Raw genomic sequence first — 128,828 nt, 5'->3', positions numbered from 1 at the left:
TGGGAACAGAGTTGGATACTGCAACCACAAATAGTTGCAAAGTACACAATTTATAATTTTTTTTGCAGTTTGGTCATCCTTTACTCAAGACTTCCATTTCCTGTTTTGTTTTGCATGTGTTTATATTAATGTAGAAATATTTATATATAACAATGTTTCAGTATCAGGGAAATAATATCTGTAATAAATTGGCTATAACTTTAATAATTATGTATGATGTGTACAATCTAGAATATATTATGGGGGGTCGGGGGGGGGCAAAGAAAAAAACCCAACAAAACCCACAAAAAGTCCCAAATACAAAACCACCATAACAAAATACAAAACAAAGCTGAAAGCATCAAGTATGAGCTTTTCATGTCAATATTCAATAAGTACTTTTTAAATGTCCTTTTTAGAATTTTGCTGAGCTTGTTCCTTCAAGTGTGCCCCTTGTTAATCGCAAGCTGACAGAAATACCTGGATGTGCAACATCTGCAATTCCCTGGCTATAAGTGTAAGATGATTATATTATTAGTGTCACTTGCTTCAGTCAGCTAAAGCTTTCTTGACCTCTAGAAAAAAGTCTAATCGTCTTTTTAAAGGATTGTAAGTTATATTTTATAAAGGGAAAAGGGTTGGGGTTCACATCAGTAATGTTATTTACTCTGTTCATACTAGAAGGTAACACTTTTTTACTCCCCCCAGTCTGCCACGAGGCTCATTTTTACTCTGCTGGAAGTCTTTAACCAAGATAACAAACTCCTGATGCCTTCTGCCTTGTGCCAAGAGCCAGTGCTCCCACAGCTCTCTAACCACTTCATGTGATGTTACAGGGAATTTGGCTGAGATGAAGTGCTTGTGGATTCTCAAGACTCTTTCCATTTTCAGCTCTCCTCTGGTTCTCTACAGCTGCCTCCCATGTCCCTGAAACTAGTCCTGAATGCTGATCACTAAGCAAGTAAATTGAATTCCTTCCCACTTTGTTAGCACTGGGAACCACCTGGATTGGAATGGTTCACTGTGTTCCTGCACTATACAGTTCACTCTTTTTCCTAGGCTGGTGGACATGGAGTGTGCAGCTGCACAGAGCCTTTGCCATCCTTTCTCATTCACTGTGAACCCCTGCCAGCTCTCATGCTCAAGCCCTGGCATCTCATTTTAAGTGTATTCTATTTTTTATTTTATGTTAAATGATGATATTGTGTGTAGAAGCTCTGTTGTGAAAAGTTTCTCTGGGACCTGAAATGTGTAGAGGAGAAACTGCTCAACCCAACTTCAGCATTAAATCCCAGCTGTTTTCCTTTCTGGAAGATGAAATTGTGCAAGGGAAGTGGCATCTCAAATCTCTTCACAGTAGTGTTGTGTCATGGTCAACTGAGTTTTCAATCAGCCTCCCTTCTGCCCTGGACTCTCCTCTGCTCCTTTCTAGGAATTGCCTCCAGCAGGAAGTGGTGACCCTCAATTTCCATTCTGTGTTGAGATTATTGATTATAGAAGTTAAATATGACAGTATTAAACAGTCTGGGCTTGAATATCAGCTCCTGGGGAATTCTGCTTGTAACTGGTTTGCTTCCAACTGTTCATTGCCACCCTCTAAGCCTGAAAATGCAGCCAAGATTCTGTCCACCTTGCAGTCTGTCTAGTTTACATCTCCCCAAATTGGTTATGAGGATGTCAGAAATCATATTGAAAGATCTTCTAAAATGAGATGTCTGCTGCACAGGGAAAGTTTTACAACAGCAAAATATATAAAAACAGACACCTTTGGTAATAGCAAGAGATACTGGGCTGATCTTTAAGGGGTTCTACGGGTCTTGGGATCTGAATATTTCTGTATTAGAATCAGCTTAGCTTTTGTTGAGCCAGTCCTGCATCTCAGTGGGAATGGAATGGTGATTTTCATATCTTAATTGGCATTAAAGAAACTTTCAGAGGGAGGAATCTCCTTCTCTACGGTTAGCTGTTCAGTTCCTCAGCTCCATACTGGGATTGTCCCAGAGTTCTTGATGCTACGTGGAAAAGGTTGCAGACTTCATGGGAACAACACTGGATGCAGCTATCATCCAGGTTTGCCTTCTGCTTCCAGATGCTGAAGGAGTGGTGCAAGCCAGGGAGCCTGCCAGCCACTCCTCTGCATGCACAGCTAACACTTTGCAGTGGGACTCTGCTTTCTCTGGGCAGCTGGCTCAAGCTCCATGCCATGGCTTCTACATCTCCTCAGGGACAGGCACACAGAAAGGTTGCTTAGCAGCAATGGGCAATAGGCAAGTTGTCTTTAGGGAAATGTCTCTCTTACCATGAATTCTTGCTTTGTTTTTTTAAAATTTTTTTTTCCTCTTGGGATTTGAGTGTTGAGGAATTAGAGTTGGTGATTTGTTTTGGGCTGTGTTCATGCAAATGCAAGAATAATCTCTCAGGAAGAGCTTTGTAAGTATTGCTGAAACAAAAGCTGTTCATCTGCTAATGACTGATGGAAGCCACATGGATGCATGGATAGCACATTTTCATCTCCAGTTGCTGGTAACTTCAGGTTATGAGTGAGCTTTACCCCATGGGAGTGTCACTTGTTGGAGAACTGGGAATTACTGATGGAAGGGCATCTCTGTAAGCCTGGGATAACTATGTAAAGTTACCTGCTTGGCTGCTGGGACTGCAGGGAGAGCACACACCACAGGCAGCTCTGGAGCTTGGAGGCATGGCCAGGAGGAGCTGGAACCTCCCTACCTCTCCTTGCTGCCAGCCAACAATGCCTGTGGAATCTGGGGATTCTGCTGTTGTGGAAGTTTGAATTGTTGGGTCAAAGACAGGGAAGAACTTGGGGATCCCAGCCTTGGCTGAGGCTCTCCATCTGTCATCTCCCTCAGACCAGGTTCTGGAATTCATCCACTGGAAAACTCCAAGAGGCCTGACTAAAAGTCCCAAAGAGCTGTGCTTTTCAAACAGTTATGCAGCTTTTTCCAGTAAGGGGAAGAAAGGATTTCATTATCCATTTTATTCCAAGGCTAAGGGTCAGGAGAAATAGTGATTCCTGGTTCTGTTCTGGGAGAATCAGCTCTCTCATGGCTAATTCAGTGTGACTTTTATGGAACAGCATTGAGCTAGTTTTGCTGATAATACTATTTGTCCCCTTATAGTAATCAAGATGTATTAGTTAAATGTGTGACGGGCTGATAGAGGAATAGAAGCTGCAATAAAATAGTTCAGGTTTTTACAAAGCAGAGCCCTGTGGTTGCCACACTTGGGCATGCCTTGTATGCTGCTGCTCATGTTGGGAGTGAGCAGTGAGTGCTGCTCAGTGTCCCTTATCACCAGCTGGCCCTGAGAAGTAGCTGAGTGTTTATGATGTGTTTATTTATGAAAGCTTGGTACTAAAGCATCCTCTCACTTCAGCTTGGGATCCTATAGAAGGGCATGGTGATTTCATCTCATTGAAGTTCACTGTATCCACCCATGCACACCAAAGTGTGTGTCCAAGCAGCCTGGCCAGGACTGGGTGCTACAGAGGACAGGAGCAATGGCTTTTGGAAATGTCTTTTATATTCTTTATATTCAGTTGGACTTGTGGGGCTGTGTTTTGCCTCAGTATTTTGTTTCACCCATCCTATATCTCAAGTAAGGCTGCCTGTTGTCTTTTCCTGTTTTGGGTGCCTTGGTTGGTACATAGCACCAGACACTCTCCCTCTTGTTGCCAAAGCACAGGTCTGCTGCTGAGAAGGCAACTGCACCACGGCCATTTGGAGCTCAGGCTTCCTGGGTTGGGTGGAAACAACACATTTCTCAGCATCTTCCCACTTTATTGCTGTCAGTCACATCCCTTGTTATCCATACATGCTGCTCTTTAAAGGCTTGCTCAGTTATTTCTTCTGCTGCTTCATACATGTGCATTTCTATTCATACTTGATTTGTGGCAGTTTTAACATTTCTACAAATCTTTGTTCCACAGATAAAAACTGCTTTGCATATTTTTATCTTGAGTCTTTTGCATATTCATCTTTTTTTTTTTTTTTTCCTGCTCTTCTGCCACCTTTCCCCCTCTCCTGGCATGCAAACATTAGATGCCCAAATCTCACATCTTTGATGGAGAGATTTGTCAAACACTCCTCTCTTGGAGGAAAAAAGAAGAGGGAGAGTATGAGGAGTTTCGCAGTGCGCCAGGTGTAGGAGCTACGAAATGGCAAGTACTGATCTTCGTCTCCATGACAGCAATGATTAAATGTTACTTTTTCATCAGTTTGTGAATATATATTTTCACAGTCTCTTTTCAGACAGCGTGAGCTCGGAGGTGGTAAGTTTTCCAGCTTGTCCTTTGCGTGGGATCCTGGAAGAAAAGCCAGACTGGGTAGAGAGCCCTGGGCAGGGTGGGACAGCTGAGCTCAGGTTAGGGATGGTGCCTGTGCAGACCACTGCGGAATGTTTTAGTGACTTATAAAACCAAAGTGTTGATTTGAAATCAACCATGTATTTGTGGAACAATGTGTGAAACGTATTTCTGTACTTGCAGTACTCTTAAATGTGGAGGATGGTAGTGTGTTAATGAATAGGAGAGAAGATTATATAAAAATAACAAGGGCGAGGGGATCAGCAATGTGTTCACTGATGTAATTCACTGGTGTCCTCTAACTAGAAATGTCTGCATTAGAGAGGTGCTGTTTGCTCCCTGAAAAGACAGCTCCAAGAAGCCTGTGTTTTCTTGCACTGATTTTATCAGAGTCTTGGAATGAATGTGCAATTTAGCACAAAATACACTAGAAGAAGAAAAAAAATCTGCAGTAATTGCTAAACATCTGCTTAATGCTGTTGAACTAGTCAGGCATCTCATCTGTGTATAGTAACTCCTTCCAGGTCAGATTTTGGTAATTCATAAAGTGCTCTAATAGCTGAGAGCTTGGGGCATAGCGTGAACTCTGAAACAAAGAAATTTGTTGTTGGTTTGTGTTTTTTTTTTAAATTGTGTATTACTTTGTAATCCAGGCTCTAAGCTCCACTCTGTCAGCTTGAACAGGATGGAGCTGAAAACAAGGAATTATGAGGTTCTTTTTTTTTAATGGAGCGGTAAAGCTCTACTCTAGCAACTTGTGTGTCACTTGGAGCATGCAGAAACACAGTGTTCAGCTGGGGGTAACTGCTTCTAATGCCAACGTGTGTGAGACAGACATTTCTGTGTGGGCAGCATTTCAAATCCTTGGGCAGATGTGAAAGAGCAGTTATCCAGGCATTGAAAGGTGTCACATCCATTTAGAACAGCAAACCCAAGACCACGTGTGGTTGCTTTGCTGCCCTGGAGCACAGTGGGTGCTCAGGGTGGGATGCCCTGCTCCAGGCATGGCTGGAGTTCTGTGGTTCCCAGGGCTGCAGCAGCAGTGGATGTGGTGAGATGAGGATGGGGTTGAATCCTGCTCTCAGAGATTCAGGATCCACTTGATCCACTTTCACCAGTGACACAGACCTGGACCTGGCTGTGAAGTATTTGAGGAGGGTGTGTGGCACTGGGACTTACCTGTGTAAGTAGCACTCCTGGTCGAGTGCCACCTTGCAAAGAGGAAGGGCACAGAAAGTTGTTTTCTCTTACTGGAGTCAGGGATATGGTGTGGTAGTAATTATTTGAAATCTAGACACAGAACTGCAAGTTTTCTCCTAAGTGAAATGCTTCCTGGAATGCATTTGACTAATTTTTTATATTACCTAATCTCAAAAATAATCTAAAATAGTCTAATAATAAAAAAAAGAACTTTGAGAAATAGAGAATAAATTTGAATTTTAAGTCCTAATTACATTTAACATTCTGGGAGGAAAACAAGAAATGCTGTCAGAACTTACTTAAAATAGGCCAGCAGCAACATTACAGTATAAATTTTACTTATGCTCTTGATTAATTTATGTAATTAATGAAAGATTCATTCATACAAAGTTGTGAATTTACCTTGTCCTTGTTGGTATATCCCCCATGTGTTTTTGTAGTTTTTAGCCTCAGTCTTCTATTCATGCTGGAGAAAACACGTGTAAATAGGAAAACTCACACCCATCTGGAAAAGTGTCTAAGGCAGAGTTGTGCCACCCTCTGGACAGTTTGCTGGGAAGGCAGGGGGTGATTTATTAGAGGAAAGCTTTGTGTTTGGGGACTGTGTGTGCCCTGGAACTGCTGAACACTGCCAGGGTCTTCTTCCAAGCTTGGGTGCCCTGACTTTGCTGCCTGGCTGGAGTGAGGGCTCTGTGTGTCCCGGCTGGGAAGGACAGCATTTCCTTGGTGCTGCTGTTAAATTCAGTATCATCACAGACTTCAAAGTGACTTCTGTGGAGTATTCAAGAATTAACATTTTCATCCTATTACCAAGAGAGTCAGTCTGGGGAATTGTGTGCCTGAGATTTATGTAGTGCTTTGTTCTCTTCCTTTCATCACCCCCCAGCTGCAGTTGTGCCTTTCCAAATTCCACATGCCCAAGTCTCCTCACTTCTGCTTTGCAGTGCTTGACCCTGTGTTGCCTGGTGCAGGGGGTGTGCATCAGTCTGGTGGCAGGCTGCAGAGCTGTCCTTTGGTCCTTGTTTCTCTGTTTGACTGCTGCCTGATTCCTGCAGCACCCTCTGCTCTGGGGAGCTTTGAGGACAATCTGTGGTAACGTTCTTCCTCCTGGTTTATGAACTATCCTCTTAGAAACAACCAGGCAAGAGTAGTTGTTTGCATGTGCTTTGTGGGGAACTGATGGGATGGGAAGGGTGGGAGTCCTGCTCAGCCCTCCCAAATTTAGGGAGGAACTGAAGAAAGGAGAGTTCCCTAGGGCAGGGTGCTGCAGAGACTGTGATGGGGAGTACACGAAACTGAGCTCCAGGCCAGGGATTTTTCCAGCTTTCCCGCCTCACAAGTGTGCTTTGGATCCAGATTCAGAAATACCTATGAAATGGCATGGGAACTTCAAATGGAGGTGCTTTGAGAGAGGTGTTTTACTACTTCAGTGTTTCAGTCAGTGACTGAACACTACAGGTCTGATATAAATCAGAAAATGTTCCACGTAGGCATGACATCAGATTTGAGATAGCTGCATTGCTGTTGCCAGAAATAAATTTGCCTAAGCCTGTGTCTTCCCCACAGGGGGCTGTTATCACATGGTTCCATTCTATTTTTCTGGCCTTATCTCTTAATTAACTAATCTCTAATAATGCTCTTTCTTTTTTTTTTTTTTTAATAAGCATTTGTGATCCGTCCTCATTTTCCATTGATTGTGCTAAGAACAGCATTGGCTTCTTTCATGAAACAATCAAGTTGGGTGTAAATCAGTAACTGTTTTGCTGGGATCCCTTTTTCCTTATATCAGCCTTGAAAATCTTCCCAGCCCATCAGCTAGGAGGTGTGTGGTGCCTGTGAGCCCAATATAGCATTCCCATGCTCTTTGCTAAGCTGCACACTTGTGTTTGTGTGGTATTACCAAATGCCCAAGCTCATGTAATGCATGGAGGCTAATCTTATCCATTGTATTAAGGCTACTTAGGAACTAATAGCTTTAAGGAAGCTGTTTATATTTCCTCCTTTAAAGCACTTTAGTTAATGTTCTGTGTCCCTTCAAATAAATGTCATCGGTAAAATAACACACTTTTTGTCATTCTTTTAAAAGTGATATTGCTTAGGAGTTGACACTTCAAGGCCTTGGGCTGACTCTGAGGTCTGGGTACTTGGATTTAAGCTGCTAATCCATATGGAGGTACCTAAAAAGAAGTGGCCTGGTTTGCATGAATTAAGTTCACATCCTTCTGAAGTTTATTAGTTTGAAAATCAGGGCACGGCTCTGGAAGTCGTTGGATTGCTGCAGGGAGATTTGACTTTGTGAGCTTTAGACTTCAATTTAAAATAAGAACAATGTGCTCTTTTCAATGTCCATTGATAGTTAGATTTAAACAGGGGGAGAAGGAGAGGTTATAAACACAGCTGATTGTCTAAGACCCTGAGGATGCCAGTGGTTCCTCTGGTTCACCATGACCAGAACAACACGTTTATGGCTGTGAAGATGTTTTAATTCCTATGTACTACAAGAGGATGCTATTAAAATAGCACAGAAGATTTTGTTTCTAGCATGAAGGTGATTTAGGGGTCTGCTTGCACATTCTGAGCTTAGCTGGGCACATGAAAAGAGGAAGGTTTGCTTTCTCTCAGAGCTTTATATAGAGGTGGGGAAAACCTTCCCACATACAGGAACACAGAAAACAGATCCAAAAAAATGAATTCAGAAGGAAAAAGTCAGCAGTAATGCAAATTAAAGAAATCTGTATTAAATTGTATATATTTAAACATTTTCTTTAAAGAGATCTTTACTTGCAATAACATTTTAATACCTAAATTTACATTTGCAGTCAGCAGAAATACCTTTATCTAGAACAGCATTTGCAGTATCACAAGTAAGTATGTGTAAGATTGGACCAGTGATATATTACACGTAATATTGTACAAAGCAGTCGTATTACAATCTTGTGGTAATCATAAGATATCACAAAAATCTTCATCAACCAGGAGGCTTTATTTTAGACAGCTTAGCCCATATACTTTGTTCCCTGGTTCCAGTACTGTTCTTCATAAACCTGTCTCAGATGCTCTCTTTACCTGCCTGATACCATTGCTCTGGGAACTGGCTTCTCCAGCGTGGCATTGAAAGAATGGTTTGAAAATTTGTTATGTTGCTTTAGCAATAATCTGATAAAAAATAGAGACCACAAATAATTGGAGACTCCTGTCTAAATTAGTGGCCTAAGCCGGATTTCTAGGGCAGCAATTAATCTAGATCTCTTTGAAAAGTCAATCTAGTCACATAACTGGTATAGATCACAGCTTGCTGAAGCCTCCCAAGGAAAGACTGTAATTGATCCTTGTAACGCAGCTCCTATCCACATAGGAGTGGCTCCTCTGAAAAGCTCTTCTCTGAAATGTGGCCACACTGTGTGCCATCCACCATCCTGTTCTTGTCTAGTGGGCCAGCTGAGAGGGGCAGCTGTCCCCAGTGCTGTCCTGCTGAGCAGGGAGGAGCTGCCTGGCTCGTACAGTTCTGTCCCTCAGCAGAGCGAGGGACGATAGGCTGTGGTGAGTAGCAAGTTGGCCTTTTGTCAGTGCCCTTGTCCTAGTCTTATGCACAGAAGGGGAGAGTGATTTTTTTAATTCATTGTTGTAACTGAATTCGTGATCATAACTGAAGCTGAAAGCTTTGAGAAAGTGAAAGGACACCACAGACACCTTGTGTGCAGGTGGCCTGAGACAGCCTGGGCACTGAGATGGAAACTATGGCTTGATGTATGGACACATCCCTGCTTGTCCTGCCTTGAACTGATCTGTCCATCCTGGAAGGAATTTGGACAGAATCTGGGGGAGCTGAGTGCTGCTGGGGCAAGTGCACAAGTGATTAGGAATGAAAACCAGTGGGCTGTGCAATGGTGATGGAGCTGGAAACACTGCTCCCTTTGAGGGCTGGCCACCAGCCAGGGAGAAGGGACCACTGAGAACCCTCCCAGGGACACTCCTGAGAAGCAGAGGGTTTGCACTGCCAGGGGAAAAATAAGTGTGGTGCCTGGCTTGCAGGGAGGGACTGAGGTGTCTGCAATTGTTGGTGCAGGGACTGGGGCTTGTTCTCTTGGGTTTCTTTCCCTTTAGCTGAAATTATCTGGCAGCTGAAAATAAACTCAAGATGATGCTCTGTTCCCTTATTAGAGGCTGCACACCACAGAAAACTCTTTCCATATTTTATTCCAGCTTGAGAACAGGATCCTCCAGCTATGACATTATGTTTTGGAGAGATGCAGCATATGCAAAATGTGCCTTCCCTTTGATTTAAAAGATATAATGAGGAGTACCCCCTCACTGCTAAAGTAAAATTTGCACATTGGGTGTTGATTTAAACTTAGTTGTCCCTGGCCTGAAAGGGTGAGGCTTGATATACTTGTGGATGAATGGTATCCACTTTCTAGCCCCCTGGAAAAACATTTAAAGTGTGAGTTCTAAGTGGCCTGTCTGGATTTGGGTTTGTGTTTTTCTTGCCTTAAATATTCTGGAGCAAATTATGAGATGACATACTCTGTAAAATGTCCAGAGTAACCATAACTGGCACATGCTCATAGCCTGGATTCCACCCACTAAAAGATGAATCTTCTAAGCTTCTGTGAAGAATTTAAATACAAGGTGAAGCATAAGTCTAAGACACATGCGTCCAAGATATACAGCCTGCAAAAAAACCCTGAGAAACAAACTCCCTGAATCTTACCTGAATGTTGTTTTTATGACGCTTGGCTGCTTCATTAAATTACAATTTTTGCTTAGTACATAAATTCTCAGCATAAGTTTGCATTTTGTTCTATGTACATCTTAAGAATACAGCAGAAAATACCATTGCTTAGCACATTAACAAAAATCACATATGAGAGGTTTGTCAAAATACCTGTATGCTAAGTTATATACAATTCTGGAAATCCTTCTTTCTTGGAATTTTATCATGTTACTCTCCAGAAACCCAATCTGTTTGTCCTTAAAAGCTGAAGTACAGAAAGTATTCTGATGAAACAACTTGAGCAAAAAAATATTAACTTTTCAAATTCCACTTTAAATTTCAAAATAAGATGGAATGGATTGCCATGTGATGCCAGCAATCTTTTTTTTTATTTTTTTTTAATTTTTTCCTTAAACTAACTGTCTCTGATAGGGGAACATGTGAATATTGCAAGTCCTAGTTGGGGTCATATTCCCAAAAGGATGTGGATGTGTTGTACTCACAATGTGGATAAGTGTTTTATCCCAAGGTGCACTATGCTGTATGCTCCCGTGTACAAAAGTGAACACGCGTAGAAATGTGTATTCTGGTGGTTGATACATGGCTTTTAAAATGTAGATATATTCACAATTCTCAGTTTGTGTTATTTTTCTCTGAGAAAAAGTCCACCTCAATGAGCAGCTCAACTGACTGTTGTGATGGCTGGCGTCTTCCCACCTTCCTCTCCTTCGGCCCCTTCGGCTCCTGCTTGCACCTGGTTGAACTTACCCAGCTTTTTCAAATTCTCCAGCGCGGATTTGAAAGTGTCCTTCAGGCTGTTCTCCAGGATCCAGCCTTCGCTTTCGCACTCGGGGTCTTCGGGATTGGCAATGCTTTCCAGGGAGGTGTGCAGGAGGCGCAGGCCGACCATCACCGACATCTGTGCCAGGAGCAGAGGCAGAGAGGTCAGCCCCTGGAGATCCCGTCCCACAGGCAGAGAGGTCAGCCCCTGGAGATCCCGTCCCACAGGCAGAGAGGTCAGCCCCTGGAGATCCTGTCCCACAGGCAGAGGTCAGCCCCTGGAGAGCCTGTCCCACCCTGCTGTCCCTGCTGTGCCAGCAGCCCTGAGGGGCTCTGCGCCCTCTGCCTGCCCCAGCAGTGTCGGTGCCTTCCCAGCAGGTTTGAATCCATCCCTGGCTGCTGTGCACTGCATGTCCAACAGCAGTTTGGATGGGTGACACCGTCCTTGAGCACTCAGTTTTAACTGAATATTTTGGCTTTGCATTGACCTTAATATATTTGGAGAGTATATTAAGCTGATTAAGGAGATATTAATGAATCAGCGTCTCTGAAGAACAGAGCAGCATTAGGATTTGATCCATTGGTTTGTCTGCTGCAGATTCTGATTTTGTTTTAATATAGGTATGAGCAAATAAGGAAACCAGGGCAGCAGGTGATCTCTCCCTGGTTCTACCTTAAACAGATTTGCATTTCTGATTAAATATTACCTAGTCTCAGCAGCCCTGACTGAGACTTTTTCTACTGTGCTGAGTGACACTGCTGACACTGGCAACACCCTGCACCTGCCTTCAGAGACTAAGTGTGACTTTAGCCAGTCTCCTGCCTTCTAACACCATTCAGAACAATCTGATCTCACCCTTGTGGTGCTTATGAAAGAAGTGGTTGATGAGTGAAGTAGGGGAGGAAAGAAGAGCAGCTCCCAGAAGAGCCTGGTGATATGGTAAGGCTGGTGGTTGGGCTGGGGCAGCAGTAAGATTGGTTTGCTCCTTTATGTGCTGGGTAAAGCTCAGGTGCTCACCTCGTGCTCTCAGGACCTCACAGGATTTGTTCCCTAAGAGAAGTATGATGCCTCTGTCACCCTACCCAATTTCCCAAGGAACTGGTCACCTTTGGTCCTCCTCAACCCTGATAGCTAAAGAGGCTGGCAGATGAGGCTGGGATTCAGCCACATGGCAAAGCCAATGGCAGAATTCACATCTGGCTTTTGGGCTTGAGGGACTGCCCAAGGATGTGCTTCCATGGACCATCCTTCAGCCTGTCTACTGGGGTCACCCTACTTGTGTATGATCAGTGTCTCCAAACTCTTGGAAGATTAAAGCTACACTCTGCCTCCACTCAAGATCAGAAAGGGAAAAACACTGAACAAACAAACAAGTTTCCATATCCAAAGGAGAATGTTCACACTGCTTAACACAGGAATGTATGACTAGCCAGGCTTTGGTCACTAAGGATGTTTCTAGTGGCTCTGAGTCTCGAAATAGTCTCATCTAGCCAATAATATGATGACTTAAATCAGTTAAAGCACTATTCTATAAAAGTCACAACAAGTGACAAATCCCATCACATTAGTCTTGGGATTTAAAGCCTTTGACATCTTCCTTCCACTCTGAGTCCCAGTTTTGCTGCTCTCACTCATGGGGCTGATATATTTGAAATCAGTGGCTGTTGCAAGTGCAGATTAACAGGGCTGGGTATAGGAAATGGCCTCCACATTGCTCTCTACTTTTTGCTGCATATCAGCAGGAATTTATTTCATGATTCACTTGCCAAGTGCCACTATTTGACAGCCAAAGTAGGTGGACTGAGTTCCTGGATGGCTCTAAGCCACTAAACATTATCATGCTTTTATAAAAAAGAAGGTGCTTGTGCAACTCTGAGCATCTGACCTGTCCTTGGATGAGATTTCGTGACATTTTCTCTCAGTTTAAGACTTTCTTTTCTTAATTTGAGTCCCTGAAGCTGAGATTCCTTAAAAGCAAAGCAAAATGTCTGGGCTTTTGTCACCTCCACTGATCTGAGCCTGCCTTCTCTGCCAGGTGAGAGCCCAGGAAGTTTGAGACAAGTATCTGGTAAATTAGTCTGTCCCCTGTATGATCACAGAGAGTCTGGGACCTCAGTTTGGCTGAAGTCTTGCACCAGGGAAGGCATAGCCCCATACACCAGTAGGTGCTGGGGGTGACTGCTGGCAGCAAAGGGCCTTGGGGCTCTGGATGTCCCCAAGCTGTCCCTGAGCCAACCATGTGCCTTTGGGGCAAGGGGGGAAGATGGTATCCTTGGCTGTATTTGAAGAATGATTGCCAGCAGGCTGAGGAGTGTGATCCTTCTTCCCCCCTGCTCAGCCCTGGTGAGGCCACAGCTAAACCTCCAGCCTTAGCCAGGTGTGAGCTGTAGGTGTGAGCTTAGCCAAGTCCAGCACAGCAGAGCCCTGGAGTGAGGCCAGTCTTGCTCAGGGATGTTTCCCTCCCGTGGAAACTCTTGTCATTTTACAGCAACTTTAAAGTGCCAGGAAGAACATGACCACAGTGTTTCTGCAGGGCTAGGGCTGTGCAGGCTGGGCTGTGGATCCCCTGCACCACAGCACACTCAGCCTCTCCAGCTGGGACAGCAGAGCAAGCTGTGTCCATCTGGAGGGTCCCTGCTGCCTGTGGGCTGCTTTTGGAGACCACCAGGAGTTCACTCCTGCTGCTAATACATCAGAGAGCTTACTCTCCAACACAGGATATGCAGTGTGCCTCCTGTGAATCTCTGCTCTCCTGAGCTCAGCCTGGCCCAGTCTGTGGCACATGTCAGGGGAATCCCAGGCTCTTGGCTGTTGCAGCAGCTGTCACCTATTGAGATCCACATGTTTGCACAACTGGAAGGCCTGGAGCATCTCAGGAACCAGCCTCAGCCCTCTCTTCCTTTGGAAATGCTTTATTCAGGGCACCCTGAACCCCTCTTCTCCTCTTTGCTGGCTGAGGCAGGTCAAGAAGACATCCAGGCTTGCTCTTCTTGACCTTCTGCAGCCAAGCCCATCTGTTTGCCAGGGTTTAGCCTGAGGCGGCTTAGCCAGAGCAGGGCGTGATCTTTTTTTGTCATCCTCATGACTGGTTGTCACACATGGGAAGCCTACAGCTTTTGTTAGGAAAAGCAGCTTCTAGATATTAGCATTCTTTTCAAATAGAAGTTTTGATGTTTCAAAGTAAGTTCACTCTTTCTTGTGCCTAATACAGAAAGGTGAAACAGAAATGTCCTTCCTTGAGGTCCCTGTGCCTGTTTGGCAAGTTTCCTTTTTCTACATCTCAAAATAACAGCTGTGATTAGTATTTCTCTTCATGTTCTCTCCCCCTTCCCACACCTCAAATCCAGCCACCCAGCTGGAAGAATCATCCACAGCCCCCAGAAGGGCTTTGCTGGAGAAGAACCTGGTTTGAGGCCACAGGTGTAAAGCAACCCAGGATTTTGCTTTTGCACTTTTCTGTGACTTCCCAGGAAGCCAGTCAAAGTGGAAATGAGAAGCACAGAGCCAGCACAGCCACTGCCCCTGGCCTCACCCTGCTCAGACCCACACTTACCTTGGCCAGGAGCTGGAACCTCTGCTGCCCTTCTACTCAGCAAAAAATTGTTTCCTATCCTGGCTGGAATTTAAAGGAAGTGGTTATATTTCGAGGGAGACTGAATTAATGTCTTTTTCCTGCTTTGCTTCCTCCTTTCAAAGTTTGCCTTAAAACTAAAGGGAATTTTAGACCCAAATCTGGGCCCTCTTTGGTAGAATATCATAAATATTCAGGAGGGCAAGTTATTGTAACCCAGGATCATGTTGTTTCTTTCAAGTTTTGCCCTAAAAATCCTCTGATTGCCTGAAAAAAAGTATCACCTATTTTGAAAAAGACAAAGAAAAGAAGAGATCTTATTTCTCATCATGCCACAGGCTGAAAAAAATACCCAGGTGTACTTTGAAGAGTTAGACATAAAATACTGCATTTTTATCACTGCTATTAATGTTAACATATCACTGTCATTAATCTCTTGCAAGTTAGCAGAGGTATGTTACAGTTTCCTAGTCATGATTTTTTCCAGCTGGCATTGGTATTTTTGTGCATTTTTCCCCTGAGTTTTTGAATTTCTTTGACTTTCAAATACAATTGAAATTCCCCTATCTTCAAGAGCTCTGCACTTGAATCTGGGCTAAAATAAAGACCTTGTTTTTTTGTTTTTTTTGTTGTTTTTTTTTTTCTTACCAGAAGAACAGTAGCAGTGCAAAGAGGTAATACATTTCTCTGCAGTTTGGAGCAGTTATTTTTAAGACAACACAACATGGAGTAACTTTATGATATTTTCCTTTTTCCAGTTCACAGATTTAGGTAGGTGTTTATTTTCTAAAAAGCATCTTCATTCCTGGAAGGCTGTAGGCCAGTGCTGGTATCAAAATGTAACTCATCTTTTTTTAATTTGCATGTATCTAAATTTTTAAAAAGGCAGCTGAATCACTTAAAATAAGCAATGCCATTTGCAGCAGCCATTCTGAGGATAGGAAAGGATCTGCTGCACCCTGGGGAGCTGCACCCTCCCTTTTACCAGCAGGTCTTGCCTGATCTCCACATTCAGCACCTCACGTTTCAGCCCTCGTGTCACTGCCAGCCCACGCTCCCCCAGCATTAGATTGATTAAACACCCTGGCTAGCAACTGCCCATCTCCCAGAGGAGATTCATTGCAATGGATGAACAGTATTTTAGCAGCCAAGCTACACTTTGGGTTAGGGTGCCCACAGACACCTGCCCTGGGAAGTGTTGGCACCTGTTTGCATTTGTGTCGTGGTTTTAGGGAGTAGAATAAAATAAATTTAATCCACCTGCTCCACCTAAACCACTTTTTCTGATCAAAAAACCTTGGTGGTGGTGATGAAGGTCCTGCCTTGAAATCATTTCACTTAAAGCCTTATTTTGTTCAGTGTGTAAACCCTGTAACTGCACTTTCTGCCCCACTAATTGCTGTCACATCTTTCTCACGTGCTGCTTTTTTGTATTTCTCGCTCCCCACAAGTGGTGACACGTATCAAGTTAATGCATTTGGACAGGAGAGCCCTTGCACTCTCTTCCCTGCTCAGCACCTTGCCCTTGGCAGAAAATCATTCCTTTTTCCCCTCTTGCCGTGGGATACTCGAGGCTCTGCTAAGAGGAGTGTGCGATCCCCCTCCACCTCTGTTTCAGCCCTTACTCATCTCTTAGCTATTTCCTCATCCAAACAACGAGGCAATTCATTTCCAGCAGGCAGCATTTTCAGCCTGAGGAGCCCAGCAGGGAGCAGAGCAGTGTGCAGAGGAGAGGGGTACCTCGAAGAGCCAGACGAGGAGGATGACGGCGCCCATGGAGCTCATCATGCCGCTGTAGTAGCTGAGCAGCGCTTCCCGGCAGCCGCGGCGCCACAGGTTCAGCTCCTCCGTCTGGTAGTCGTAGCTGTAGTGGGCAGAGTTGTTGGTGACCTGGTACTGGATGCAGGGCCTGGGGGAGCTGGGGTTGCAGCAGCTGAAGGGGACTCCATCCACCAGGTACCTCCCGTCCACGTTGCTCTTGATGCGGCTACGGGCGAGAAGGGAGCGTGAATAGACACACAGACGACACACAAAGATATCCTGCAGCAAATCTGCACCAGGAAGGAAAGCAGAAGCAAAGGCAAGGAGGATTTTCCACCATAAAGGTGAACTGTGATTCTCCTTGTTCACAAGGCTCTCCTTGTTCACACAGCAGTTTGTCCAGGGTGTCCTTTCTCCCCGAAATCCTCTCCTGTGTCAAGGCCACACTGAGTCTGTAATTAACTCCTCCTGTGGAATTGCACGCTCTTGGGTCGCTTCTTCAAATAAATTAATTTTTAACAAAAATAAATGGAAGAGAGAATTCAGGAGGGGCTGTCAGAGAAAAGTGATCACAGCATGGAGTTGACCTGAACTTGGAAAAGAACCCAGAACAGCCTTAGGACCCACCATTGATCCAACAAACCTAATAGCTTCTTTTTGATGATAATAGCTCCAGGGAGGGGGTGTGCATTTATTCTTGGCTTGGGAATGCAGCCAGTATTGAAAACATGAAATATGCTTCAGCAACAGGACGTTGCAAAATTTCCAAAGTCCTTGCAGGGGCTCCCCAGCTATTGTTCCTCTGACATTGTGGTTGTTCTCTGTAAATAATAATTTAGCCTGGTGTCTTAGGAGAGGTTTGCCTTCTAAGTTAACTTAGGTGTAAGTTAACATAGAAGACAAATAGTTCCACTGACACTGCAAAAAGACTGTAATAAAAGGACTGCAGTTTAAAAAATAAAGTTCTTAGAATGGAGAATCCCAGAAGTAGAGAGGATTTAAAAAAAAATTAAAAATCCCAGTGTCACTTGTAGCTTTCTATATGGATATTTTAAAATTGTGTCATACAGAGGTGATTCCAGCAACCTGGTGAAGGGAAATTCCACTTTGCAGTCATGACCTAAAAATATCTACGCAGCAAACACAATTGAGATTTTCTCTCTAAATGTAAACTGTGCTCTGGATTGGGTCTAATTCCCATTCATGTGTAAATGCTCCACCAGTTTCTGATAGATTGAATATTGGATCAGGCCTTTGCTCTACAAATAATATAAAAATTCCATTGTGGGGGACAGACTCCCACCTTCCTTGGAATTATGGAGAACTTCACTGTTGGCTTCAAAGGGGCCAAGGTATCCCACAAGGAATGGGAGCAGAGATTGTGCACCACCACACCATACAAACCTTGAATTCACTGAAACCCATTTGTAGATTTTTAACGCCCTATTTCCTGCCTCAGTAGTACAAAGAAATTACCTTGCGTCTCAGTCCCAAACAAGGCATCAGTTATTAAGGACAGTATAACCCTGTTTTCCCTCTGTGCATTGCCCTTCCACCTCTGCTGGATTAAGTTACAGCTCTCAAATCTCCATATAATGCTGGCAAGGTTTTTTCAAGTAGTTATTTATACCCATGGGCATACCTTCACAATGGAAACACCCCCTTATGCAATAGTGAATGTATTTTTTATAACACCCTGCAGTGCAAGGGGTTAAATCTGTAACAGTTTTCACTAAAAAAGTCCTCATTCAGAACTGCAAAAACAACCAGACCACCCAACAAGTCAAAAGAACATGCAGAGAGACACACACAAGTGAAATACCATTTACACACTCAGGCAGGGATCCCAAGTGATCCCAAGAGATACACAAAGCTTTTTTCCAAAATTACTTCAGACATTTTTAATGCAGGCAGTATACTTAAAAGGCAGATTGCTTCCAGTTTACAGAACCCCTTATGCAACCACAGAGCATAAACATTAATGAATGATGTTCCCAAAGAACCTGGAATAACCATCTCTTTCCCTGGTGTTTAATTTTTTAAAAGGTTGTGGGTATTTATGCATAATGCTGGGGTTTTTTTATTTCAAAGGTTCATTTTGTTCTCATGTTTTCTGCTTGAGCTTACTGCACCTAACCTGATTTTGGGATTACTGCCTCTTTGGGCACTGACATCAAAGCCATTAAGGTGTTTTCTGGTCAACAACCTGGTTTGTATAGAAACAATAAACTAGTGCTGCTTTCATGTAAAGGTTTTAAAAAATTAGGCACAGGACAAAACTTAAAATACTTATGGCAACAAGGGCCACTGTGTAAAGCTAGGAACATCAATTGATGCTCAGTATTATCACAGCACTGAAGTGATCCATTGAGTGAATAAAAAAATAAAATTCTAAATCTTAAGGATCTAAAACACAGGAGTTATTGGCAAAGTGTTACTGCCTCTATTTATTTCCATGCAGCTGATTAGCTGCCAATGTCTAAGTAGATTTTTAAAAGTGATATCAACAGTATATCTACAGGGAATTCTTTTTTAAAGAAATTAATAAATAATATTGACTTCTGTTTAAGGATTAGTAAAGTTCTGATACTTTCCTATTGATTTTGGAAGTGTGGCTCAAGGCAATGGGTTTATAAAGCAGTAAAAGACAGTAAAAACTAATAGGTCTGTTTCCACCACACTGAGTAAGAGTGGGAATTGTAGTTGAGTACTTGTTATTTTATCTTATGTTTGTCAGGGGTGGAAGCAATCTAGCTGGTCATTTGGGATGCTTTATTACACAAGACCCCACTTTACACAAACCCCCTTCCAGCCAGAGCCTGTTGGCCCTTGAGGACAGCATTGACCAAACACCGACGCTACGTGATACAAGCCCCACCAAGTCACTTACTCTTTCACTTCTTTGGAGCTGAAGTCCAGGTATCTGTTGCTGATCCACTGGATTTCGAACCAATCTTTGTAGCCGTTGTTGCCGCAGCACTTGAACTCGATCTGGAGCATGTCGATGGTTTTCTTCATGAAGCATCTCCCGGGGGTGTCGGTGTCCCGGTAGAACTTCATGCCATTCTTGAGCCCCTGGGCCAGGGTGCTGTCCAGGGAGCCCCTCATGAGAAAGCAAATCAGGGCAACGAAGAAAATGAGCATGTTAAAGACGCAGCACAGTGCCAGGTAAGGTTTCAGCATAGGCTTCCACTTGGCAAATTTAGCGGGATCCAGAGAATCGTAACAAATTTTTCCAGCAAAACCGTTGAAGGCGCAGGATAATATACCCATCAATATCAAAGAATTGGGCACAAAGTGGCTTTCATTATTGTCCATCACTTCGCTTCGCTTCCGGAGCTCAATTTTGAGGAACAATCCCATGCTAAAAACAAGGATTCCAGCAAACACCGAAAACCAGTTCATGAGCCATAGTCCCTGCGCTAGTTTTACCCGTTTCTTCTGATTGAATTTGACTTTCAGCAGTGCCATCTTTGTAGTGGGAGATGTTGGAAGATTTCACAGCCTGGACCCCTCTTCTCAGCGTAAGCAACTCGAGGAAGAACCATTCAGACGTCAGAAGCGATCCCGAACGGCGCATCGGGAAGCGAGCCACTGCACAGTGCTTCCATCTTGAAGTCCCCTGGTTAGGATTCAAGTAAGTAAAATATGCAAAGGTCCCAATTAGCAATTTCACATTAGTGAGAATAATGGGCAATTAGCACCTACAACTATTTCTGGTGGTTTCTTCCAAGCAAAGGAGAAACACTCTCAAGGTTTCAAATGATTTGATCTGGATCTGCAAGACGTCATTCTAATACCTTTAATCATTTGATCCAATTTGGAGAAATGTCTGTCAACAGATGAGTGGAAGTAATCCCTCATTTTACTATTTAGTAGATTTGTGCTCTCCTATGATAGGCTGCTGGGTGGAATATGAAACCCCAGAGATATAAAAAGATCTTTGTTGCCAGAAGAATATGGAACCTTTGAGGAAAAAAGGAAGAGAGCTCTGGATTAAAAAAAGGTTGCTTGTATACAAACATACCCTTCCCCACCATGATCCTGATAGATTCATATCTACAGCCAAACCCACATTCTAGTCCTTATCCTTCTGTGTTGACTTGGAATGACATCCTGTGGCTTATGTATTCTGGAAGCAGATAAGCGTGTCATTTACGGTGACCTAAAAAAACTAAGCTTGGCATTTTCTATTTACTTCCAGGGCTTGTACCATCTCTGAGTCTTGGCAGGATAGCAGGAGAAAGGAAAAGTGCAGAGAAACTCAATAAATAAACCCTGAGCTGAAATCTAGAGATGCTTTTATAAAAAGTGAGCTGGCATGAGCTGCTTACTGGATAATCACAGAGAGGTGAGCAGGGCTGCCCAAGGGGACCCACCCAGGAGTTTACACCAGGGAGGAATTCAACTCAGTGACTTGCAAGGGAGGCATCCTGGGGGTCCTCAAGCTCTGCTCTCGTGCTGGAGTGGGCAGACAGGAGGGTACAACCCCTCCAGTGGGAGTGCCCTCCTCCTGGCAGCTGTGCCAGGCAGGCAGAGGAGCTGGGCTCCCACTCGCTCCGCTGCTCGAGGAGCTCTGCTTGCTTTGGAACAGCATCTCCCACTCCCCACACAGGGGTTTGGAGCTACTGGGAAATTCCTGCACTGCCTCACCCCTGCCACCACCATGCAAAATTGACCCCAGGCAACCTCCAGCAGTGGAATATTATCCTGCAGGTGTGTGAGGGCATGGGTGCTAATGCTGCGGGGGAGAAAGGAGCAGCCCAGAAGAGGGACTGGGAGGATTGTCTCTCACCTGTGAGCCAGACCTGCTGCTGCCACCACCCAAGGCACTGGGGGCATCCTCTAGTGGCTGCCAGCAGCATGGCCACCAGCCCCAGGGACAGAGAGGGAAAGGGATCTGCTGGGAAGAAGGCAAGAGTGAAAAATAATGTGAATAATTAAAAAGCCCAAGCACTGAAAAATGACATTTTGATGCAGCTCTGTGGTACTGTGGATGCTTCTGAGCTACCATTTGAAATCCTGGAATGCTGAAGGTTCCTTCAGGAAGGATAAAGGCTGGCAACTCACTGCTTCTTCCTGTCCTAATATTTTTTTGTGGTGGGCCTTTCCCAGCTCATGCTGGTGCTATTGCAGTGAGCTGGAGAGCAGCTGGTAACAGGGAGTTTTCTAAAGCCAGCCTTGTTGTTTGCATTGCTGCTGCCCTTGCTGGTGAGGAGTGAGTGTGTAAGATGAGAGGAAAGGTGATTATCCATTAGGGACTATTCTCTCCTCCTGCCATGAAGTGGATGAGAAGTGCTGTTTCTTGAGACCCTATTTGTGCAATAAGTCAGGGTGCTGAAATAGCATCTCTCCTGGCAAAATATCCCACATCCAATGGAGCACATGTTGTCTTCACTGACTCTTCCAGGGCTCAGCTAAGAGACTTGAGTTTGGAAAATGTGTTTATCTGACAGCCTGGAGTTAATTCTAGATAAAGGAACTTGAAACCATTTCCTTTCTTGTCAGTGATGACAGTGGAACTGTAATTAGAGTGGGAAAGAATTCTGTACCAGGGCTGCAGGTCATGAGGATACACAGTGAAATACTTCCTGCCCACAGCAGATGTAAACCTGCTGCTGCTCTGGATATGGGTAATTTCATATTCAGGAGCACAGATGAATCTGAATGCTTGTCAGCTTAATAATTTAACATTGAGATACCCATGATAAATCTGAAGCAGCAAAATCATGTAAGTGTATACACTACAGTGTTTCCTCTAATTCAGGAATAAAAGTACTGAAGTAGAACATGCAGGATGTGCTTCAGGGCTCACTGATCCCTCCAGATTTACTCTTCTGCTTACAAACAAAGGAAAGGGGAGGGCTCCTCATAAATCACTGCTAAATTGCTTGTGTTGGCTGGGAGATGATCAGTACAAATCCTGAACCTGATGTTCAGGAAGGGACACTCACTAATTAGAACTGTGAGAATTCAGTGGTACCTTTAAATCAACACGGAGAGAAATCAGCACCACCAAAACAACCTGGATTAGGAAAAATGCTGTTTATTTAAATAGTTTTCTAATCTAGTAGTTTTCTTTAAGTACTTTTATATTAAGTAGTTTTAAGCTGTTTATTTAAGTAGTTTCCAGTAGCTCAATACTGGCTGGGGCCTTAAAGTGGCGAAAACTACCCCACCCATCCAGCTCAGGAGTTTGAAAGGGGATTTTTAACACTTTGAAATGCGGGAATGAATTCTTCCCCACGACAGACACGCCCCGACAGACCCTGGGCAAGCACTGGCACAAACCCACCAGCCAAGGGCTGTGTCTGGCAGAGCAACCCAGGGGACAGGAGGGTGATGGAAATTCATCGAGAAGCATTTTGGAGTGGGAACAGTTTGAAAAAGAAAACTCTTCTTTCCTGGCATCTGCTTTTCTTAAAAAGCTTTTTCTTGGCTGCAATTTATTTTGGCACTTACTACTGCTTTCTGCTTCAAAGAGAAAATGCTGAAATTGATCCACAGTAGATAAAAGCTAAATGCTGCAAGAAAGTTTGAGTTAATGGTCTCCTCAGAGGTTGTCCATTAAATTCAATTATATAATTCATATGCCGATATTGGAGAAAAAAAAGAAAAGGTAGAATAAAATATTCAAATTATTATTGATCTCACCATGAATCTGTTCAAATCCAAAATCTAGTTAAAAATTATAATGTGTATGTATAACTATACAATATTGATACCTTTCCAAAAAGCTATGCCTGATAACCTACATATAAGCTACAAATTTATTAATTGAGAGGAATGTAAACAATTTAATCTGGTATTTGTTAAACAGTCTGGTGCACAGCCCTGGACCAATCTTAATCTTTCTGTATAAAAGAAGTATAATATAGAAAACACATGCATGCCTAAACTATGGAAGTACCTTCAGATGGTAAAAAGAATAATTTCCTGGCCCAATCTTTCTTTCACACTGCTCTGTGATATGAAATGTGTGTCTTTCTGAGCTTTTTTTTTTTCCTTTCCTTAGGAGAGGTTATATTTCACTGCAAGAATAATGATGTCTGGTTTTACCTTTGATGGGAAGATATTGTTGCTCATGTACCCTCCCTTATGGTTTTGTTTCAATTGTAACTCTGTGGTGTGAACAGGGACACTCCTGAGGAATAATGTGCTAAAAATGCTGTTGCTCACTGTACCATTATCAGGTGGAGAAAAGTCTGATTTTATGACTCTTTTTTTTTACCTCCTTACACAGGTAACTTGGTAGGCTTCTATTTTTGTGGCATGTGAGGTGACTGCAGGTTCTGAGGCTGGAAATAGAGGCAAGTTCTAAATTCACTGCTGAGATTTTTGTAAATTCAACCTGCTGCACTCTGTGGCTCCTGATCTTGGCTGGGGCACACTGTGGGGGTTTTGGTGTGGTTTTGCTCTGAGTACTTCCCAGAATTTCAGCCATAATTCATGTGGTGGTGTGTAAAATGTTCAGAAAACACAGCTTTTTTTTTTTTTATCTCCAATATGGTCATTATGAGTGTTTTTTTAAATTATTGTAATGCCTGGGGTGTAGAATTCACTGCTGAAAAAATAAGAATTAGAAATCAAAGTTTATATTTGCAGAAACAGGAAAGAAATATGTTGGGAATTAAAAGAAGCTTACAAAAAGCTCATGCTAGTCATTACTGCTGGAAAACATCCACAACAGGTGGATCCCCCAGTCAGACAGATAAATCAGATCATGATGTGAATGGAAATGCTGAAATTTCCCCAAGTTGCATAGATTCTTTTTCTTGATATTCCTGTCTTTCCTGGTAGGTGATGAAATTGGCTGTTTAGTAAAACCTGAAACAATTCCAGGCAAAACCATTGAGATTTGAACCTTGTCTATATGCAGCTATTGCTTAAATAAGAAACTTTGGGAAAAAAAAATCCAAGCCTTCAAAAATATAATTCATAAAAGTGTGTAGGAAATTGTCTTATGCATGTATTTCTTACCTGTTTTTTTTCACAAAACAATTCTACTACAGCTCACATCAGAATCTCTGTGAATCAAAGAGGGCTGGATAAAGAGAGAATGCAAGTAATTCCATTTCTGTTCATGTTCCTCAGAGAAGCAGGGGCAGCCATCCAGAGGGAAATGCCTGGATGGACTCCCAAGGGAACCAGGGAACAGGGTGATCCCTCTCAGGATGGATCTCTGGATGAGGTGATGGGAAGCAGCAGAAAAGCTCCTGGCTGCTTCTCTGGAGACAAATCTTGGTCTGTGCCACCCCTCAGTGCCTCAACAAATGGCAAGGCTCAAAGCTCTGTGTGGCCTCACTCTTCTCCCATGGGTTCAGAGTTGTGTATCTTTGCACAGAACTGTTTTGTTTCCTCCACAGACACGCATGGGAGCTCTAAAACACTGACTAACAGCCCTGTGCTGGACTAAGGAAGTGTCACTGGCTTTAAAGACTTTGGTGAGGCCACTAGCTGGATGAGGGCTATCCAACTAGGCTGTCTTTCAAAAATGTTTGAAGCAGGACTGCTTTCCTGACTCCCTGTGGAAAACGGTTCTGCAGCTCAACGCCCCTCACTATTTTTATCAACTTTCTGCCTGTTAGCTTCTCTTCAGGGCAAATCTGCACAAGGTTTGTGGTGCTGATGTTCTCTTATCCCATGCCTCCAGCAGGCACTTATTTTTCAGCCTCTTGTGATGTTTAGCATCATTAATTTTTTTTAAAGTATGTGATTTTTAGAGAAGTTCCGGGTGGAACTGGTGGCACTGTGATGCAAACCAGAGCTAGAGCTATTGAAGAGACTTTATTCACTTCAGTTGCACATTATGCAGGGTGATTGCTAGCTGATTAGAAGCACTTAGGGAATTAGCTTCTTTTCCTTAGAGACCCCAAAGAGTTGCAATTTCTATACTGACTTGCCCATGAACATACTAGCAAACCTTTACCGGTGCTTAAGTTCTCATGCAACACTAACAGATTTCTGTTTCAAAACAGTCTTGAATTTCTGCTATGATTCTACATTAGGAAAGTAGAATTTTAAAAAGGTGTATGGGAACATGTGCAACTTTGTGTATATGTATACATACATATATATATGAAGTTGTATTTTTAGAACTATAGATTGCATTTAGGTATTTGCCTGACCAAATTTTTCTGGACTTGCTGCTCTCAAACTGAATTTCCTTGTTTCATGCCACGCTTGAGACCAAGAGCCAGTTACATGTTTTGTATTACAAAGGTAATACTAAATCTTTAGGGCAACTGTCTGGCACCATGTTCCTGAAGAGTACTACCTGCTAACTGTGGTTTGACCAAAGTTAAGTATTTGGAGGAAAGAAAAACATTAGGAGCTGGGATGTCAATAACTGATTTGTGAAACTGAAGTTTAAACTTCTATGTTTTGACTCCTGCTCTTTTTGTTCAGGCAGTACTGCACGCCATGGGCCAGGAACTGGAACAGGACATGGCACTTCCAGGTGAAGGGTGCTGGCAAGTGTCTGGATCTGCCAGGATCCATCACCACAGGAAGGAGGTGTAAATATTTAGAGCTTTGGGCAAGTAGAACAGAGGCATTACTGTACTTCCTACAGGCTGAATATTTTGCAGTCTCAAGGCCAGAGGATGCTAACAGGATTGATCTGTCACTGCTGGGATCTGTGGAGAACAATTAACTACACAATCAGGTTCTGTGCCACAATGGATGTGTTAAAATGAAGATATTTGAGAGCTTCAACTGATCACATGCCTCTAACAAAGGGTATAAATAGTGTACATTAAAGTAAGACTGAGGGTGTATTCTTTAAATCATTTTATGATGGTGTCAGTGCAAAAAAGACTCATTAGTACAGGAACAACTGAAATAATTCAAAACAAATATATTTGAAATGCAAAATCCAATTCAGTCAAAAATATACAATAACAGAAGTAAACAAAAGTGAAAGTTGTCAGAAATATTAAGAAAAATCCCTTTCGCCCTCCCCCTTTAAATTAACTATGTTGAAAAGAACTTACATAAAAACATTTTCTGCTCAAAACCAGTCAAACACCTAAGTGAAGTTCCAGGTACTTCTCCTGGCAGTGGTGCAGTTTTTGATGATTCAGCTAGGATTTAGTGTCTGTCAGAGGCACACAGATGATGGCTGCACAGCATGAACAATTTGAAGTTTTAAAATTAAACTTTATACTAAGGCAAGATAATTATTTCTTGAAAAATGTCAAGTTAAGGAGGGATTTTAGAAACATAAAACTGCTATGTATACTTGATATATGGGCAGCGGTTACTTCAGCACTTCTAGCAAGGCACTGTAAAGACATTGCATTCCACAGTGCTGCTACTTTTCAATTATTATTTAGCAGGAGTGAAGAGACTTACATTATTATGCACTTTATGCAATATAACATGCAGTTCTGGAATACAGCATCTCATCTTGCTGTTTTACTGACTCTCTCCATCAACACTGCACTTAGGCAGCAGCAGTGCTGCAAATTAGCACACAAAGTCTGTTGTCTGGAAAACTAGTGGGACAACCCTGAACACCTCTCCCCTGAAGTTTCAGCTTGCAGTTACCCAGTTAACCCAGCTTCTCTGATGTTCATCAGCACTTGCTGGATGCCTCTGAATTGCTTACAGAAGCAGCATCCTTTCACATAGCACTCAAGATAGTGAAGCTTTAGCATTTATACAGACACCATAGTTTTTTAATTTTGAGTAGTCAATACATCAGGAGAGCATTAGATGTTTATTACAGCACCTTTTTCCTTTTGACTTCTCTCTCTCAAAGCCAGCTTACAGATTTAACTCGAATTGACAGAAATTGGCTCATCACTGTATCACAGCCTAGGCTGCATCTCAGTCTGCTGCACTGTGCAGTTAAAACTCTTCCTTTAAATGAACTTTTTTCTGCCCCGTTGCCTCATAGCTGTACTGCCCTGCACTCCCCCTAAGATTGCTGCTGTCAGCAACACGAGAACCACAAGAACATGGAAAATTTGGTATTTGAACTTTTCATACCAGTACAGCTTGCACTACTTGCAGATAATTCAGAGTCTGCCTGGGTGAGTGAAAGCAGCACAACAGCTCTAACAGAGGCTCACTGTTGCTCGTGTACCAGTGGCCTTTGCACCACCTCAGTAAGTTAAAACTCATAGTGAGGTACTTCAGAAATTGGCAAATCCCACAGTGATACATACAGGTTATAGCAGCAACTTGTGCAAGAACAGTAAACAATATCTGACTGGTATTCTTCAACTAAGAAATCCAGCCATATATTATAGTTCAAAATTTGAATACAGAATGGAATTATTTAATGGCATATCGCGGGGGATTAAGTCCCACAGTTCGTGGATCAGTGCGTTTACACGAGGATCGGTTGCACAGCAGAGCTGCCCAGCAGTCAGTCCCAGCAAGTGATTCTTTCCTGCTCGGGGATCAGGCTCCAGTTGGGTGAAGGCTTGTCAGCCGCCAGCCAGTCGAAGTCATCCACCAGGTTCCAGTTGTTACTGTTTCTGTCGAGCCCAGACGACTCGAAATCTCGCTCGATACCCGGGTAGCTCCAGGAGTAGGGGGCGAAGGAGACCTCGGAGCAGGCCTCGATGACGGCGCGGCTGGTGACCTGCACGTAGACCCGGCAGCGGGTGGTGCGGTGGGTGCGGAGCTGCTGGCAGGCCAGCGCCAGCAGGCAGTCGCTGCAGCCGTCCACCAGCACGGAGGTGGACACGGGCCCGCAGAGCACGGTGCAGCCGCGGCAGTCGCGCACCCGCAGCGCGTTGGGGTTGCCGCGGAGCAGCACCCGGCAGCCGCGCAGCTCCGACAGCAGCACGTCCCGCTGCAGCAGCTCCGCGGGGCCGAGCTCCAGCTCCGCGTCCTGGGCGCCGCTGAAGCCGCACGGCGGCGGCCCGCCCGATTCGCCCTCGGCGAGGCCGGGGCCGGGCGCGGCGGGGGCCGGCGGCGCGGGCGCGGCGGGGCGCGGGGCGCTGCCCGGGGCCGCTTCTTTCTTGAGGGCGCGGAAGGCGAATTTCTTCTTGGGCTGCAGCTGCTGCCGCCGCGCCGCCAGGTCCCCCTGCAGCCGCGCCACGGTCTCCTGCCCCTGCCGCACCTCGTAGGGCGCCAGGAAGCGCACGCTGCCCGTCAGCAGCTTCTGCAGCGCCTGCAGGCGGGCGGCCGCCTCCTCCAGCGTGCCCTCCGCCAGCAGCGCCTCCACGGCCTCCCGCTCCCGGGCGAAGGCGGCCAGGAAGAACTCGCTCTGTTCCTCCTTCACTACCTGCGCCTCCTTCTTCTGCCGCTGCCGCTCCACGCCCTGCTGCCGCTCCGCTTCCCGCCGCTGCAGCCGCTCCGGCAGCACCACGGCGGAGGCGGCCGAGCCCGCCGCCACCTCGGGCTGCGAGGGAGCCGCCACGGCCGCCGCCGCTGCCGCCTCGCCCGGCGCCGCCATCTTGCCGCTCGGCTCCCCTGCGGTCACCAAGCGGCGCGCGGATTGGCTGCCCGCAGCCCTGGCTGCGCCGCCGCCGCCGATTGGCGGCCCGGGAGGCGCGCGGCGGGGGAGGGCGGGAGGGCCGGAGGGAGGGGTCTCCCGCGGTCTTAAAGGGGCCGCCGCCTCTCCGCGGGATGGGGTGAGTGCTGGCGGCAGGTGCCGTGCGGGGCGGGTTAGCCCGCTTCCCAAATTAGCGCCCGGGATATAAATAAGCCCCCGCGCCGCTCCCCCGCAGTGCCCGCGAGGAGCTGCTCGCTTCTCCCCGCCGCTGTGCTTACGCCCACACCTCCCCGCCCGGGCCGCGCCCGTCGCCGCTGGCCCTGGGCGCGGGGCTCCCGCGGGGCCGGGGCGAGGGGCGGCTCGGCTCGCTGCGGGGCCGGGCGGGAGGCGGCGGGGCCGCAGCCCGGAGCTCCGCTGCTCTCCCCGCGGCTCCGAGCCGCCCCCGCGCTCCGCAGGCGCCGGGCGGTCCCGGGCGGGTCCCCGGCCTGGCAGCCCCACACGGCCGGCCCTGCGCGGCCCCGCAAACCTTCCCTGCCGTCCGCCTCTCCGCAGCGAGGGGCTGCGGAAAGGGCTGCTCAGCCTTGCAGGTAGCTGCAAAGCTCCTGCCCGATGGATCCATTTCTCCCTCGCTGCTTATTTGGCTTCTGGAGTGTTGTGTTCCAGAAGAGAGTTCGGTTCTGGAGGGAAAAGCGGGAGCAGTGCCAGTGGGTTACTGTGCCCCAGAGAGCTGTATGAGCAATCCACAGAGCCTATATGGAAACATGGGAAGGAAGGCTTGTATCGTTAGGGGACGTGTTTTAAGTCAATTTGCATCAGGAACCAGAAATTAACTACACTGAAAAGTAAAAAAATGGCCATTGTTTTGCTGTATTAATTTGACAATTGTTTTTCTATTATTTGGGTTTTAATTTGTACAAAGAAAGCTAACACTAAGCACTCTCTTCGAAATACGAAAACGAGTTTTACTCCTGTCCATTTCTACAAATACCATCTCCTTTCCCTGGAGCTACTTGTAACAAATTAACACAGAACCTAAGACTATCCATTGCAACAAAAAGGTGGTAAACCCAAAGCAGATAATGCTGGTTTTTCTGTCTTCTGTTTGGTAATAGCATGAATTTTTTTGCTTAATGTTCCAGTTTGGAAGTATAGGTTGTTATGTCCCTTGAGGTTGGCATTTAAAAGTACCTTTGGCTTGAAAGTAGCTGTTGTTTTCTGTTTCCTGAGAAATGTGGTTTAATTTCTGTGTTAGAAATAATATATTGTTAGAATGTATGGAGTACCTGAATCTTTCATGCCATAGTGTCAGTCCAGTTTGGATGACAGAGGAAAGGAAGTGAAATACCTTTAATCCTTGCAATGTATAGAGGACTCACTGAAATAGAGAATATTCTTTCCTTAACGGTGTTAACATATAAACTAGAGGGATTGCAAGGGATTGTTATGTAACAGCAGCACTTTGGGGCAGTGGGATAGGTGGTGTTTGATGCATTACAGCTCTTAATGCAGCATTACATCTGTTGCTTTACTACAATGTTCAGAATTTTGATTCTGAAGAATTAAATTGAGCCTTAAATTTAAAGCCTCTTACTCTGTACAAGGGGAGTGTGCTCAGCCATGAAAAAGAAAGGGGATTGAAATATTCTCACTTGATATTTTTTTCCTAACAATTTGTTTAAATGTTGCATTTAGTAGTAAGTATTAGGTATTTTTTCCTAATAAGTAGTCAAATCCACTCCTGCAGTTATTGCAGCACTGTTCCATTAGGCAGGAATATGGTGCAATTAATTCTCTGTAAGGAAAAAAAATCCTTATTTCCATGTTGTTGAAAGATACAGAAGTTTCATTTTAGCTAGCAGGCTCTGTTTGCCTTATGCTCCCATGAGTCTGGCTAATACAAGTGGTAACAGTGATGGAAGTGCTTATCCCATACGTGAGGATATTGATAGAAAAAGGCTTTTTGCTGTTCTTCAATATCCACAAATATTCCTGGAGTATGGCTTTGGTATTGTTATGCAGATGTGAGCCAGCAGATGAACTGCACTGGGTAAAAGAACTTCATATATGGAAGGATTGCAAGCAAACGTTGGTGTACACAGCACAGAATGAATGTTAAGTATTTCATGCTGCAGTATAATTACTCCTTATTATATCTGGGCACTTAGAATGCTAGGTATTCTGAATTATTTTTTTGTATAGGTGATTGGAGGTTTAAATTAATGAGGACCCAATACCTTTTTGAATAGGAGCTTCATGGAGAGACTGAAATCTTTTCACCTTGCTAACATGCACAATTGGGTTTTTTTTGTTAAAAGTAAAAAATACCCAGACACAAGAAGGTGAAATGTATGACTGTAATGAAAAATTAAAAAGGGAGCTGCAGAATTCTTCCAACTGTTTCATCTTGATGTTCCAATACTACTTTCCACTCTTGCAATTTGAGGTTTTTGTATAATTGATATTGGCATGTGCATATGCTTTTTTTTCTTTTTTTTTTCCTGTTGTGGTCATACAAAGACTGACAATTTTCTTCCTGACTTTGCTGGCAGCAATTTCTATGTTGTGAGGCTGCTTATTGTGCCAAACAGTAACCACCTGAATAAAATGTAAGCCTTCTAGCTCAGGCTTGGAGTCTTTTTGGGTAAGCTGTAACAAGTAGTTTGGCTGTTTTAGGGTATGAGAAAAAAGTAACATACATAATTCTCTGTGTTATATTTTTCTCACTTGGATGTGCTTTCATTCCTCTCTAGTTAGAAAGCAGAGAGCAGTCATTTCAGTAAGACCTTCTGCCATTGTTTGGACTGTACAGTGTTTGTTTTATGTGAAGTTGCAGGTTGCCCTTGTTTACTTTGATCTAGTGCTGTGAAACTCTGAAATATGAGCTCCGTGCACGCTTCCAGGTTTAAATCTATGTCCCATGGTTATCAGTCAGGAATGCTATCTACCTGAAATATTTCATACTGATTTGCTATAGCTCAACAGCATCTCCTCACAGCCTTTTAAGACAGATGCATTGCACAGTTCAGCTGAAGGTTCAAGATTCTGTCTCGTTCCATCATTATTTTAAGAAGGGGGGAATAAAAGGGAGATCCACAGAGGAAACTGTGTGCTCAGCTTCATAATAATGGATCCTTACACCTGAGGCTCCTGTGCTTGTAAAAGTCAGGAACCTCATAGATGTGGTGTGATCTCAGGATGAAGATTTGCAGCCGCTCAAGCAGAGGAAGGAAGGAACTAGTGTTATTCCTTATCATCAGCATGTATTCCCAGCAGTTTTTATTCCAAAGGGTGTAATGCATGTGTGTTACACCGTCACACACACAAAATGCTGCGTGTGTTTTCAAGAAAAGCAGCAGCCTCTGTGCCTTGCATGGAGCTCTTATCTGATAGATATGATCTCTGTCTGTTAGACTGAGTTTCTGCAGCAGAGATTAGCAGAGCAACAGTAATTACTTCTGGCTACAAAGTAGGTACTTCAGTGGTTTGTGCAACCAGCATATTCTACTGATGGTTTTAGTAAGGGCTCTTTGAACTCCTCTGGCACTGTGATCAGGCATTAAAGATGTAAGGCATATTATGATTCATTTAAGATACTGTAGGCTGCACATTTTTCACGGTGCAGTGGGGCTTCATTAAAAGTGAATGTTGAGTTACTGTATCTTGGTTCATTTGGAAAGAAGAAATTCTTTGAATGTTACATTTGGCATACTGATTGTTTTTTTGAAAAATTTTTGTTTGCATTAAAATGTTGTGCTTTATGTATCTGGCCATATGGAAAGCCAGCACAATGTAAAATACATGTGTTTTTAAATCACTAATTAGAGTGTTAAAGGTAAAACTATGAAACTTGGTGCAACTTAATTGCTGTGAGTAATGCAAAAGCTTTGAATGTAATCCTTGGGAATGCTTAAGACACTAATTATGTTCCAACCAGTCAAGGTGCACTTGTTTTGAAACTAGTTTGAGCTGGTTCCTTCTGAGGACCTGGTATTTCCAATGCCAAAGGTGGAGAAACAGATTAATTTCTACAAAAATGAGTTATCCTTCCAAATCAGGGACAGACTTCAAAGCATAGCATTTTATGACAAGAGGTACTTCCAGATTAACAAAGCAGGGCCCAAATGTGCTTAACACAAGAGCTCAAGAGCAGCAAATCACTTAGGTTTGGTCCAGGTCTAACTGCTATTTAGAATTCTACCTTCCTGTAGTTAAATTCTGAAGACCTAGTATGGAAGCTACAGATAGTGTTTATGGACTCTTCCTTTGAGGCAATTAATCTATTCATTATGAAGTTTGAGAGATTCTTTTCATTGCCTTGCTTTACACTTCAGATACTTTTACAAATATTTTTAAAATGCATTTCAGAAAACTATGCTTATTGGACTAGTCAGTTCAATGGACCACCTTGGTTCAATAGCATAACAAAATTTTCTGTTTTGGAATTGTGAATCTTACAAACATATTCCATTTGTCTTTCTGAGTAATTTAAATAGGATTAACTCCAAATCATATCCAAGTTTTCCTATTAGCTCTCCTGTAGTATATTCCCTAGTGGGTAAAACTATACTTGTATTCTTTTTGCCATTTATTCATCTTATGAAAAAGTCTGTCAGCTATCATTTTGAATGAGGGCTTCCTCCTTCTATTATTAGCATTTGTTCTTCAGTCTAAATCTGAGAATAAATTCCATTCATATTGATACCCTTCCTAGTGATAAAATAAAGACTTCTTTTACAGAAATCTTCATTCATATCCAAATCTTACCCAGCTGATTTCATAGAGGGACTCAGAAATGTCCAAGTAAAGCTGTTCTGTCTCAAAAGTTTTGACTTAGGCAGTGCTTTATTCATAACATCCCTTCTTTTCCTCCATTTTGTTCTGTCCTTACACAAGTATAGCTTAACATGCCTGTGTTTCTTTCAAGAACACAAATGCCTTTGGTATAATTAACTGTTCCACTGCATTTCTGTATCCCTATATCACCTCATTTCGTGTCTCAGGCCTCTTTTTTTGTTTAAATTCCTCCTAATATTTGATTTCATTTTTTTTTAAACATGATCCACAACACCTTAGTTGTATTAGGAATGGTTCTTTTGTTAGTTTCATTGCCTGGCTGCTGTTTTAAATTATTACTATATTAAAACAAACAAACCCCAAACCCTTGTGTCCATCTATTCATTGATATATTTGTCTATATTCCTGTATCCTTCCTTACATGATTTTTTTCCCATTCCTCTGTGCCAGCCAAGTTAACTCTGGATGTGATAGAAGGTTGTCCTAGTCTCTGCCATCATTTTTAGTTTAAATTCTTCTATCAATTTTGGCAGTGTTAGTTGTGCAAGATTACTTCTGTAGTAAAGCTCTGTCTCCAGAGGTGAGGGGTTTTTTTTTTCTGATACATTTCAGTGGCTGCATATCTTCAGATTATTCTAACTTGGAAGTGAGAGCTATTAATCTTTCAAACTTAATTCTTTTAAGGTACTGCAAGCTGAAGAATGAGATTATATTTAAATAACCTAGAGAATGATATAGTAATTCTTGATCTGTTCCAGTAATAATTCTGAATTGCCCTTTGTTTAAATGGGACTTCCAGTCACCATGCTTTCTTTGGCTTTACTTAATTGTCTGCTGTATGTCAGATCCCCATCTCAGAGAAGCACAGTTCTCCAAAATCTGCTCTTTAGATTCATCTCAGACCATCCCTGTTGACCTTCACACAATCTCCAGTCACAGAAACCTGTCTTCTGGTATTGGTGTAGATCTGTTCTTCTGAGATTCACTCTTCATTACCCTTGCTTACCTACGTCCTTAGCAATCACTCCTTAAGATACCTTTGGTTAGGTAGTCCTGACTTTGGTATGATGATTGATACTGGAGTCATGCAGCTTTACAAATTACATCATGCAATTATGACCCAGGTTTTGTAAGTACTGTTTTGGGTGAGGAAGGCATGGTATCAAACTGAACATTGTAATGTTTAGGTAGTTTTTACTGGTGAGTCATCAAAATAGTGGTGGTAATTATTCAGAATTAGGTGGTTAATGTGGATATTGAACTGAATTTTTCATGTGGTATGGCACATTTGTATTCCAAGTTCAAGTTCTAGTCTTCCTTCATGCCTCTGTATTTGGGTGCCCTACTTTTCAAGTGATCTTTGTCTCTCTATTGCATGTGCCCTTTAATGCTGACCTATTTGTTTCCGTGCCTTCAAGCTTAGTTATTTATTCTCATTTAAATAATTAATTAATTAAGCCATGTGTAGATGGGTAAAGGTGTGACTGGTGATGAGCTGACATAAGAAACACGTTAATGAATGAAAAGAGCATGGGAGGAAGAAATGCCATCAATAGAGCTGAAGAATTCAGTCTGAGAAAGCAAGGCTGCAGTGGAGCAAATGGCATTCTTTTTCATGCAATTTATCTTTGAAAGGATGCAGTGAGTTTGGGTTACAAACCATCTGACTGTGCAAGAATCTTGGGATGGCTGTGGAATTAATTCCTTTAATGCACTAGCTTAGTCCTTAAATTCTTCATTATTAATCTACTGCTGCTTTACCTTCTTTTGGGGTACTAATTTATGATTGCACAAGAATTGGAATGCATGTGATGCAGGCCTGAACAAATGGGCTGAGTATCAACAAAGTGACTTGAGAAAGTCACCAAGTAGGAGAAACCTGGGGACAGAATGAATGAGGGTGTTTTGTAGCCCCTTATTTTCTCCTTCTCAATATCTAAGCATAGTTTTCAATTCTTCACAGTCTGTCATTTCAGGGCAATGCATCAGATCACTCCAAATGTCACTTGGTGTCTTTGCACACCTATGAGAGTGGTGCTTGTTAAACAGCATGGTCACAGTGTGACAGCTGGTGTCAAAATACAGCCAAGTAGTTTGTTGTGTGATGGGTGCACGTGACATTCCCAGTGGCTGTTTTTACACCAATGTCTCTCTGTCTATCTAAAGATTTCTCTTTTTCCTTTTGACACTAGCCTTTCCTTTCTTCTCCTTTGCTCCTTACAAAGCTGCTACAGGAAGATGTATTAATGTGATTGTGAAAGGTAAAGAAAGGCAGCAAGTGATTGTGCATTGTGCCTAGGACTCTGGAGATGACAGCTCTGAGCAGGTGACCTTGAGGTAGAAGAATGTTGACATACAAGGGTCTTTTGTATTAATGCAGTAAGGCAGTGAGAAGAGGGGCAACCTCTTGGGGCAGACACCCAGTTCTGAAACACCACGTGATGCTCTTAAAACAGCATGAGTACCTGCCAGGAAAAAGCAGTAGTTCTTTACAAACATGGTCTAGGAAATTCTGTATTACACCTGAAAGTGATAACATTACAGCTGATGTGTGCATTCAGACCTCTTAGTATTGCAGGTAACATTAAGTGTGCACTTCAATATGACCTGCAAAGTTACATCCAACCCTTATTTTTTTTTATTTCTACCTGTGAACAAATATAGCAAATGTGTGTAAATATGGAGAAATCCAATTACTGCAAGGTGCTTCATTTGTATAGATGATGTTAGCTCTCCTTCCCTTTTTGTACTGTACCTGCTTAGCAATGCAAGTACAATACAATGCAGGTACAAAACAATATTGTCAATGCTGCCTTGAAACACTCTTCAGGGAAAGTAAGTTATGGTAACATCATGGAAAATTTATGTAGGATTCATTGTGTTTCTTATGATAACAGAATCCATTCAAAATCATTTGTCTTCTTGCTCCAGTTCCTTCTTTGTATTGCATCGCCTACTTCCTATTTGTGGTTTTTTGGGACTGGGAGAGGAATAATAATAACAACACTCTGATCAGACGTTTGGCCTTAACCTCTGAAGCAAAGTTCCTTCCTGTTAAGCAAATCAGAATGCTGGTGGGTGTCCCTCCATACAAGCTCTGGCTTGGGCAATATTCTCCAAAGCCAGTGAAGCTGAGTAGGTTTGAATTCAGGGCACAGTTTAGCCTTGAAGCATTTACTGAAGTTAGGAACCTTTTAGTGTTGGCCTTTTGGATTTTCTAATGCTGGTGTCAGGAGTATAGGCTTAAAGCTCTTGCAGAGCTCTTTGGTGTTTCTGTCCATGCTGTGGCTCTTGGGGTCTTGCTGTATTCATGAAAAGTGCAGTTAATGTTCTGGCTGATGGCTGAGGCATGTGCAGGTTCAGTCTGGGCTGCACAAAGGATCTGCTGGACTCCTGCTAAGGTTTGTTTGCTTGGGCCCAGCCCTTCACTTAGGGAGTGATTTGAAACTTCACCTGTTTTCTACTGTGGGTGTGCATGTAAATAAGGTTTGTAGGTGACTCTTGACTTTGGCAGAAGTTTGGAATTGGTTGATTAATTAAAAAAACTAATATAACCAGATTCTAATTGAAAAACAATGCTGAGGTGCTGAGATTTTTTAAGATAAGCAATCTGGACAACTTCTTTGAGAAGGTCCACTTAGCACACTGCCCATAACCATTTTGATACAGTTGCTAAAAAAAGAGGAAAACATTTTAAGAGGTTTTTTGAGCTGTGGGAGGCTAATAAAGAAGGATGTGCTATTAAATAAAGTCTTCAAATCCTTGTCTCTAAGGAGTTTTAACAAAGTTACTTAGGAATAAAATAGTGAAGTCCTTGGGAATTACCATTGCTAGCAGAAAAAGGGTCTTTAAGAGATTTTTTTGGTTTTAAAGCATTGCCATACATATCTCTGCATGCTAAAAACCTGTTTTCGATGAAATTGTTTTTTAATAAACCAAGCTTCTCTGAATTATCTGCAAAAATATTTTTTTAGAATTGTTTTTGATTAATGAATGAGTGAATGGTGTAAGTTGGGTTAGTTTTCTATAATGAAGAAGCTTTGAAAAAAGTTAAGACTTTTAGTTGAAGTAAACTATAGAATAGCATCAATGAACTCTCAGTGCTATAACCTTTGACTTCAAATGAACATTTTTAGTTTACCCAAAACTTTTAAAAGTAGTTGCAATTAACGTTGATTTGTTTCCAGCAAGGCTGATAAGAACATATTTAAAAATACTTAAAATATTGTAGCTTGCCAGGGGATCAAATCTTATCTTTTTCAAGGTGACCTTGCATTTATTCTTCTGGGGAGCCCCCTGCCCTTGCATTTATTTTTCTGGGGACCCCCTCCCACCCACAAAGCTTATAGTGGTTTACAGCTTTGATATGAAGGAGATCAACCAAACTGTTGACATTAACGTTAATTTAATAGGATAAAAAACTTTGTTTGGGGTTACAAGGAAGTAAAATAAACCCCAACTTTTAACATAAGGCCAGCAGCTCAGACTAGGTCTCCACACCTCCGGGTTTCTGAAAAACACAACCCAAAAAAAAAGAAAAAAAAAAGAAAAAAAAAAGAAAACCAAAAAAAGGAGCCAAAGTTTCAGAGAAGGCCTGTCTTTAAGCGCGGAGCGAGGATCGCCTGGGCTGGGGACTCATCATGCCAGGGCGGCGGTGCGTGTGCCCGGGCGCCGGTCTGCGGCGTTGTGTCCCGGCGGGGCTGCGCGGCCGAGCCGAGCGGTGCCGAGCCGAGCGGTGCCGAGCCGGGCCCGGCGGCGCGGCGCGGCGCGGTGCGGTGCCGGTGGCGGTGCGGGCGCCGAGCGGAGCCGAGCGGAGCCGCGCTCTCCTCCCGCTCGCTTTCTCTTTCCCCCTCTCTCGCTCGCTCCCTCTCCCGCTCGCTCTCCCCCCTCCCTCCCTCGCTCTCTCGCTCTCCCTCTCTCTCTCCTACACTGCCAGCCCCTGATGTGATGGCGAAGAAACCCCGTTGACAAGGCACTGCTTTTTCATGACGGTGAGTTTCCCTTTGAGTGTATTATAATTTTGTGATAAAAATTTCAAGGAAAAAAAAAACACACAACCTCCTTCCTCCCTTCCTTCGGGGAGGGAAAAGAGAGGGGGGAAATCTATCTCCAGACAGACAGAAAAGAAAGAGGAGCAAATTAACAGCCAGGAGTTGCCAAAACCAGGATATTAGGTTTCAGCCCAGAGAGCTATTGGCTCTGGGGCTATGTATATAAATATATATCTAGAGAGAGAGCGAGCGAGAGGGGAGACGAGGAGGAAGAAGAGGGATATTTTGTGGGTGGCTGTTGTTTGGGCAGATGTGGATTCACATGGAAATGAACTATATATATATTAATTTTTTTTTTTTTTTTTCCGCGAGGCTGGTGGTGGTGGCTGCTGAGGGCACTTAAAAAAAAAGTTGTTTCTTAAAATAAAGGCGCGGGGGGGGTTGAAGGGAGAGATAAGGTTTCAGGTCCAGGCTGATAGCTGCAGAGAGGGGAGAGGTTTGGGGTGGGTTTTTTTTTTTTTTTTTTTTTCTTGCTGATGCCATGCAAATTCAGGAGAGGAGGGAAGAAAAATCTCTTTTAATGACTCATTGATTGAGCCGGTTTAAAATTAGTTGTTGTTGTTGTCTTTTTTTTTTTTTTTTTTTTTTTAATTTTCCGCCCCCTTGATGGCCATCAAGAGAGGGATGGAAAGAGGAGAGGAGGGAGAGAGAGTGTGTGTGTGTATGTGTGAGTGTGAGAGAGTGAGAGGGAGAGAGGGGGATAGAGAGAGTGTGTGAGGGAGAAAGAAAAATAATCTTTTCAAATCTCCTCCCTCTTTTTTTCCCCCCTCGTTTCTTTGCTTTTCTCTAAAGCTCTGTGGTCTGTGAAACAGTCTTTTCTTCCTCCTCGTCGGGAAAATGGAGACACTTCGTCTCTCTCCTGGCTGTGCAGCTGGGAAGGATTTTTCTCTTTTTTCCTTTTTCGCTCATGGCTTGATTTTTTCCTTTCCCCCATCCACTCGCCACCACCCTAATCTTGTCTTTTCTTTGAGCTTGTGTCTCAGATTTGTACCTTCTGGGGATTTATTTTTCACTCATTTCCTCGTTTTCGGTGTCGCCATTAGAATTTATTTTATTTGTTTGGTTTTTTATTTGCACTTTTCTCCGAATCGCTCCGTGCCTCCTGCTTTTAACCGAGGAATGGAAACGGTGTCGCTTTTTGTGGGTGCGCGAAATGCTCGGGCGGTAGGTTTGGGCTAATGCGCTTTTTTTTTTATTTTTTTTTTTTTTTTTTAATTTTCGGGATCAAGTTTTAGAATATACCTTTTATTTGTTTGATTATTTTCTTTTGAGAGAGAAAATATTTAATTGTAACGCCTCTTTAAAACACAATAAAGCGTCTCTTTCTGGAGTGACCCCTTTGGCTTCGCTGTAGAGTGAATGTGAATCCGATCCTTTGTGCTTCTGGGATTATTTTACGTAAAAGGAGCAATATTTTGTAAATAGATTTTTTACTTGTGGCTTAAAACAGTAGTGGGTTGTGAAGGGGATTTTTTGAAATGGTCACTGTTCACATTTATTGAGTCATGGGTGGTATTCAGTATGTAAATTGTATTTTGCTTTTTGGTATTAATTGCAAAATTCAGTTATAGTTGATGGCAGAAAACAGGTATAGAGATATTAAAAGCCGGGCAAAACCGAACGAGGGTACAGACGGCACGTTTATATTTCCTTGGAGCCGGTGCGGATCACTGCGGGGAGGACCGAGATGTGGAGGCCCGTGCCTTTGGCCATTGCCGCTGGCCGCTCTCCGTGCCCGGGCCGGGCAGCGCGGGCTGGCCGAGGGGCTGCAGGGCAGAGGCAGAGCGGCTCCGGCGGCGGCCCGGCCGTGCCCGGGCTCGGCGGGCAGGCAGCCCCGGCGGCGCGGGGGAGCGGGAAGATGGCGCTGCCTGGCTCCCTGCCAGCGTTTGTTGCGCAGTTTCACCCGCTCTCCTCCCCCACGGGCGCCATTTTAAGGTCCTTTCTGCTGTCGCCGCGCCGGGTGGGGCGGTGCCGTCGCTCCAGCTCGGGCCGTATTTCTGTGTCTTGTCTGGGAAGCGTTCGTGCCTTGGGCTTGGGGAGCCTCTCCCCGCAATCCTAAAAGCCCTGCTTCCCTCCGGTAGCCCACACTGCTCTCCTAGTCCAGGGTCACCGCCTTGAGGAGCGGTTAAACGGGCTCGGCTCACGCGGGCCCGTGCGCGCAGCGTCAATCCTGCCAACATCCCTTCTAAGCTTGCTTGCTTACCTCCGAAATACGTGTTCCTTGGCATTCAGCGTGCAGGAATTAAAGAACGATTTGAAAGCAAATCTTCTGAACGGTGACCAAAAAGTAAAGCATGATATTAAAAAAGAAATCCACCTTTAAAAAATGATCCGAGGTAGTAGGGCAAGGTATTCTTCATTGGAGAGGCTTCAGTACCTGTTCAAGTCCTTGCAAAAATAAAAGCATAGGTAATATTTTGGTGGGTAGGTTGCTAATATTCTTGCTGTTACTTTGTAAGTTTTTGGCGAGAGGAGAGACTAGTATGTATTCAAATTTTTACTGCTTCTTTACTGCTTCTTTATGAAGCTGTCTCTTCCAAATCAGTTAATTTGGCAGCTCCACCTTAATGTATTTTTAAAGTTTTGTCTTGGTGCTGTTTTTAGAAAGAGCACTGCAAATACCTTTTTTATGAAAATCACCTTTGGGTTTTTTTTAGCATTTCTTTATGATCTGCCCTAAGCTCATGAGGCTTGAGTTTAATATCAACATCACCTGTACCTAGGAAGAGCAAAGTGTGCTGCCTGACCAGTGTCATGCTAAGGAGTGTGTAATTCTTGGGTTTATGCTTTTTGCCACATCAGAAGACAGCTTACCCATTCTCATTGCTCAATCCAGGTGGAAGTGGGAGATTTTTTATTATTCAGTAATAATTTTAAGACTCTTTAAATTTTTTGCCTGCTGTAATTGAAGGGTTTTAAAAAACATTTCTGTGAAATACACTAATTGCTTGGAAAATGCAAAAAAATTCTCTGGATATAAACTGTCTTTTAGCAAGACTTTCCTAGGGACTTGTTAACATTTTAGCTTTGGAAATAACCACCAGCTTTGAAACTTTAATTGTTTAGAAATATTTTAAATGTGGAGTACAGGGTTTGTTCCCATGTTTCAGAAATCTTACGTCATTAAAGTCACTGCTTCTTGAAGTGATTGTTTTTGTTAACAGGCATCTTGGGATCAAGGTAGTGAATTCTTTTTTAAAATGGTAGCATACTTTTAAATAATAAAATTTCTCTCTTACGCCCTAATGTCTGGAAGACCACGTGTGGTTTTCTTCATTAATTTGTGAAAATAGTGAAGAAATAGCAGAAATGGGATAAAAATGACTGGTTTATATTCTCTCAGGGCCTAGTACTTGCCAAATGACTATATATAATCTGTACACTGGCCTTTAAAGCACAGTATGTTCTCATCTTGCATTGAAACCTTTGTTGGCTACTACTTAAGTATTCCAGACATGTTAATTTTAGGTGTGTTTTTGCCTGGCTGAGTTTAATAGTTTGTCCTTGTTGTGAGTAGCACTTTGCATTGGTTTGGCTTGCAGAGCTCGCCATGTCGATACAGTAGCCTGGTTGTGCTTCCATTCATACACCTTGCCTTACTCACTGGCGTGATACTCGGCTGTTTAGGTGTGTGCTTCTTTTGTTAATGAGTGCTTGCTTTGTATGGGATACCTGTATCCTTGGATTGAAAATACTCTCCCTAAATGTGTGGGCTCAGTTCAGTGCTGCAGAGATGGTTGTTCTGTGTGTATTGACATCACTAATGGGTGTGCAGCTCTCCTGCCCCAACTCCTTCACGTGCCCATTTCCAATACAGTTTATGTATTTAGTTTAAGTATACTGAGAGGAAACCCCCAAAGTTGTGCTAGTATAAGATGCATTTCCAGTTTCCTGGTCCCTTTCTGTATTTGACGTTTTCCAGCAGAGGTAATTCTGTAGTCTAGAGCTGAAGAGCTTTGCAGTCAGGGATGCCTGGGAGTGCTGCCTCTGCCTTTCCAGAGTTTTGCTGGTGTACTTCCACATGAGTTCCAATTGAATCTGCAAAACTGCAGTTGGATTTCACAGAGAGGCTCTAATGGTCAATGATTGTGCCTCTTCATGCTGCATTAAGCCTGTGGTGAATCTAATGGCTGGTGCTTTTTAGGGTAGGTGTAGCAATGAGTATGAAAGTGTCATTCTTGTCTAAGTAGTGGCTACAGAGCAGGCATAAGAGCCTCTTTGATAATGTAGTCACTGTTCAGAGAGCTGGCAGAATTCCTTACAGTGGTTCTGCTGGAAGAAGCTGCCTCTGTATTTGAAAGGTTTCTTATTGTCCTATACCTGGTCCAGCATAGACATGGGGGTTGTCTACAAAAACAAGTGTATTTTCCTTTCTTATGGTAGAGGAAAAGCAGTGACAATAATAAACTGTTGTGACATTCATTATGACCTGCCACTGTTTTAGTTTGAAAAGGGCCTTTTGGGAAAGCCCTTGTTACATTGCCATAAATGCATAAAGACCAACCTGAAGTGAGTTTTTTTCCAGGTCATCACATAGTTAAATGAGTATGTGTATTTTCAAGTGTTAATTTGTTTCTGCTTTCATTGTTGGGAAAAAAACCCAACTACTCAGTCAGGATTACTTGGCTTTATTTGAGACTTGTTGATGTTTTAGACAAAATAAAGATTGCCATCATTAATTAGCACAGAGAGACTATCAAGGTTTTTTTTCTTTATGTTCTTTTACTAGTTTAAAGACGTTCTAGAGTTAAGAGAATCTGTACCAAAAGAAATAGAATGCAGGCAAAATCACTCTAAAAACATAACAATTTCTCTCATTGAAGGTACGGACAAAGGATGGTGAAGAGGGGGAAGGTCTGGAGAGAAGGACTTAACTTCATTGTGAGAGACTGATTATTTCTGTAAAGTCTGACCTTCTGCCTTGTCTCAGGTGGAACTTGCAGTAGTTTTACTGTGAACTTGATCTAAGTATGGAATTTCAACATCTGGTGTTGGAGCATGGATTTGTTGAGATAAGTCAACTGCAGAAGTTATCTTGGCCCCACTAAAATAGGTGATTAAATCTCCATTGGTATTCACCAAGGCATTGGCTTCGAGAAGGAAGCATGGAGGATTTTCAGCTTGGATTTGGGGTGTTGGCATGGACTGCACTGCTGAATTAGTTACACATCTGTCAATCCATCCTATTCAATTTTCAGTAGATTTCCCAAATATCATAACTGGAAGGAATATAAATTGCTGTTCAGCTAATTATTGGCTGTTGTTAGCAGATAGTAGCTCATCTGAACTGTGCTTGTGGCAAAGATTGGTTTTTAAACTAGTGTGGACTAGGGTGTCAATGAAAAGGTATTAATTGGGTGTTGGTTTGTAAATCAACTGAGAAGTGATCAATTCATAAAGAAGTTATGGCACTGCAGAATATTTTTTCAAAATCTCTGAAAATTATATGCTCACAATGAGAAGTATGAAACTTGAGTATTCTTGAGTAGAAACAAGGAAAAAACCATATGAGGGACTGACAACATTCCTTGGAGTATTGTTTTGCACAAATAACACATGCTAAGAGTCTGTACTATAGCATACAGTAGTGTCACTGCTGGGGGAAAGGTCTGACTGAGCCCAGCCTTTAGCCTGGGAAATCCCATGGGATAAGGAAGCACCCTGACTTTCAGGCTCTGGATTTTCTGTGTGGTTTAAAAAAATCTGTTTCCTGATAAAATTCTTGTCAACATTTTGGTAATCCCAAGAGCAGCTCTGGATGCAGTAGGAAAGACACTGTATTGAATAAATTAGAAATCCTGTGCTGGCCATGTGTGTCTGAGGGAAATCAGACTGGAGAAAGCCCCACTGGAGGTTTATGTGTGCTTGACTGTAGCTGGATCAGGCTTTACTACCATACATAGTGTTAGTTGAACTGCACTTTTCCTTTTTTTTTTTTTTTTTTTTTTTGTCCTTAACATACTAAAATATCACTCTAGTTTTTGGAAGCTTGATAAGTTACTGCATTTGGCAGACTCAAATCAGTATTTTTTATAGTGGTGTACTTAAGGGGAATGTGGGAGTTGGATAAACAGCCTATTGTAGGCTGTCCATGTTTGTGTGTGGTTTTTGTTTGCTCTTCTGTGTGTGGAGCTGGTATTTCACAACTGTGTGAGGATCCTGCCTGTGCTCTTAGGTGTCCATCTGCCAGATCTTAAAAACCATGAAGAGGCATAATGTTGTGCCTGGCAGTTCTGAGAGGAAGCAGTTTTGTGTCCTTTCTTGTTGCTATTTTTCTGATTCCTGAATAGTTTCTATTTTTTAAAGTTTTTCTTAGAAAGGTTCTGCATAATTCTTTTGAATATTTTAAATTACCAATTTTTATCATACTCTGTTACATATAGAGATGTCTTTGAAATATTGATGGTTAAATTCTACAGCTAATTTCAGGCATTGTAAATTCATCTGATAAATACTGTTCAGATTTAGATTCTTGGAATGAAAACTTATTTTTGTATAATTAGAAAGTTAATGCTTGCATAATGCACTGTGTTACTTGATTAGATCTCAGATTTCTTACTTTATTTTAGAGCACAGTTCCTGGTAGATTTTGCAACAATGTAGTAGTTACTTTTTGATTACTCTGGAAAAGAAAATATTCATAAGGAGTAATTTCATATTGTAGAGTAGAAGTACAGCATAGTTAGTTTATAAGTGAGGAGTTAAGTCCTTGTGTTTTACAAAGTGCATTTTAAAATTAATTTTGTTTCCTTACTCCTGTTGTCCTAAAATGTCAATTTTTTGCTAATTATGACTTTGGAGTGAGGTTTTAGTTTGCAATGAATTTTGCAATATTTACCTCTTTTCCCATGAGTACTGTGTCATTATTCTGCAGCATATAATTCTTTTACAGTAATGAGAGGGGGAACTAGAAATTCCTCTTAATATCAATTTTTGTATTCCATCCATGTAAAAATGAATTTCTTAAAAACAGAGGGCTTGACATGGAGAGCAGCTTTTAAGTTCATTATAAGATACAGTCTTGGTTACTTACAAGAATCTGAAATTCACTTTGCAACATACTAGATTGCTCAAAAGAGGTATTGATTTGAAATTTAAGAATTAACTCTATGGTAACAATGGTTTGAATTGATACTCCTTTCTTACACTTCTGTGTTGCAGAGCACGCAAATGAGGTCTGGTTGTTCCTGTGTAGGAGCTTCCTTCACTGAATCCGAAGTTGCCTGTTGGATAGGAACCTGAGAGAACTGACAGGGTAAGGCAGGCAGAGGGTACAGCACCTCAGCAACCTGAAGTGCACACTGAGATGGTATGTTACCCAGGGGATGATAAAACAGCTTGGGTTCTTTCTAGTTCAGAAGCACACTGAGCAAAATATTAGCACTGTGGAAATTAATGAGAATTGTGGTGGGAATTTGTGTGAGGGAAGGACTTCAATTCTGGGTGTTCGACCTCTGCAGTCAGTGTGGAGTCACTTAATGCTGCTGCAATCCTTTTATGTAATTTAGCAAGGGATGGGTTGGGTTAAATAGAGTTATCTTGCATCAGAAGGGTTGTGAGGGATGAAAATGTCACAAATTTGATGTAGCACACTCAGTTCACAGCAGTATTATTCTCTGCAGTGACTGTTGCAGTAACTGATTTGTTCTGGTTTTGTTGTTGTAGTGATTGTTGTTCCAGTGGCAATGCATTTCTTCAGATAGTTCATAGTGAAGTTACTATTACTGTTGGGATTGTAGAGTAAAATTCTGAATGAAGAATGATAGAACAACAGAACCATTCAGAAGATTTGATAGGACAGGTTTATTATAAAGCATTTGTCAGAATTTCTGCTGACAGGATGTGTACAAAGGCATACTGAAGTTGTGAGGGTTAGTGGGTGTGTGTCATAACTCCAGCAGTAATTCAGGTGCTGTGTATGTTACAGTGTGCAAGTTTGATTATCTCCCATTATAAAGATTTACCTACAGAAGTCATTACCTTGCTCTAAAGCATCGATTTCCAAAGGTCAGTGTTCACTCTCAGGAGTCATGCTGCCAGTCAGGGATTGATCCCATGTATTTGCACAAAACTTTTAAGTCCAAATTTTTCCAACAGCTTTGCAGATACATTTAGTTATATGTGACTTACCAAGTTTTGATGTTGATTATAACACACTTTCTGGAAATTTTTATAAATGTTGCCCTTCTAAGCTATCCATTAGCTTGTGCTTTTTACAGAAAGTGAAAGTAGTGGATTATTGCTTTGTATCTGAAATGATCTATTAAGGCTGTATGAAATTATAAGTGATTTTGAGAAGGGAAACTAATTATTTTGTGGCAAGCTTGAATATAACTCGAGGAAATTTAAAATCCGGTGTTTACAGCTCTTCAAATACAGAGAGTATGTGAAGCATGTGTGAATAGTTGGACTGCTTCTGGGCAAATCTGGTTTTAATGGCACTGTAGATTGTAGACCCTTCATGTGTTACGTGGTACTGTGGATTGTGTAGCATGTTGGTTAAAAATTTAGGCTGGTAAGGACCACTGGGGGTTACCTGGCCCTGTCCCCTGCTGTAAGCAGAACAAGCTTCACAGTTAGAACAGATTGGGCAGGGCCATTTGAGTTTTGAAAATTTCAGAGAGCATGATTCCACCCTCTTGCTTGAACATTCTTGTTTGTGAATGTTTTCCCTTGCATCTGGTTGGGATTTTCTGTGTTACATGTTTTGGCTCTTGCTTTGTGTTGATGAGAAGAGACCTGCTTTGCTCATCTTGGTGCTCCTTTTAGCAGGCTGCAGGTAGCACCTGGGGGTGCCTTCTGTTGTCCAGGCTGAAGAAAGGCAGTTCCTTCATGTGACCACAGGATTTTTACTTCCACTCTGTTGGACTCCTTCATGTTGTTTTGTATTTTGTTTTAGAGCTGTGTGTGTTTGTGAAAGCCATGGGAGCTCATGAGTGCTGATAGGAAGGGAATAATCATTCCACTGGACTGCTGCCTGCACTGTGCTGATGTGAGGGTGGTGGTTGTATTCACATGTGCTACAGCCCCACTTCACTGCTGCCTTCCCCTGTGTTAACTACCCATCTACCTCATTCCCTCTCTTGTGCTGGCACTAGCACTTCGTAGCCCTGTGGCAAGCCAGAGTCAATCAAGAAGCTCATCCTAAGTTGAAACAGATCAAATGTATTTTATCAGATCAGCTTTTTTTTCAGATGACTCTTCAAAGCCTTGAGCTGACCCAAGGAAAGTGGGTGAGAGGAGGGCAGGACTGCTCTATTCATCTTGTATTGCTCTTTGCTCTGTAGTAGGTCAGAGTGTTGAAATGAAGGCAGAGGCCTTAAGGCCAAGTAATAAGAGCCTCCCAGAGGATTGGCTTGCATAGCTGGGATTTCCTTGTCAGTTTTATTACTTTTAACTTCTTTTATGTTCTGTTTGGGAGCATGTGCTAAAGGGCACTCTGGTTATTCCCAGAAGGGGTAGGCAGGGCTTCTTGCACAAGTACATGTGATCCAAATGAAATATGTGCTATATTCACCAGCATGGTAGCAGAGATATGAAATATAATGGTAGGGGCTTTGCTAATAAGCTACAGGGAATATCTGTGCTGGGTTGTGACTAATTAGAAAGGATTGCCCTCTGTAAATTAGTTGGATGCACCAGCAGGGCTGGATTTGGCCTACTTCTTATAAGCAGATTTTTTGGAGGCTTTTTTTTTTTTTTTTTAAAGACACTGTAGACAAGTATTGATAATTAGATATTTGCTAGGCTACGTTGTAACAGTGATCCAACAGGCTGTGTGACCCTTCCCAAAGTGTATTTTCCCCAGCTCTCTCTAGTGTGGGCTCTTGGCAGGGCCCTGGATGCACTGATGGGTCCCAATGGCCCAGCCAGGCCTCACCTAGAGCCTCCACTGGCTGAAGTCTCCAGAGACTGATCCAAATATAGAAGTGACTCAATGTTTAAGGGTCTAGGCCAGTGGTCTTCAATTTTTTTTGATTGCACACCCCTATTGGTAAAATTTTTGAGCATGCACTCCTAGTATATGTATATTAATTTGCATACAGAAGTATGTGTGTATATTAAAACTTCATATACTAGTGCAGTATTTTCTTCTTGCACACACCCTACTTTGGAGAGCACTGGTCTAGGCTTCACAGTTCTTTAACTCCACTTATTGTGGCAGGTTTTATTTTCAAACTCATGGTGTAATATGGTTTATATCCATTTCTTACATCACTCATTGCTTTGGCCCACTGTATGTTAACAAACAGTGAGGAGGACAGAAAACTAGAAAAGATAGTTGGCAAGAAAAGTGACAAATTTTCTATCCTTTGTGCCATGGAAAAGGCTTTAGGAAAATTCCTCAAGACAGGCTTGCTTTTGTTAACACACTTTTAAATGATCATCTGTGTCAAGGTCATGTGTTGCTCAAATTCCTCTTTTTGAAGTAGACTGAATGATTACTTTTGGGTGAATTTGCTTTTGGGTGTACTAGTACTCAGACTGTTTGCTGCTGCCTTTGTTGCTCTCCTGAAATTAGCAGGCACTAATCGTTTGGTAATCCTTGTTGAAAATAGGCATCAGTTAAAGAGATTTAAACCTGCAGTGTCCTGGTTTTGGCTGGGATAGAGTTGATTTTCTACCTAGTGGCTGGAACAGTTTTGGCTTTAGGATGAGAATAATACACTGATGTTTTAGTTGTTGCAAAGCAGTGCTTGCACCAAACCAAGGCCTTTTCAGCTTCTCATACTGCTCTGCCAGTATGGGGGCTGATTTGTATTTAAGAGTAGTAGTAAATACTGTGACTATGACTAGAGGGACCCTGCCTGCAGCTGGGTGAAGGAAGGAGACTACCAGGTTTCTTGGACTGTGGATTTGGCACATGAAAGCCACAGGACATACAGGACTCCATTTCCAGAGCAACCTCATAGACACCTAGGATAAGTTGGGTATATCATCTTCCTTATCATGCATCAGCCTCAGGGAAAATCAAACAATACAATGGACTGTTAAAGGCCACTCTGAGAGCAAGGGATACTGGGGCATCCAGGCATTGGGATACCCATTTAGCAAAAGCCATCTGGTTAGTTAACACTAGGGGATCTGCTAAATGGGCTGGCCCTGTCCAGTCAAAACTTTCACATACTGTAGAAGAAGGTAAAGTTCCTATAGTGCACACAGAAAATTATGTTGTGGAAGGCGATCTGGGTTGTTCCTGTCTTGGACAAAGGCAGACCCATCCATGAGATTCCTTTTGTTGAAGGACCTGGGTGCACTTAGTGGGTGATGCAGAAGGGTGATTAAGTCTGATATGTACTCAAGGGGATTTGGTTTTGGGTAGAACAACCAATGAGAGTGTTAATTGCTGTATAACACTGTATTTCATCACTACTCTAGTTGCTTTATGCCATATCAATAGTATTGCTGTTAGAGTTGCTCAGGTCAATGAAGAATGAGTGTTGATGAAATGAAGCAAAGTGCAGCAATGACAGAACCAGAGAAGCACAGCAGGGATGGAGCCAGAGTTCAGCATGTAATAATCCCCACAGTTTACCCAATTTACCATCTCCTCCACTTTGAAGGACTGATACAACAGAGCCCAAAGTCCTGACTAAATGAACCCAGTGGATGTCTTAGAGGGATGGCCCATAGATTATGAGCCTGTGTGTCTGCATTTGTGTCAAAAGACAGGAAAGGTGATTGTGATTATGTGGGATGTATTGAAAAGTGTAGGACATGGGCATGATGAAGTTGGTATAGAATAAGGGGTGTGTATATTGTCCTGGTGTTGACTGAGGCAGAGTTAATATTCTTTTGAGTAGCTCTGTTTTGGATTTAGGATGAGGATAATGTTGATAACACACTGATGTTTTAATTCTTGCTGAGCATTGTTTGTACCAAGGCAAAGATTTTCCAGCTTCTCACAGCATCACCAGTGAGGAGACTGGAGGTGTGAATGAAGCTGGGAGGGGAAACAGCCAGCAGATCAGATCCCAGCTGGCCAAAGGGCAGTGCCATATCAACGGCATCATGTGGAACAATAAAACTTTATAGTCAGGGATAAACTCATAGGCGTATGCAGTATGTTGGGTAGATTTTTCTTGTATCACATTTAGCTAGTAAAGTCAAGTGTATGTTCAGTAATGGGTGTGATAGTGAAGATTATATATAACCATTAGGATTTTCTCACACCAGTATTTTCATGCATTTTATTTTCCTTCTGATCATTCTATGCAAGTTTTGAAGAATTCAGTGAACTTAACAAATTTATCTTAATTTGTGTCAGTTGTTTTAATACCTCCAGGAGTATTAATTGAAGAAAGTTCGATGGTGTCACTTCAGCTAATGGTGAGCCCTTACTGTAATAAAATCACCAAAGCAAAGACATTTTATGGTGTTTAAGTAATGCTTAAATAGACGTGGGTTGGGACATTCAAAAGTAGGTTTGCAGTGTGACAATAAGGATAATTTTTACTTTCTATAAATTTTTGCTTTTGGTTAGCTAGGAGACTTTGGAACCTTGTCCTTGAGACATGGGTATGCTTTCAGCAGTTAGAGGAAGTAACTTTCTGTAAGTAGTACTATCAATTAAAGCAGAATGCTAAGTGCTTATTAATTTGTTCTTAGTAATACACATTTACATTTAAATTTAATGACATCATACTATGTCATACCATTTGCTTAGCATTGAATTGCAATATCAGTGCTCAAGCTGGTGGATCTATGCCAGAGTAAGCAGCTGGAACACTGATTTATGGGAGAAATTGCTATTCTTAAGATGCATAATCAACTGGTGAAAGTTGATTTTTGTCAGCATTGAGGTAATTCTCTGTAACTGTACTTTGTTTTTCTGTATTCCCTGAGAGGTGATACTCACACTTACATGGGTTCCATTTCTGCTTCACCCTCACTGTAAGCTAAACCACAGAGACAGAAAAAACCCAAATAAGGCTTTGCAGTATAGAGGACATGGTACCCTCTGCTAGTCTACAGTATAAGCTATTTTCAGAACCAGTGGAGTATGGAAAAATTTCAGGAAAGAGGTTACAGAATCACAGGACAGCCAAGGTGGGAATGAGTATCTGGAGATCACGTTACCTATCCCTTGTCCTGCTCAGAGCAGGCTGCTCAGGGTCAGAGCAGGCAGGTCAAGGCTGTGGTACAGTTGTGTCCTAGATATCTACAAGGATGGAGACTCCATAAGCTTGCTGAAAAAATTTTGCCAGTATTTGACTACCTTCAGAGTTGTAAAAAAGGAAAGTTTTTTCTTTTGTCTGCATGGACTTTTTGGTTTATTTCGTTTTGATTTGTGCCCCTTACCTCTTATTGATTCACTTTATACCACTGAGAAATGTTTGGCTCAGTATTCTTATCACTTTTCCACCAAGTATTTACACACGAGATAAAGATTTTCCCATAGTTTTCTGTTCCTCAGGCAGAGCTGTCCTGGCGTTCTCAGTCTCTTTTATAGCAGGTACTTCAGTCCCTTCACTGTTTTATTTGTGGAGATCAGAATGAGGAGTGATTCATGTGAGTCTCTGGTCAGGGAGAAAAAGTTTCTATTTTGCAAGAAGTGAAAAAGTATTAAGTGAATGTGAGTGTTCAAAGCCAAAGCTTTGTTAAAACCTAACACTGTGTTAAATTATGTAAGCAATAAGTATGACAGTACAATTTTTCAAGGAAGTTGAGAAAAAAACAAGCATGGAATGCAATGATCAACTTGATGTGAGTAGAGAATACGGTAAAGATGAAATTGGATAACTTAAAGGAAGCCAGGCTACCAAGAGGTTTTGGAAATACTGACATCAGTTGATAATTGAGCTGGTGGGTTGTATGGGATGGTCCTGAAAGATACTGACAAGGACAAGGGGCATGATATTCTGAGATGAATAGGAGAGCCCAGAATATGCAAACAGAAGCTTTGCAGGAACAGCAGTTGGAGGGCAGAGTGAGTGTGTGAGTTCTTGTTGTAGCAGTCCCTCATGGGAGTATGCAGTGTGTGAGGAGTTGGTGCCTGTGACCCTGTGAGGCTTAAAATGCTCTGCAGTGGATACTTGCACTCAGGTTGGGCAGTGCACATGAATTCTCTCCCTAGCCATTGTTCAAAGGACTGTCAGAACTCTGTACTGATAAGCACAAGTTTAAGTACACTCCTGAGTATTGCTGGGGAGAAACTACAAGTGAGTATGTTGTCACTTAGTTATTGCTAAGAAAGGTCTGTTAGAAAACAGTGTTTCTTTTAGTGCTTAGTCATGTCTTGACTACAGTTTTGGTTCTAGACTGTAGCAGCATCTTCATGACACTGACCTAAGTTTATTTACCTTTTTGGCTGCTCCATGTTGCAGCCACTAATTTGTAACAGTCTTCATAGGCTCTGTAGTGTTTGGTTATTCTCTCACTGGGATTAGCTGGGAATAAATTCCTATAGAAGCATTTTAACTGGAGTCTTAGATTGCGTTAAATATTGTATTTTTACTACTTTAAGTCATAACAGTTCTTTTTAATCAGTTTGGTTATTAATTTGTCTTTCTCTGATTTAAAATTCTAAAAACCTCCTGAATAGTTTTTAGAACATTGCATGGGATTTTGTAAATCTTTGCATGTGACAGAATTTGATTTTAAGATACATGTCAAACATATATCCTCTCTTTCTTTATTCTAGTTGTCATGGATGATGATGATGATGAATCCTGTCTCCTTGATCTTATTGGGTAAGTTTTCCATAAGAATTATTTGAGAAAAGTTGGTAATAATTTGACAAAGTCATCTTCTAGAAGGTGATTTTGTCTCAATATTGTCTAAAGATGAGGTGACTTGCAATGAGATGAGCAGACATGCTTCACATCTTCCCATGGAGATGTGTGGATTGCAAAGTCTTCAATCCCAATGGATGGTTGCTGACTGTCCACTTGCTGACATTCTCCTCAGGAGAGGCTAAGGAATGTGTATTATGGATAATTGATTCTCTTCTCAGGTAGTGGTAATACCAGATTAGTGTTGGTGCATGTTTCTACAAACTTCAGTGCAAGTAGCTTTTTTTAAAATAAAAACTCCAAAGATCTCATTTTTTTGAGTACTGGAACTACATAATTTATTAATACTATGCTTTTATTTTAAGGGAAAAATGATTTCTTTTTTTCTTAATTATAAATACTTAATGATTTAATTTCTACTAATAACACACATTTGAATCTAAATGTTAGAAAAAAAGAATAGCTCTCTACTGTTGTATATTCACAAGAAACAAGAATTTACCAGCATTTTGGTCAAAGATACTTGATTTTAATAAAATTGGGGATTTTGAATGGTCACGTGGGTGTTTTTTTTTTTGCCCCTCCTCCTTATTTCCATAACAGATTTATATGGAGTTTTATAATTCTATATGGCAATCTCCAAAAATAATTAGGATAGCTGAAGCATGCGGAAGTTGTGTGGATTGTGTATGTGACAAGTTGCCTTCCTTTTGCTGCCATTTGTGTCAGTATTCAAGAAGAGATAATATGCTAGAAATGCATATAAAACACAAGAGGAGAACTGAGGTTTCATGCTCATTACTTTGTTAAAACTCTGCTAGAAACTAGACGAACATCAGTCTCATAGCAGCTGCTAAAAGATCATTCCCAGTTCATACAAGAATTTTTTACTGTCTTAAATATAGGAAGTAAATAGACTTTTGACCTTTTTCACACACCTGAAAACTTCTAATGAAACCAGTGAGTGCTTTAATTTCAGAAAGACCAAAATCCCCCCACAGTGGCTGCTGTAGTGTGAGGGTTGCTCTGGATGCTGTAGCAAAAGCAGTGCCAGTAAAGGCTCAGTTCCATTCTGTGAAGTAGCTGTTGTGTGAGGTTACTGATTGTGGTCAGGTGAAAACACTTCCTGCCTGGAACATAAAGATGGCCATGGGACAGTTAAGTGCTCTCTCATGAGCATGCATCATGAGGGTCTTGCTACAAGATCACAGGTGGTCCAGAAAATGAAGTGCTCTCTATACAGATGAGTGTTGTGAAAAATTAGAGTGTTCTTGCTGCTGCTGGCAGCAATTATTTTCTTAAGTATCTAGAAAAATGGGAACAATTTTTTTTTCATCTGAGCTGTGATTTGGTAAGTGCTAGTTAAAATTCCTTCCTCACTAAAGACAATATTTAAGGTGATAAAGTGTTCTTAATTTTTAATTGCATTTTTTACTGTTGAAAGACAGTGATGGTAATTAGCATTAAATGCCTTGGTCATTTTATTGATAAAATTCATGATCATAATAGAACCCTATATGAGATCATGAGTTCTGTGCTCCTTAAGTTTGAAATTCAGTCAAATCTACTATGAAAATTACATTTTTATTATAAAATACATGTAACCATAATAGTATCATAAATCCCTACCATGTATTGTCTAACATGTCTTTTATAAGTTCATGAACACAGTTTGTTTTTTAAAAGAAAAAGGAGAAGAGGTGTGTTTGTTCTTTTAGGAAAGTAGTTGTGAACCTGAAGGGTCTTTGAGTTTATGTGTCTTTATTTTCTAGGACCATCAAGCAAAAAAGAGACATTTTTAACTAATGCTTTTTTACATTATAATCTCCTGTTTCTAAAAAAATGTTTTATTATTACTTGTTAATCAATAAACATGTTTTAAAAATCAAAGAAATCCATGTCAGTTTACCCTTTCTGCTAAGGGAAATGCTGTATAGTTGTTGCATTAGAATAATCCCATGTAACACAGCCTTTTTTTCTTTTTACTTGATCTGTAGATACAATTAAATTAATGTAATTATATTTGTTTGAATTTCTTACACTCATTCTGTTAGATTACATATTTAATATGAGTTCTGTTTAGTGCCAGTGCTGAGTTAAATACACTGAAATTCATAATATTTAGTCAATTATTTCTGTGGTTGGTTTCACTTGGAAAAAGTGCCACTTGTTTTTTTCATGAGGCGACTGTTACTCTATCAATCATAAATATCTTTTAGCTTGTGTTAAAGGTGACAGAAGACCTGTCAAAGAATCATGTTTGCAAATACCCTATTATAGCTAAACAAGGCATTACAGTTTAGCTATAGAAGAGGTGGTACCTGGTTTAGTTCTCATATTATTTGGTGGTAGTGTATTCCTTAGGTTTTCTACTGTGTGCTGTCATTTAATACCATGTTTTTCAAGAGAATATGACCATCACCCTCAAAGGGAAATACAGTACAGTGCAACTAAAATTTTATGATCAACATAGTTTATTTGCTTGAAATGCCTTGTTATAATGGCAGTAGATGTGATCAGTATCTGGAAGTTGTGCTGATAGAGAAACAGATTCCCAGATGATGTAGACTTTCAGCTTTACATTGGATTCAATGAAAGATGTAGTTTTACTAGAAATCTGACTTGTATCAGTACAGTATGTGGCTTAGTTTAATTAGTCTCATTAGTAAAAAGGACTTCTAAACAGTGTTAACTTTATTTTTTTTCCCCCTTCAGGGACCCACAAGCGCTGAATTATTTTCTACATGGACCTAGTAGTAAATCTGTAAGTAGCATTGCTGTGTATTAGAAATAGATAAGCTTTGTTGAATGTGTTAGTTCTAAACATGATTTTTGTCTTTTACCAGAGCAATGAAGACTTGACTAATGCAGAATATTCTGTAGCCAACTCAAATTCAATTTTCGCCAACTCCAATGTAAGTGGGCACGAGATCAGTTACATTACTATTGAAATTGCACATTCTGTATGGCTTTGCTTGGCTTTTATAAAACTGAATGAACTACATGTGGGTTTCAGCTTTTTCATGTAAAGCTCTGAATACTAACACAGAACTTATCTTGTGCTGTTAGTGGGGAATTAATTGAAAAATACTGCACTGTTGGGAGGTGTTTTGTAAATATGTAAAGCAGCTTGCTGAGCAGTGAAAATGCTCTCTGGTGTAATTCTCCAGTAAGCTGCACTCACGGCTTTAGCGATTGTAGGAGTAGTAGTGCTCAAAGACAGACCTTGCAAGTTAGTCATTTACATGCTTCCCATACATGTTAGGATGCCTTTTCATTTCCTACTTATGTAGATTCTGAGCTGGCAGTTTTTTAAAATTAATGAATGGGGTTTTTTTCTCTCTTTTTGTGTCTGTTTTTTTTTCTTTAGACTCAGGAGTTAATTTGGAATGTGTCCTTTGTGTAACATCAGCATTAGGGAAGTCCCTTTAAATTCATTAGGTGTTGCAAGAAGTCTTCAATGCTCCTTCTTGCCAGGAGTGCATTGCACTCTGGACCATGTTTCGCACAATGAGGTTGTAGAATTCCAATCTTTGGTGATAAATTCAAGGCCAATCTGCTCTAGTGTAGGTGGTGATCATGCTTTGAGTAGAAAATTGGACTGGATGACTTGAGATTCCTTCAGATCCACATTTCTTTGGTTTCATTGGTGTGTTTTTAAAAACAACTGAATTGTTAATCCCTCAATTAAGTTATTTGAGTACACAAAATAGGATTTTCTTGGTAATTCCTCTTGCTATTGTACTATTACCTTGTCTCTCTCCCATATTTATAACAGATACATGGATACACTTCTAGGTATGTAGGGACCTTAAATGACATGAAGAAATTCTGAAAACTATTAATCTGTGTGTGGGGTACCAGTGACTTTCCTGTAGGCACAGTAGTGTAATGGGAAGAGTCTGTCCGGCCCTTCCCTTTTTTCAGGATTGTTATTAAATATTGTAGAAGAAACAGACAAGCTGGTTGAGATAATAGTGAGGGAGTAGGGTACCAAGAGTAACAGGGATGCCTAATTTTCAGTTGAAAATAGGGAATGGTGGTTTCAGCTTGATACCATACTGACCATTAGCAGACAGTAGATTCCTGTACACAGCACTGGTAAATATGGGGTTTGAGGACTTCTCCTAGGAAAAACCAGGTTTAGGGAAAAAAGGGTGGCATATGACATGCATTTGTCATAGCCTAGACTTCCTAGTTGTTCTTTGTGCATATCCTTCTGATGAGCATGACTAGGTAGGGAGGAGTCAGGTGTTTCTGGTGTATTTTCAGAAAGTGGGTTTCTTTGAGAAATTTTGAGGGGCGGTGGGAGATTCTAGACAAGGTGGGTTTATTGCCTAGGGAGTAGCAGTTGGAAGTAATAAAAATATTTGGTGAAAGCTAAGAGTTTTCTTGTGTATGAGATTGGGGGTAGGTAATCTAGAAGGCAGGTGATCAGAGGAGCAGGGATTCCTATTGTATGTTCCTAGGATGACATACTACAGTTTAATTCTCAGCATGCTCTGTCCTCATCCTTTATATCTTCATAAGGAACAACAGTTCCATATTCACTTCCCTCCTGTGAGAGCATAAGTGAAGAATGACTTGATTATAAATGCAGATTCCTACAGTTTATTGGGAAGAAACACATGTTACCATAAACAGATGTTTTCACAGTCCCTGCCTATAAAATGGGATACCTAAAAAATTGTGTGCTTCTGAAGCTTTTGTTTTTAAAGTTTTTGCAGATACTGAAAGTTCTGTCTTTGTATATATTCAGAATTGCTACCATGAAGTAGGATTGGCTGTCTTGCTGCCCATCTCGTGCCTTTCAGTGGCAGAGTTTACAAATTCAGTGTCGAGGGTTCAGTGCCTCAGCTGGTAAGCATGCTTAGCCAACACCTAACACAAGCAAGATGAAGTTCCTGCTGACTGTAGGAAAAGAAAGCACTATCCACTCGTCCCACTCTCTTACACTGCCCCCATGCCCCATCCCAACCTTCTCTGAGTTGATTGAGTCTGTACCACCTCTGCTGATTCCAGGTTGGTTTCCTGTGGCAGTAGTTGTTAAAGGCTTCCCTAGACATTGCCTGGCTTGTAGTGGGTGGCAGCTTCCATTCTCCTGTTGAAGTGTAATAGGACAGCATAAGAGAACAGAATATTCATGGAGCCATTGAGAATAAGACTCTTCTTCTTGGTCAGCAGATTCATGAAGCTGCAGAGGCTTTCATTTCTTCTTGAAATTAGCATGGTATTCTGGCATGGCTCTTCTGAATCTGGACAGATTCAGATGTTAACTTGGAAAGTTCCCATTTTTGCATATAAAATTGTTTTCTAATGTTAAATAGTCCCGGGAGCAGGGAATGAAGCTTGGGATTCTCTCTTCCAGTGGGAGAGTTTTAAGCTGTTAATCTTGATTGCATGTAATATTATTTGTGTTATTATTGGTAATAGTAATAGTTGTATTGTTTGTACTAACTGAAATAGCATTAGTTGCACTGTTTAAGTTACACAGTTGTAAAAGGTTTCAGTTTGGTTATTTCCTTGGAGACAACTTGCAGATGCAATAAGGAATTCTCCTCAGAACCTGACAGTAAGAGTCCTAATTATGGCCTAATTAGTGATGCCTTTTTACTCTGCCCAGTGGTAGCTAGGTACAGTTGAGAACCTGATTTCTAGCTTTAGGTGTTCCTGAAGTCTCCTCAGACACTGAGGCATTTAAGCAGTGTTTAATTCCTCTATTAATGTAAATGTTAAAAGCTTGCCGTAGTTTACTATTCTAATCTTCAGGAAAATATTTTGATATCTTAAAACATGACTGAAGTTTCAGAAAATACACAGTTTTTTCAGAAACAGATTGGGGTAAAATTCTGAATAAATATGCTTGGGGAACTGAAGTTAGGGTGGGGACATCGTTGCATGTGATAATTGTGGCTTGCAGCATCTTCACGCTGTTTACATGAGGTGAAAACAAGCGTCTGTGACCCTCAAGGAGTGAAGGCTTAGAGTAAGAATGTGACTGATAATTGCACACCCACAGTTTCCATTTATCCTGACCTAAAAAGAAACTGGTTGTTGCTTCTGAATAGCTGAGATGTGATCATGCAGTTTAGAAAGGGGTACTTTGCCTAACTCAAAGCTATCGTGAGTATTATCATGCATTTAAATTAAAAATTCTATCTGCAGAAGCCTGATGCTTGTGTTGTGTAGAGTTTCTGGACAGAACTTGGTTTTAGGAAGATATTGACAGTAGGCCAGAGTAAATAGGTTTTGATTTTCCTTATAGTCTTAATGGATGTGGATTTGAAGGATTTTTTTCATTAAAGGTGCCATTTCATATTTGCAGTAGTTACAATGTTATCAGTAATCTTTTTATGAGCATAAACTACGATCTGACACTTTTTTCTTACTCCCTTGTTTCTAATTTTTTTTACAAGGAATTAGCATAATGCCTTAACTTGTTGAAATGGTCACTAGTTTACACTAAGTGATTCTAGAAATGCTAGTAGGATTTTGGAGGCAAATCGCATTTGATAGAAGCCAGTGAAAGGAAAGCTTTCTTTTGCCTTTTCTCTGCTTCTACTGTTGCTACTGAAGCCTTGCCCCAAACTGAATTAGAGTGGAGGTGTTTTTCCTCCTCTTTTCTTTTATCCTTTTGTCAGTAGAGTGCTCAGCTTGAGGAAGGGAAAATGGCACTTAGCATTTCATGTACTCTTCAAACAGTGCAGCTGCAGAGCTAAGAGCTATGTGTTGAGAGATTTGAGAAGGGAAAGGAGAGAAGTGTCTCCAGCAGTGTGAGGGTTGAGAAGGATATCCATGACCTGTTTGTGCTGGCTCACTCTATGGGGTCAACATCACCCAGCACATGCTATGGGAAGAGTATAATTCTGTCTAGAAAGTTTGCTTGCATTAAAAAATAACTAATGAGGAAACAAAGCAGATACTGGAATTTCTGAAAGTGATTTATTTCTTGTTTTGCATTTCAGAACACTGATCCTAAGTCGTCTGTAAAAGGTGTAAGTGGTCAGCTTGGAGAGGGGCCCAGTGATGGACTGCAGCTGTCCAGTAGCCTTCAGTTTCTTGAAGATGAACTTGTGTCTTCTCCTTTACCTGATCTTACTGAGGATCAGCCTTTTGATATTCTTCAGAAGTCCTTGCAGGAGGCCAATATTACCGAACAGACTTTGGCAGAAGAGGCATATTTGGATGCCAGTGTAGGTTCTAGCCAACAGTTTGCACAAGCTCAGCTTCATCCTTCTTCATCAGCATCCTTTACTCAGGCTTCTAATGTTTCTAATTACTCAGGTCAGACGTTGCAACCTATAGGAGTTACTCAAGTGGTACAGCAACCTGTTGGAGCATCTTTTGCAAGCAATACAGTTGGTGTGCAACATGGCTTTATGCAACACGTTGGAATTAGTGTTCCTGGCCAGCACTTGTCTAATAGCAGCCAGATTAGTGGTTCTGGGCAGATACAGCTGATTGGTTCATTTAGTAATCAACCTTCCATGATGACCATCAATAACCTCGATGGATCTCAGATCATACTGAAAGGCAATGGTCAGCAAACACCTGCAAACATGAGCAGTGGCCTCTTGGTTCATAGACAAACTCCAAATGGGAACTCGTTGTTCAGTAACTCAAGTTCAAGTCCAGTAGCACAACCTGTAACTGTTCCATTTAACAGCACAAATTTTCAGACTTCATTGCCTGTCCATAATATCATCATTCAAAGGGGTTTGGCACCAAACTCTAACAAAGTTCCTATTAATATCCAACCAAAGCCTATTCAGATGGGTCAGCAGACTGCTTACAATGTGAATAACTTGGGAATACAGCAACATCATGTACAGCAAGGAATTCCATTTGCTTCTGCAAACTCACCTCAAAGTTCAGTAGTTGGTCCTCATATGTCTGTTAATATTGTTAATCAGCAACAAAATACAAGAAAATCAGTTACACCTCAGACAGTTAGTAATGCTGGAGGTAGTATTGTTATCCATTCTCCTATGGGACAGCCTCCTGCACCTCAAAACCAGTTTCTCATACCTACAAGTTTGTCTGTTAATTCTAATTCAGTTCATCATGTCCAGGCCATAAATGGACAACTTCTTCAGACTCAGCCTTCCCAGCTGGTTCCTGGCCAAGTGTCTGCTGAGCATGTAATGCTCAACAGGAACTCTACAAACATGCTAAGAGCCAACCAGTCGTATTCAGGACAGATGCTGAATAATCAGAACACAGCTGTTCAGCTTGTTTCAGGCCAGACATTCACAGCTCCTGGAAACCAAGTTATAGTAAATCATGGAACTTCCCAAATTGTTGGTGGACAGGTGCCACTGCAGCAGGCGTCACCAACCGTGTTGCATTTGTCACCCAGCCAAACTAACGTTTCTCAAGGCAGATCGAGTTTTACCACCATGTCACCTGGGCAGTCCACAGTCTCAAATATGTCAGCTTCTAACAGATTTGCTGCTGCAAGTTCTTCTGGCTCAGTGCACGCCAGCCTGGGAGCATCAGTGCAGTCTGTGGCGTCGGGAGGGAGCTTTGCAGGTGATCAGCTGGGCCAGAGCAGAGCTCAGGCTGCCGTCAGTGCATCGCATCGTCTTCCAGCGTCCTCCTCCAAGGCTGTCAGCACCTTCAGCCACACCTCTGTGGGAGTAACACAGCAGCAGTTTGCCTTTGGTCAGGTATGAAAGCTGCTTGAGAATGGAGCCCAAGAAAGGCTTCTGAGCTGTGCAAAAATACTCAAATGTTAATTTTGCTGGGTTGTATTCTTACAAATACTGTAGAACTGCTGAAAATTACTGTAACCCAGAGTCTTCATTTCACTTGGTATTTTCTAAATCTGTCACTGAGTGAACAATACTGTCATTTTGATTAATTCCAGAGATTTTGTTGGTGATTTATAATACTGTTTTCAAAGGTGCTTAGCATTGATCTATTTCTGCTCCTGTTTAAAGGAACGGGCATTGTAAGTTTATACAATTTTGAGGTCTCCTGTAAACCTTACCATAAAGGCCTCAGGTTCATTTTTAGCACTTAAAAGTCTTTTGACCTCACTAAAACCAATGCATTTGCAAGGTTTGACTTATTGAAATTAGAGATGAAAAGGTTTCTTGGGCTTCCTTTTGGTATTTATCACATTGGCACTTTTGTTGTGTATGCCTGGAGCTGTTAGAAGCTTTCAAATTTGATGCAAAGACAATTGTGCAAATGTTTCCTAGAATCCTTAAAAATAAATCCCTTTTAAAGCAGTTGGTAAAAGCATAACAAAAAAAATTCTAACATCTAAGAAGTCAAGGTAGTAGTTTAAAAAATAATATGAATTTGCTTTTAGGTTTTGATGTGGTTTATTTTGTTCAATAGATACACTTGCAGTATATACTCAACTCAAATTTTTCTGTTTTCATAAGTGAATTTAAAAATAATCAAAAATTTTAAAAGAAAAAAATTCATGAAGTTTCAGAGTGAGCTGCCAATTTTAACTCAGTGACTCAGTGACTTTTCACACAATTCACAATAAGCTATTCAATTTCTGTCCTTCAATTATTTTTTATGGTTTTTTTTTTTTTACATCTTTTTTTTTTAACTTTATAATAGTGGTCACTCTCTCAGAATGCATTTGCACTAATTAGATCTTTCTCATTTTGTCTTTTATTTCTTTGCTTAGATATTTCTCTTTTTCCAAAGGTCTGATGGATTTTTTTTAACCAAACACCAAATCTGCAGTGAAATAATGTCTTAGGAAATAATGTGTATTTATAAAATTAGGATGAACATGTTGTAGTAACACATTTGTAGACTTTGCTGAGACTTCTGGTGCAGGTTGTAACATTTTATTTGCAGATGAGTAATTTGAGCTGGTCTGACTTTCTCTTTGTGTATCTGCATCTTCCTGTTTGCAGATTGTGTGCTGGGTCAGTGAGGTTCAGCAGTTATAAAAGCAGAGTATTTCTTATTGTTGTAAAAGATCATTTTGTTTTCATGCTGAAATTTCAGAGCTGTAAATGGGGAACTTACATAGAGCAAATGCCACTATTTGCAAAAATCTTTTTATTTTGTTTGTATTTGCATTTTAAACATTGTACTTTATACTAAACCATGTATCATTTAGTTGCTAAGCAGTGGGAGGGTTTGTTCTTCTGTGGGTATTTTTTGCTGGGAAAACAGCGTTGTCATCTTGCAATTTGGAAACTCTGAAAAGCTGAGTTTTCTGAGGGCCACTTGTAGTGGGAAATCAGGGGTCTTAGAGAATGCAACTGGTATATATTTGTGCTGTTAGTGTAATTTCTGTTCCTCTCTGAATTACTTTATAAAATTCTTGAACTTGGAGGGATTGAGATGTGTGAAATTTCACTGCTGATTAGTTTGAGGTTAAAGTATACACAGATTAATTTTAGGTGCCTTTTCGTTATTTTTCTTAAAGCTTTCAGTAAAGATTTCACTGTGATTTTTTAAAAATTTGTTTTTTATTTTATGTATGTGGCACAGAAAAAGGCTGTGAACCAGACATCACCAGTTTCTGCATCGAAGACACAGGACAATTTGAGACAGCCTCAGCTAACAAGTCTTCTGAGCAACACACTATCAGGTCAACTAAGGTCTTTTTAACATAATTTTCTTAATTTTCTCCAGCAACAGAGATTCGTTCTTCTTCAGTGTGTCAGACTTGCATTGATGCTCATAGGATTCTAAAGGTTGTTGGAATCTTATTTTTAGAAGAATTCAAGCTATATTTTTTCAGTATTGAATGTGTGCTTTGATTTTTCCCAACCATGGCACTTCATTTTCTAGAGAAAAAAGTTGAATCTTCAAAATTAGCAGTTAGTTCTCCCCTCTACAAAATGCAAAATTGTACATTATTTAATTTTTCTTTTTTTTTTTTTTTTCAACTTATTAAAGTAGAAACAAGAAATTTTCAAAATACAGACATCTGCTAAAATTCCATGAAACTTCTAGAATGGTGGCTGCTTCAGTTACAGAGGGAAGAGAAATAGGTATTACAAGGTTATGTGCAGGCTGTCATCACTCACTTTGTTCTTGAATGTGTCACTTTCAGTTAGAATAGTTCATGCATTGTTCATGGCAAAATAGCAGCTTTTCAAGCAGCACTGTGCTACTGAAAGAGCAAAACCAGTACATTCAAGGCAGAAAAATGCAGTAACCTTCCTGTTCTCTTTGTACCTAAGTACCTTTTGAATAAGGTCCTGTACTCTGCCTTGCTTTTTCTTTCCTTTGTGTACTGTTAGGTATAAGCTGTCCAGGCAATTCTGTTAAATCTGCTCAGTGTCTTTGGGAGAAAAAATCACAAATTCTTACTTGTTCCAGTTGTAACATAGCATGACTGATGTTTGGATTATGAAGCAAGGCAATTGGAAGAAGTCTGTCTATCTAAAAACATCTAGGGGAAAAAATATGCTTGCTGTCTAAGTACTTCAAAGAGATCTAGAAAAATTTATGTAATACACTTGAGGGAGGGTTAGTACTAAAAGCTTGATAAAATTTGCTGTTTGATTTTAGGTAAATTGTTGGGACACTAAACTTAAAATACTTTAAATTCTTCTTATTTTGCAATACCATGGTAGGATGTGATTTATACCTCAGGATATTTGTGGTTTTCAGGGCAAAATATCAATCCTGTTTAATTTTTATGAGCTGGTTTCTCCACAGGATAGTTGCACTAGTGCTTTTATCTTTCCTAAAAACTCAAGTAAAATTATCAGGATAGGTACACACAATTATTCTCCTCTTGCTTATGGTGACAAGAATCTTTTAAACTTTTTTTTTAATAGGACAGGACTCTGGAGGAAAAATCATACAACAATCTCTAGGAACAGCACAGCCACAAGAAAAAGTGATAGGATCATCATCAGTTCAGCAGAGTATACAGGTAGAGAATACTTCTATTTATGTTTTCTTGTCTGTCATGGTTTTGTCTGGGATAGAGTTAATTTTCTTCTTTGTGGGTGGTACAGTGCTGTGTTTTGGATTTGGGATGTGAATAACATTGATAACACACCAGTGTTTTAGTTATTGAGCCATGCTTAGTCTGCAAGTCATGGCCTTTCCAGTGCTCCATGCTGTGCCAGTGAGGTGGTGCAGAGCCAGGACAGCTGGCCCAAACTGGCCAGAGAATATCCCATACTGTGGAACATCATGTTCTGTGTATAAATGTAGGAATTGCCTATGAGCTGCTGATCACTGCTCGGGAATGGGGTGGGCATTGGTCAGAGGGTGCTGAGCAATTGCACTGTGCATCACTTGTTTCTCCTGGGTTTGATTCTCCCTTTTTCTCTTTTTCATTACAACTTTATAATAACTATCATTACTATATTATTTTATTTTGTTTTTAAACTGTTCTTTCCAACCCACAAGGTTTACTTTTTTCCTAATTCTCTTCTCCACTGGGGTGAGGGGAGGTAGTGAGCTTACAAGTAAGGAATCATTGTAGGCTTTTTGTAGAGTATATGAACTCCCTCCATCTGAACAAATTCTGTTTTGACAAAATAAATGTTGGTTGTTTTGCAAATTGATACATTGAATTCTGCTTTGAGATTCAATTCAGTAAGTAGAGTCTGATTGTACTGTTCCCTGAAGATAATTTTGTATCCCATAGCAATTGGGAGTTGGCCAAAAGTTTGACGGTCTTTTCTCATTATTTCTTCCAAACTCTACTGTTGTCTAGCTGATTGGGAGAAAGTGGTTTGTGAGAAGTAGAAAAGTTCCACCTGTTTTTTTTTTCTGTTTTATTTTTGACTGCAGTCCTCTTTCTTTACCATCAAAAGTTCTCCCACGTAGTGCAAGTATGTACAAAAACACTGTCCAGGATGGGTATTTTTGGAGAGGATCTGACTTAGAATTTTTGTTTGTAAATGTATTTGTCAGTGCAGTAGGACAGGAATGTTTTTCCATGTCTTATTGGTGTACATGTAGAGCAGAAGGTACAGTAGTGCTCAGTTAGGAGGTCAGCCTGGTTGTGTAATACTTGATCAGATTTTATTCTGCTTGGTGGTAACTACTTTTTATGCTCTGAAGCTGGAGGCTTTTTGAGGCAAATATTCCAGTGTGCCTGCCATGAGTTTTTACCCCCTCAGAGAACCTGAGGTCTTAGAGTCTTACCAGGAAAAATCTTGATTTCATCAAATGTCTAAGTAAAGGAGAAAATGAATTTGATCTCTACCTGACAGGCCTGTCTGTAGCATTGACACTGAAATAGAATCCCTAGAATGACTTCTATTACCCCCCCAACCACGGTGGCTTTTGAAAATTTAAGTGCACAACCTTAGCCTGCTTTCCTCACGGATACTCTAATCACATCAGGCAAAATGATATCTTTTGAGAAATGCAGACAGTTTGTATGAGCAGATTTGTAAAAGTTTTTTTAGTTGTATCTTTCCTTCTTTGCACCTGTTAAATTTGATCATCTCTTTCTTAGTGAAATACTTATAAGGCACAACAGTGGAATTAGTCTACAAACAACATTTCAGACCTTTGGTTTATGTCACTTCTTTATTTTGTGGATACAGTGCCTTGTGAGAATAGAGATAGTTGAAAGTGTTTATACTTATGTGGTGGTTACAGTTAGTGCTGGTGATGTACCTAATTGAGAGAAACAAATCCTGAAACTTAGGCTTTGCCAATGAGGGGATATATTGTAATTTGTCTTTTATTTTGAACTTAGGTGGATGGTCATTTAGTTGGACAGAAAAGGCCTGCTGCTAAACAGTTAACTAAAGGAGCTTTGTAAGTCACCGTTTCATTATAATTTTGTTGCAGAAACCTTAATTTTTACTTTTGTCAATGTAAAAACTCTGTACAGTATGTTAAATACCTATCATTATTTTTTTTGTAGTATTCTGCAGCAATTACAGAAGGATCAGGTACATGCTGTGACACCAGATAAAAGTCGGTTCAGATCATTAAATGATGCAGTTCAGAGACTCCTTTCATACCATGTGTGCCAGGGATCGCTGCCAACAGAAGAAGATTTAAGAAAAGGTAATTTTCTTTTTAAAATTTGGCAGTAAGTTTGTAATCAGCATATTGGGAGAATTCTCAATGTGAATTAGAGCAATAAGAAAAGGAGCATTTTAAAATTTGTGCAGGTTATTGAAGAACAGTGTTTGAAGGTGTCCTTTGTCTTTCTAGTGGACAATGAATTTGAATCTGTAGCTACACAGCTTCTGAAGAGGACACAGGCTATGCTGAACAAATACAGATGTTTGCTTATAGAAGATGCAATGGTAAGGTGTAGAACCCAGGTACACTCTGTTTATGGCATGGGATTGAATTAAAAAAAATATTTATAGAACAGGCACATGAACTTCTGTTCTCTGCTTCTGCTTTGCTCTTACACTGTATAGACTGTGATAGTCAGGAGGGTGATTTCTGTGTATTTCTATGGTTCATGGAACCTGAAATAATGTTGATGTTGTCCATTCAGAGGCCTCCAGCCATATTATAATTGCAGCCAAATCATATTATGGTTTAGAAAATCTTTGTCCATAAAAGCCAGGTGCAGCTTCATCAGAAGTGCTTCTGATTTAAGTGCTTTCACAATCCCAGGTATGAGTAAAGTAGAGCTGACAAAGTTGCTTTAAGAATGTATTTTAAAAGGACCAGGAAATGCTGTTGTGACTTTAGACATGCTAGTTTTCAAGCCTGGAGAAGTTTTGAATTAGAGCATAATAGACATTTAGATATTTAGAGACAGCAATACATAACTGTTAGAATTAATATGGTTTTAAAGCTAGCAGTTGCATTGTAAAAGGTCCTAGCCATTAAATATTTGCAAGTATTTGCAGGTGCAAAGAGAGGATGGAGGTTGAGATTTTTTTAGCATCTAATATGTTGTATAACAAATCCCATTTAGTAATTTTGAAAGATTTATTTCACATGGCATTCAAGTTTGAAGCCAGTTGCCTGTGTTACAGCCTAGTGCAGTGAATGTTTTCTGTGATGGATGGATCTAGCTGGCTTGAAGACATTGTAGCAAAATGCAGCTTTTCACCAGCTAGCTAAAAGAATGGGAGAGAAGTGCAAGGATGATGATAGGGTGGTCCCAATTCAACGTTTTTGCTGGTTGATCCCCTGAAAGAGAAGGATAGTGTACAAAGTAAAAGAAAAATTGTGATATACAGACTATGCTTACTCAGTTGTGGAAAAATACAATTGATAAAACTGGAATAGCAATTCCCTGTTTTAAAGTCTTTCCCAAATAAAATTTTCAGTACAATGTAAATAATATTCCATGACTGAGTTTCAGTAGTAGTTGGGTCAGAGTCAGCTGTTGAATTGTGAGTGTTCTTTGCAAATATATAATAAAAGAAGTTTCTTTTTCTCTGAAAATTAACTAAGCTGTCAATATTTTGATTTGGTACCAACATGAGTCACTACAGAGACTGTTTTTTTCCTTTCCCTCCAGCGGATAAATCCCTCTGCAGAAATGGTTATGATTGATAGGATGTTCAACCAGGAGGAAAGAGCATCTCTGACCCGGGATAAGCGTCTTGCACTTGTGGATCCTGGTAAGTAATGCTTAACTTCTAAATTAAATGTAGAGTGTTGAAAAATGGTTGTGGCCACAGTGAGGCAGTGATTGCTATGGATTCCAGTTATTTAAGTACTGAATAAACATTTGCAAGATAACTTTTTATAACCCCAGAATCCAACAATCCAGAGACACTGTAGGGTTGAAGCAGTTACTTGTGGGGAAAAAATATTTTATGTGTTTGGCAGAAAAATGTTTGAGTTTCTTTTGACAGCAGTCATGACTCCTGCAGTGCCTCCATTCTAGCAGGGAAGAATCTCTGAGTTTGCTTGCAGCCAGAAAGAGCAGCACTGTTAGAAGCATGGATACTCTTGTTCATCTTAATGAAGTGTTGCTCTTGGAGTGTCATGGCTGTTTAAATGGCAGCATTTTTAACTGGGATATTGTTAAACATAGCACCTGGAAACGCATTATTTGTGTAAGACTACAGCTACGATTTGTTTAGAGGTTCTGCATCATCTGCATATTTTAAAAGATACTCACAGGTTGTGTTGTAGAATTTATTAATCTCCAGAGACCATATTTGCATATTTAGAATGCTGGGAAGTGCCCTTAATCTGGTTTTACAGTGCACATACGTGAGCAGTGTGCTGATTAATTTAATGCTAATCTCCTGCACTGTACACAGCAGAACACTTAAGCATATGGACATCTCTTAAAGACCCAGATCTGTAAGCTGTGGATGTTATTTGAATTTCAATACTCAGGAACTGTGTTGGAGTATCAGTTATTTGGATGTGTAGATAATTTTAGTAAAATGTTGCTACTTAATTTTCAGATGGTTATCAGGCCGATTTTTGTTGTTCTGCCAAACAATTTGAGAAAACAGCTGAAGAAGCACAGTCCAGCAAAAGTGACCATCAATCTAGCAAAACATTACCTTCTCGAAGTCAGACTACCAAAACCCAAGCCAGAGACCGACCAAAATCCAGCTCAGCAGAGTCCACAAATCACAGTAAACTTCCTCTAGTGCCTAACAACATTCTGACACCACAAGAAGGAAAAGCTTCCTCTAAAAAATCTGAGAGCCTCACTAAAGCTTTAAAATTTGAAAAAGCTAATTGTTCTTCTGAGAGCCAATACGTGGCCCTTTCTGAAGAAAGGATGAGTGGGAAAGATCTTACCAAGTCCACTGAGAATTCTTTGAGTTCTGAAGACTTGTCAAAAGTTGTGTCAAGAGGCAGTCAAGGAACACACAATAAAATATCGAGGAACACAATTCAGCCTTTCTCAAAGGTAACGTGTAATAATTCACTTCAAGACAAAACTCTGAGGAGCTCTCCAAAGAATGAAGTTTTGCATCCTGATAACAGGAAAGGCTCTGGTGAACCCCAGCAAGACTTACTGCTCAGTAAGAGTTTAGAAACTACGTTTAAAAACATCTTGGAACTGAAAAAAGCTGGGAGGCAGCCACAAAATGAGGCAGCAAGTAGTGGCTCGGTTGATTTAGAGTTCCCTAATTTTTCACCTATCGCTTCACAAGAGAACTGCCTGGAAAAATTTATTCCAGACCACAGTGAAAGTGTTGTAGAAACTGACTCTATTTTAGAAGCAGCTGTAAATAGTATCTTAGAGTGTTAATAGTTACAGTACCATGGACAAGTTATGTTTCTCTTAGCAGAAGCAAATGTGAATGACACCACAAGTACAGCCTGACATGCATTTAAGGTTAACCTATCTAAACTAGATTCTGTTCTGTGTTTGAGAGCAATACTCATTGTGGTTACAGTGAGATATCCAAGTAAAGTTAATCCTTGTTAGAATGCAGTCTGTTAGGGCCTTACTGTTTCAAGTATTATTATGATAGTGCTTTTGATAATTGAGCAGTACTGCAACGTAACAGGGTTGCAGATTGTTAGGCCCTATATAATACGGTATAATATACTGACAATCACAGTCATTTGAAAGGATATATTTATTGAGGAAATGTTTTTAAAGAGTGATGGAAGCAACAATTCTCCCCTACCCTTCTCTTCCACAAATCATCAAAATTTTAGTTTTTCTGGAAAACCCACTGTACCTCTATTCAGAAGTGATTATTTGCTTTGTTAATGAATCTGAATTCTAGGATTCTTAAGTTGGAAGGAAATCATCAGTGTGTTTACAAGGCTTCATAATTTAAACTTTAAGTGCTTTTCTATTGCTTTCTGAGCAGAAACTAGTACTTGATATATTTGTAGTGGGTAACTTTAGTCTGTGGGATGATATTATATGATCTTAGTCACAGTGGCATGATATGGAATAATAAATGCTTGACTAAGGAAGGTAGAATGGAAGCCAGTAAATAGCAAAGTGTACAGGATGAGGCCATGATAGAGCCATGAATTTATATATATAGTACATATATGTTATCTCTTGAGGAAAAGATTTTGCATTTTATAATTGGATGTAGTCAGCCTTGAGTCTTTCTGAAGTGGTATAAATGTTTTTGGGTTTTTTTTTTAATTTTTAATTTGTTGTTTGGTTTTTTTTTTTTTAGACCAAGTGTCAAAAGCACTTTTATTTGAAAACTGTATTTGTAGCTTATATTTTAAGAGGATGTTAGCCTTACTCTGATTAAATTTAAAGGCCAGTGTTTATTTTTTATTTCTTTTTTTGCTTTTTGCTGTCAGAGAATGTTAAATCATCCACCGTAGCAGTCATAATTATCAAGATATGTACAGACCAAAGTTGATCAGCAATCCCATTGTTTAAACATATCAAAAAATATGTAATTATTAATTCATATTGTAAAGCCAAGTGAAACCATTGCATGGTTTGTATTTGGCTTGCTGTCATGTTGTTGAGATAGAATCTTATTATTTTATTTATTTATTTTAATCTATGACTTTTTTTTTTTTTGCTGCCCATGCTGCTTTGTTCTAGTTTACTTTGGTCATGAGTGCTTTTGTGCACATAAGCGCGCTGACGTTCGTCACGTGTGTGTAGTACATATGTCTGCTCAGGAGGATACAGCTTTTGTGGTTTCTAAGGTATGCTCATGTTCTCCCCCAGAACTTCTCCACCATTTCTCAGAAATGTTACCAGCCATTTCCCAGACTTGCTGATTATGATTTTCATGATGTAAGAGGCTCATTGTGACAAGCTGTGGTTGTCAGTCAGATTGCCAGGAGAGGAACCAAAAGGTTTTGTTGGTGTGTAATTCAGTCCTTCTGAATGGCATGGAAGGAAGCAGAATTAGACCCTTGGGATAGTAGAACATTACAGTGCAACTCAGTATTGAGCTACAGTCCACTGTCAGACCACTAAAGGAAACCAAATCTAGAAAGCAATGAGAGAAAGATGAACTTCCTTAAAACTCATTTCCCCTTCTACGTGAATGGAAGTACTGGTTTTGTATGTTACTAATTGCCATTTAAAGAAATTGTGCCAATTTAAAAGTACGTGTTTGTAAAAACCCAACATTCCCAAGTGTTCTATGAAATATTAATATAAGTATTGCCAGTTTTAAATTTTTAGTTGGGTATCCACAGAATAGACTCTCAGGCAGTTAGTTGTTTTCATATTGGCAAAACTGACAAGATAGTCTTCACCTATTGCCTTTTTAGATTTAATAATATTCTTATGGCTGTGTATCCTGATGCATATTTTATTTTATCTCTTTGGAAATTTAACCATTCTGAACTATTTAAGAAGGAGAACAGTAAGTTACACAGCTGTATGTTAACTAGTTAAATGTTTCTTTTTTTGAGGAAAAAAAAAGTGAAGTTGCACATTCATCAGTCCCCTTGCATTATTGTACCACTTCAAATGGGTATGGGGGTTTCCAGCCTCTCTACAGCAAGCACATAACTGAAGTATCAGGGTATGTGTCTTCTATTGGGTCTCATTGGGAAGGGGGGACAATGACATGTAAAAAATGACAAATTGCTAAAAGTAATCGTGGTTGATTTGGTCAGACCCATTTCTCTGAACTGCTGATGAGAGGAACCCCTTGAACAACCCTAGTAAGATTGATCTTAGATTGTTAATGTTCTGTCATTCACTCCTTTGAATTCAATTCTAAAGGAATTCTGGTACGTGGTGAAGCAGTAAATGAAAGAATTGTATTTTTGTGGTGCTTAAAAGAAGTTCATTAATCATATGGGCTCAAGTCCAGCAAAGTATTGTGAATGTGCATGACTTTAAACATGTTTTCATTATTTTGCTGGATCAGCATTGTGATTTCAATGTTATTTAATACTGCCTAATATTAAAACGAATTTTAAACTGGCAATTAAGAAAACTATGTTCATTTTGAAGATTTTGGTATAATTTATCTGTTAGAGTAGGGAGGCCTTACAGACTGACTTCACTTAAAGAGGATGTGTCACTTATTGTCAGCGTGGTATGGACTTTATTTGCTTAAATACCTTCATTTGTAAAGTATGTCTCACTTGAAATTGCTTTGTATACATTTTGTAAAAATATTTATAAAATGTTTTGTAAAAAAAAAAAAGTATAACAAATTGCAGTTTATTTTGTTATGTTGGATAAATACTGTTAAAAGACACAAGTCAGTAAATATATTGTTAATCCATGGATAGGAAATGTTTAGTTGGAGATTACAAATTGAAACAACCATTGCAATACAGCCAAAGATTTGGGAAAAAATGTCTATCTGTGATTGTCTTGATTTAACCAAGCTGAATATTTACATTTCCAAAAGATGATTGGTCTCAGTTTTAAGTAATATGACTACAAAACATTCTTACTCTGCTTTTCATGATGCAGCTCTCTTGTAATGTAGGCCAACTTTCCATACTCCTCATGCATCTTTCTGAACACAAACTATTAGGATTTGGTTCATGTGGCATTATAGCTACATTCAGTAGTGTTAATCTCCAAAGAGAGCCAATGGTCCTGCCTTGTTGGTATTAGTAGTCTTGCCACAGCAAAGTTCTTGAGACGTGCTCTCCTTCTCTGTTGAGTTTTCACAAGGTAGAGGAATCATCTTCCTGATGCCCCAGGGAGATGGAAGATAAGGGGCTTTTGTCAGTCAAGTGGCTGCTGCACCCATGCTGCAGGTTTGACTCATGTCACCTGCATTTGGTTTTAGATCCCTCTGTTTGGGTATTTTGTGAGAAGATGCTGCAATTGCAGGTAATAGAACAAATCTTCCTACTTTTATTAGAGGGATGATGAACCTTTTCTTACTGTGATTGAATTTTTCAGAGAGTATCCTGAGACTCTGATCTAGTAAAGCACTTAAGCCTGGAACTTCCTCACTTTATTTTTGGGGGCTGTGGAAGTGGAGCATTGGTGAAGGGCACCGCCTCTCATCTTGGAATAGGGCCTGCACTGTTGAAAGGTAGAAATCTTCATGGTTAGTATTTGTTATTTTGTCAATGAGACAAAATAAACATGCCTTTTGAATGCTTCTCACATGGATTCAGACAGTAACAAAAGAAATAAAATCAGTTATATATTATTTTAGGCTCTTTTTGGGTCAGGATGGCTAAGCATCCTGGGTTGGGGTTTTTTCCCCCCTTTTTGTCATATCCCTGTATAATCACCAGGCAAACCTGCATTGCTAAACATTTTATGTGCAGTCTATCGTGCAGGTATCTTCACTTAAGAATATCTTTGTTATAGAAACATGGCATATTTTTTATTGCTTTTCAATGGCACTTTTATACTGGGGCTTATGTTTATTCAAATTTACAAGGCTGAATTTCTAGAGATTTGGGCATGTGTGTTAATGCTCAGCTAAATGAAGAAAGTCAAAACAGCACTCATTTTAATGAAGAAAAAAACCCAATCAGATTGGCACAAGGAAAGGTAAGTAAACAATTTTAAAACTTGGAGGAATTCTTCTCCTCAGTAAGTTTTTTTTATAAGCCTTTGAATTTTTCCTTTCAAATCATACATACTTTTCCTTGGACTTTCCACACCAATGCATTTGTCAGCTTCAAGAAATGGGGGAAATTGTCTTTGTGACTAAGGGGTGGACTCTCACCTTGGTTAAAGAAAGTCACTGCAGAAAAGAAGCAAGGTCTGGTGAAGATCTGCTCATAGCAGCTCTGGTGCACAGGTGCAATGCATGTACAGATTGCAGATGAGTAGTGGTACTCAGTTATTTGTGATTTATGGATTGGCATTTGTGAGTGCTGCTAATCTTGCAACTGGTTATCTTATTGGACATGGAAAAAGTGTACAAAATAATGAGTTACAATAGGTAAGCACCAAATAAGCTTGAGGGAAGAAAAGGATAAGCCCTATTTTATTTTTTTTCTAGAGTTCATATCTAAAAGTATTTTATAGATGGAGGAACTAGCTGCATCAGAATTTAAGGGTGCTTCTGTATTTTGTGTGTATGTATATATACAAACACACACACACACACACACACATATATATACATATATATATACACAGACACACATGCAGGGTGGGGATTGACCTCTTCTCCCAGGCAGCTATTGGCAGAACAAAGACTCAAGCTGTGCCAGGAGGAGTTCAGGCTGGATATAATAGGAATTTCTTCACTTGTTCATCACTGGAATGGGCTGCCCAGGGAGTGGAGTCACCATCACTGGAAACCAGATGTAGCTCATCTCACAGCATGGCATTGCTTTTTTGAAAGTGAAATACTAACACATATGATTTTGTTAAAACTGAAAAGAAGGTATCAACCCACATCGATTTTGATTTGTTTTAGCCTTTGGCAATCAAATTTTAACCTCCTAAATAAAGTAATGAAGCATTCTTGGATGCTTCTAGTCTTAAGTCACTTTAACCTGTTTCTTCAGCAGTGTTCTGTCACAGACTGCATGGTTGGTTTTGGAGCCATTTTAATGAAGCAGGATTTTACAAAAAAAATGGCATATTTTGCCTGTGCTCCCATTTTCCATAAATTTTCCATAACTTTTGGAGAAATTAATGTTCATGTCTTCAATTTATAAAATCTCTAGCTAAGAGACCCCCCTCCTCTATTTGCATGCAGATGTGTTTAGCATCCACCCCAATCAGTGAAGGTATTTTCTTCCTTTCCTGTCTGGTTTGGTAGAAATGAATACCAGGGCAAAATTATTGATGGTAGGGAAAGCTGGATTTATTTGCTCTTTTTTTTTCCCCCATCTACCATGCTCCTTCAGACTTGGAGGTGTTAGTAGTAGTTTTATGGCTCTGATACCAGGTTCAGGCATTGAAAGAATCTGAGACTGAAGTTTGGAATAAACCATGCCACAAATGGTGTGACCAGGAGCCTTAAACCTTGTGCTCAAATACAGACCTGTTCGTTTGTACTGCAATCCAAAAGCAAGATTTATCTTGAAATCCAGTTTTGTTGTGTGTATGGAAAAGAGGAGAAGGGGCAGATGTAGATTGTTTACCATCCATTGTTTTTAGAACAGAAGAAAGAGAATTTTCACTTGTTTCTTCCTTCCCCTTATTTACTTAACAAGGTTGCAGGAGCTTTGACATTGGTGAGTTGACAATGTTCTGTAAAAGGTTTAAAATGAGAACGGTGGAAAGCAGAATATGCAGATCTATTTGTCCATTCCAAAGGTAGCTCAGTAACATCAGATTCTGTGCAAATAAACAGTAGGTTTCAATTATCTGCTAATTATCACCCAAATTTGATTTGCATGCTCTTCAAAGGGACTCATATCTTTCCATTTAGTTATTTGTTTCAGTGCAATGAGTGAGTTTAATTCAAACCAAACGTGGGTCAATTTCCTACTGGAAAGAAAATGCAAGGAATGTGTTTATCCACAGTCATATCAGTTTAATTTTAGTTTAATGTATGTGGTAATTCATGGCCTTGGTGGGGAGGTGAATTTGTGTCAATTGGCTTTGCCTGTTTGGCAAGTTTGTAAAGGGCTTGGTCAGTTGTAGAGGGTCTTAAATAATTGTGCCAAATGGAGTGGTTCTGGTGGGTTCTGAGTAATGAGAGGAAGTTTTAACATTATACAGATGTAACCAAATCTCATTGTGAAGGCTTTTCCCCCCAGGTATTATTTCCCTTACACAACTTTGGACCAATTGGTATTTCACACAGACTTTTTTTGTACTGCAGCAATTATCCTTTTAATTTTTATAGGCAGTATTTATTTATAATCCTTTATAGACTGTATTTATTCCTCTGTCTGTAGTGGTACAGTCAACAGTTTCTGAGAGCATTAAAACAGTGGTCTCATGCCTTTCCTTCCACCAAAAGCACCTACTAAACACTATAGGTCTAGAGAAGAAATGAGGCAATGTCTGATGGAGTGATTAAGACATCAAGCAGTGCCCTGGAAATCCTGCAGTACTGTGTCACACGAACATTGTCCTGGGAAACATGCTCTAGGTGACCCTGCTTGAGCAGGGGCCTTAGACATCCATCCTTAACAACTCTATGCTAATAATATTCAGTTAACATTGTGTATCAAAGATCTAAGTGTGCAGTACTGGCTGCAGTTTTGAATTGAACTTTATGGGCTCACACAGGTAATGGTGTGTATTGAAAAATACATTAATTTCCTCTTTTTCTGACCTAGAAAGAGGACATGCTGTGAGAAAGATGTTAAGACATTGTTACCAGTCAAGTGGTTAGTATTTTACAGAAAATAACAATTGTCAGTCAGGTAGGTGTCATCTTTAGCAGGGTTGTCTCATGAATGAATATTCACCAAATGCCAGAGGCTACTGATGCTCTGCTAGGGAATCTCCTACATGCTGTAGTCTAACTCTAGGCAGTCATTCATAAAATGTTCACTGGATGCAGTGAATGCTCTTCATTTTAAGGTGTCTTGTCTCTTTTCACCATTAAAAATATTCTGTGTCCATCCTCATCCACAATTTCTTCCACCTGGTCTGTTACCCTCTGCCAGCTCCCCCTCCAGTTTCAATCTCTTCCTTCATCTCCTGGTGAGAGCAGTGCTGGCAGCTGCTCTCTGAGCACAGATGGCAAACTTACAGTCCTTGTTCAGACACTCGAGCCTCTGCTTTTTCTGTCCCTTGAAACCAGACTTTGTGATAAAAACACTATTACTAATTTGGTGCCTTTGTGATGTAATGGATGTAGCCAGGGGGCAGTCTGCCCTGCAGCTGGCTAGGCAGGGAACAGCCAGAGCAGGGAAAAGGGTAAATCCAACCAGGAGCTGCTGCCTGTAAAGCTGGCAGTGAAAGTGTTGCTAGCCCTGGTAGTTGGTAACAGCCATTTACAGGGACAGGGAGTTTGGGGCCATGTTCTTGCTAAAAAGTGTATTCAGGATTGTGCACTCCTGTTTCCTCTCCTGCATGTAGGGATGTATGGACCCTCCAGGGCAGTGCTCTCACAAACCAGGGACGTGCAGCCCTGGCTGGGGGTGGATTTAGAGCCTGCCCTGGCTGTGGGGTGCCTGACTGCACTGAGCCTAGCACAGGGCTCTGGCCTCCTTTGCCCTCAGCCAGGTGGCTGGGTTTAGGCTGAAATCACTGGTACCTCTGGATAAAGAGCTTTTAGGAGTGTGGGGCTTGTTTTGTTGAGGATTTTTAAACTTTTTTTTCCACAGGAAAAGAAGGAATGGAAGGCTGGTTAACACTAGAATCTGGATAACAGCTGAAATTTGCTCTGCAAAGCATTTTTATCCTACATTTTGAACACCTTTCAGAAAGAATAGTATGTGTAGGTTCTATAGGCAGACAGACACAGTAGCACTGCAAAGTGTGAATTTCTTCTGGCTATCTTAATTCAGTGTTGGTTTTAAAACCTAATTTCACTGCTGCTTGCTATGCAATTTGCACATAGTGAATACATTTGGTTAATTCAGTGGTGTGATACTATACTTTGCTTTGGGGTGAACGCCATTATGGACACTTCCATCAAAACATCTTTGTAAGTTAAGTGAGCAAACAAAATTTGGGGCAAAGAAAGCAAAAATATGCTAGAAAAACTGGTAAAATTGTAATTCTATCAAAATTTATTTGAATGAAGTGTTAATTACTCTTATTAAAAAAGCCCCCCCCCCCCCACCAAAAAACCCCATCAACCCCCCAAACCTCTCCTCTCCCCCCAAACAAGCAAATGAAAAACCAGCAAAATGAAGTTCCAGTATGGGAAATTTTAAACTCACGAAAGTGTTTCTTAAAGGTATCAAATAAAGTAGAACCTGACAAATGGGCTGATCAGGGGAACAGGAATCTGATACTGTCACATAAACTTGAAATAAAGAAGAGCAAGACAGCTGACAAAACAAAGATAAGCACCAAATGAAGTAAAAACACTTTTATTTAGAATATAACAGTTCCAGAATAGTAGTAACAGAGTTACTGTCTTGTGTAGTAACAACAACATTTACTGGTACAAAGTTTTGAGCACAGTGAGATGAAGAAACCTACCCTGACTGAGGAGATTCTCCCCACTTTCTAATGAAGCCATTAAGAAATAAAACTCCCAAGTAGCTTAAGATCTGACCATTCTTTCTCAGTAGTGATCTCTAAGTTGCTTCTCTGAATTTCTTGTTTATTTAATGATGTTCTTCACTAAGAAGAAAAATGGGAGTTTTAAAGCAGTCATGATAAATTAGATGGAACAGGAAATTATTTCCAAAGATTTTGCAACACTCTGTGCTGGGCAAATGACTTTTTTTTTTGTTTAAATATTGTGTATTTTATCAATTTTGAGTGTCTGTGGTTTGCAGATCATTCTCACGATTCTCCACGAGGTGGAGGAAGCAGCTTGTGCTTTGTGCTGTGATGTGGGAAGGGGCTGTGGGTGGTTGAGCAGGTCTCCTGCTGCCCTTCTTTCCCTCTGGTAGCCCCCACACCCTCCCACTCCATGGATGCAGGATGCAGGGAAGGGCTCTGAAGCAGTTCTTGCTGGTTTGCTCCTTTTAGGAAGAACAGTGGGGATTTTGGTACTATGATTCAACAGCAGGTCTTGAAGGGGTGCACAGAATCTCAGAATATGCTGGGTTAGAAGGGATCCACAGGGATATTTGAAATCCACCTCGTGGTCCTGCAGAGCTGGAACCCTTTCATGAAGGATGCTGAGTGGCTGTGATGGGAGAAGCTTGGTCCCACATCTCTGTGCTCTCTGAGCTTTGCTGTGCTGCACTGTACTCAGTCCTACAGGGCTGTTTCACTGTCAGACTGCTGTTCTTTATGGATAAAGTACAAGTGGGGAAAATAACAGCTGGTGTCTATAATTAAAAATGTTCTAACTTGTACTAGATTTCTGCTAAGGGCTCTGACCTGTGAACAGTATTTGAGATTTTCTGTTGACTGTCGTGAGCTTTGGAAGGACTTACCTTGCACAGTTATCCCTAAGCCTGTTGCAGAGTCCTGTGTTTTCAGTCATTGCAACTCCTAAAAACTCAGTTTTCTTTCATTGTCTGAAGCCCTCACCCAGCTGATTTTTATTTTTGCCTGTGATGAAGCATATCAAGCCCAAAATAGAAAATACTAGTTTTAAAACTTGATTCAGTGGATTTCTTTTTGGGGGAAAAAAAATAAAAATATCTGTTAATACTCTAATACCACTGCTTCTCTTTTACCTGTTCATCTTATGGCAGATCACGTGATTTACTTTTCAAGGCATTAAAGTGTGTTTGCAGTTGTGCTAACGTTTTTTGAGCATTTCAGGTTTAACTCAATTGTATCCAAATAAAAAGTCACTAGAATGGGGTGTTGTCAGGGTGATTTGCAGTTAGTGAACATGAGAGCAGAACTGCAGACTGAGATGGTGAATTGCTTGGAAAGAAGGCTGGAACGAGGTGTTGAGCCATTTCATCCTCCACACCTGATCCCCTTTTTGTGAGCTTGCACAAAAAGTAATTTTGCTTCCTTTTTGCCTGAACATTTTCTAGGAGCTGCTTGCCTCTGTGTTCCCACAAGCATTGTGTAGCCATAAATGAAGCATCTGAGAGCTGCAGTGTGAGCTCAGAAAGAACTGGGATGTGAGGAAGGTGAGGACTTCATGAATAGTGTTCTAGCAGGGGAAATATCCATGAAGATGTCATAAATGTAGGAAGGAGTGTATTCTATTATGTTCCAAAGCTTTTATTTTTCAGGGGAAAAGGCAAATTGTTGGTTGGTTTAATTGATGCCTTTTTTTTTTTTTTTTTTTTTTTTTTTTTTGGCCAAAATACATGAGGGCTTCTTCCAGCATAGCCTTGCCAGTTAGAACCATAATTTCTTCTTGATTCTGACTGATGCACCTATGATAGTAACTAATCCAGCTTACAGGCAGGACTTTGAAATTTCTAAAAAGTTTGGATATATGATCTTCAGGTGAGGTTTGGTCTCTCTTCCTTTATATATGTTACCTTGTGAAAAGTTAATAATCTTAACATAAACTTCTGAAGAAGGTTTATGGGATCAAGCTTTTCCAGCTTCTGTGACAGCTAAATAATGTGTTTTTTACTGATGACTCATTTTAGTGGCAATCTGTTGGTGTGGTAAAAGCAGTCAGATGACCAGGTCCAAATTCCTCTTGAGAGGCTTAAAGTTCAGGTGACCATAGTTATGATTAATAGAATCATAGCTTTCATAGAAATAATTCTGCTTTGGTAATATGGAAATTTAATGGTAATATGCTTTCTCTGGGTGGAGGGGTAAGGCTATGGGAGCACCCACTAAAATACTTGAAGAAAAACCACATTTATTCTGAAGTATGTAAACTTGGCCAGAGATAGCTGATCTCTGGAGCTGTGCTAAATTATGTGAGTTATCTGTCCCCAAAGAGGCAAAACTAATCTCCTGAGTCCTGAAAGTGTGTTGGCTTTGCTATTTTATTTTTGATACAGGACTAAAATTGGGCAATAACTATTTGGGAAGCAGGGTGGGACAGCAGTCTCCTTAAAGCTTCACTCTTAAGGTGAAGAGCTTTCTTTCTGGGTGATGAGGGGAGGGACTGCCTTAAATTCTCTAGTAATAGCAGATTCAGAGCAAAACCCAGTGAGGAGCTGCAGAGGAAGCTCTGTGGCTTCCTTACAGGGTCAGGCTGGAGCAAGGACCAGACCCAGGGGCTTTCTCTGGCAAGGGATGGTCCCTTGCTGATCCATGCTCAGGCTGGGAACAATAGCAGAGCCTCTCAGCAGGTGCCCTTGGTGCTTCTTGAAATGACCCAGTATTGCTTTTTATCTCCTTTTTTCTTTTCTGCCAGAGTCAGGATTAAAAGCAAGAGAGATGGAATTTTGTGTTTGGACTCAGATGTTTATTAATTCTTATCTAAGTTACAGTGAGTGCTACAGCACTTTTAGCTAACAAGCTAAAATTGGTGAAATGGTGATATATCTCACTCATTACAAGGACTTTTAAGGGTTAATTGTCCCAATAAAAACCAACACCTAAATTATTTTTACTTTTGACTCGATGACCAAACACCTGTGATCTGCAGTGCAGCATTTTCTATCCAATTAAAAATTATATGTGCTTATATATATGCCACCTATACAAAAGAAGAAGGTGAAAAAGAAACCTCTGCCCTAAAAGCTTAATCTATTACTATCTTCTAAACCCCCAAATTCTCCACCATATGACATTACACACTTCTATTCAAACAACACACCAGTGATTCTAGTTCTATCACTCAATTTTGGAGCCTTCTCCAAGGCCTCAGGTCAAAATCAGTGTTCTTTTGGGGGTCAGTGCCTGACAGCACAGGAAGTTCAAAACTCCCAGTTTCCAGATTCCAACAGCCCAGAAGCCTGCAGCTCACACAGCCTGGGATGCTGCTCTTGCTCCCTTGCTGGACCTGCATGGGAGAGGGGTTCACAGCCATCCCTCCACCCCTGCTGGCATGGAAAATTGCTATAAAATTGCTGTAAAATAAGGCAGCAACAATCTATAGGAATCAAATTTTACTGTCACAAGTCTTAACTCCAGCAGACTCCAGCAGTGTGTGTGGAATGAATACTGTCTCTTCCTTTTGGAATGAAGGCTTTAGTAGCTCAAACTGGGACCAGTCTCCTGATATAAGGAGATCTGAGGATTGCAGGTTTTTTTTTTTTTTTTTTCCTTGTGGAATTCAATAATCCGATTTCTTTATTGCAAAAATTCTGTAATTTCTGATATTTTAAAAGACTTTATCATCCTACTTCTATTTGGTGGTAGCTTAAGCTGACTGGAAAAAAAGCAACCTATAAAACATGTGGTGAAGTGAAAAATACACCAAAATTTCACTTCAATGCTCTGGCCAAATCTGTCTTATGGGAGTTGCTACTCTAGCCTCTGGTCTGTGCTGGAGAGACATTTTTCTCATCTTCACTTGTGCTGCAAAACTGTGCTTCCTCTTATGCTGAGGCCAAGCACATCCTGAGAAAAAACTGCTTGGTTTGCCAAACATGCAGCTGATGACACGTGTATTTATGCTCCCTGGCAAACTAAGTTAAACAAACAGGGACTAAGTTGGGCAGACGTTTTAGGAGGTAATACTTCATTACAACTCCACCATGAGCTGCTTATTCTTCTTCCCAATTATGGCATCCCTATGCTTTCCCAGGAGAGGAGTATTCTGGGGAAAAACAAATTACAGCATACAAAGCCTTGGGAGAGCAGTAACTGTACAGGAAGGGACAGTAGCTGGAGTGAGGGGCCTGAGCACATGTAAATTTGTCTCATTTTGTTCAAAGCATGGTTGTTTCTACCTCAGATATTAAACTGTTAAATTAATTCCTGAAAACTCAGTGTGCCTGAATTCGAGCCGTGTTTCAGTAACATCAGGTTCTGTGCAAATAAACAGTGGGTTTCAATTGTCTGCTGCTAATTATCACCTAAATTTGATTTGCACGCTCTTCAAAGGCACTCATATCTTTCCATTTAGTTATTTGTTTCAGTGCGATGAATCTTTAATTCAAACCAAACGTGGGTCAATTTCCAACCAGGAAAAAAAAAATGCCAGGAATGTGTTTATCCGTGGTCATATCAGTGTCTCTCTTTAGTTTAATATATGTGGTGATTCATGGCCTCAGTGGGGAGGTGAATTTGTGTCAATCCGTGAATTGGCTTTGCCTGTTTGGCAAGTTTGTAAAGTCAGTTGTAGAAGGTCTTAAATAATTGTTCCTAATGGGATGGTTCTGCTGGGCTTTAGAATAAGGAGTGCAAGCCCTGAAGTTACACAGGCACAGAAAAATCTCGTTAGACTTCAATTCCCATCCTACCCATAAAAAGCTGTCTGTGTGAGGATGAAATGGAGAGATGGGATAATGGGATCTAGACCCTTTTCTACTGCTTTGAATCTCAACTTTGAAAAGTGTGGGTTATATTTTACACAGGCTCCTTGGTTGTCGCTGTGACCCTCTGGCTTGTGCACCACCAGAACATTTCAGTCACAGAACTGAAGGATTTCTGGACATTTTTCTTTTTAAAATAAACAGAAAGCACCAAATGCAAGCAAGAGGGCTACAGCAACAAGAAAATTTCATTGTAATAAATACCACATGTGATCACGATTTACGAAGCAGACAAAGAGTAATTTGAAAAGAGAAATCCTTCTATTCTCTTTCATGTGGCTAAAGGCAGCATAATTTCTGGCTGTCTTTACTGGAGATTTATTCAAAGATTTAACACCCCCTTCTGTTTTTCTTCTCCTGGAAGCTCAGAGGAGGACATTTTATTAACTTGCTTTTCTTTAGATTCACATCTGACCTCTGATTTCTTTTTGCATGGAGATAGTTGGTAGGAGTTCTGAATTTTTTTATTTAAAGAATACTTTCAAGATATTTTAGTAGTATGATGTTGTCTTTCCTGCAGTTTTTTTAGATTTTTTTTTCCTAGTGACTGAAGTAAATACCAGTATTTTGATAAGTCTGTGAATACTGAAAACACCTGTTTTTGATAGATAGGTTATCTAAGACCTCTGCAAAAGAAGAACCTGTTTTCATTTGGTACACAAACATCTGAAGTGATGACCTAATGTAAAAATGTTTGCTGTTGACAATGGAGGAAAGATTTCAGCTTTATAGCAATTATTTCTTACACCTCTCTGTCCTGGGCTTCTGCCAGTCCCATTTAAAATCAGGCTGCTTCTGAATTGGAGCTGTAATTACAAAATGAACATCCATGTGCATTTTTACTGTGACTACATACAAGGTATCTTGTATCTCAATAGGGTGTGATACAGGGAATTTTTCTTTGTCAAATGGAAACTTTTCTGATTGGGTCAGTGTTTCTACTCCAGTGTTGTGTGACTGGTTAATGTCTGTAGAATTTTTATGGATTATTTTCAGTCCTGCCAAATCCAATCCAAATAGCTGCATGTTTTCTTCCTATAATGGAGGTAGAGTATGTTCTGGTAGAATTGATACAGCCTGCAAGAGACATTAGAATTTATAGGATAGAAGATTCATATTTAGCTTGTCTCAACATTTGTTGACAAAGATGGAGGGGTCTTATTATTTAAAAAACCCCCAAAGTTAAAATAAACTCTGGAACAAGTTCTTTCCTGTCACAATAGAAGTGGAATAAATTTTAAAATAAGGACATTCAAACTCATAGAAGTATTTAATGTAAATTCTGTGTGTGCTTTGTAAGGCTTGGTTGTGATTCTTGTAGGCATCTCTTGTTTCCTAATATCTGTGTCTCTTCTGCCTTGGTGATGAACAGCAACATGAGAAAAGCTTTGTTTTTCTATATTCTTAGGGTTTTCAGATGATGTATTAATATTATTTGCCTCAGAGTGAAGCCCTAAAGAAATGGCTACCTCTGTAATAATTTTGTGAGACATTTTGTGAGTGGATGGTGGTGGGCTTTTTGAAGTTCTGCAGTACTTTTGCTGTAATTTTCATACAGCTGGAGCTCACTTTAGTAGAGCATTCACCTTTTAAAGGATGACCTGTCTGCAGATTTTCTGCCTGGAACAATGCTTATACCACATGAAGAATGATACCTTTGCTAAAATATCTTTGAGTGGTGTTATTCTGTGGCAGTTTCTTTGTTCCCATTCTCAGTCCTCCAAAGCCTCTGAGTTGAGACTCTGGGGACTTGTGAACATGATTGATAATGTTTGAAAATACCAGTTCTGAATGAACATATAGGCTTTTTTTCTTAGCTATTGCACAGTAATAACTGGTATCCTTAAGGATTTGCCTTGCACACTCTCATTTCACAGTTCTTGTCTAGAATTTCTCTTTTAATCAGAAATTCAGAGAAAACAAGGGCTTAAAAGTGGGCTCCAACTCATATTGCTTTCTAGGCAAGGGAAAAATCATGGGAGAACCCCCTAATCACATTTTTCTGACTTTCAGATCTTCTCCTTGTTGTGTATCTAGCTCTAAGCACAGCCATTCCTGTGGGAACCGTTCAGAACTTTAATTCATTTTTCTTCTTTCCAAGAGGAGGATAGTGACCTGAAGTTCCCTTCTAGACAAGTAGTGTAGAGTAAATGTCTTTTAAGGATATATTATTGAAGAAACAATTACTTTAAAATTCTTTTGCATCAGAAGCAAGTTGGTTTGTTGTTTTCTTTAAGGCACCAAAAAGCTTGAATTTTCCTTAACAGTTGCTGTTCATAATATCATGGAGAAGGAATCTGTCCCACTCCTTAATCTTTCACTCACTCTTTCTGTCAGTGTGTCTCCCTAGATAGCTTCTGTGACCCCTTTCTCTTAGAAAGCTTTTTAACTGAAGTGGTCTTTTGATGTCTAGTTTTTAGCCAGCTTTGTTACTTGGCCCAGGAGCCTCGTGTTGTTGCCTCATCACTTATGAGGAAGATACTTAACTGCAAAAACTCTGAGGCATTCTTGGTAATTCAGCACAGAGCCTGTACCTATAAGATGCTGTATCCATTCAATCATAGAAGAAATGGTTACAGAATTACAGCCTGGGCAAGAAATTAAAATAATTCTTTGCTTTGTGCATCTAGCAATTTTATTTCATTGACTAGTTTGCTCCAGAGTAATTAGCACCCCTACTGCATGTTACTGCTATTAAATTGGTGACAGAGAAAATCTGTGTGTGACAGTGCTTTTATCCCCAGCCCAGTGCTGGACATTTGTAGCTGGGTTATCTGAGATTTCAATTGCCATTATGTGTGTAGGAATCTACTCAGCAGTATTTGTTTATTTCTGCTTTTGGTCCAACAAGACTGCTGGAATCAAGGGAAATGTTTAGACTTTTCTCCAGTCCTAAAGTACTTTGAATTGTTTGTGTAATTACAGACAGAAGGCAAGGAACAAAATAAGAAATGTGGAGAAAATCAGCTCAGCTATACATGGCTTTAAATAGATTTAAAAAAACCCCTCAGTCCTGAATTGAGTACAGCTCAGTCCTCAGTTGAGAATGTGAAGAAATTAACTGAATAAACCTTCAGTGGGGCATGGCAGGAACAAGCTCTTGGAGAACAGAGACAGACATTTTATCCCTAAAATTTCCCAAGTATATCCTAGTTAATCTTCACACCTGAGCAGTTTTGGGGCTGCTGTGACCCCCCATGCTGCTTTCACACACAGGTAACTTAATTTTCCAGGGTGAGGTCAGGAAATTCTCAAAGCACACACCAGATTGATAATCAATCTTTTATAAGGGCTCCAAGCTTAGTGCTGTCCAGGGCATAAAAAACACTCTGAGGAAAGTCTTTGACAAAATATCCATGTCTTTCCCCCCCCTTATGGTACTATTAAGAAAAATGGGTCTTTTATGTCCAGTGGAGGAACCCTGTCCCAGCTCTCCATGCCTCTGACACCTCGACATTGGATTATGTTATCGCCATGTGCTCCATCTGGAGCCGTGTGCTGAGATCTGTGGAAACTGGAGCTGCTGCACAGTGTGGAGCTCCCTGCCAGGAACACTTGAGATCAGCCTAGCTTCTTGTTAATAAGTTCCTGGGAAGAATTCGAGGTGTTAGTTGGAGCCTATAAAGCCCCAAATGGTTACCCAGGAGGCTGCTTCCCTTCCTGCAGCGCAGCACTCGTGTCTGGAATCAGCCTGAGACACCCGACTTTGGCTTTGGAATTTGGAATTCACTTCCCACTTCCACCCTCCTGGGCTGGGCTCTGTCCAAACTTAGTGTGTGCTGCAAGCTCAGCCTGTCCTGCCCAGTGACCTGGTAGGGGATGGTGTGAGGTGCTGGGAATTTGCTTTCTCCTGGAGGTGGTGTGTCATTTTACCTACTGGTGAGTACTGTTTAGTTTTTTGTTTCCTTTCTCTTTGTGTTAGAAAAAATGCCATATTGCTTTTTGAAATGGAGCCATAGCTGCATTTATACCTGCACCCTTATGGCTGGAACCAAGGCACTGCCAACTGCCTTCCAATTAATTACATTTCTGGTCCCATAAAATCTGTGGATGTATGCAGCCTATACCTGGTGTGGTAGGATTTATTCCCCTGAGCAATAATTTAAGGTCAGATATAAATCTATAAAGAAATTCTATGTCAAGATGGATGAGATGGGGAAACCCTGATAATAGGGCTTGACTTTCAGACTGAGAGCAGTGATGAGCCATTATGGAGCAGCAATGTCAGCTGGAAGAATGCAAAGCAAAGACAAGCAAAACAGAATAAGGAGAGGCAAAATCCGTGTTGGTGTTTGTTGTATCATCTGCTTCACTCTCAGTTGTTAAGCCAGGTGCAGAAGAGGGGAAGCTGCAAGGGGGTGGGATGTGCTTGACCTTGATTTCTGATGGAGAGATGCAGGATGTGCAGTTTCAGCTCTGCAGTACAGAGAGCACAAGCTTAGCTGACTCTTCCTCAGATTGTATGAGGTGCCATGATAGGGTCTCAGAGAGCACATTAAGGAAATTAAAATGGGAAACCAAACCTGGGTGTTTGGGTATCTGAGTAATTTTGCATGGCTGTGCTGTGCCCTTAGAGAAAGTGGCTCTAACAAGAATTTTGTGTCTGTAATAATGTAGTTCATGGACAGGAAAAAATTATGGCAATTTGCTTTTGTTTAGCAGTATAAATAATAACACAAATAATAACATATACTAATAATATATAACTGTTTTAAGAGGAAAATCCAATGACTTAATGAGAGAAAGATCTGTTGCTTCTCCATTTCACCAGGAACTGTCATGAGAGGGAGGATAAAGTGTTAGAAAGTTGAGAATATATATAAATCCAGAGGCTGGAGTGTTTTATTCACCAGTGGCTCATCCCTAATATTGTTTGGCTATAGACCAAAGTTCCTATCTGACAAGACAGGATGTAAAACTCTGAGTAATCCATCCACCAAACAGCACAGGCCAGATTTTTCTGGTTGTGTGTGTGTAAACAGTTTGTCCCTGGATTTATATTCCCATTTGTTTAGACAGATCCCGAATTTAGGTGTAACACTATGTGGTTATCCACAGGTGAGAGGACCTGTATCCCCAGTGAACCCTGTGGGCCTCCCACCCACAGACCCCTGGAAGCACCAGGTCCCAGTGCAGCTCATTCCTTCATAGAGAAAATATGTCAGCTGCTTGATCAGCCCAAACTTCACCTTTTTCTGCTTTCAGCCTCCCAGCCATGGGGATATGGCTCTTTCAGGCAGCCTGGAAACCTGCCTCTCCTTTTCAAACCCCTAGATATTTGCACAGTGAACAAGCCCCACACGTCTGGCATGGCAAAAGGCTTTTCTTCAGAGGTTGAGCCATTCTGATGTAATTGTGATTTTTCTAAAGTGTTCATTCATTGCCAGTAAAGAAACATTTTTTTCCCTAGGAAAATACTGTGTCCCAGGTCTAGTAAGTTTATTTGTAAGCCTGATTGACACATGATGGGACGAAGATAGACTGACAGTGAGTGTTTCATTGATGTGAAATTTTACACCATATCTGGACATAGGATATACTTGGTTTATGATCCAGCTGGGCATGCTTGTTAGTTATTGTTGAGGTCAATCAAAGTGTAATTGTAACATAGGGAAAGACGGTCCCAGGGCTACAAAGGTTTGCTTCCAACAGCTGCTATTCATTACTCATTAAACTTTACCTTCTGTTTTTGAAATTAATAACCCTTGGCTTTATAACAAGGTATCAGACGTGCAGAATATAGACTTAAAAATCAAAGATGCCCTGGTTTCATCCCCAAACAAGAGAGAGCACAAAGCACTTTAGCTAGCAATAGCAGTTGGCAGCAGAACATAGTGTTTCTGTTTGTGGAGAACCAGATGTGAGTTAATTAACCTGAAATTTTCGGGCACTGTACGCTGAGTGTGAGAGAACTGACTGGTGTACAATAAACCCCAAACTTATGGAAGGCAGGGGGAGCACTGAAAACTTCAGTTAAATAAAATTTCATGAAAATTAGGGCAAAGTATATCTCAAGTCTGCAGTGGGGGAATATCAGATGAAACAGAGTTCATTCAAATTGGTGCTTGCACCTCCTTTAAGGCAGCGATTTTCCAACATCCATTCACCAGTTTGTTTGAAGTGCAGCCCAAGCTTTAGCTCAGGACCATGGCCAAAGCAGGCACATGATGCTTCTTTCCTATGGATCCCATTCCTGTACTCCTGTGAATGCTGTCTGACTGAGATGGCACATGGAAAAGTCTCAGGAGATCTTTGGAGTATGACTGGGGACAAGGGCATTCCCAGGCAGGTCCAGGAACATTTTTCACATTTTATCATTTTGTGATCACAAAGGGCTAATACACTGTGGCAAAAAAAATGTGTACAAGACACTGTTCTGAGGCTGAGTGTCTCAGCACAGGCCATTTGTGGGAGATATGATTAACTACGGTGCATGATCACAAGACCTGTAACTATGGTGGTATATCATAAGGTTAATTAAAATTGGTCAAAGAGTGTCAACACAGCCATCTTCCTACTCTCTGAACCAGGTTTTTGCTGTCCTTTCTTCTCCTGTGTAAATTCCACCACTTATTCTTGTGGGGTGCTTTAAACCATCACTAAATGTTACATTTATGACATGTTTCTAAGCAAACATTGGGATATCCATTGCGCATGAGCATGTTTCCTCAGCTCTGCTGGCCTTGTTGGGCAGCTTATCTACTGCTCTCCCTAAGTCTGACCTTTCATGTTTAGTTACTTTAAAGGCACTAGAAAACCAACTATCTACTTAATTTCCTTGTAGCTTGGGGGTAAGGTTAAAATATCATGTAGCTACCCCATGTTGGACATCATACAGCAACAACTGATAAGCAAATATTTTCTTTTAAAATACACAGTACATTTTGCAAGAGTACATAATGAGTATTCTCATTCTTACTCTTTGTCCTGCAGAAAGCCTGATGTTGTTAAATATAAAAAGTTGCCAATGGTGTTTACCTTACTAAATCTGCTCACATCAATTGGTTCTGCCTACCCCGTATTTCAAAGTGAAAAGATGGGGAAAGGTCACATAGATTACCCCTCTCTTCACTTCTCAGCTTAAGGGTGTCCTGTTTGTAATTAAGGAACAATTTCTTGTGGTGGTGGTGGTAGTCAAGAAATTTTTCTTTCGCTTCCCTCTTATTTTTTCACATAATGTGTGGAAAGGTATATGAAAGCCAGAGAACAGATAATACAGTTGGAAGATTTGTCATTCCAGAGGTCATTTGTTTGCCTTTTTTTTTAAATAAATCTGAAACAGCTTCTGTATATTCAGATTCAAGTGCATAGACTATCAGCAGTGAGTTTGGAGGTGACAGGCTGAAGGCAAAGGTTTTGATTGTGAGGCCATCTGGCATTGTTATGAGAAAAGTTCTTGAATGCTTAAAAGAAACCAAAACCACATTGCTCAGTAGGTGCTGACTCCAATGAAATTGAACCATCTCAGTGCAGGTTTGCTGTCTGACTTGTTGGAGAGACTGTGGGAAAATCAGCTATTTCTATACTGATGAAGTGATTGTGGCTGAGAATTGTGATTTTATGGGAAAAAACGTGGAATGGAATGTTTAGCATGTTGAAGAAAAATGTTTTAAAATTGTAACTATTTCTGTTTTTGAGCTTCCTGCAAGATTCATGCAAGATGTACTTTTTTAGAAGGCCAGAAAGAAGTAATGAATATTTTGTTGCTTCAGTCTGGTCTTATAGAGAGAGAGACTGAAGAAAGGTAAAATCTGTTTACTGTCACAGAATGGTGAGCAATACAGAGAAATATTGTTCTGGAGAATATGGAGAGTTTTACTGAGGTTGATTTCCTGGAGTCTGAGCTTTCAGATTTCTGTGAAACTTGATTTGTTTGCCTGTTTTCTTAAAGTTCCTGAGCTGTGTTTGCTGAGCCTCAGTGCTTGGGTGGAACCAAAGGGATTAGGGGTGGGATGAAGGGCTTTTCAATCCAGGTCAGATTGGATTTAGCACTGACTGAAAATGACACCAGTTGTTCAGTGTTCTGGATCAAATGTGCAGTGCCCAGATTCACAGCAGGCTGGGTCATCTGAGGTCATAGTGCAGCAAAAGTTGAGAAAACACAGCCCCAGCTGAAGCAGGGCATTTTCAGCTGCTAAGCAGGGACAGAACACTGTGGCTATTCCCACACCAGGTTTCATTCCTATGTGTGCCCCCTTCCTTTTGAGACCAAGCACTTTATTCCTAGATGCCACAGGTAATGCAATGGCAAGCCAGGAGAGCATGCATCAGGCCAGCCATAAATCTGACACTTTTTTTTAGTTCTGTCCTTTCCTTTTCTCAGCAGAGAAAGGAATAGGAATGCAAAAGGAACTGTTTTCTGCTTTGGCACTGAGGATCTGCCTGCACAGCAGTCTGGTGAAAGGTAAATGCTGTTTGTCTGGGTCTCCTTTGACCCAAGCTGGGTTATTTGTGTCATGCCTTTGGAAGAAGGTTCAAGCTGGAATGCACTGGGTGACAGTAAACAGCCCAAAATCAAAAGAATGGGGCTGTAAATTCTGTTACCTGCCTTCTACATACCAAGCCAGGTGTGTCTGCCATGCTTGTTGCTGTGGTATCTAAGAACTACAATTAATTTATTGTTTGCTATAGTGAGCTCCAGTTCAAGGCCTTAGTTTTGTATGGGTGAAGCAGCTCAGCCATGCAAAAATTAGACTTCTAAGGTTTATAATTTTAGCAAAATGTGAGGCCCTCTCTGTAATCAAGATCTTTTTCTTGCCAGTGGACAGTGAGCTCCAGTGACTTTTCACCTGCAGACATGCTAAGCTGCATTGGTAGATTATTTCATGTTTCAGACAAAAAAAATGTAAATCTTCATTCTCTCTGTGATAAATTGTGTATAAATGAAGATAGACCTTGCTTTGATATGGAACCAGGTTTAAAGAAGAATTCTTCTGATGGGGCAAATCCAGAGATAGTGAAAACAGCAAATTAGGATACAGGAGTAATTATGGATTCCAAAGAGGAATTTTTTGTGGACAATGTCATGTTCTGTGCATCTGGACTCAAATATTTTTTGATATCTGAGTTAAGATTTAAAGGGTGCATTCACAAGCTACTAGTACAGATAATAACTGAAAAATTTGGCGCTGAGTTTTGGGCACGAGATGTATTTCACTAAGAGCAAACCTCCTCTGTTTCCATAAAACAGCCTGTCTCTGTGTATAAATAGTCTTGCCTTATTCCACAAAATGGGTCTGCAAATGAGTAACTAAATAGGGGAAGGGACAGTTCACCCAAAATGCTGTCTGGAGGGTTTGCTTTGAAGCTCTCCCATATCTCACATGCAGCATGTCAGGAAATGAGCCCTCAAATTGGTTGATAGGTATGTCCTTGGTTTGACTCGCTGCTGCATTATTCCAGCAGTTTTATATTGATGCATCACCATGGGAATGACCTCTGAGCTTTTTATCTCTGTGCCTCATCAAGGCATTTATTAAGCATCCAGTCACTTTATAAACTGAGTGCCTTTCAGGACTGGCAGCACTAACAAGTTGCTACTGTATATCCACTCCATCTTCAGGACCCAGTCATTCAGAAAGTGGTGGAATACAGAAAATCTCCTGATACCTGCAGATTGGTCACATATGTCCTGGCACAAAGCATGCTGAAATTACTGGGGACTTGCTACAGACTGAAAGTCACCTTCAATAACGATTATTCCCTTTTGAAGCTCACCTTCTGTCACAATCAAGCTGCACATTTTGGTTCTGCTTTAGTTTCTCCCACCAATATTGAATGTTTTGAGGAGGGAAACAACTCTGGCCTCTCTATTGTTCTTCCAGATGCTGAACTTCAGACTGGTACTTGAATTATCAGTTGCATGTGGATGATGTTACCTGTCTGTGTTGTGATCCCATATGATACACTTGGTGTAGGGTTTTTTATCATATAGAAGCCACAACCTGGAAGAACCAACTTTAATTTCCTCTGGAGCCTTATGAAAAATATCAAGGGTGTGCCTGACTTGTGGTGACAGAGCTTTTCAGCATACCCTGGGAAAGAGAGGCTTCTGGGCACACATGGCAGCCAGACACGGCTCACCTGCCCCACGGCGTGCACAGAGCACCAGTTCATTGACTTCCATCCGTGGGTGTGCTAACCAGATACTTTAATGGCACTGGTAATGTGCCATCACATGTCTGGGGTCACGCACTGGCTGCAGATCAGGCTGAGGTTCCATACGACCACAAACAGCAGTGATAAGGGGAAAGCCTAATACCTTTACTCTTATGAACCCTCTGTCTCAGATATTACATCAGACATTCATGAAAGGACAGACAGAATAAATTAGTCAATGTAAAATGTATCTGAAAGCCTGAGATAATCCTATAATTCCCAGTATTATCCCTAATAACATGACTGTAAAACCAGTGATGAAATGGAGCAGAGAGGTCATTGCATGTCAGGGTTCAGATAAGATCTTCTGTGGATTCTTTCCTGTGAGATCTAACCAAAGAAGTTGGAAGTAATTTGAAAAGAACTCTTTAAAGCACTCTTTATTCTGAAGGGATTAGGAGCCCACAGATGAATATGATGTTCCTCAGTCTCCCTGGAAAAAAAATAAGGACAGCCTCAAATTACTGCAGAGAAATCATTAGAATTCAGAATTCAATTCCCAGGCTCAATGCAGCACATATTTGGTGTGATTAAGGAATGGTAAGAGGGGACTTTAAATGGATCCTACATGGGCAGCTGATTTAAAAAACTTTGGAAAGGGTCTTTCCTCTGGGTAAGGTTTTTGGGAGAAGGAGAGCAGCTTTATGATTTACCTGTATCTTGCTCCCTATTGTTTTTATTTTTGTGTTGGGACAGGTCCCACCAGTAGGATCTGATGGAGGAAAGGGGGCTGAAGGAAGTGGTTGATGTGCAGGCTCAGCTGGTGTTCAACTGTGCCCAGATCTGTGTGTTGAGGATATGGGTGCCTGTGGCCCTCTGGTTCTTGGGATGCTGGGATGGCTGTAACAGAGGGGCCAGCAGTTGGGACAAGATCATCAGATGGACAGGTCACCAAAAGCGTGGTGGTGCATGTCCTGAGCTGAGAGCATAGTCTGAAACCAAGAAAAACTTGTGTTTTCTTTTTGCAGTGAGAAAGTAGCAGAGTATAACAAATTCCAAGACGTCTGCTTGTAAATTAGTGGTGCTGATGACATCTGGATCTCAGTACCACAACGTCCTCCTTGAAACCACTCCCTGCTCATCCCTCCCACAGGATCCCAGGAGAAAGGGTAAGCAAGACTTTCTGGTTCCTACTGGAGAAGACTATGAATGCAGGAGGACTTTCTATGATTTTCCCTGGAAAGGAACTGTGGTTGGGACATATGGTCTTCTAATTTGGAAAAATCTTATATTTTCCAGGGTGCTTGCCATAAGTCAGGGAGAATTTGGGCTCACAGGAAAGATGGGTGGGCGGAAAAGATTTATATTTCTTTTGCTTGTTTTTTTTTTTTTCTAATTTTATTTTATTTTTCCACTTTGGGCTCTGACACACACTGTTTCACTCTGCTGTTTGAGATTTTACAACTAAAACCTTGGGAAGAAAGGAACCTTCTTCCCTGTTGCAAAGCTGGTATTGTTTGGGATACCCTGCTGGGCTTCTGAAGGGAAGTGATGACAGACACCCTGTGACAGACGTAAAAACCAGCTCTGGAATCCAGCAAATCCAGCGTGTGAGCAAATGCTGCTCTGACTTGTGTGTGTCTTCATCTTCTCCTGCCAGTTTCAAACCAGGCTGTGTCAGTGGAGAGCTGTAAATGCTTCTTGGGAGAACTGAAATGGGGAACATGACTTACAGCTCTGAAGTGTGCAGTGCATTTTCTGGAGAAGCAGTGATTGCAACACAGGGATGTGGAGATCTGAGCTGTAAAAGCCTGTAAGGCTGATAAGCCACCAGGGATTCTCTTGTGCTGTACTGGGAAGATTCCTAGTCCTCAGTACAGATGTGAGGCATCCACACTCAGTGAGAAAGAGCTGAGCCTCTCAGACAATTATAATTAGGTCATTAAATGCCAGATTGTATCTTTATATTGCAGTAATAAAAGGGCAGTGAGAGCCTCCAGTAAAAGTGTCAGATGATGTGCTATTCCCAACCTGTGATTCCTGTGGATTATGGGTGAAGTAGCAGCCAACACACAGCATATTTCCCACGTGAACAGATCTACTTTCACAATGACCACTGTGAAACAGACACAAGACTCTCTGACAGGAGAGCTCTGGTCCAGTTTGCTTTGACAGCAGAGATTGGTTCCTGCATGGTATCATTTCCAGTGCTGTGTGCTGACCATCTCCCACTGAGAGCAAAAGGATGGAGATGAATGAGAAGCTGCACTCATAGCAACAGAAGAGGGAGAGAAACAGCATAGACCTAACATGGTTAACCAGGCTTGGCCATAGGGACAGCCTCAGGGTGGCAATAACAGCTTTCACTACCCATAGAAAATACAGTTTTGTCCACTGGATGGATCCATCCTGAAGGAAGAGGGACCCTAGGCTAGTACAGCTCTTCAGATCAAACAGCAAAATCAGCCACTTGGCACACCTGAAACTGCTTGTTGAAATCTTTTCTTCTGTTTCTCTTTGTATCCTGAAAACCATATATCCTTGCTTATTTATAAGTTTTACAGGGGTTAACTCATCGGGGCTGCCTTGGGGATAGAAATATTTGGAAGCACTGGAATTCCTGTTTCCCCAAGTGTGAGTGGATGTTATCTGTTTGTGTCCAACTGTGTCTTTGATATCTTCAGATGGGAGGTGATGGTGATGCCCCATCCCCTTCATGCCAGCCATATATCACCCTTCTGGCACCACAGCTCCTCTGACATCTGACCTGAGTACTATCAGTTGCAGCACATTTAGTTGCCTGCAAAAGCCAGCTTTTTGCTGTAGGGAATACCATTTCCTGTAGCTCCTGGCAGACCTGAGGGGCCAGAAGAAAATCACTGTGCAGCACTCTCCTCTTGACACTGTCCAAAATGCCTTTTTTCACTGCAGAAGAGGCCCTCTGTACCTGTACATAGCTTGCACTTTAGAGACTGCTCAGCTTGCACAGGGGACAGGATGGACAACACTAGATGAATGAACAATTATTCAGAATCTCACTTCATTATTCTGTGGTTTTTGCCAGCTCTTTGGGGTCCTATACATTTCCAAAGCATCCTTTACCTTATGAAGCACCAGAGGTGTAAATATCTGTGAATGGCAAATAGGTAGTTGATTTCTGTGGGTTTTGTTTGCTTATTTGTCTAAATCCCCCCCAGAAGTGTTGGTGTTCAACAGAGATTATGTTCTGCCTCACTGATGATAGTACAAGTATTTTTTTTCCTGTCTTTAGCTGCAGCTTTATTCCAAATTGTTTTGTGCACCAAAACACTGAGTGCTCCAGCTGAGAGCTTTATGCTCTGACTTTATTTTTAACAGTTATACTTTTTAGTGTGATTCCTGAGAAGCTTTGCACAAAGCCCTTCTCCCTAAGCATTTGAGTGTAAGACCCCCTGTGGTCAGTCAACAGGTATGAGCTGCTGGGGCCAAGCACAAGCCTGACTCCTATGAGACCATGAAAAAAGGTTATACATTCCTTATGGAAGCTTGGGGGAGGCTCCCTAAGAGCACCAAACTGGGAGAAAAGCCAGTACAGGAGATTTCATCAGTAGCTGTAGCTGAAAATCTCCTTTTGCCAATGGGCTTCCCAGTTAAATGGAAACAGAGGAGGGCTTGTGACTCCTGACTGAGGGCTATTGGCATAGGAGAGAAGGATATTTCTTTCAATATGATCCTGACAGTAAAGTCTACTAAGCCCCACTTGGAAAAGCTCACAAAATGGCCTCTGCCAGTTGATACCACCTTGACCTACATTTTAAATATTCACAGTACTTTTTTTTCTTTTTGAAGATTGCAGAGTTATTTTAATTTTGTTCATCCTGAAGAATATAAAGACATAGGTAAAAACTTTGTCTTTTTTTCTCAACACCCATTATTTAATACAAACTATTTTGTCCATTTGAGAATAATACTTTCACCAAGGTCTAGTAACTGAGTTCTGACTTTATTTTAAAGCCATATTTCATCTGATATTGAGAGGGAATGTACTCCTTTGCTCCTCTGTAAGTTAGAGCTTATAAAGAAGAAAGACCAAGCTTTTCTTGCTGACAGAGTACTTCGGAAATTTTGGTTTGGAGTTTTATATTTTTAATATTGCCATAACATGAAAGTAAATAGATTAATAGGATTTTTATTTTCTTTTGTTAAATTCTTTTTCCATGGGGGAAGAAATGTCAAGGAAAGATGAGAGTTCCAGACCTCAGGCTGACAACATCAGTCTCTTGAAACCGGCACTTTGGAGGGCAGTTTCAGTCCGCTGATTTGTTTGATCTGTTACAAAATCCTCTCTACCAGTGTGTAGCTACCACCCACTTATATTTATTATGCAGTTTTATTTTTGCTTGGTAATATTTTTCTTGTGTTTGTTTTAAAAGGTCTACATTTTGTGGTGACAGTCTCCCATTTTCCAAATTAACTGCTAGCAGATGTTGCTGTGTGGTGTGAAGCACACACAGCAGCTGAAACCGCCATGGTCTGGGTACAGGCTTAGGAAGAAAAAATCCTGGTGTTGTTCAAGCAACTTTCAGGAGTGTCTATAAAGTGCTTATGTAGAATCTTATTCAGAAAATAAATTACTGGTGTTTTTATAGCTTTTAGCTGGTTTTAGTGTTTGGAATTACTGCTGAAACCTCACAAGTCTGTACCACATTTTAAGAAATGAAATATCATTCGGGCAGTGTTATTTAGGAAAGGATTAGCTGCTGATACATTATATACAGGCAAATGCAGGTGAGTCCTACTTAGAGCTACAGCTGCCTGGTTTTGTCCCTTCTAAAATCCCTGCTGCTGTTGCACATGTGCTAAACCCTAGCTTGTGGACCTAAAATCTCCAGTGTGAGCAGAGCAGTTTGAGGAGGCTGTTTTTGAAACAATTGCTGAAAATGAAGAATGAGGGCTTGTGCTTTTCCTTTTGGAATGAAGTATTGCAATTTGATTGGGTCATTAGGTATGCCCTTGTTTGTTTGTTTCTTTGTTTGTTGGTCACATCTGTGAAATTTCACCCAGTTTTGGACAAACCACAACGCCTTTGTGAAAAGGTGAGTATGTGTGTGTGGCAGAGTAACTAACCTGCCTGGACCATTTATATAGCCTGCTATTGCAATTGCTTATCCAGGTAAACAGGTAAGTTATAAGCACTCCCTGTTCTTTGTGTCTGTCATGAATAGGGCAAGAGGGGAAAGAAAGTGTGTCACAGTGCAGTGAGTGATTCACTGCTCAGCTTGTTGCTGGAGGTGCTCGGGAGGAGATGTGATCAGTGTGGCTGTAGCTACATCACAGAAAGGTTTTAGGATCTGTTTGTGTGCATTCTTGTTAAGACCAAAGCGAGTATTAGAGAATCACAGAATGGCCTGGGTTGAAAGGGACCTTAAAGATCATCTAGTTCCACCCCTGTGGCATGGGCAGGGACACCTTCCACTAGGCTAGGTTGCTCAAAGCCCCCTCCAACCTGGCCTTGAACATGTCCAGGGATGGTCAACCTGCTCCAGAGTCTTGCTACCTCCATAATGATGAGCTTCTTTCTAATATCTAATCTCAACCTACCTTCTTTCAGTGTAAAGCTCCTTGACTTATCACTATCTCCTGGTGTAGCTGGTTCTGCATTAGAACAAGGAAATTGAACAGGAAAACTTTAAAGTTTCCTTTAAAATCTCCCATAGTCTGTCTGAGCCTTGCTCTGTAGTCTCCCTTAAAGAAATTGGAAAATTAAGTGGATTTGCCCCATTAGGTGCGCGACTGCAGAAGAGCTGCCCACTAGATGTCGCTGGTACTTCACTGAAATAAGATTTAAACAGCCTTCTCTGGTAGGTAGCTAAAAAGAGATGAAGAACAAGTGGGCACCATCCCTGTGCTTGTACCCTTCTTGTCTCCACTCCTGTGTGAGGGCTGTGATGCCTCTCACTCCATGGGGCATCCTGTGTTGGCCCAAGGAGCAGAGCCAACCTGGGCTCGTGGTGTGCTGGCTAATTCCTCCTACAAGCTTAAGGCTTGGAAATTGGACTGTGCTATATGCTGAGGTTTTGAAGAGCCTGTGGGTGGATACAGGACTGTTTTTGGGATGAGCACCGTGCATGCAGATTTGGACAAATGCCTCTCTCTTTGTGGAAGTATTTCAACACTGCTCTATTCACTAGGACTGCTAAGGATTTGATCTTTCTTATCTTTCAAAGGCAACAGGTAATTCTGCATTTGATTCTGAGGCAAAACTCCATGCTGATGCAGAATATGCAGACTTTTGTCTGTAAAGGGGGCCTGAATGTCCAATGCTCTTGTTGAAGAAGGGTTATCACAAAGATGGCAGGTACACAGAAGCTGGTCTTCAACAGTATTTTTTAGTGCAGAATTTGGACAAATTATATCTGCTTTATTTCACTTGACCTACTAGAGGTCCCTCCAGTTAAATCACCTGCAGTTGGCCTACAGTTGACCCTTTGTTGACTTATTTAATCATCTGCCTAGTTTTCAGAACAGGGTATGAGCATTCAGACTGAAATCACTCCTTGAAAGGTTCCTGTCACTGGGCAGTGAGCCTCATACCTGATCATCTGCCAGTCACATAGTATGAGCACAGATGACAATCACTTACCTCTTTCATGTCATGATATAAGGTTAAAATTGTCTAAAATGAGGAAGAAAGCCATTATTTAATCAATGGAATTGCGTCAATTGACTAAAATTTGTCTCTAGTGTAAACAAATGGAATGTCTCTACGCTCTGTGAAAACAAGACTAAATTACTTGCAGATCTTGCAGATAGAAAAACATAGGAAGTGGACTTGTAGCTGACACATTAGGGGGTTTAGAGTGTGCATTTAAAATAATTATCCAGATTACACTGGATTACTTAATATAGTTTTTGCATCATGCGTATGCACATTTAATTTTAATGCAATAAAAGCAAATTAGTATTTTTTCCAGTCATGTTTGATTATTTGAGATATTTCTCAAAACAATGCAAGACTATTACCAATGAAGGCCCTAGTTAAATACAAAAATGCCAAAACCCAATTTTAACTTTTGAAGGTCATTTGAAGAACAGTCCTCAGTGTCCTCCTAGACTAGGAAAGTTTTGGGACATGTACATAAAAGGAACTTGATGTGAGAAAATTATCTTTCATTTAAAAAAATAAACCTAAGTGCTCCACTCTGTAGCCCCATATCCATACAAATAAAAGACCACAGTAAAGAATTTAACAATTTTTAGATTCATGCTTTTAACACATTACCCAGGTTTTGATAATATGAACACTCAATTATTAGTGATTACAGCCTGAAGACCAATCTGAACATTGAACAACCAGGAGCTGTGTGGGCTATTTGGGTATCAGCCTGTGGGTATTTTATATAAACTTAAGTTTTCCTCAGGTTCTACTGAGTGAGGAACACACAATGAGTGTGTTAAAGATGTGTGTTTCCAATGTGTAGAAATTCTTACTTGCTAAAGTAAATTTTGTTGGTGCTTTTGTAACTGGTCTGAAGTGACCAGCTGGAGTAAAACAAGTCATGTGCTTGAGCTGATGCCTCTGAAATGAAAGATATGCCAATGTAAGTTTTCCTTGCTGATTCAAAAGTTTGATTGCTCTGCAGAGAAGCTTGTAGGAAGAAGCTACTCTGGGAACCAGGTATTTAATACTTTTTTTTCTTTAATCTTCTGTTGTGATCTTTTGGAGACAATATTAGATGATTCAAAGAAACCCTGTGGGAAAGGCAATAAACCGTGTCTTTAGATCTTGATTCAGGAGGCTCCCAGAATAGTCCCTTTACTTAATGAACCAAGCTGAAAGACATTTAATAATCTCAGCACTTCATAGGGTTGGTCCTTAACTGTGACAGGTGGTAGCTGAGAGGCAAAAGGTAGAAGGGTGAGTGAAATTTCCACACCAAAGATCCCAGAAGTGGTATAGTAAATATGCAGGATATTATTCCTCCCATCCCTCTTCGAAGAGTTTTCTGGAGTTGTAGTTCTGCAGGGATTTTGAGGAGGTGGTCTCCTCTCCACAGGAGGGAAGGAGCTATCAATTGAACAAGTCTGCACCTCACTGCTGTGTCTGCCTTGTGCAGGCTCTGGCTGAGGGCACTGCCTGCCTGCTCTGACCTCAGCTGTGTGTAGGACCTTGGTCTTGGGTTGCAATACAGGATGTAACCAGAAATGTGTGTTCTATCCCCATCTCTTAAAATCAGGTGGGGCAATCATCTTTATCTTTTCACAACCAATCGTCCCTCCAGGAGATATCATCTGTTAATGGGCCATTCAGTCCCACTGTGTGACTGATAAAATTACATCAATCCCATTGTGAGATGCTCCAGCCAGGGGGAGGAGCCAAGCATTTCCTACCTAGATAAAAACTGAGATTTGTAACACAAAAGCAGCCTTCTTTCCACTGGATTCCAGAGGACAGCCAGACCTTTCCACATCATCCTTGCACCTTCATAGGAAAACTGCATCCTCTACAGGAGCACTGCTTCAGCTGAACCACATCTGTCACTGCAGGGGGACTATAGCCACCATTTAATGGGACTGCTACCAACACCCTGACTGACAGGACATCAGGTTGTATTCTGACTCTGTCAAGTGTTTTGGGTTTGTTCTTTGTAATACTGCATTTTTATTTTAAATTTTCTACTAAAGAACTGTTATTCCTATTTCCCATATCTTTGCCTGAGAGCCCCTTAATTTCAACATTATGATAATTTGGAGGGAGGGGGTTTACATTCTCCATTTCAAAAAGAAGTTCCTGCCTTTCTTAGCAGACACTGTTCCTCCAAACTGGGACAACCTCCATCAGCATGGGCTAGCAGGCAGGACTGGCCCATGCACAGGCAGCACTGTCTGTCTGTGCCTTCATCTTTTGTCAAGCTAGACCCCATGGAAGGGATATGAAAGATGGTGTGCTGCATCTCCTCCCTAGTGGCAGTTGGGAATAGTGATTGGAATGGTGTTGCATTGTCAGATTGATTATCAGGAAGATAAATGTAGAAAGAAAAGGCATCTTGGCAAAGCTGGAGATTTGGAGTCAGGGCTCTTGGCTCTGTCCTTGATCCTGCCAGTACAGGAGTACAAATTATGAGCCAAAGCCATGGAAGAAACAAGGATTCCTTGCTGCCCTGAGGTGCTGGGTCTAGATTTCTGATAACACTCAGGAAGGGATCTCAGCACCATGTGATCCTAGAGTCCTCCTCTTCTCCATAGCAGCTCTTGCTCTTGTGCCATGGAAGTTAACCCCCCATATCACAGAGGAATATGAAGCTGATCCTCCTTTGGTCTATTTGACCATAAGACATCTACAGCTCTGTCTTTATTACTAGCCCTAAAGTCCCAATCTGGCTGAACATCAGTCAGCAAACTTGCTGCCACTGGGGTTCCTGTACAGCATTCCCATGATGGCAACTTTAACTGGACAGGACCTCAGACTCTGCAGGCAGCCTCTTGCAATGGATGGTGCTTCCCATTTTGTGGTGCTGGTCCTTTTTGCAGGGAGATTCTATGGGAAAGTGTGTGAGTGGGAAGGCTTTGGGGAGGAGGATGGGTCTGTAAATCCTGTAGGTTCATATTTTAGATTTTGAGAAATTAGTAGGAGGGTAACTGCCAGCTCCAGTTTCATTAGGGTGATGCTCCCTGGAATACCCTTGGCAGTTGGCTTTGTTTACAGGTCAGTGTAATGATAAAGTTCACTTCCTCTCATTGCAGGTGTTTCTTTGGATCTTTGAATATATTTATTCAGCAATGCCTGACATAGCTGATCAAGAAAACACTATGCTAGATTTTAGATTTTAGTAAAATAAATGAATCTAATAGCCTATAATCAGAATGACATCTCTGTGAAAATCTGATTCCTACAACTTCTAATTTCAGGGTTTAGGGTCTTGTTGCTCTTCTTTTGTCATTTAAGGTAATATGTTACCTTTTAACTGAATTTTAAAAAGCTCTTTATTGTTATGCTCTGCATAGTAAAGCATACTTAAGCAGCAAGGTAGAGAAATCTGCACCTTGAGAGAGTATCATGTTGTGCTGAGACTTCTGAGAGATTAGCTTTTGAAGAACCCCTTTGTTTTCATTCTGAATATGATCCAGTCCTGGGAATTTAATTTGCTTCTCTAGATCATTATGTTTGCATGTTTTTTTATCAAAGGAGGTATAAGTTTAGGGCATGAGCCTGTAAATCTGTTTTCACATAATTTATTAAAAGTCACATAGTACTGGTGCCATTGAAGAGAAGGATTCTGTTTATCTTTTAACTCTACAGTGACATTTAGTCCTTTCAACATAGTTCTCATTTTTAGAGGTCAGTGCATATTCTACACTATGATTTTCCAGGGATGGGTGGTTTTGTGAATAGAACTCACATAAATTTTGTTTTCTTTCTGTTTGGTTTCTCTCTGTTCTGCATGTCCTTACAGTGCCCATCATCCAATGCAGTTGTAATGCAAGGTTGGCTTTTTGCACGATAGTCTTGGCTGGACAGAGGAGCAGAAGTTTAGCAGCATCTTTAAGTTGCTGGTTTTCTCCCAAGTCAGCTGACCTCCTGTGTTCAGAGGCCAGATTACTCTGCTTTTGTTCAAAGGACTATTTGCATCCATTTTCCACAAAGAGCTCTGAAGAGTTCATTGTTTCTGTGTTGAGATCCCTTAACAGTTGATGAGGTTTGTGAGCGACTTTTTCTATCATTTCTGAAAATCCTGTGGAGTACTTTGTGGGAGTTACAGAAGAAAGTTTCCAATTTCCTTCTCCTTCCTTCCATCCACTCTGAATGTCCCAGGGAATGAGTTCTGTGGTTCTGTTCAGGGGCACAACCTGTTGGTGTATTGTGGCAGCCAGGGGAGACTACTCATATTTAGGGCTGATCCTTGTGGGGATGCACAAAGTGTGATTGTCCTTGCACCAACTGAAGCCAATTTTAACTTCAAATGGGATAGAGGGAACAGGTCCAGTCAGTTTTGAAAGTGGTTTTGAAAGCTGTGCCTAGTTAATTTGGATGCTCTTGTTTTATGGCTTTTAGGCTTAACAGGTAAGTAGAGTGATTCTTTAAGATCTTCAGCTTCCACATCCATGTCCTGCTGATGTAACTGGGGAATGAGGTAATGAGACAAAACCAATAAATGTGGCTTTGAGGGTTAGTATACCTGTGGTTTCCTAAGCATTTGTATCCTATTGGGAAACTTTCAGACAAAAATTCTAAAAAGCTTTCTATTGCCAAAGGTACAAATACTATATTTAAAAGGGGCTTCATCCAGATTCCTAAGGGCAGCTGATCCAAGTGTGACTTTTTGCAGAGGGCACAGTACAGTTCACTTGTGCCCAAAATCAGTTGTTCCCCTGTGGTAGCAGCAGCAGCAGCAGCATGGCTGAGGGCAGACAGGTGCTTTTGATAGATTTGAAGCAGCCACAATTCCTGCTAGGATCAACAGGAGATGCAGGTGCCAATATTGTGAATAGCAAGACTTAATCCAGGTGGGATACTCTTGCAGTTGAAAATGCTGCTTCTACTGTCTCAGTGTCTCTTGAAGGTGTGGGATGCTGTCAGGCTTGGCTGGCTGATATTTGCCAGCATTTTCAAGACCCCTCAGAAGTTTAAACAACTGTACATTACTGTTGTTATTAACCATCATGAGGTATTTATTTTATTATGACTTGGGCAGTATTTCATTCAGAGAAGCTCAACCCATCTTCTAATATTTATGAGCTATGGTTTGGTTCCTTGCCAGTCAATTTTCCAAAAACTCATTGCTCTCAGTCTTACTTTGCCCAGTGACACAGTCTGAGTCCTTCTGGCTTTGGAAGCAGTGGGTGCAAACATGTGACATTTAATCTCACAAATGGTGCCAGGGTCTGGCTCATCTCTGTTTCAGGTTATGCTGCCATAACCCCATTTATTTCAACACAGCTGATCTGCAGTAATGCAGCTGAAAGTCAGAAAACTTGGCCAAAATGCCTGTAGGCCACTACAAATGGTTAAAAGTAATACAGAAATCTGACTCAGCCTGTCAGATGACAAAAATTCCTTCTCTGCATTAAAGTTACGTGACTGGGATACTGGGATCTGTCTTCATTTCTTGCATATTTTGTTATGCTTAAAATGATGATTAAGGGAGAGTTGGAGAGTTAGGTAAAAAATACAGGATGCTTGAATCATTAAGAGACAGAAGAGATTCATCAAAATGTGCTTTGGAGCCCCAAACCCATTTCTTACCCATTCTGCAGAAACACAAGCTGCAGTTTTTTTAAAATCCACTGCCAAGAGGACAAAATGTTGTTTTCTTTCACTATTTACCCCCCATACTTTCACTCTCTGAGTAGTCCTGTTGTTTCTTTATGAAAACAAACCTGACTGCATATCCATCCTCAACAATTTTGGGCCTCACCACCAAACAGATGTTGTTTAATTTATTTTGATTTCTGTTCTTTGTGAACCTCCTTATTGTCTGTATCATTACAGACAGGATTCAGTTCAAGCTTATTTCCTGGTTTATTTTCAGAATAGAATCAGGATGATAATTTATTACTTGTATGATGTTAGGCCTAAAAGCCCCTACCTGGGATTTTACTTGATTGTTCCAGGAGCTGTATAAAACTGGAACAAAGGCGCTTTTATATTTTTAAAACTTATTCTTCTAGAAAGACAGAATTTCTCCTCAAATATGAGACAAAATCTGTTCAACTCCATTAGCTGTACATCAGGATTGAAAAATCTGACCATTATCATTTAATGGTAGATGCTCTTCATGGTCTCCTGGATAACTACAACGGAGAGAAGAAATTATAGCTTGCTTATTGCAAGGGGTTGCATTTCAGAGGATAACTTGATATTTAATTTTTCATGAAAAGGACACTATGTCTTAGTTATTTTCCTTGTAAGAAATCTGGGTTCATCAAAGCCTGGTGTCCTGCTTAGGCAAGTTCATGATTTACAGGAGATTGAAAGTCTGGGCATTGGGGTGTCACAAGAAGATTTTGCAGGGGCTTAAACATGAACCAATTAGTAAATACTATTTGTATTTTAGCCACCCACCTTTCTAAGGCATAACTAAATTTTAATCTAGCCGCTCCTGCTTGCGTAGAACTTCCCATTTATCTGAAAGCCCTTCCTACTGATAATCTTTTCTGCCAACATATAAAAAACAAATCCTAGAAGCCAGCAGAGCTCCTAGAGAGCCATCTTGCTTACATAGCTGCTGCTTCCCTGGGTGTCTGCCCCTGCCTCCAGGGAGCAGGATGCAATGAAACTGTAGACGCTCCTCTGAGGGATTCTCACTGAGCTGTTGACAAGTTCTTCATGGGCTGTGGACAATATACCACTATGCACTTGTGTCACACCACAGGGCCTCCCATTGACGCTTATCCTTTTCCTCTGGCCTCTGACCTCCACTGCTTGCCACTTAGGGAAGCAGCAGCTCCGAAAAGAAAGCAAAAGTCAGACCAAAGTAGCTTTCATCTACCTTGGATAGCCTCGCCTGTACTTCTTGCTGTTTTTCAAATTGCTTGTAATTAATGCAGATCTTGTATCTTTTTCCCCATTTTGAAATGAAATCCATTCTTGAGTACAAATGGACAAAACAGCATTGTTTCACTGCTACCCACATGTGTGAATTTTCACCATGACATCATTATTATTTTTAAATTTTTTTTCCTTTGCATATCAGAGGTAATCCAGAACTAACCCCAGAGAGTTAAAAAATGCACAAGTGCAAATTCACAGGTTTAGTCTCTCTGCAATGTCTGACTTTCACATGTTAGTGATCTGTGCTTGGGCTTACTGAACTGAAGGCAAAATGTCATGTAAAAGTACAGTTTAGACAATCCACGCAGCTGCAGCAGCTATTTTGAATGTGAGCTTCTCATTCATCTAGATAGTTAAAACACTCCCTCACAACTGGTCACTATATCAATGCCAATATTTAATTCTGGACTGGAAGTAATTGTATCACTCTGGATCTGTGACTGTAGAGCTACAGCCCCCCAAGTCTTCACTCAGTGATGCCAAAGAATAACTTCAGTGGCCTCCAAGTCCATTAATTGAATTACAGGAGTGCTGAAAACCCTGTCTTTATCCGGGGCTCTGTGGTGTCGAGGTGTTGTACAAAATCAGAATGAAAAACCATCTATTATGATGTGTGGGCTGGAAAACAACCCACAAAGCCTCTTCCATTCCTCTGCTCAATCCCCTCAGTAGCTGCTTTCCCCCTCCCACTGCTCTGGAAGTGGTCATCAAATGAAAGGGTAGAGCTAGATGGAGGGAAGAGGGTGATTTAATTAGAGATCTAAGGGGTCATTTTTTCCCCCCAGCATGTAGTATTGTTGTAACTCAGCACTTATTGATGTGTGATGATTACAGACAGCCAAGGAACTGCCCTACACACACTCTTCTAGAATTAGGATGGCAGACACAGGACCCTTTGATTTCAAGAATGAACAGTTTACCCCCTTTTTTTTACAGTTAAACTGATCTAGAGGAACAATTCAATGAATATAAAATTAGATGGCACATACAGGAAGGGTAGCCTGTGAAACAAAGCAAATGTTAAAAATTGGCAGTTGTCATTTGCAAAAAAGACAAAACTTTGTTGAAAATATATCCAAGAGATTTAGGAGCATAGATTTTATCAAAATTCTATGCCACATATAGAGTTTGGAATATTTTCTCTGGTATTTTTACTTCAGTTTAGCAAATATAAAAATAATTAAAAATATTTAGTTTTGAATTTCAAGATGCAGAACTTTAGGAAATGACTGATTTAATTTTAAAGATGTTTACTTACTAAATCTTCAGTTTTCATCAGAGATTTCACAGTTTTAGCTGGTACTGTGGTCTTCAGATGTTACTTGCAAAACTGTTCTTTCATTCCTTCAAGAAAGAAAATAAGTTTCTGACCCCTAAATAGGCTGAAGGAGCTCATGTTCAGTGTCTCGTAAATGAGAGTGGAGGAATTCATCAGTGATTGATGAATAATCAACAGTTATATGGATATATTTTAATACTTGCTTTTGGCAGGAGCAATACAGCAAGTGAGAATCAAGCCCAAAGTTTCTTGGTGATGATTAAGCATCGAGACACTAGTGGTGAAAGGAAGCTACTGGGTATCCTAATGATTTAAGTCACTGCTGTAATCAAGTTACCTTCTTTTGCTGCTTTATTTCAAGAGGCTAGGAACAGTGGAGCATGGCTGAATGTTTAATCTTTTTCCCTGCCCCACAATGAATTAGGAAGGTGGTCCCTGCTTAAAATGGACAGACAATTATCAGACCACTGAGGCAGCCAGCCGTAGCTTCATTCACACTGGTTCTCCATGGATGCCAAGAGTTTGCAGGATTGAGGCCAGTATTTATAACTCCAATCAACTGCATAGCTCTTTTTCAGTTCTTGATTCTTAACAGGTGCTCTCGTCCTGCCCAGTCTCTGCTGACTGTGAAAGCAATTGGAGGTATTATGGTTAGACACTAAATATATCACAAAGATTAACTTGATAAATGATCAATTCTGGCCTCATGCTTGAAATTTAAGTCAATTGTCTGGATGAAATGTGTAAATCCCTGTATAACAGACATTTATCTCTCTCCAGACTTTTCAGTGCTCTGCACAAGATGAAAGCCAGTGAGTGGATAATTTTTTTCTGGAGGTGATGCTGTATTATTTCTTCCACTAGGAATAATTTCCTGGGATGTGGTGTCCAGCTGTGTGCACGTGTGATATACTGAAAATAAGGGACTACTTTGGAGAGTGTTTCCAGTGGGGAAACTCTGAATGGCCTGAGATCTGATAGACATCCCAGGTAGAAAATGGGATCTTGCCTTCCAAGCATTGTCCTCAGTGTCCATCTGGTCACACTCCTGTTTCTTAGGGCTTGCCCCTGACAAGAGAGATGGGAGTATTTATTCTCCATAATGGCCTGCAGGCACTGTGCTGCATGTGCTTTAGTGGGAATATTTTCTTTTTCTCTTTTCCTTCCTTTCTCTCCTGATCCTGACTTCTCCCCTCCTTTTACCTTTTCTGGACGGGCTGTTCATTTTCAAAGTTTAACACTTTATTTTTTCCCATTATTCCCTAAGTGGCATGGCTGAAGTGTTACAGGCCAGTCATCAAAATGCCTTTAAAAAGGGAATTGTCAGGGACTCACATGTGTTTGAATTATATGTCTTTGCATAGTGATTTTCAAGGGTTATCAGAGGAAAATATGAGTTGCTTTGACAGTGGTCCCATCACAAGTTCTTATCTTCAGGAATTCAACCTCCTACTTTTACAGCCTATTCATAGTCCCTTTGGAAGTTTTAAGCACAGCATGTTAGGATGTTGGTTAACAGCAAATAAACCTGTGTGCTGACCTGCCCATGTGCTAATAATAAGTCATGAGTCTGTTTCTTAAGAAACTCTGTCACAAATGGTGGTTGAAAAAATAAATGAAAGGCCAGATTCCTACAGATAAGACCATCCAGATGGAACTGCTGGGGGATAGGTTAATGAGTTGGCTCTGTAGCCTTGACAGTCTTCTTTCAAAAAAAAAAGGGGCACGTGTTGTTCAGACAAGCCCGTGGCCTCTGCTTTCCAAAGGTGAAATTTACCATGGAGTGAAGGGCCAGTGAAAGGTCTCTGCCTAGAGCTCACATGGGATTGGAAGAGCAGATAAGGTTTGTGCTGGTGAACCTCATTTTTAGGGAGCAAATTAGCCCTTTTGGAGAGTTCCTGAAGAATAATTGAGCCTAGGCATAAACATTTTTGTATGGGCTTTTGATACACTCGGGGTCCTTAAGGATTTGGAAAGAGACCTGCATTTATGGGTTAGGGACATTCATGACTATCTCACCCGTACCTTTAACTGAGTTGCACAAACACTGCAGAATTGGGAAATACGCCATTATTTTTTGCAAGAATTGGATGGCTTTAATTTTTTAGCTTCATTTTTTTTTTTTGTTATATCACTAGAGTAATTAGTTCCACTTTTCCATAATACTAATCAGTTCAGCATTTTCTGAAAGGACTTTTTGTATTGCAGAAATTACTTCCATTTGCATGGAATGTCGGATTTGCCTAAGTAAGAAATTATGGCTTTTGCCAGTAGACACCCCAAACATTTGGTACCTTTTTTGAGGTGTCGGGATGTGGCTAGAGAGTAACACTAATAAAAAACCCTAATTATATGCAGCTATTGTATCTTTTGGAACAACATTTTGGTTTTTGGTGTGTAGTAACTCTGTTGTTTTATTTTTGGACAAAACCAGCACAGATAGCAACAACTAAACTCCTTGGTCTTGGGAGTTGCTTCCTCTTTTGGCTGATGGACAATTTGCAGGGCCAGTTCCATGATTTCTAGTGTCTCAAGAGTGCATTAGAGTTTCACAGCAGGAGATTTGTAAAAGGGAAAGGAATGGTGTACAGGGAATTAAAAGGTCTGTAAAACTAGAGGCTCGCTCTCCTGCGAGGAGTGATCTTGTCTAAATCAATAAACGTCCATGGTCTGTGTTTTTCAGCTGTGATTGTTAGGATTGTGTGTTCAGTCAGTGCATGCTGAGCAGAGCCAATACTGACTTAATAACACAAAAAAATGTATTTACAGCTATTTGTCCAAATTCTGAATAACTGTTCTTTTGTTCTCTGTCCTTTGCTATTCCCAAACCATAATGCAAACAGATTTTGGGTCTGAGTCCAGTGAAGTATTTCTAAGCATGCTTAACTCCAGGCACATGACTACTCCAGCAAATATTTGGAAGGCTTTCTACAGGCTTAAAGGTAAGCACACACATAAAGGATTTGCTAACTGCAAGTTTTGTTTTTCCTGAGTATTCAGTAGAACAACATTTTTAATAACTGTGCCACACACAATAAAAGATGCTCTTGAATAAAGATCAGTATTACCTATCATTCATTTTCCATTATTCCATATCATCACTGTGCTTGTGCTGAATTGTTTATCTGGAATCAAATATTGCAGTAAAGGAGCATCTGTGGAAAGTTGCATTTTGATACACAGGTAGTCAAAAACCATAAGCAAAAAATCTTCGGCATCCAAGATTTCATTTGCAGAAATGCTATGTACACACGTGGGAAAAATAAAGAAAGGAAATATTGCTAATGAATAAGATAGGAGGGATGAAGTGGCTCTGTGTATATTTTTATGCTAAGGGGTATCTTTTTTCTGCAGCTCCACTGGTGCCTGCTGTCCTGCCCTGCAAGGTCCTACAGGCACTGCAGACACCACGTGGTAGCTGAGCAGGATCAGCTCTCACACACAGCTCTGGCTTTGCCCACTCTGATCTCTTAGAAAAACTGTAGTGCTCAGCTTCTGCTTAGGCCATAGCTAACATTTAATACTGTAAATTTATCATTTAATACTGTAAAGTTGTGCAACTACCACAGCAACTACCAGTGAATGCAAAAAACCTATTAGCATTTATGATGACTATGAAATTGGTTCTAATTCCAGGACAGCAGTTATGGAAATTGAATTCAGAGGCATCAAGCAAAGATGCAGTCCCAGCTGAATTTTTAAAAGTTAGAACATGAAACTGAAAACCAACTGTCTGGTTATGAGGAGGACATGTTCTTTATGAGCTGTTCGCTTACATTTTCTGATGATTCATCTGCCTGTGGAAATCCTTTGCCATCCCTTATAGGCTAAAATATCATTCAGGAGATAGAGGCAGGATTCAAGCAGTACCATTCTCCCCAGATATCTTCTGATGAGGTGTCAGCTTCCTTTTGGCAGAGTCTGCAGGAGAGATAAGGGACTGTGGCTACAGGCACAAAGGGCTTTTATGACAAGGTGAGAAAGAGAAAGTTTCAGATTAGCAGGAATTTGTATCTTTATTGTGCTTTTAACTTCAGTTTCAAATCTTAAAACAGATTTTTGCTGGTACATAAACTCAGTGAACTAATGTCCTATTGCATTTTAATTTCATCACTCTGAGTCTCTGATTTCAAAGCCTGCTCCAAGTCTAGAGAAAAGTTTGAAATCTGCTTGATTTGTCCATAGAAATGTGGGTTTCTTGTATAAAGGTCACAAAACAGAGGGAGCTCTTGAAATTCACTAGCCATAATTGAAGCAATTCTACTATGTGTTTAGGAAGATCCATTGTATTTGCACCTGGATGAAGAATAATCTTACCCAGCTCTTTACTGCTGAAGTGGGGATTGCTAGTTTTTAAGGAAACAAATATAAGAAGTCTCAGAGGTAAACTAATTGAAAATAATGTGAAGTTTAACAGTAAAACAAATATAAAAAAATATTCAGAATATATTTCTTTATTTTTCCTGCCTTTCTCCCATAGTTGTCTTATTCTATGGTTTATTCATACAAAACCTTTTTAGATTTGCAAGTCTCTCCCAAAAATTCATGTTTTGGAGCTTTAAAATTATGACCTGTCAAAGTTCACTCTAAGCCTCAGGGATAGATCACATTCCATAAAATTGTTAAGACTGTCCATCAGATCAGATGGAAATCTAATATCTCACCACCGAGGAATCAGGCTCAGCTTTTTGTGTGGCCATCCTTTGAGATAAAAGTCAGTGGTGTGTGAATTCAATTATTTCACATACATAAAACTTTCCAAATCGCTCCTGAGTTCACATGTTTTAGATATACCCATATCTGTTATGTTACTTCAGGGAGTGTCAACTGTACTTTGACTTTGTGGGAAATGAGATAAAAAAGAAATAATATTTGGTTGATTGGAAAAGGACAGTTAGAGGGAGTAGCTGGTGAAAATTAGAGGGTAGGTATTAAATTCTCAAGGATGTTGAAATAACCCATCTAGAACAAGAAAATGGTGTTATTTTTAGTATTGCATTGTATAGAAACTGCAGAGCAGAAATTGGCAAAGGATATTAAGATCTCAGGTTTTGGCCTCAACATTTCTCAGAAGAGATGAGAAACTCAGGCCACCTTCATCTTCACTAGAAACAGGATGTGTCCAAATCTGGCACCTGATTCAGGTTATAAGCCAGGTGCAATTATTGTTCTTGTGGTGGCCCATCAGATCTATCAGTCCATTCTCATTTACAGTGGGGTTCTCTGTCCAGTAACCATAATTTGACCTTTGCTTTGGGAGAGCTTCCACAACAAGGCAGGTAGTGGCCAATACTGAGCATCCCTGAACTCTGGTTCTGGATGTGCATTTCAGTCCACAGACCTGTCTCCATCAGAATCCACAAAGTTTTTTATATCAGTGATGTAGTGCTAAAAGTGGCCACTTCTTCCCCTGGTGGTCCAGGGGAAGTGCTGGGTACTCAAATGTTTTTCAAAGCATGACATTTAAAAACATAAAATAGATGCAGTACCTAATTTTAGGGGCTTATCTTAAAAGTCCTGGTGGTCCATACTTGGCAAAAGCAAATATCAAGCTCTTTGCAGTTTTGGTGATGTGAAGGCTGCTGGATAGGCATGTGACTCTTTTTCCCTTACTCAACAGCAATTTGTTTATGTCTGCTATATCTCACTATACTGTCATTCAATGGCAGATGAGTATATAAACAATCCTAGTTTGGTCTAAACCAACAGCATCTATCAAGAGTCTGGCCCTGTTTGCTCACTGGCACTATCTGAATTTCTCTGACTTTTCCTTTACTGTGTACTACATGAAGTCTCTTCTCATATCTGTGGAAGCAGATTTATTCGGCAGTAAAAATGTCCACTTAAATTGAAAGTTCGGTTATTTAATTTCTAGAAGTGAATAATCTTCAATAAATCAGTCTTTCTTTCTCTTTCCTATAATTATTTATTGTTTACATCCCTGAAACAGACATATCTCCTGTAAAGCCTTTCAGCTTTAATCTGCCAAAGCAGGGAAAATGTGATGTTGAAGCGAAGGAATGACCAGATCTCTGAATTTTATTCCCCACTGATGGATGAGGGGCTGCCCTATTTGATGTCATGTATCAGAAAAAAACACTTTTCACTAGCTTTTTGAGGCAAGAATTATTGTTTCTTTCAAGGGGTTCTGAGGGCCTAGGAGAGGACAAGGGTCTCTGAGAGGGATGTGTGAATGCTGCCACTGAGAGCGTGGCACAAAGTAGTCAGTGTGCTGCAGTAAAAATGCCCTGTAAGCCTCCTAGACAGATAGGAATATCTTGTGCAAAAGCCCAAATGCCCAGCTGTAACCCAGATAGCTTTGTGTTTTTAAAACATTAAGTGTTTTCTGGGAGGAAGATTTAGGTCCTTGGCTACAGCTGAACACCCTGTCCCTTGGAGTGCTCTGTCATGGTGTGGGGGTGATGAATCCCATGAGCTCAGGGAGGATTTGTGACCCTCAGGTAGAATGTAGATTAGATTGTATGATTTCTGATTTGTACATTTGAGGTGGTAACTCTGAGCCAATACAGACATTTATGATGTGATTAAAGTGCCTTCTTATTTAACCCTATTTAACCCTGTTAATGTCTTGGATGGCTTCATCCCTTATGTAGATGTTTCATCTCTTTGTCTACTCTTATTTACTGCTTCTCCTGCTGAGAATCATTCAAGTGCACCACTGTCTGAAAGTGCCTGACTAAACATTTTCTAAAGAAAAGCAGGATAAGTCTGTAAAATTGGCTGTGAAATGTACTTTTCAGCCTGTGCTTTGGTACAGTAGGTACTCTGTGTCATGTGTGGCAAGAATCCCTGCTCTGCCCCTGCAGCTCTTCCTTATGTTGAAATTGCTTTCAAATCCAATACTATTTCTGTTTTTACTTTTGGCAGCAGGGCTGGCAAGTTTAAACTTTGAGAGTTGGGGTATGAGAGAATGGCAGAGCTGCTTAGTGATGGGATCAGAAAGGACAGGCTAGCTGGAAGCAGGCAGGGCTGCTCGTGGGGCAGAGGAAGGTGAAATCCTACATGGAGCCCAGATGTCCCTGCCCCACACTTTCATCTCCCCTGCCTATAAGCTTTGTGTGGAAGCTGACCTCTCCCTGCTGGAGGAGGACTGACGGCGATTCCTTTCAGGGGCTGTCAGCGCTTCTCCCGTGACTGCCCTGCCGAGATGCTGCTGAGTGACACAAAACACTTTTTCTCCTGACAGGATTAGCGAGCCATCTCTCCACACTGCCCAGCTTCCCCCTCCACCAGCTCTCTCCATGTGGCCAAAGAGGTATGCTGGTGTCTTGGATAATGAAATAGCACTGGCTCACTTTTCCCACGTTTGCTACTGACTGAGGAACTCAGAGAAAACTTTCACTCTTCACACAGCTGTGTTTTTGGAACAAGAACAGGAACTGTCAGTCTGTGGCCCTTTTCTTTTATGCCTCTCCATTTCTATCTCATGGAAGCATAGGGATTGTCCAATGCTATGCTGTAATGGTTTTGAAATCAAAACCAGTGAGAGACTCCAAGTCAGAAGTACAATTTAACAGGAAAAAGAGAAGAAATAAAATGCATGCAATAGTACAAAAGAAAAAAAAAGCACTGACAGAGTCAGAATACAATCTGACACCCTGCTAGTTAGTGTGGTGGTAGCAATCCAGATGAAGTGGTCTTCTTGAAGCAATGATCCTGTAGAAATCCTGGTAGTGATCTTGGTGACTCTTGTCCCCTGGTAACCAGTGGATAAGGGCTGCCTTGGTGTTACAAATCAGTTTTTATCTAGGTAAGAAAGACTTGGCTCCTCCCCCTGGGTGGAGAATCCCACAATGGCATGATGTAATTTTATCAGTCATGCAGAGGGACTCACTGGCCCATTAATAGCTGATATCATCCTGGAGGAAGGATGGGTCATGGGAAAGAAAAAGAACATTGCCCCATCTGGTTTTTAACAGATGGCCCATTAGCAGAGGATATCTCCGAGAGATAAGAATCACTGCCCCACCTGGTTTCAGCAGGTGGTGATAGAATGCATACCTTTGGGCATATCTTTACATTGTAACCTAGGACATATACCCAACCTGCAAATTAATAAAAAGGAATGCCCTTCCAGATGCAATCCTGCTCTGTCTGCACTCTTCTCATGAGGTGTTCTGTAGAAGTGAAAAGATTATTGTGGTGGTTAGCCCATCTCAGCAGAAATACCATGACGAATCTCTGATAATTGAAAACTTACCTCTTTCTGGGAAGATTTATGGTAAAAATTTGTCAATGGAACTTTCAGAATGAGGATTTTTATCCTGTTTGCTCATTTTGACTCCCCAAGTAACTATGTAAGACAGCTTTCATGCACTCCAGTGGGTGATCAGTCTCATCATTTGCTGGGGGATGGGGGAAATCAAGAAACCAGTAGTAACTTGCCTCTCCCAAGATGATGCTTGGTGGTTATCCTGTCCCTTTCTTCATTGTCCCCTGAGTTGTTTGTCTGTGTTGGGTGACTCAAGCAGATCTTCTCTTTGATTCACTGCCTTTCCCCTCATCAAAAAGCTTACTGTACCTCTTTTGGAATGACCATGCTTTTGTTAACTCACATTAACTAAAGCATGCCAGATTTTAGCAGTTAATCTTGCCCTGCATTTAAATGCATACTTTTCTTAAAAATATAGATACAAATATGTATGGAAAAATGGATTTCCTTCCCCCCGATTGCATATAATACAGAGAAAAAAGGGGACCAATTTTTCTTTATTCCATAGGTAGTGCTGTTAGTATGTATTCAGCTAAGTATGTATTCAAATAATTCATTCAGATTGCAGTAAGCATTTGTATTAAAATCAGTGTTGGGTCTCCTTATGGGTTCAACCTGGTTCTGCAAATTTACTGTATTATATTACTACATTACAATATGCTGTCATGTTCAAATCTTCAGATTTATTAAGCAGGATGTAATGTGCCAGATCTTTACAAATTTCTCAGTGTTTTGATACTGGTTGTTGGCAGTATTACTATTAACATAGCAAGCCAAATGACCCTTGCACTAGATTTTCCAAGCAGATGTCAATGCAAGAAACTAATCTCAGTTTATCTCAAATTATTCTCCTTTCAGATGGTTATTCAATCTGTGAAGAATGGGATGATCCATATTCACATTATCCCAAGGGAAGCTCTTTGAAAGAACTGTGATGCCTTTGCACTTGAAGGTTAGAGGAAAGCATTTTCTTCCAACTCTTTACAACTCTGCTTCCATATGTTGCCGACTCGACTAATCTTTTTGCCAAGCAAAAACAGCCCTGCTACTTTCTCTCCTGTTCCACCTCTAATTTGTCTTGTTCAGGGTTATTTCTAGGGAAGAGGACTTGTTTCGTCTCTAGAGCAATCTTTCCTTGCAACAGCCAGTCAAGTATTATGGTCTTACCATGACTTGATCCTTTTGGAAACACTGAAATGTGAAAAAGGGGCACTTGGATCCCCTGGTGATGAGCAGGCTTAAAAACACTTAGGTAGATCAAAAAGGCTGAGTTGCTGAGTTTTGTGGCTTCTGTTTGGATTTTTTATTTCATTTAACCTGCAGTGTCAACATAGCCAAATCTCTGAAAGGCATTCCAGACAAGAAAAGCCATCAGGGAAATGACCTGAAACTGTTTTTGCAACGTTCCTTAAAAGTGAGTCTTTTTATTGTCTGCAAGGCAGTGGCTACAGACAACTGCAGCTGTGGTGTTGTTAGCTGGTGCAGTGCTGACGATTCCTATTGAATTTAATGTAAAACCAGAAAATCCCAGAAAACTCTTATTTCAGACTTGAAGTCTTGGTTTCCTGTGGCCGGGATTTTCTCTGTTTGATTTTGAAGCCAAAGAAAAAACTGTGTCACAGCAACTTTTCATCAGACACTTGAAATCAATTATGAGGCATGCTGAAAGGACTTTGAATTCTTCAGAGAATTCTGATTACTTTCCTGACACAAGCTTCCTATATTGTCTTACCAGCATCACTAAGAAAGATAGAGTGGTTGTCTGCTATGCAACAATAATACCATAAAAAGAAAAGGAAAAAGGAGTGAGAAATGCAAAAGCATTATAAACCTACAAAGAAAACCACATCAGTATGACCTCTCTCGATCTTTTCTATCAAGGCACCAAGTATTGTGTCTTAATGTCCAAATGTAGCTAAATTTAATCTATACACTGTCTATCATATTTCCTCCAGGGAATGCAATGCCAAACGAGCACACAGTGTTCTCACACTAAAATCTTCCATCGGCATTACTGTGGGTTGTCAGGCAGTCTCTTTGCTGCTCTAGCCTCAAAAAGAGGCCAAAGTTCAAGAGTTTCATTAATTCTTTCAGGAAGAGAGGAAAGTAAAAACATTGATTGTCTATGTTTCATTGCCTGTCCAGACATCCAACGCACTTGGTTGTCTCTTTCTTTTCTACCTTCCCCCTTTTTCCCCCTTCTATAAATAAATGGGTTATGGAATTTTAAAGTCAGAAATGAAGATGCTTAAATCATTCCATACTCAAGTTTTTGCTTTAAACTTCTTTGCCTTTATTAGTTTGTCTGATGGTAATTTTAAAGCATAAGCCCTTTATTTGATTGTGGGTCTTTATCCACTGAAATTTTACTAATTTTCTTTTCCTAGCAGTCAGTGAACAGAGACTGTGTTTCAGGAGTGCTGGCTGCTTTGCAGAGCCCTGTCTGTATGAGATAGCTCCTTCTCTCTCAGAAAATGCAACCTCACGTAGCATGGAGCAATTAAATTGTTGGGAAATCTGAGAAACCCTGTGGTCACAGGAGATGCAATCCTACATTGACTGCAAAACTCCCTGCCAGATGAAATAAAAGCAGCTATTAATTTCCCAGTGTTATGAGCTGGGAGCACATTTGGGAGACAAGCTCCAAAGCCATCCCTTTGTACAGGCTTTCCCTGAAATGTACATGCAGACATGCTGTCAAATAAAAACAGAGGCAACCATATTAATGCTAGACACTGCTGTCACTCCTGTAAAATCTGGAAAAAATGCTTCATCTGAGGCTGATGTGTACCAGTTTGAGAGCTCCACTGGAAACTCAGAGATCACATTCACTGTGCTGATTCACAGCTCACCCTTACAAACGCACACAAATTACAGCATCGAGGCCAAAGAGATGAAAGAAGGGCTGGAACTATGGAGGAGAGCAATAGATTACCTTGGTTAACTTGGTAGTTCAGGAGTTCATGAGAAGTTTGTGACTGCTGTTCTTTGTTTTTCTTCTGCAGAGCAATTTCCCCTGTCCTCTTCCGCCTCTTTCATGTTATTTATTTTCTAGTCACACCGACCTTCTGCACTGAAAAATAAAAAGAAAGTCTTTCTTAAAGAAGGACTCTTCTACGTGAAAGGATTTTTCTTGAGCTCACATTTTGTAAATGTATTTTCTTGCTCGTTTTCCTGGCTTGTGCATAAAATTGTATTTTACATTTTAAGTAAATTTTTAAAAGTGCATGGAAAGCTACATTCTCTGATTTTCATTAAGATCTGAATTAGTCTCTTAAGTCAGATTCAAAAATAAAGTTGAGCCTCATAAGTCACTTAGGTGCTCTTCAGAGCTACTTTTAGGGTAAATCCTGATAGCAATTTTTTTTCCTGTGTATTGTTTACAATGATAATCTAATGTTTAGCCGTTGGTTTAACTTGGCTGTGGAGCAACAGAGCTGTGAGATGACCAAGCTCATTTCCTGAGCTGCATCTTTTTGTTTTCATAAGAAATCTTTATTTAACATTTCATTTAACAGGCCTTGTGGACTATCTCTTGATTAGATTCTGTGTGTTTCCTGTCACTTGCATGAACTGAGAAATGAAACCTTAAAGCCAGAGCCAATATAAATATTTTTTCATAGAGTGATGTAACAACCAGCTTTCTGTTTCATGAAATTCAGACTTGTTAGGAACTCTGAAACTTTCCTCCTTTTTTGGTCTGTCCTGAAAAATCATTTTGGTTGGTTGCTCATCTAAATGAAGAAGATGGGGATTTAGCATTGTAGGAAATTACTGCAGACTCACTATGAGAAAAACAGTGGTTAAACTTTCCTCAGGAAGGTTGGGATATCAGTGTTCTTAGCATTATGTTAAAAACTGAAATACCTGTGTACACTTCACAGAACTCTCTGTGAGGTGGGAGTCCCTCTGTATTATTTGTTCACTCTTTTGTATATTCACTGCTAGGCAGACAAGGTATAAAAGCTCCATCTAATCTGCTTTGCTGTCAAAATCAACTAGAAATTTCGTCTCCTTGAATAATTTGGGTATAATTGCTGATTTGTGGGACTAAATTTGTAGGCTCATACTCTGCCCTTGGGTTCTGTAGTGGAAACCTGGGCTGACTTCACTCTGCAAATGTCCTTGCGTGAGACCTGCAGCCTGTTCAGAGGAATAGTGCCATGGTAGGAATTTCTGGAGAGTATGAATAAGAAATGGTGGATCATGGTAACATCTAGGCCTAGAGAAATTGGAAATTTGTGCTACAGGCACAGTTTTGGGGAAGAGGCCAGCTGAGATAGTCAAGACTAAAGATTGTCACCATGGGATATGCCCCTGAGAGGTTCAGCCAAAGGACTTGAATGTTGGAACCTTTTCAGATTTTTTTTTTTTCCCTCAACCAATGTAAGATTAATTTATAGTATTTGGGTAGGGGGGAAGTTGGGAGATGGGGTCAAATTGATGGCAAGCTGCCAAAATCAGCTTAACTTCTTTATCAAAAGAAAAATAAACTTTAATCTGCTTTTTTGATGTCTTTGAGTGTGAAAATGGGTGTGTTGCAAAATGAATGGATAAGCTGCTTTGTAGCAATGAATTTGAAATTCTTAAAGTTTATGGGACATTATTAAACCTGGAGTTATGGTGGTATGTTAACAATTGCCAAGTTTTACTAGCTTTGCTTGAGTTCACTTTAAAAAAAAAGAAAAATCTCGGAGACTTGCTGCTGCTTTTAGTTTCCAATGGTCAATGTTCAAATTCTGCTTGGATTTCTCTGCTGATTGCTTTGATTTGCTTCTCAAAGGCCAACATGTAATTCACTCAGTCTGGTTCCTGAGCCTGATCATGATTTTTATAGTGCCATCTCCTTGTCTCAGTCTTTATAGGTTTTTTTGATTGGTGTAGGGCCATTGCAGCTTGGTTTTCTCTTGTGAACTTCCAGTGAGATGTGCCAGGTCTGCAGGATGGTAACACCTTTTTCCCCTTCTGTCTGACTGTTGTGTAACTGCATTTATTCAAGCATACCAAAGCTCCCAAAATATCCTAATTTACTTTTTGGTATCCCAATTAATCATAGTCCTTATAAGTTCCCCAATTATTGAACTTGCCTGTCTCTTCTCTCCATTTTCATGAAACTATTTTTATAAGACACTGTTAAATAAGACCCTCTTTTTAGTCACTTTAGCTTTGCCAGGCTTTAAATGATAGCTTTAAATTTTGTCAGGTGTCTGCATCAAGCAGAATATGTTTGCTTGGACAGAAAATACAGCACCATATTCCAGCATTTTTCAGAGAAATGAAAAGGGAAAAACATACCCTGTTTCATTTATATTTTAATTATTATGTATTAAAAAGATAAAAAAGGTATTTACAGCCACATTTACATTAGCTTTGAATCAGATACCCAAAAAAGCCAGGGGCTTGAGTGGTTGGGCCAGGAATATGTAATTTGACATCCCCCTTGAAGAATCTTACCTTATTTGAAGAAATTACAACCTTTATAAGAAATCTAAATGGATTTTTAAAAAATGTTTTAGTTTGAAAGGTCTCAATTATATTAAGCATTGATGTTTTCTAGGTGCTGAAAATGTGTTTTGCTCAGCTGTTGCCAAGGTAATGTTCTCTCTGATACTATGTGGTAAAATGATTTTGTATATCATATTTTGCAGCTCCCAGTACTGTTGAAAATACTAAAAAGTCAGCTCCCAATCTGATATCTCAAAGATTTTAAGTAAGGATGGTAAAGAGGAAAATTGAAAAAAAAGCCCTGTGCCACATGAAGACACTTTCTCTTCATTCATGTTTAAATTATTTATTTAAATAATAAATTGGATGTGGCAGGGTTCAGTGGTGAAAGATGTCAGCAGCCATGCAGTTGATGGTCCTGTCATGTAGCAAGTACACTGGAAAAGATGCATGAAAACACTGGAAAAGGACAGATAAGGATTTTCCTAGATGTTAAAAAAAGCAGCTTCACATGGGGAATTTTGGTTATATTAATTTATTCCAAATTACACAAAATTTTAATTACTGGTTCAATTACAGAGCTCTACTAATAAGCTTCAGTCTTGAGGTGCTCAGCAGCAATGCTGGAATAAGCAGGACCTTGTGGTGACCAACCCTGGGCTCCTTCCAGCAGAGTCTCTGCATTCCCTGGCTACTCACACCCTGCCATTTCAATCCAGTAGAAATTTGGGAGCATTTCCTAACTTTTAGTGTAGGTGAGCATAGCCTGAAATCTGAGTCTTGCAGAGCTCATGCAGATTTGGTCTGTTGGGTTGAAAGCTGATTCTTGTGTTTCACTGCTCCAGGGAATTTTGCTTTACCAAATTTTTAATGCTTTTCTGCAAAAGCTGCAATTAAAGTTTTGAGGAGAAAAAGAGACATCGAATATATTTTCCATTATTTTCTGGTTCTGGGACTGAAAAGCTGCTGCAGCTAATTTATTCCTCTAAACATTAGGCACTGCTATTGAAAACATGCAGAGAGAAGTAGAATGGAAGTGTCCAATAAAAACATGAGTTTAATGGAAGCTTTAAGAACACAAAACTTGCAGAAACAATGTTGAATATTACAATGTTTTCATTCTACAACATTGTTATGTTGATTTTTAAATGCAGTTCTAATGAAAATAGTATCCCAGCTTACAGTTGAACTGCAGTCAGCTCCCTTTTGTGCAAAACACCAATTGATATGGATGAGTTATGCCAGCAAGAAATAAAGATAGAATATGTTATTTGAAAGTCATGCTTGTCAGATAAAAGGGGGAAATAAATTATTATGTACCTTTGAAAAAAATACTTTAAAGATACAAACAGCACAGAGAAAAGCATTGGGTGAAGAAATACAGTTAAAAGAGCACATCTGTTTCAAATTCTTAATTGGGGCAAAAGATCCTCACATATGTTTTTATTTTAAATTTGCATGTGTGTTGTTATCCTTGTGCTAACTATTAGGTAAATAAACCTATTGAGAATCCATTTTTCAGTGGAGTTTGGTTAGGAGTATTTGTACACACTGTGTGAGAAATAATTTGAAAGCTAATTGAAGCTTTGTGAGGAACCAATTTCCCACATGTCCCTTAACTTTTAATACCTGCCTTTCATGCATTAGTACTGATCAAAGGCATTTATTTCTTTTGGAAATGAAATAATTTTCCCCTTTGGTTTGTGTTTTTGACATGCCTTACTGGAGAACAGCATAGCACAGAACCACGTCACAGCTACAGCTGCAGCAAGAGCTGAACTGTAGAGGAAGCTCATTTGGTTTTGGTTAATGAGAATCATGTATTCAGCTGTGGCTGGCTTAGATAGTGATTTTAGATAAACTAAAAATGAAGTTAATAAATGTTCTGTTGAATAGATAGGGGGATCTCAGGCTAATAAACCTAGCTATTTGGGCATAAGTAGGAGAAATTCCAGTGCCATTAAAATATTTGATTAAAATTTATCAGTTTTCTTCAGTGGAACTTGAGTTGTACCCTACATACCTTGTACAGGTCTCTCAGTCTCAGTCTGCACCCCTATAAGGGCTTGTGGTGAAACAGTGTTCACTTTATGTTACAGGTCCATGTCATTAAAAAACTACTGTGTGAGCAGAACATCCTCTCCTGCTTTTGCCATCAAATCAAAGCACCTAACTTAGGAGCCTTAACCCTTTCCAAGGCCAGTGAAGAGAGGGGGCAATTCATCCCACCTGGGATTCATCCCAGTTTATCCTCTGGATGTGATTCAGAAGGGAGCTGCCTTGTACCTGCCCAGGTGGGAGAAGCCAGGCTGGGGAGCTGCCCATCACTGCTGTGATTGCCTGGAGAGCATGGAAGCCCTTGGGTGGCCCAGGGAGCATTGATAGGCTCTGTCACAGGCACTCTGATACCACAAAATAGAAGTCAAGGGGACTTTCAAGTTACTCCTCAAGTATCTGAGCAACATGTGTTCACCTTCTGATGTTGACTAGAGGGAGCACACAGGTGAGAAAGAATTTTTACTGTGTTTTGCAGGAGCCAGAAATGCATTTGCTCTTTGAATGAAAATGACTTCATGGACTAATTATGCTCTCTTCTTCACTGCAGAAAAGTTAGTGATTCAATATCATTGCCTCTGCCACTTTATTGCTCCAAGAAATAGTCATAAAAAGTAGGAATAGAGTCGTTACTGAACTCTATTAAAACCATCACTGCGCCTCTAACTGCTGCAAGTAAAGAAAAAGCTTCTGGGCCAAGGTTTTCTATCCAAGTTTTTTGCCCTCTGTAGAGACGAAGGAGACTAAAAAAGAAATCCCTGTCTGTAGCTCTTGCCAAATAGGCATGGCTTCAGTGTTTGGAGAGTCTCTCTCGGGAGATCAGGAATGGTTCGATGTAGAGAGATTTACAGAGACTTAAAACTTATAATGAAACTATTATCTTTTCTCTCTCTCCTCTTTCTAAATCATATAAAGTCAGGTGGTGTGTTCTCACAGTAGTATTAGCAACTGTCAAGTCAGATATATAGCAAAAAATATTCCTGACTTGGGTAAAAGTTAGAGCTGAGGACAAAACTGTCAGTGGAGAAGTGATTTTTGCGTTGTCTCCAATAGTAAGTGAGGTGTTGCTCTTGCAAATCATTCTCCATAAGATGATCTGGTGCCAAGTCTCATTAATTTCAGCAGGAGCTTCGTGAGAGCCTGGGGATTCTGCCTTTCAGAGCAATTTATGTGACTGAGGCTGAGATGGAGAAAGGGCTTTGTGTGTTGGAGTACAAGGTGGGGAGCTGCTGGCAGGGGAACTAAGCAGGGAGGGAGTGAGGGGGAAGCTAGAAAAGTAGTAATGCCACAACAATCAGAAGAGTTTTCTTGAGTTAAAATCCAGCTGAAATACCTTCCCTGTTCTGCTTAAGAAAATACAGCCCTGGATAATAATCCTGGATTGCCAGGGATCAATCCTGCCTCCACTGAGAGCACTGAATTCTGTTGGTTGGTTTTACAAGCCTGGGGTTTCAGTCCCTGTCAGATCATTCACAGCCATTCCTTTCTGACTTGCACCAGGTTGCCAGAGCACTGCAGGGTTGGTTTATACCCTCCCTTATTTTCATGCTAAGATGGAAAAATTTTGAAACCCAACCTGGGAAAAGCGAAATTCGCAAAGAAAACACAGAAGTCCTTGTTAAACACTCTGGAGCTCATCTTGTGTTACAAAATTCTCCAAAGTTGGCTTGATAAACATGAGAGATTGAGGATGAGGACCCTATCTGTTTTAGACTTTCCTCCCCTTTTTCCATCAACAGATTGCTGCTGTGGTAATCATTGCATCTGATGCTCTTAGGAGGAGAAACTTTGATTGTCAGACTGATGCATGCAGAGAAAGAAAGTGAGAATATACATTGAAATACACACTTTCCCTTTTTACCATGTATTTTCCTATAGAGGAAAATTTGTTATTGAAGTTTTTTTTATTTGTTTGTTTTTTTTTTTTTTTTTTCTCGCCCTGTTTAAGATCATCTATTAAAATGTTTATTTGCTTACTGTAGGAACTGGCCTGTTAACCTCCTCCCCAGACCAATCCTACCTTTTATTTCACAGAGGTCAGCACCATCCATGCCAGAGAAGGTTTTGGGAGTCATTGAGATATGTGTTACTGAAAAACCTGTCTTTGTGGTAAGTTTCTCCTTTCCTCTCACCCTCTTTAATAAAAGTTTTGCTGTTGTGGTGCTGTCTGAGCACTTTCATTAATAATAATTAAAAAACAGTGTCTACAAATTTCAAAAGACTGATGTAAAACAGGACTATATGTGGTTTTAGTGCATTCAAACTTAATACCCAATCTATTTGTGCTGTATTAATATAAATTTGTTTCAAATAACTTTGTTACTTTCAGGGACTTGCTGTTGAAATTTTTTTTCCCCAAACCTCTAAACACTTTTAACTTTACTTTTCTAAATCTTATTCTATGCTTCATATGTATGATATCTTGTTTTTAACACTTATTGTTAATTTTTATGATTTGTGTAAAAGAAAGGCATGGAATCCAGGTCACTTGGATTGAATCCATGGGAAAATGCCCCTAAAAATTAATTTATGATGGATGAGATTGATGCTGAAAAGGCTGACTTAATTTGTTTCATTACGTTGGGAAAATGAAGCTGAAGGCTTGACAGCACCAAACCGAGGTGGGCACAGCAAAGCCCATTTCTTGGCAATCTTCACTCATGGCTTTGTCCAAGCATCTCTTTAATGATAAGTAATGTGCTGATCTTTGGCAGCTCCTGAACAAAATCCTGGATTAATTTTGAACCCTGGGGAGAGCACAAATCATCAGTGTGGTGTTGTTCATAGTGTTTATTCCTCAGGAACTTCAGTAGTGCGAAGAAATGGTTCTGAAACAGAGACTGGTGAAGGGAGGAGCAGGAGAAATAGGGTAGTTAGAGCAGGAAAATAGGTTATTTCCTACCACTGTGTTTGAGAAAAATGGAGATGGAGGCTTGGAGACTGGGTGCTGCTTAGCCTGTGGAAAGCACAGGTCCTCAGCAGGGATTTGGACCTCCATGTACACTGTAACTGTTTAGTGCTTTGTGAGCAGTGGTCAGCTGGTGACAAAAGGACATCACACATGAACTTCTGCTTGGGAACACAACCATCTTAAAGCTTCTGAGATGACAGCATTTCTCTTGTTTGCCTTTATTGGATCACATTAAATACAGAACACATTTTTTAAACTTTAATTTCAGAATAGCTCTCTGAACTGATTTGACAGTTAAGCGTCTTCTAAGAAAGGCAGGACCCTCTCTTTGAAAAGGAGAGTTTAAACTCCCTTCCTCCAAATAATTGTAAGTTTGAAATTAAGGGGCTGTCAGGCAAAGATATGGGAAATAGGAATAACAGTTCTTTAATAGGAAAATTACAATTGAAATATAGCATTTCGAAGAACAAACCCCAAACACTGACAGAGTCGGAATATAACCTGACACCCTGTCAGTCAGGGTGTTGGTAGCAGTTGGTGGCAGATGTGGTTCAGTTGAAGCAGTGCTCCTGTAGAAGGACAGCTGTCCTCCAAAAGTCCAGTGATGATATGGAAAGGTCCAGTTTTCCTCTGTAATCCAGTGGAAAAAGGCTGCCTTGGGGTTCAAAATCTTAGTTTTTATCTAGGTAGGAAATTCTTGGCTCCTCCCCCTGGGTGGAGCATCTCCCAATGGGATGATGTCATTTTATCAGTCATGCAGTGGGACTCTATGGCCCATTAACAGATGATATCTCCTGGAGGAAGGATGGGTTGTGAAAGGATAAAGATGACTGCCCCACCTGGTTTTTAACAGATGGCCCATTAGCAGAGGATATCTCCCACAGAGATAAGAATCACTGCCCCACCTGGTTTCAGCAGATGGTGATAGAATACACTTTTTGTCACATCCTGCATTCCAACATAAGACACTCTGAAATACGTTATTATGATAACTCTTGTCATGAGCAGAAGCATTAACTGCTGCATTTCTCATTTGACTAATGAAGGAAATGACTAATGAAGCGACAGTGCAAGAGTTTGCACACAATTTCATTCTATTTGATTTTGAAAATGCTGGGTTACAAAAGTGTTATGAATTTACATTTGTGGAAGAAAGATAACTATAAGAACAGAGCTCCTACTTGAAGCTGCAAGCATTTTCTTTAGTGTTGCTTCTTTTGTCATAGGGAAATGTAGAGATTCTGAAAATATTTTTCTGTTTTAA

The 128,828-nt window shown here is 40.7% G+C and overlaps 3 protein-coding genes and 1 long non-coding RNA gene across 11 annotated transcripts; 2 read left to right on the top strand and 2 right to left on the bottom strand.

Annotated features, from left to right (window-relative positions):
* Nucleotides 1–7,619: 7,619 nt before the first annotated feature.
* PRPH2 (peripherin 2) lies at nucleotides 7,620–20,657 on the bottom strand. Its single transcript, XM_079298650.1, has 5 exons — nucleotides 20,403–20,657; nucleotides 20,128–20,293; nucleotides 19,218–19,949; nucleotides 16,307–16,553; nucleotides 7,620–11,133 (listed from the first exon to the last, which is right to left on the bottom strand). The coding sequence occupies exons 3-5, from the start codon at nucleotides 19,796–19,798 to the stop codon at nucleotides 10,897–10,899; spliced, it is 1,065 nt and encodes a 354-aa protein (XP_079154776.1). The 5' UTR covers nucleotides 19,799–19,949; nucleotides 20,128–20,293; nucleotides 20,403–20,657; the 3' UTR covers nucleotides 7,620–10,896.
* Nucleotides 20,658–26,166: 5,509 nt separating this feature from the next.
* Nucleotides 26,167–28,803, bottom strand: TBCC (tubulin folding cofactor C). Its single transcript, XM_079297940.1, has one exon. It carries the CDS (start codon nucleotides 28,740–28,742, stop codon nucleotides 27,705–27,707), a length of 1,038 nt encoding a protein of 345 aa, XP_079154066.1. The 5' UTR covers nucleotides 28,743–28,803; the 3' UTR covers nucleotides 26,167–27,704.
* Nucleotides 28,804–28,877: 74 nt separating this feature from the next.
* On the top strand, nucleotides 28,878–73,341 carry BICRAL (BICRA like chromatin remodeling complex associated protein). 7 transcript variants are annotated; one of them, XM_079297935.1, is made up of 13 exons: nucleotides 28,903–28,920; nucleotides 45,788–45,881; nucleotides 53,271–53,319; nucleotides 56,077–56,125; nucleotides 56,208–56,276; nucleotides 60,327–62,030; nucleotides 63,835–63,934; nucleotides 65,136–65,233; nucleotides 67,025–67,086; nucleotides 67,196–67,341; nucleotides 67,492–67,586; nucleotides 68,768–68,870; nucleotides 69,672–73,341. In XM_079297935.1, the coding sequence occupies exons 3-13, from the start codon at nucleotides 53,276–53,278 to the stop codon at nucleotides 70,472–70,474; spliced, it is 3,273 nt and encodes a 1,090-aa protein (XP_079154061.1). In that variant the 5' UTR covers nucleotides 28,903–28,920; nucleotides 45,788–45,881; nucleotides 53,271–53,275; the 3' UTR covers nucleotides 70,475–73,341. The 7 variants fall into 7 exon arrangements, with proteins under 7 accessions (XP_079154065.1, XP_079154061.1, XP_079154059.1 ...); XM_079297933.1 differs by lacking the exon at nucleotides 28,903–28,920 and adding an exon at nucleotides 37,980–38,566; XM_079297937.1 differs by lacking the exon at nucleotides 28,903–28,920 and adding an exon at nucleotides 37,980–38,566 and having other exon boundaries at nucleotides 45,788–45,935.
* A 48,703-nt stretch (nucleotides 73,342–122,044) lies between these two features.
* On the top strand, nucleotides 122,045–126,709 carry LOC306798703. 2 transcript variants are annotated; one of them, XR_013773448.1, is made up of 3 exons: nucleotides 122,045–122,099; nucleotides 123,178–123,353; nucleotides 126,688–126,709. It is a non-coding gene; the product is annotated as an uncharacterized lncRNA (long non-coding RNA). The 2 variants fall into 2 exon arrangements; XR_013773449.1 differs by lacking the exon at nucleotides 126,688–126,709 and adding an exon at nucleotides 124,698–124,878.
* Nucleotides 126,710–128,828: the final 2,119 nt, after the last annotated feature.

This window comes from Erithacus rubecula (genome assembly GCF_903797595.1).
Source record: "Erithacus rubecula genome assembly, chromosome: 2".
NCBI lineage: Eukaryota > Metazoa > Chordata > Aves > Passeriformes > Muscicapidae > Erithacus > Erithacus rubecula.
Note: the sequence above shows the minus strand (reverse complement) of the source record. Positions and strands in the feature narration are given on the sequence as shown.

Bases quoted from the DNA above. Each gene is read 5' to 3' on its own strand.
- BICRAL (XM_079297939.1), top strand. From the start codon at position 53,276: ATGGATGATGATGATGATGAATCCTGTCTCCTTGATCTTATTGG. The intron at 56,126-56,207 runs GTAAGTAGCATT...GTCTTTTACCAG, and splicing joins ATGGACCTAGTAGTAAATCT to AGCAATGAAGACTTGACTAA. The intron at 67,087-67,195 runs GTAAGTCACCGT...TTTTTTTTGTAG, and splicing joins CAGTTAACTAAAGGAGCTTT to TATTCTGCAGCAATTACAGA.
- PRPH2 (XM_079298650.1), bottom strand. From the start codon at position 19,798: ATGGCACTGCTGAAAGTCAAATTCAATCAGAAGAAACGGGTAAAACTA. The intron at 16,554-19,217 runs GTAAGTGACTTG...TCTCGCCCGTAG, and splicing joins AGCTCCAAAGAAGTGAAAGA to CCGCATCAAGAGCAACGTGG. The intron at 11,134-16,306 runs GTACCCCTCTCC...CTCCTGGCACAG, and splicing joins TCCTCGTCTGGCTCTTCGAG to ATGTCGGTGATGGTCGGCCT.
- TBCC (XM_079297940.1), bottom strand. From the start codon at position 28,742: ATGGCGGCGCCGGGCGAGGCGGCAGCGGCGGCGGCCGTGGCGGCTCCC.